This window comes from Jaculus jaculus, chromosome 5, assembly GCF_020740685.1.
Source record: "Jaculus jaculus isolate mJacJac1 chromosome 5, mJacJac1.mat.Y.cur, whole genome shotgun sequence".
Classification (NCBI taxonomy): Eukaryota; Metazoa; Chordata; class Mammalia; order Rodentia; family Dipodidae; genus Jaculus; species Jaculus jaculus.
Window position 1 is genome coordinate 149,558,837 of NC_059106.1, and position 144,179 is coordinate 149,703,015.

Sequence of the window (144,179 nt, forward strand, 5' to 3'; positions counted from 1 at the left end):
AGATCAGGACCGAGGGAGAACAAGGGCGAAGGCTCAGGGAGAACTCGGGATTCGGCGAGGAAATGACAGACAGACACACTCAAGTTGAATATGCTGCTGCAATTTACTGAAGGTTTCATGAAGATTTTATACAGATTGAACAGAGAAACTTAGCAAGCCAACAAGTGATCTCAGAAATCATTAATCTAAACAATCTTGAGTATTGTTCTATTGTAAGCATACATGTAATGTTGATCAGGCAGGAACTGTACCCATTTTTTAAGAAGGGCGTCTTTTATCATTGACCACAACATTATACAAACAGAAACTAGGTGTAAGGTGAATAACAGGTTACTTATTTCTTATACCCCAAGGACTGTATAAACACCAAGGCTTACGCTTCCTTGTTAAGCGTTCCCGTAAATGGAAGAGAATGCCATAGCCTCCTTTTTACTTCATAATTCACCCATCTATTACCGAATTCATCATATCCTCCCTCATAGGGGAGTGGAACTAAGTAGATTCCAGCTCTAGGAGTCCACCATCTGCCCTTGATCAAGTATTGAACATATCCCCCAGGAAGTTTCCTGGTGGGAATGCCTAAGTTTTGTAACTCCTTTTCTGCAGAACTGTCATGTTTCTTATGAACACTACCGATCAACATTTCTACTTTCATATTCTCAGGCTCAGTATCGTTCTCAAACATCATAAGCTGTTTTTACTTTACACCATCTAAAAACTGTTCTAGAGTTAATTTTTTATTCCTAGTAGAGTTATACATTCTCTTCATTGCCCTAATCATAGGAGGGGCACATTCAATACTTAGATTGTTTCTTGTACTCTGATTGCGTGCATGATTACTAATAAGTGTTGAATTAGCTGTTCTTAGACAAACAGCTAGAAGAAAGCAGGAAAGAAACAGCATTGGCGCCAGCAATTAGGTCGTCGTGACTTCATGGGCAGCAGGAAAACTGACTGCCAAGGGGTCACCGGGGGCATCCCTCCGAGGAGTGCTGGCCCTCTGTCCTCAGCTCTCTTCCAGTGCAGAAGCATTTCTGCTTGCTACACAGGCGAGGTCGCCGTGGACGTAGCAGGTCCTCATGATTTTCACCTTATTTTTACATGACCAATCAGGGCCCACCTTTTGTCTATCTATGTAAACCCTGCCTCAGGCTCCTCAGCTGAAGAGACTGGCTGGACAGGGAAGGGAGAAGATGCAGCACAGAATAAAGCCTTTCTCCAGGGGCCAGACACAGGCTTCATTCAGATTCCTCAGCTGCTTGTGTTCAAGCTGCCAGACCCCAGTGCCCACGGAACTGAAAAGGAAGCAGGCAGTTAGGTGACTGGGCCCCTGAAAGTAAAATAGACAGGAAATTCTGCACTTGGTAGAAATCAAGAATGATCTGACTTCATATCTCTTGCCTATTTCCCTAGACCTGCTTTTCCCACAAACCACCAGGACACCTCCTAGGATGGCAGTCTTTCTTAGGATTTAAACATTTTGGTTGGTCTCAAGTTCAGCACCTGGAACTTGATGTCAGGGCTAGCCTGTCCCTGAGACAGCTTATAGCCCTAACCAAGCAGCAGTCCTCTGGTTCATCTCATTGGCAAGACAAGCCCCCTACAACTATAAGGTTGTAAACACCTTTGCAAGTGAAGAGCACGCTCAGAGCTGACTGAGCACTTGAGAACTTCTAGCTGCTGGTCAGTTTCCCCTCATCTGGGCTCAGCAGAGAGAAACCCCCCAGCCTGCACCCTTCACACGGGCTCATGTTCCCTTCAGCCTCCCACACGGCAGGTGCACTTTGAACTTTCTTCTTTTTTCTTTCCAAGGATTTCCCAGGCCCTCCATATGGGTGCCTTTCTTGGCTCTGTACTTCCCTCAGTAAATAGAATAATTTAATAACTATCCTTCTCAGTCTCTTTTTTTAGTCAATTCTTTGATTAAAAGTGGACATTACAGAACATCCTATACTCAGGCTTTAGGACGTGTTCCTGATCCGGGAGGTCCCTAGATTTTCTCCCTTAAAAACCGGGGAATCTGGTCTTTGAGATGTAGTAACCTGTAAATATGATCCCTGGCATGTGGTAATCTGTGCTATTGTCCATAAATATCAACAACCTGAAACTCAAGGAGGGTTTCTCACCCCCTCACCTCATCTCCCTAGACAAGAGATCCATTCCCCTGCTACCCTCCCTTATGTCCTAAGCTTAAGCCCCACCCCCTCTTCCCATTCCCATCCCTAAAGCTTTAAGGCTTTAAGCTACAGTCAAATCAGAACCTTATCCTCTCATCTGTGGTTCCTTTGAATTAATAAAACAAGGATCTGGGAATACCACAAATCACTGGTGCATTGAAGTTCCGTACATTCATTTCTTAATTATTCTTTATAAAACAGTCTCCAATTACATCATCAATTCTTTTTTTTGTTTTTTGTGTTTTTTTTTTTTTTTTTTTTTTTTGGTTTTTTGAGGTAGGGTCTCACTCTAGCCCAGGCTGACCTGGAATTCACTATGGAGTCTCAGGGTGGCCTCGAACTCATGGCAATCCTCCTACCTCTGCCTCCCGAGTGCTGGGATTAAAGGCGTGCGCCACCACGCCTGGCACATCATCAATTCTTAAAAATGGTATTTTATTTATTTAAAGAGAGAGAGGGAATGGGTACACCAGGGCCTCTACACTGCAAATGAATGCCAGATGCATGTACCACATTGTGCAGCTGGCTTGCATGTGCTAGACTATCTTATGCAGTCTTACATGGGTCTGGTGAAGTGAACTTGGGTCCTTAGGCTTCACAGGCAATGCCTTAACCACTAAGCAATGTCTCTAGCCCTAATTCTTAAGCATTTAAAACAAAATTATCCATGTTTGCTACCCTTTATGTTTCCCAATTTTCTTTCCTTTAATATTCTTTGTATTCATGTATATTTTCTTTCTCTAGAAATCCTATTTTCATTACCTCCCTAAATCTATCACTTATAAAGCTTTCCCTCATAATTCTGCTCCTTGGTAATGGCACCTCATAAACAGTGTGACACAGTTTTCGTGGTCAGAGTTAGAATAGCTCTCATCTCCCTACTCATGAGGCACTGCGAGTTGATGAGCACTCAGGCCATATGTTAGCAAATGTTTGCTCATCTCAAATCATGGTCAACAACAGAGAAGAGACCATGCAACAGATTGTTTGGTCTGTTCTAACTGCATCAAATAACAATCTTGGCCCAAAATCCTCTCTTGTCATCCATGAACTAATTGTTCTAATAAAATAATTCACTGCAAAATTATTTTGTGCTGGTCTATCTTATGCAGTCTGCTTCAGGCAGCTCTCAATTTCTTGTGTATGGTGTACACTGTGAACTGAAGTTGCCACGAAATGCTGCATCTGCCTCTAACAAGGCCGATCGGACTGATAAAACTCCTGAGGAGCTGGGCTGTTGAAGGATCAGAGAAAAATTACGTTGGACTACCTTTAGCTCTTTATTAACCATTTGCGACCCATCTCTGTATGTTAACAACTTGGTAACTATCGGTTCATCAAGTGTGACCTTTTTGGAATATACTAACAGACTGCAGTTTCCACCAACGCTAGGTGGAAGGTCTAAGACAGTCATCAGATAGCATCTGAAGCCTGTGGTATAGCTATGATTTGTAGTAACCTTTCTACTGATTCTTGCTTCAGTGTTAGTTTATGACTTGCTTTTGTTCTGTAAAAACTTCATAAAATTGATAACGTATTGGAACGTAGCATTGGGGTACCCTAAATTTGTGTTCCAGGGCCACTATTACTCATATTTGGCTCCAGAATAAACCATCTCTCTTTAAAGTTAAACCTGTGTCTTTTGCATCAACAACACATATATGTAAAAATTTCTGCATTGTCTTCTTCATATGTAAATTCTAGCTTTAAATTTTAAGCTGCAGCTTAAAAGCTGGAATATTTGCAGAAGTTCAAAAGGTAGAAAGGGGCTGTGATGGGGAGTGTGGAAGAGAGATTTGGAGGGAGTACTGAGTATGAAAGCAGAGAGGGAGAACAGTGTAGGGGAAAGTTTTAAGTAAGGATGTGGTGGGAGGATTAAGGAGAGGAGAGGCAATGTTAACCAAAACTAAGGATGTATGAGCTGGAGAGATGGCTTAGTAGTTAAACGCTTGCCTGTGAAGCCTAAGGACCCTGGTTCGAGGTTCAGTTCCCCAGGATCCACATTAGCCATATGCACAAGGGGGTGCACGTTTCTGTAATTCGTTTGCAGTGGCTAGAAGCCCTGGCCTGCCCATTCTCTCCCCTCCCCCTTCTCTGTCACTCTCAAATAAATAAATAAAAATGAACAAAAAAAATTTAAAAAGTAAGGATGTATGAAAAAGCCATATGGAAACCTACTACTTTGTAAAATACATTTTTTTAAGTATTTATTTATTTATTTGAAAGCGACAGACACAGAGAGAAAGACAGATAGAGGGAGAGAGAGAGAGAATGGGCGCACCAGGGCTTCCAGCCTCTGCAAACGAACTCCAGATGCGTGCGCCCCCTTGTGCATCTGGCTAACGTGGGACCTGGGGAACCAAGCCTTGAACCAGGGTCCTTTGGCATCCAGGCAAGTGCTTAACCGCTACGCCATCTCTCCAGCCCTACTTTGTAAGATAATTAAAATGTGATAGAAATGTTTGAATGAAGGAGGTAGGTGGAGAAAGATATACCCAGAAGCCATACGTTGTTAATTGAAAATTGCAGTGTAAAGGATCATACCTCCCTATGAATTGGTGGTTAAGGAGCCACAGGGACCCTCAAAACAATACAGGCTATTGTCTCCAGTGTTCTTGGATTTTCCATCTTAATGCTGAAGACATCAAATGATTCTGATGTAGGACACAGAAAAGTTAATCTAGAACTGACCTGAAAGCTTCTTCCTTGCTGGTTAGCTTTGATAGTGATGAAAAATGAAAATGCTGGGAGAAAAAAAAATAGCCTTACTAAACCGTAGACACATTGTACTCTACAATCAACCTGCCAAGCAAGATATGCACACAGATACATAGTGGTATGATGGTTACAGTGGTAACAGATTGCTTACTTATTGGACTGGACCGACACTCCAAATTAGGAAATTAATGCTTGGTACTGAAAACCTACTCAAAAGTCTATGACTAAGGAGGTCATAGGGCCTAGAAAGGAAGTCACTAATGTTGATATGCTGGATATTTATAACTTCCTTGTAAATATGTGTGTTTACGCCCATGCCTTAGTGTTCCTATTAGCCTTGGTCACAGCGCTTTCTTTTTGCAGTGGGCAGTGGGGAATGTGGAAATGCATATATGGTGAAAGTGCTAAGAATAGGTAACTATTGTGTATTTAGCCCTGTGGTGTTTTGATTCAGATGTCCCCCATAAACTTAGCTGTTCTGAGTGCTAGGTTCCCAGCTGATGGAGATTTAGGAATTACTGCTTCTTGGAGGAGGTGTATTCTTGGGGGCTAGCTTATGGGTATTATAGCCAGTGTCCCCATGCCAGTGTTTGGCATACTCTCCTGTTGCTATTGTCTACCTGATGTTGGCCAGGGTCCAATGTCCATCCTCTCCTCATGCCATCATTTTTCCCTGCCATCATGGAACTTCCCCCTTGCATCTGTAAGCCAAAATAAACCTCGTTTTCCCCTACAAGCTGTTCTTGGTTGGGTGATTTCTGCCAGGAATGCAAACCTGACTACAAGAGTAAAGTTAGGACTGAGAGTGGCTTTGTAGCTAAACACCTGACTGTGTGGCTTTGGCCTGTTAGTGCTGATTTTCAAGAGGAATGTGGGAGGATTTAAAATTCTAGCCTAACAGATGCCTTGCAGTACTGTAATTACAGCTTGATGGACTATTCTGGTCAGAACTGCAATACCTCAATCCAGTAAGAATGATGGACTGTGAGGTTTGGCTTATGAGGGTGAGAAAGAGATTTGTATGGACTGGGCTACAAGCAGTTTGTGTGAGAAGCTTGCTGTTATAGCTAGGTCCTGAGAAGTTATGCAGGGTTGCATCGCATAGAAATGAACTGGTGTGAGCAGAGGGATATGACACAGAAAGAAATCTTTAGGCTGAAACTGTTGCCTGTTCAGCTGCAACTGAGAGATTACAGCCATTGAGATTGGGCCAGCTGACCTACATTGAAACAACAGAAAGAATGCAGTCTCTTAAGGGGCCTGAATGCTGAAGTAGTATCCTGTCCTTAAAGTCTGTTTTATTCTCCCCTGGATTAACAAATTGGCATCCCACCTGCTATCATGGAGTATAAACAATGCCATTAAGAGAGGGTCATTGAGTTTGAAATGTGGTCTTGTGTTTTGAAAAGGCCATGGGCAGTGTGAAGCAGATTTACTGGATGCCTGCATGAAGACCCCATGGAGCCATGAGGATGAACTGTAGGTTACACAGTTATCCACAGATATCCAGTGGAGATGCCAGGATGATGAGATGGTTGCCAAGGAGAGCTGTCTACCCCAGATGAAGTTTTCCAGAATGGTGAGTTGAGTAGCCTAGCAGGAGGGGCAGAATTGGAACTCCAGAGGCTTGTTGCTGATTAGAATTATTGGATTTAGAGATTTGTCACTGGCTAGAGGTGTTGGACTTATAGTTACAGAGTTCAATGTTTGCATTGGTTGTTTTAAATCTTGTATTGGCTTAATATTTCTTTGCTATGCCCAGTGCCATCTTTTACATTGTGAATGTGTATTTTGTGCCATTATGGGCTGGGGGGGGACTTTTTGGTATTATGGCTCAGTTAAAAGACCTTGTATTATGGGGATGTTTGAACATCATTAGGATTGATAAAAAATGTAGGGACTTTGAAAGTTGGTCTGAATGCATTGCATTTTACATCTTGGATGATTAAGAGTTTATGGGGGATAGGGGTGAAATGTGGTGGTTTGATTTAGGTGTCCCCCATAAACTTAGGTGTTCTGAATGCTAGGTTCCCAGCTTATGGGCATTTGGGAAGTAATACCTCCTTAGTGTGCTATATTGTTGGCGGTAGGCTTATGGGTGTTATAGCCAGTTTCCCCATGCCAGTGTTTGTACACTCTCCTGTTGCTATTGCCCACCTGATGTTGGCCAGGGCTTGATATCCACCCTTTGCTTATGCCATCATTTTTCCCTGCCATGAAGAAGCTTCCCTTCAAGTCTGTGAGCCAAAATAAACCCCCTTTTCCCCAAAAGCTCCTCTTGGGTGATTTTTGCCAGCATTGCAAACCTGACTGCAACAAGCCCTAAACAAGATATCTACCTCACCCTTTCCATGGCTCATGGAACAGCTTGGAAGAGGGGCTGGAAAGAATGTAAGAACTAGACGTGATGAGGAGGGCTGTGGAACACTGTTTTGTGGACACAGCATGATCTTTATAGTCATGAATTCACAGCAGCTGCTGTGAGTTTCCTTTGCAAAACTGCAAATATCAATACTCCGTGGATAAGTTAAAGGCTCAAAAGAACCTTACCATATGTCCCAGAGGAAATCTTGGCAGTTAATTACCTCTAGGAAGGGGATAATCATGCTCTTCAATGGTGTAGTCAATGCCAAGTTTCTCAATAAATAACCACACCCACACCCATGCTCATGCAAATAACCCTAATTAACTCAGTGGGTCACAGAAAAAGACATAGAAATAGGGAGAGGATTATAGAGGAATTGGAAGGACTTCAGCAAGAGTGGGAAGTTAATAAGAGAAAGTAGTTGGGGTCAAAGATGATAAATATACATTGTGTTCGTGTATGAAATAAAATTGCTAAAGATAACATCATTAAATTAAAGGCATAAAAAGATAGGTGGGACATATATTTTTAATTATCCACATTATTTTATTTTGTTTGTTTTGATTCTCATTTTCCTGGCTTTAAAATGTCATTTTTGATATTTCCTTGAATGTCACAGAAAATCAGCAGCAAATATCATTTATTTCTCAGTGCTCAGTTCCAACACTATGTTCCCTGGCGCTTGTCCCTACATGCATCTGTAACTCTCGTAGCTATGTGAAAGAGCAGCTATTGATAAGGATGGACACCTTCTGAAGAGGTCAGCTACGGACAGGAGGAGGAACAATCTATAACGTCTTCCTGTGCAACAGTTCTAAAGTTGGCCAAAGAGAAAACCATCTCAGTAATATTCTACCAATTTGGAACAGCAGAATGAACCTCTCTGTGCCACCCTCTTCTGCTCTGGGTCTTCTCTATCACCTCCAGCACAGTGGACATCACAGCTTTGGGATGTTGGTATGCTGTGACCATCACTTGGACCAGTGCTAATCTCCAAATTCAGGTTTGGGCAAATAAATAGAAAGTGCAGACTGTTGGCTTTAAACACAAAAAACAATCATCACCTTTATGAGCTCTTCTCATCTTTAGTGCAGTTTCCTCTATAATGTGCTAGGAAGTTCAGTGAAAAGGTATACTTTATGAGACAGAAAATTTTGTATTTTATTTTGCCAGGAAGGTTCTATTACTATTATCTGATTTTTTTAAACCCCATTGTGATATATTTTCCTGCTATAGAGCCTATGAAATGTACAGTATTTCAGAAATTTCATTAAGACCAGCTCATGAACTGCCTCCTGACTTACTCCTGTGTGAATAGCACTGCTCTCCTTCTCTTTCCTCACAACACTTGTTCCCTGTTATATCTGGAGAGAGAAGTTAGAGCTCTATTTACTGGTCTCAAATCAGGGATTTTTTTTGTTTTGCCAACGTTTTAAAATTCTTACTATTGCCTGGGGATATAGCAGAGTGGCCAAGTGCTTACCTAAGGTGCACAGGTCCTGTGTTTAATGCTCCTGTCCTGGTGCCAAAAAAAATGAAAGACTAAAATTCTAAGAACTATTTACACATTTTTTTTGCATTGTACTCTGTTATTTTTGATAATGAATTGAAGATATTTTCAATTAACACTTCCCTCATGTATGAATAATGTTGAGAGAAGGGAAGGAATAGTGTTGGCTGCTGCGTTATAAAACTTTTATCTATGTTATTAGTCTGTAAGGTACCTAAGTCACATTTCTAAGATAAAACTATGTAGATTTAATCTAGATTGTTTAAAAGTTAGAAAATATTGTAGAGTAATTATTATGTCATCATTTGATAAATTACCACTCCCACATTTATCTCTCGTGATGTAGGACCAATATCTCTTTAAATCTAAAACAAGTCTACCACAGTATCTGCTCTTTTTGTGAAACTGGCAGTTTTCTTCCACACCCGCTATTGATGGATTTTATTCAGAATGAACTCTTCTGTCTACTCCTAGACCCCAACTTCTTTGGTTCCTCTCTATGATGATAAATCTTGATTGTGAACTTGACAGTCTCTAGAATCACCTAGGGGACAAGGCTGTGAGCATGTCTGTTAGGAACTTTCTAGATTATGTTAAATGGAAAGACAGATCTTAAGTTGGGACACCACAATACCCTGGGCTGGATTCCCAGGCTGAATAAAAGGGAGAAACTGGTGTGATCATCAGCTTTCACCTCTTTGTGCTTCCTGATTGTGGATCCACATGACCAGTTACCTCAGCTCCAGTTGCGAGGCCTTCCTCAGCATGACAGAATGTCCCCTCAAACCATGAGCCAGAATAAGACAGTCTTTCCTTAAGTTGCTTCTGTTGGGTATTTTATCACAGCAACAAGTAAAATAACTAATATGCCCTCTTTCTTACTTACCTGAGATTCTCCCACCCAGCCTGCTAACCTACTCAGTTCCTTAGATACAAAAGTCATTGAAGAATATCTCCCCTCATATGAATGTGCTTGGCTCAGTAGTTAAGAGCCTTGCTTGCAAAACCTAATGAACCAAGTTCAATACCGCAGTACCCATGTAAGCCATATACACAAAATGGCACATGCATCTGGAGTATTTTTTTTTTTTTACAGTGGATGGAGGCCCTGGTATATCTATTGTCTGTCTGTGTATCTGTCTCTCTCTCTCCTTGCAAATTAGTGAAAATATGTTTAAAAATGTATAGATTTAAAAAGAAAATGGATGTGGGGTGGCTGAGACATTGCACCTGTGCAGCATGAGTGAGCCTGGGCTCCTGGTTCTCCACCTCCCAGTTACCCAGCTCCCAGTTCCTCTGCCTCTTGTGTGTGGTGGTTGGTACCCTGTGTGCATGCAGTGTGAGTAGGCCTACTCTCCCAATTTTCCAGTTCCTGGTTCCCTGGCTCCCAATTTCCCTGCTGCTAGTGTGGGGTAGTTGGTACCCTGTGCACATGTGGTGACTAGGCCTGGGATCCTGGTTCCCCAGCTCCAGGTTCCCCCCTGCAGGTGTGGGGTGGCTGGGACCCCACATGCATGTGCCGTAGGCACAAGCTTCCTATTCCTTGGGTAGGGAACCATTGGATCCCTACATTTGTTGTTAATACAGGATTTGGGAGCTTAGGGGGAGTCCCCCAGAACTTACCTACACCAACTTTGGGTCCTCTCCTACCTATAATAAAGAATCAATAGAGGGAGAGAGACTGCTGACTGGGAACAGGTAGCAGCCGAGGAAGTGCTGACTGGGGACAGGGAAGCCCAGAGGAAAGTTCATTTGCTGGGAGTGGGGGGGGGGCAGATAGACACAGGTGCACCCATATCTGGCCCAGGCCAGATTAGTGCTAAGCCATGCCTCCAGCTGCCCGCGTAGTCCAGTGTTCCTATCCTGCTGGCCTGTAGACCAGTATGTACCTATCAGCCACCCTTGGCCAGGCTTGGTCTATGGAGCCCAGCTCCACCATCCCTCTCCCCCCCACACAGGTACCTGGCTGACTCCTTGCCACCTTGCTCTTGTCCCAGACAGGGAGCACAGGAGTATCTGGCAAGCCCTAAGAGATGTCAAAGCCCCTCCACAACCTGTTCAGCTGGAGTATAGTGTGGGAGTAAGGGCCAGTGCTACTGCTCCTCAGTCCCACAGGCAAGGCGCATGTGTGACCACAGGTTGAAAAAATTTTGGACCTCCAAACCAGTTCTCATATCAGCCATCATCCCAGAGCTGCTGTCACACTTGCGACCTCAACACCCTGCACCTCTGTGGCTATAACCCCATCCCACTCCAACCAGTTAAAACCTAAAGCAGAACAGTCACTGAAGACCCTGCAAAGACAAATACTTGCTTCCTACTTAATAAAATAAGACTTTTACCCCTAGATGGATAGACTCTAATACACACACACACACACACACACACACACAAACACGAAAGACTACAAACTGAGAGACCTCCACCAAGGTTACCTAGCCCCACAATGGAAGTCTCGAGTGAAAATACAGAGGAGGCAACAGAACTTGAATCCCCAAATAAAAGCACAACAAGCTTATTACATGAATTCACTGAGACCCTGACCAAAAGAACGGCAAAAATGGAAGCAAAAACCAAGAATCACATAAATGAAATGCACATAGCCTTCATCATCACTAGGCTTAAGTGAAGAATATCAGAGAGATGGCAAAAGAGAATGAATGAACTAAAGGTGAGTCAACAAGCAGAGTATGTCAATAACCAGCTGATTAAGCTTAGTGAAGATATGATCAAATGCAAGAATGATTTCCAGGGTGTATCAGAAAAATCAAAACTACCTGAAAGTGGATCTCAAAAAACAGATGGACACCATGCAGAAAAATAAAATAGAAAACAACAATCAAGTAGAGCTTTTTAAAGTCTCTCTAGAAACCCTCACAAACAGTGTAAAACACATGGAGGGCAGAAACTTGGATCTGGAAGAAAGAAGAAATTGACTCGCAATACAAAAATTTTAAAAATATTTTTAAAATTTATTTTATTTATTTGAGGGATAGAAAGAAGGAAGGAGGGATGGAAGGAGGGAGAGAAGCAAAGAGAGAAAGCGAATGGGCATGCCAGGGCATTCAGCCACTTAAAGTAAACTTTAGAAACATTCTCAACCTTGAGCATCTGGCTTGTATGGGTCCTGGGAAATCAAAACTAGGTCCTTTGGCTTTTCAGGCAAGCCTCTTAAACTCTAAGCCATCCCTCCAGCCCAAAAACTTTAAGTTTTGTTTTTTTTTATTTAAGTGGAAACTTTGCATGGACACATCATGTTAGTATCATCATTTCCCCATTCCTGCCCACATTCCACTGAAGGCCCTCCTTAGTGTAACTGCTGGTATTCACCATGGAGTTGTGGGTTATGAGTTAAGAGAGTAGCAATGTGTCATTTTGGTTAGAGCAATGACTATATATCCCCTCTCACTCCATGGCTCTTGGGTTCTTTATATCTCCTCTATCCACAAAATTCCCTGAGCTTTGGTAGGTGAGCTTTAAGTCTGGTGTTGGTGTCTAAGCGCTTCTGAATTTACTCTTTGGTACATTTTGAGTATCCTCAGTGTTTGTCTCCATCACCTTGGCCCAGGTTGTCAGCCTTGCTGTAGAAGCAGCAAACTTTCTCATCTCTCCAATTCCTCTGTGGTTTCACCTTGGCTCCAGATGCTGTGTGAGGGGTGGTTCATATCCTGCCTGACTCTGCTGTTTATTCCTGTCTTGTTGATAGATTAAGGTAGCCCTTGGCTCTCTCTGCTTTCTGAAACAGAAAAAAAAGTAGTAATAATTGTTTCTCTAATGGAGAATGAGATCAGGATATCTTAAATGGGATAAGCATTGCTAATTTAGAGGTATTTTCATGGGTTTGGCCTTACTTTTGGATTAAGGCTCATGGGAGCTTCTCATTGGAATGCAATATCTTAGTCTCCATAGAACTCTGACTTGACTCCTAGTTCCTATTATGGGTTCCTTTCCACTAAGCAGATCTCATAGCCAATCAGAGAGCCATTCATTACCCACCTAGGCTGTGTGCCACAATTTCACAGATGTGTGCATCTTGTCAGGCTGGTCATTTTCAATCTCAACTTTGTTGGCTGATTTCTCCCAGCAGCTCAGTAATGTGTGGTATCACTAGATAGGCTAATCATCTGGGACCTGACTTGCTTCCAGGTTCAGCCAGATCTCTTGGTGTTCTGCATCAGTAGCATATGACATCCCCAGCAATAGGGTCTTATCTTTTATCTCAGGCAGGCAATCAAGTGCTTTGACAGAAGTCTCTTATTTTGGGGACTTTGTAGGTCTCTCCAATCAACAGGTAAATGTAGATTGTGAGTAATTTCAGGTACTGGGAAATGCAAGCCAGAGTCAAAAGTTTAAAAAAAAAATCATGTGAACAGAATACAAGGAAAATGTGGGATACCCTAAAATGACCAACAACCAGGTCATATGTATATACTAAGGGGAATCCATATAGACAAGAGGCATAGAGAAAATATTCAAGGGCTGGTGTGCCCATGCTCTCTCTCTCCCTCTTTCTCATTCAAATAAATAAACAAATAAAATAAAAATATTTTTAAAAGAACATATTCAACAAAATTACTGAAGAAAATTTTCTACGGAATGTGAGAAAATGGGTATGGGCATTAAGAGAAGTGCTTACTGAGTAGTTTGGTGAGCATAACATATACATTTAGCCAAACACCAGCAGACATTATACCTCTAGGGCTCATGACTACCCCTGTTGTAGATTTTCAGAATCAGGTATGTATTCTCCCACCCCATGGAGCAGGACTCCAGTATAAGCAGACAGCAATTGGTTTCCCCCATAACAAGCATGCCCCTGTTTTACCTGTTGACTCATTTGGCCTAGCTGGCCAAATATAAGGCTTGCAGTGTCCACTACTGAGTATCTTCACTTATGATTTCTCTCTCTCTCTCCCATTGAACTGTGCACCATAGCCATTCTGACAGGAATGAGATGGAATCTCAGTGTAGTTTTAATCTGCACTTTCCTGTGGGCTAGAGATGTAGAACATTTTTTCAATGTTTATGTGCTATCTGTATTTCTTCTTTTGAGAACATTCTATTTAGTTCCATAGGCCATTTGGTTGTTTGATTTCTTATTACTTAGTTTTTTGGAGTTCTTTGTATATTTTGGATATTAATCCTCTGTCAGATGTATAGCTTGCAAAGATTTTCTCACATTCTGTAGGTTGCCTCTTTGCTCTCTTCACAGTGTCTTTTGTTCAGAGCAGTTGATCTGTGGTTTTATTTATTTATTTATTTATTTATTTATTTATTTATTTATTTTATTTCCTGGGCAATTGGGTTTTATTCAGAAAGTTTTTGCCAACACCAATACGTTGAAGAGTTTCCCCTACTTTTTTCTCCAGCAGTTTCAGTGTTTTGGGTCTGATATTAATGTCATTGATGCACTTTGACTTAATTCTTGTGCATGTAGAGAGATAAGGATCTATTTTCATCCTTCTACACAAAGATATCCAGTTTTAACAGCAACATTTGTTGAAGACATTGTCTCTCCTCCAATGAATATTTTTGGCATTTTTGTCAAAGATAAGGTAGCTGTAGCTAGAATTACATCTGGATCCTCTATTCTGTTCCATTGATCTTTGTGTCTTTGTTCCAGTACCATGCTGGATTTTTTTTTTTTTTTTTTTTTTTTTTTTTACTATGACTCTGTAATATAGATGAAAATCAGGTATGGTGATACCTCCAGCCTTATTCTTGTTGCTCAAAATTGTTTTAGATATTCAAGGTTTTCTGTGCTTTCCAATGAATTATTTTTATTGTTTTCTTATATTTTTGTGAAGAATGCCATTGGAATTTTGATGGGGATTGCATTAAATGTGTAGATTGCTTTTGGTGAGATTTCCATTTTCAATATTGATTCTTCCAATCCAAGAGTATATTTTTTATGTGGACACATAGTTTATATGATTGTTGTGAATACTGACTAGCCTACTAGATTTTGCCAAATTTAATATTGCTGAAGGAGTAATAGTCATTGTAACAGCAACAGTTTGGGGATGCTTAACATTTGATAGATATTGTTCTGCATGCCTTCCATTCACTATCTCATACAGCAGCTTTCCATTCACTATCTCATACCACATTCAAAACAGATTAGAGGACACCAAACTATACAGGTACAAATATTTAAGTGTTATGTTTACATATCAAAGACAAAAAGTCAGTCAAAAACCAAGGAGATGTGAAAGCCAGAGATGAACCACTCTATTTTCTACTAGATTCAATATACTGAATTTGGCAGACTGCTTTCCCATGGGAAATGCAAGGATTTCTGAAAATAATGAAAGAATACTCCTATTTTCTAGTTTCTGCATTGTTTTCTTTGTTGAGGAATTATGAATGTCCTGTTTCTATGCATACAAATCTAAATTTATCTCATTTTTGCTGAAAAGCTTCAAGTTTTTCTCCATTTAGTATTTATGTTGGCTGTAGCTTTGTCATATTTTTTGTTATGTTGAGATATGTTCCTTCTATTCCTAGGTCTTTGGGACTTTTATCATGAAGGGATTTTGGATTTTGTCAAATGCTTTTCCAGCATTTAATGAGATGATCATGTGATTTTTGTCCTTCATGGATACCAAGATAGCCTGAAGGGCTTTGAATAGAATATTTCAAGCACTAAAAAAAGGGAAGTCTCAGATTAACAAAATTAGAAATGTAAAGGGAGAGGTCACAATAGGCATCAGTGAAATTGGGAGAGTAATCAGGACATATTTCCACAAACTCTACTCCAACAAACTTGGATTACCTTGAGCTGGAGAGATGGCTTAGTGGTTAAAACGCTTGCCTGCAAAATGGGATTACCTGGAGGAAATGGATGAATTCCTAAACACATTCCACCTACTAAACCTATGTCCAGAACGCTTAAATCTTCTAAACATACCAATTACATCCATTGAGATTGAAAATGTAATAAAAAAAAATTCCCCAAAGGAAAAGTCCAGCACCTTATGGAGTCTCAGCCAAATTTTACCAAACCTTCATTGAAGAACAGAAACCACTTTGTCTCAAGCGTTTTCAAATAATCAGAGAACAGGGAATGCTCCCCAACTCCTTCTATGCATTTAGAATCATCCTAATACCAAAACCAGAGAGAGAGACCACAAAAATCACAACTACAGACCCACATCACTGATGAACTTAGATGCAAATTCTGGAACAAAATCCTCACAAATTAAATTCAATGCATCAAAAATTTACTCACCTTGACCAACAAGCTTTATCCCAATGGATGCAAGGGGTGGTTCAACAAATATAAATCAAGTAACATAATACACTGCACTAGGGAATTTAAGGAGAAGAATTTGAGTCTGATGTTAGGCACCTGGAGTAGCTATAACACAGGCAGTCAGCAGAACTGGTAAGACAATGAGCTGAATTTTTGCAGAGCAGTGGCCTGGGGAGGGTGATGCTGGAGCCCACTCATCTGCTCGTATCTACCGTCACCACCCATACTCCACCACAGCCTTCAGAAGCAATGGGCAGGAGTTCACTTCTACTTCCCAAACCTCACACAATAATCTCCTCTGACAACTTTGCCAAGTTCAGAAAGTATATCCCCAGGAACAGAGTTCACTCTAGTCAAGTTGAAAGTACATTACTCCTGCCTTTCCTCTCATATTTGTAGGTCAGTCTCAAGGTATAAACTATTTAAATCATTCTTATGAAACAAACCAGAATGTAGGACAATTTATATTTACCTTAAAAGTACAGTAACTATCCATAAGCTTTATTTTTACTATTATAGATATTTAATAAAATGTTTGGTTTGCCAGGGTTTTTTTTTTTTTTTTTTTTATCTCCTATAAGCAAACCACTCAAACTTTTAGTGGCTTAAACAAGAGCAGTAATTCTTGTACACAAAACATTGTTATTTAGACAGAATTTTATGGAGGCATCTCCACTGGAGATTATCAAGCTAGAGAAAGTCATCCAAGGCCAGACAACCCACTTCCAAGATGGCTTGGTGACAGTGTTGGCTTTCAGGTGGAGCTCAGCTGGTTAAGGGCTGTTAGGGACTTGTTTCTCTATTTGGGCTCCCTTATAGCATAGCAGATGGCATTCAAAATGGACAAATCTTAGGTTTTCAGTTCTCTTAATAGTGTAGGTCTCTATGTGACACAGTGTGAATTCTCTTTTACTCTACTCACTAATATAGTAACACTCCAAGATAAGATTCAAAGATATATACATTATTTTGGCCTAGTGAGAGTGCTACTAACATACATTCATTTTTAGTCATATGTAGTCAATAAATAACTCTGAGTATATATATTTTTTAATTATAGCATCTTGCAAAGTCTGTCAGCCCAGGCTCAATTCCCCAGTACCCACATAAAACAGATTCACAAGATAGCACATGTGTCTAGATTCTGTATGTAGTGGCAGGAGGCCCTGGTGTACCCATTTTATTTCTCTATTTCTCTCCCTATTCCTCATGAATAAATAAATAAATAAATAAACAAATAAATATTTTCACCAATAAGTACGTTTTATAAAAATATAGTATGGGTCTGGAGAAATGGCTTAGTGGTTAAGTGCTTGCCTGTGAAGCCTAAGGACCCCAGTTCAAGGCTCTATTCCCCAGGACCCAGGTTGGCCAGATACACAGGGGATGCACACATCTGGAGTTTGCTTGCAGTGGCTAGAGGCCCAGGCCCACCCATTATCTCTCTCTCTCTCTCTCTCTCTCTCTCTCTCTCTCTCTCTCTCTCTCTGCCTATTTCTCTGTCTGTTGCTCTCAAATAAATAAATATTTTTTTTTAAGTCTAGTATGTATTCTGCTGGGCGTGGTGGCACATGCCTTTAATCCCAGCACTCAAGAGGCAGAGGTGGGAGGATTGCCATGAGTTCAAGGCTACTCTGAGACTACAGAGTTAATTCCAGGTCAGCCTGGACCAGAGTGAGACCCTACCTCGAAAAAAACAAACAAACAAACAAAAAAGTATAGTATGTATTAATTTTATTGGCATGAAATAAGCACATACACTTCAGGCACATCATTGTTAACATTTCCCACCTAATCATTCTATAAAACACATATAGATGCTGGCCTTACTTAATAATAAGGCTTATAATATTTTATTCTCTCTTTTGCTATGCGAAGAGATACAGAGGTGGAAAAGATAAAGACATAAACTATGGGGAAAATAACCAAGATATAAAATCCAAATTTGTGACTAAACAAATTAAATAACCTACCTGTGCTTAGTTTTCTACTTGTAACATGTTTCTAGTAATGGTATCTACATCATAGACATGAGGGTTGACATATGCACATCTTTCATAAAATGACTTACATACTAAAAGCAACATTTAACCATCTGCTATTATGATGCTATTTTTCAATAAATCTTTCCTAAATTTGAAAGAAGAGGTTATGTATTATTAATAAAATATAAAGAAATATGTGACAAGATTTCTATCTTATAGTCTATTAGTATGAGATAACGTTAAGCTACTTCAGCTTCTTAAAAAATGTGTGACTCTCAGCTCATTGACATGGCCATCATTAGACATGTAATACTGGCTATTTCCTAAATTCATAATATCTTCAACCTTGGGTATCTTTGTGAATGTACTACAATTTCAAAAATTATATTTCACTACTTAAAAACCATAAAAAGTGGTCTAGAAAGATGGGTCAATGGTTACACACACTTCCTGTGCAAGCATGAGGGACTGTGGGGACCCAAAATCACCAATGTTCTGATTTCCAGATTCCACATAAACAGCTTGGCATAGCCACAGGAGCTGTAACTTCAGTCCTGCAGGATAGTAGAGATCCAAGATTTGTTGGAGTCCAAGTTCTAGAAATAGTAAAGAGACTCTGGCTCAAAATAGGACTGGGTGGAAGAATGATGAAGCAGGACATCTCACTGCTCTGGCCACCACAGACAAGCCCAGAAGTCTTAAGTTTTGTGTTTTGAATAGCAACATAAATGATGGAAATATACATGCATAAGTAAGTACCTTTACATACATAGGAAGAGATAAATTTAGATTTGTATGCATAGAAACAGGACATTCATAATTCCTCAACAAAGAAAACAATATAGAAACTAGGAAATAGGAGTATTCTTTCATTATTTTCAGAAATCCTTGCATTTCCCATGGGAAAGCAGTCTGCCAAATTCAGTATATTGAATCTAGTAGAAAATAGAGTGGTTCATCTCTGGCTTTCACATATCCTTGGTTTTTGACTGACTTTTTGAATTTGATATATAAAAATAGCACTTAAATATTTGTACCTGTATAGTTTGGTGTCCTCTAATCTGTTTTGAATGTGGTATGAGATAGTGAATGGAAAGCTGCTGTATGAGATAGTGAATGGAAGGCATGCAGAACAATATCTGTCAAATATTAAGCATCCCCAAACTGTTGCTGTTACAATGACTATTACTCCTTCAGCAATATTCGATTTGGGAAAATCTAGTATGCTAGTCAGTGTTAACACCTTCACAACAATCATATAAACTATGTGTCCTCATGAAAATTGTACTCTACTTTTTTCTCTTCACTATACCTCTCTTACACAGGAATTAAAAAAAAAGAAATTGTAACATTTCAGCACTACTTATTTCTTTAAATGGTTAAAACATAAACATGAAAATGTAAGAATATTACAACAGTATTCTTTGCTCCACATTTTCATAGTGTTTTATTAAAAAAAAAATCCTTAAAATAAACTTGTCAAATGTGTGTAGTTCACTGTTTCCTGAAGGAGGTGAGGAACATATAGAGCACACAAGCCTTAGGATACGGACTTGTAGAGAGAGGTTCTTGGCTGTGGACACAATTGCTTAGGTAATAAGGCTACAGATTTCAGCTTGCCGTTCTTCAGAACATTGAGAGAAGTGCTTGCCATACCGTGTCTAAAAAGAGCAACCTGTGTCTCAAATGTCAACCATAGAATTTCTTCTTTTGAAAATATTTTTATGAGAGACAAACAGAAAGAGGCAGAGACACAGGGCCTCCTACCACTACAAACAAACTCCAGTCACATACCACTTTGTGTATCTGGCTTTACTTAGGTACTGGAGAATCAAACCTGGGCCATCAACATTTGGAAGCAAACACCTTCAACTGCTGAACCATCTCTCCAGCCCAACCATGGAATTTCTGAACCCTAGTGGGGGAATACATATATATATGGAATTGATAAACCGGGACTTTTTTTCTAGTTACTGGAAGTAAAATGTTAATATTGTCACTCATGGTGATGGAAAAAATACCAAACAATGCTCTGTGTCAGTTTCTTAGAGCTGCCACAACAAAGCTCTGCAGCTTAGACAACTTAGTCAACATAAGGTATCTCTCATACTTTGGAGGATAGAAGTCCATGATCCATATATCAGTAGTTTTGGTACCTCCTGAGGCCACTCCTCTTGACTTGCTGATTGCCACCCTTCCATTGTGTCCGTGCATTTGTGTGCATGTGCCAGGGTCTTCTTATACTGCTTTAAGGTTTGTAGCAGACAGATTCAGGTTTGCTGAGATGAACTTCCAGACCAAGCGCACTTATGGAGGAAGGGATTTATTGAAGCTTACAGATACAGGGGACATTCCATAAATGGCAGAAGAAGCTGGCCTGCCTTCAAAGGTCCAAGCAGAGAGAGAGAAGTACAAGCCTAAAAGCCAAAAAGCTACACAGCACAGCACACTTTAGGAACTCCTGGTAGGCACACTTTTCATATGTTTAGATTGAAATCTGAAACCCACCACCACACCTTAAGATCCACCCAGTAACATTGCCTCCAGCCAGGTAGCCAGCAGGTACAAACGACAAACAATAAAGAACTGAATATATTGGGGGCCACCTATTCTATTCAAACCACCACAAGGTCCCACCATGATAGCCTCCAAATTCAGTCTCATTCTGAAGTATTAGGAATTGGTACTCATGGTGAGACATGGGGGCACAGTTTAGTCCATAATGCTGAATATCAGATTATGAAGAAACAGAAATAGATAAATAAGGTAGATATATGATAGATTGATGACAGACAGATATATAATAGATAAGTAGGATAGATAGATAGATAGATAGATAGATAGATAGATAGATAGATAGATAGATAGATAGATGATAGATACCTAGATAGTAGATGATAGGCAAGCAGGCTAACAGACATACAAATACACAGGAAGAAAGACAGAGATTATGAAAATCCAAAATCTCTATGAGGTACTGGTGCACTGTAGAAACAAGGTCTAAAAGACATTTCTTAGCAAGATCTCAACATTATTTCCTTGACCTTTAAAATGGGAGATAGCATGATGATTAATGCCAAGGAGAATCTGATGCTACAAGGATGACTGCTACATAGAAATGTAAACTAAAAGCACCCCAGGGCTCTGGAAGAACTTCAAACCTCACCTTCTTCAAACTTGAAACATTTCCACCACATCCCCAGCTCAACTCCCCTATTGTAGAAGTGAGATGGATATTTGAAGTGGACATTGTATTGTAGTGATGACTCCAAAGGCAGCTGCTGTACAAGGTGTGGCTTCATTGCTTCAACAGATTAACACATGTTCTGTGTCCTCATACACAACTTTCAATCCCCCAAAATCCTTGACCTGTACCACTGCTAATAATGTATGCCAGAAACAGTTTGCTTTTAAGGAATATAGCAAGTAATTTGCCTTCCTTATCAGTAAGTTCCTTGAATACATGTTTGTTAAATGCTAAATAAGCTTACTGTCTTTTTAAAAATATTTTTTATTGACAACTTCCATACTTATAAACAATATCCCATGGTATTTCCCTCCCTCCCCCCACTTTGCCCTTTGAAGCTCTACTCTCTATCATATCCTCTCTCAATCAGTCTCTTTTATTTTTTTTTTGTTCAACTTTATTTATTCATTTGAGAGTGACAGAGAGAGAGAGAGAGAGAGAGAGAGAGAGGCACATAGAGAGAGAGGGAGAAAGAGAGAGAGAAAGGGTACGCCCACTGCAAACCAACTCCAGATGCATGAGCCCCCTTGTGCATCTGGCTAACGTGGCTCCTAGGGAATTGAGCCTTGCACTGGGGTCCTTAGGTTTCACAAGCAAGTGCTTAACTGCTAAGCCATCTCTCTAGCCCAATCTCTCTCTCTTTTTTTTTTTTTGATGTCATGATAGTTTCTTCCTATTATAATGGTCTTGTGTAGTTTGTGTCAGACACTGTGAGATCATGGATATCCAGGCCATTTTGTGTCTGGAAGAGCATGTTGTAAGGAGTCCTACCCTTCCTTTGGCTCCTACATTCTTTTACCACCTCTTCCCAATGGACCCTGAGCCTTGGAAGGTGTGTATAGATATTTGAGTGCTTAGTACTTCTTTGTCACTTCTTCTCAGCACAATGGTGCCTCCTGAGTCATCCCAAGGTCACCACGATCGGAAAGAGAAGGTTCTCTAGAAGTTTACTTTCTTAATCCACTTTTAAAATAAATAACAAGAATGATATAGCTGAAGAGAAGAACATAGCATTAAAAAGTTTTTAAGTTGAAGACATTTTGAATGCAATGGGATACTCATAAAGGCATTAGCATAGGTACACTATAATGTATAGGGACTGATGAGTTAGAAGAAGAAGCAGGGGATAGAACCTTAAGGAGGATAATGAAGAGACAGATCTCAAGATGATCCTTATACTGAGCATCTGGCAGGGGAAGCTTAATTCAACTTTGTCAACATGGAGCCAAAGGATTAAATTCTGTATTGATGCTCCCTTCTCTCTAGTTTCCTTCTAGGCATCTTTAATGACCCATATAAAAGGAAATAAAAAATAACAAAAACAAGAATCTGTTTGTGATAAATACACTGCCAGTCACCAGCAAGCATTACAGCAGAGTATAGCTTAAATTAATTATGATGCCATAAACCACTATATCATGAAAAGAGAAGTGTCTTTTTGCTGAACCAGAGGACCTTGACATTCTACCTATGTCTTCAATGTATTACTTCACCATAAAAACATACTTGAAATCAGGCATGGTGACTTAAATCTTTAACCTGAGTTCTTAGGAGGCTTAGGCAGGAGGATCACCATGAGCTGTATGCCAGCTTGGGTCACAGACTGAGTTCTACATCAGCTTGGGCTACATCTCTAAAAAAAAGTGTATTTGAATCTGAATCAAATACATTTGTATACATTTCAAAGCAATATTGTATCACATTAACTTTGTGTTTGAATGGGTTTTTGCACTGAGATTCCCAAATATAGTCCCCTCTGTTTCTATTGAATATGGTAAGAGTTATAAATTTACCCCAAACACTTTTATATTTATCCACATATATCCATATGAAATCCAGTTTCTATTCTTATCTTCTCAAAACTGAGAATCCTTATATTTGTCCTTCAAGAACGTAGAATCACCTTAACCAAAGATGTAATATTTCCACATTTATTAAGTTAGAAAAGCAATGCTTTCCTTCGTGGTAAAGGCTACAATTCAGTTTAGATTTATAACTCATACTCTCCTGCCTGTGAATGTAAATACACACACACACACACACACACACACACAGATTGAAAGAGCGAGAAAGAGAGTTGCAGTTTTCACAGGAAATGAATTAAACTGAGCTATTCATTTTGTGAGCATATTTTTGTGTGGAAACAAAAGCAATTTTAAAAAGAGCTATTAATAATTCACCAAGCATAATGCAGGCATCACTCAGCACTATCTGCAGTGCGTCCTCACACTTAGCAGTTATAACTCAGATCCAAGGAGACTTGGGGAGAGAGGGGATGGGGAGGAGGGCAGTGGTCTGCTGTACATTAATCACACTCACGCCAGTGTCTTGCTCTGTGCTTAGCAAGCTTAGGTCTTTAGTTCAAGTGTTCACTCTGGCTGCTGGGCAGAAATAGATGTGGGCAAGGGCAAATCAGGTTGCCAGTTAGACATATTATGCAATGAATCAGTGAACTACAGAAGTAAAGGTGGAGTGAAATAGTGTTAGATTTACAAAACAAGTTTGAAAGGTAAATATAAAGGAATATGGGCCTGAGCAGATATGAGGATGATCGACAGGGACACGTCGGGAGATACTGCCAGGAGTACAGGCTGAGCGGATGACTCCCTGTGGGACTGTAAACTGCCACGAGACCCTGAAGGTAGAATGTGTCATGTATAGCTCACTTACCCAAGTTTGAATGCAAGTATGATTCTCCATGGTCCTTGGAAACTGACAGTGTTCCAGGGGCAGTATGGACCTGTGCTAGACAGAGCACATGGCAGAATGACTGGAAACAGCATACCTGCACAGTTTATACGTCGGTTCTGTCATGGTAATCTCTGAGCCCTCAAATTCATAATTCTTCAAACTCATCCCCAGCTTCTATGAGAGGCTGTTGGTGCCCTTTGTCACTGTGTCTTCCAACAGAAAAGTTCCTACCTCTTCTCACCTCCCATTACTATCCACTAACTTTCTGTGGATCCTCACTGCTTCAAGCCTAGTTTCCGCTCAGGCATTACCTACAGACAACAGAGGACCATCCCAGGGTCCACTGCAAACATGAGCACTCAGAATTTCTATTGTAAAAATATCCCCAACTCATTGATACATGCCTCAAAGTTTTGTAAGCATCATTAGATAACTCTTATTTGGTATGTTACAGTAGATTAGTGAACTCTCAACGCAACCCACCTTGAGAACATGCAGGGGAGTATCAGAAACGAAAAGGTAACTTAGCAAAAGCTGAAATTTGAGTTGAGCATTAAGCAGTATGTGGTTGGTATGATCATTTTCTTACTCATTGAGCTGCAATTCCATTTTCTTCATTTCTTTTCAAGTAGAGGAGAAATCTGATGAGAAGAAGTGATTTTCTGTGCCATCTCTCTATGCATTTCATTGTGAATGTTGTATAACTGAGAACTTCCAGGCTCCAGTGATGTTTAGTTAGTATGGAAACATTTTAGTTGTCTCATGAACTCTTCTTTCATTTTGTTTTCTAGATATGTCTGTTTATTTCTCCTTCAAAACTGTTTTGTTGTGTTTTGAGGTAGGTTTTTGCTCTAGCCCAGGATGACCTGGAATTAACTAGGTAGTCTCAGGTTGGCCTTGAAATCATGGTGATCCTTTTATTTAATCTCCCGAGTGCTGGGATTAAAGGTGTGTGCCAACAAGCCTGGCCTTATTCAGGATTTAAAAAAAACAAAGTTCATTAATTTATTTGAGAGTGACAGACAGAGTGAGAAGGGCAGATAGAGAGAGAGAGAGAGAGAGAGAGAATGGGTGCTCCAGGGCCTCCAGCCACTGCACACAAACTCCAGACACGTGCACCCCCTTGTGCATCTGGCTAGCATGGGTCTTGGGGAATCGAGCCTCAAACTGGGGTCCTTACGCTTCACAGGCAAGCACTTAACCACTAAGCCATCTCTCCAACCCTTCTTCAGGATTTTTAAAAGCTACATTTATTTTTACCACCATCAGTGAGACCCTTCATACCTATTTCTGGCTGACAAATGTCTGAATTCCATGCTCCTTTCCCCCATTTATTCTTCCGCCTCCAGGTTTCCACCACTCATGTGTTCTCTGTGGAGAACAGGCAAATACACAACCTTCAGCATGATTCCACCCAGAAATGTATTTGGCTCACTCGTGATCTGTGGTGGCCTTCAGCTCTTCCTTCATTGCTCACACTCTTGGCTTTCACTGTCCCTCCTGAGTTGAGTGGTTGTGGCCTGTGTTGGAGATGAGTGTCTTAATTCAAATTGTCCATAATTTCCTTCTGAGGTTGTTTTCCAGTGTTCTGGGGTGTTTTAAGATATGGTTTGTGTCAGTCACTTCAGAAAGTTTACAAGGCTATTCTTCTGACCTTTTTCAAAAATCCCTACTCTTTCTTCAAGTGATGACCTCTTGAGATTTTTTAATGCCACCAAACATGGTGTTTCTAACATTAGAGGCCCAGCATAAACCACAGTAAACCTAATTTGTTTGACTTTTGAAAGCAAGAGACATTTCCACCTTGAGAAAGGCCAATATCATACCAAAAGGGGGGAAAAAAAGATTAGATAGATTTGGAATCATGCCTGTGAGTAATTTAAGGAATATTTTTCTTTTCTTTTTTATTTTTATTTTTAAAATATTTTATTTATGTGTTTATGAGAGAGAGAGAGGCAGACAAAGAGAAAGAAAGAAAATAGTTATGCCAGAGCCTCCAGCCACTGCAAACAAATTCCAGACACATAGATTAGCTTGTGCAACTGGTTCACATGGGTACTTTGTGATCAAACTTGAGTCGTTAGGATTTGCAGGCAAGTGCTTTAAATGCTAAGCCATCTCTCCAGCCCCCAGGAATATTTTTCAATATAGGGCACTTTCCAGATTTGACCTCTAGCCACTTAAATGAACTCCAGAAGCAAGCATGTCTCACTTTGTGCATCTGAACATTACACTTTGTAATGGATTCTTTAAAATATTACATATTGTAATGAAAAGTGTATTATTGTGTGCATTATGAGAAAGGCAATGTGCTGTGCCTTTTAGATTTTAGGATGAGTAAAAAATAACTATATATATATATATATATATATATATATATATATATATATATTCTGTTTTCTGCTTCAGACAAAAATGCTAAATATATCTACTACTTCAAGTAATTTTACTTTTGGGTCTATGCCATTTTAAAAGAAGTGAGTTAAAGCAGCGCATAGTTGATGAAGGCAGAAAACGATGCAGTTTGGGAGGCATTGAGTGAAATCTAATTTTAAAATGTAAAACCAGAAAAGGAGCCAAGAAAAGAAAATCATTTTCATTTCTCTACTTGCCCAGCTATTGTGCTATAATGACTTTACTGAGCACTTAATGCATCACTCTGACTAGTTACCATAAAATATTTGAGAACAGACAAAGCAACTTAAATTAAAAAGTCCTACATTGTATGTCAAAGAGCTCTAGATGTTCTTAGAAGTATCAAGAGCAGATGTATCATTAATAGTCTTTCCTACAACTAACCCATTTATGAATGTTAAGTATTCAACAGTTAATGGTTAAGATGGCTAGGACTAATTTATAGCAAATAAGGAAACTGATATTATTCCGGATCAAACATAAAATATTTTGCATTATAAAGCATTGTGAGTCTCAGATTAGGTTTACTTTCAAGTAATCAGCACATTATGTTCCATTATCAAAAAATCTAAACCAAAGGTTTTGGACCAAAACCTTTATCATATACTTACTGACAAATTATGCTAATAATATTTCACCTTAAATTCAAGGACAGATTTTTTTTCTTTAGTTATTAAATTCCTCAAAAGTTGTATTGGGCTCTTTCTACTGGCCATTATCATTTCTAAGGGCCATATCATCTTATCCCTTAAAACCCAGAGTGAATGTACTCAGAGAAACAGGAATTCACTACTTTAACAATCTACTGTATTCCCTACAGACACGCTATATTTTACCTATGGGGCTTTCAGAAACAGAAAAAAAAAAGGCCATTGTATACATTGTTCATCCTGAATATGTAGACATCTTTTACAATGCTTATAAATCCCACTAAATAGAATGCAAAAATTGCTGTGTTCATGAAACTAAGATGCTAAATAAAGAGACCTAGCTATGCCTCATTCTGGGAGTATGTTCACATCTTGGGTGTTTTCTTCCATGTAGTGTATCAGCAAATGTCTTTTCTGACTGACCAATCACTACACATGTAGCCTGAGGTGCTTCATACCTTTAGTAACGCAAGGGAGGATTACTTATATATTTATATATTAAAAGTATTTTTGAATAAATATTGGCAAAAGCATAGCAATGTATGAAATTGCTAATTCCATCTATATAAGATTCGCTTTTTAAATCTCCTTTATTATTTTGATGTTTTGTGACACTACTACAGGATAGACCCAGAGTTTGATGTATAATAAGGAAATGCTGTACAGCTGAGCTATGGTACCTAGTCCTTAAGACTTCTTTAAGTAATACACTTCTTTTTTAGCTTTCAAAATTATATCCTGTAGGTCAGCTTCCAAGCTTGTAAACACTGTTCAAGAAAATTAATAAAACAAAAAACCTAGCTGACCTTTGCAAAGATTTAAATATCTAAGAATGTGAGATTGCAAACATGCCATTGAACAAGATGAAAAGAAGTACAGCAATTAAAGCTAATTTTTTCCTGAAACTTTATACTTTTGCATGCTGCTTTAATTTGATATAAAAAGTTGAAATACTGAGATATGTTGAAGTGTATGTTAATTTATTCCTTCAGCTATTCATAAGCATAGCTAAAATGGGATATTTTAAGATAAAATAAATCTTACCATAGGGAATACAAATTTTAGAACATGTGTCTTAATGTGAGATAAGAACTTAAAGTCATCTTTCCTGATCACAAGTTCAATCTTCATCACTACCTTCATTTCTCTGTCCATCTTATTTCTACTTATCCAGACATAACACTAAAATGCTCACTCTTCACAGCTTTTCTCTGCTGCTATAGAGATAATCTGTACAAAAAGATCTGTCTAAATTGAATCTTAGTATATTAATTACCTTTTCAACCACTATGAACAAGTAGGGAAGATATTGGCTGTTCATTCCAAGAATTCAGTATGTGGTCATTTGGCTTTGTTTCTTGGTCCATGATAAGGCAGAACATCATGGTATCAGAAATGAGTAGTTGGAATTGTTTTAATGATGGCCAGGCAGCAGAGAAACACACACACACACACACACACACACACACACACACACACACACGAAGAAGCCAGGAAAGAAATAACCTCTAGGTACAAAATTCTTAATGACCTAATTCTTTCAAAGAGATCCCACCTTCAACATTTCATGACCTACCCTAATGTCATCACATTATTAATCCATAAATGGATTAATTCATTTACTAGGTGAGAGGTCTTATCATATAATGGTTACTAGAGAACCCTCCCCACACACACTCAGAGGTTTGCCTACCAATCCTAATTTGTATTCTAGTCAAGTTTATCCTCAAACTTAATCATGACACTGAGCTGCCATTTGTCAATCATATTTGGATCATCACTTTTTTCTTTATAGCTATAGTAAGTAGACTACTTCATTCCTGCCCAAAATACTTAAGTATTTGAAACATTACCAATTCTTTCATAAAGACTAACCCTAAAGACTCCACACTGTACTGTATATGCATGTTTAAGGCAGCTGTATGTATAGTAGCTAAGAAATGGAACCAGCCTAGATGCCCATCAACAGATGAATGGGTAGTGAAAATGTGGTACATATTTGCAATGAAATTTTACTCAACAGCAAAATGTAATAAAATTCTGTAATTTGCAGGATGATGAATATATCTAGAAATAATTATATTAAACAAAGTGACCAAAATTCAAATAAAACAAAACCTCTCATACATGGATCCTAGATTATAATACCTATAGGTATGCACATAAAGGAGATAAATGTGGGTAAAACCTAATAAGCTAGTATGGGAACCGAGAGTGGGTAATAAGAGAATAAGAGATTATAAGAAAGATAAATTGGTGAAGGGTGAAAGGACACACATAACTTGTAAATAGAAAGAGGATACAGGAAGGAGGGAAACAATTGGATACAGAAAACAGTAGGAGGATCAAACAAAACAAATGTTATTGAAAATTATATGATTCTGTAGAATAATGAAAAAACAAGACTTTCAAAATAAGATTAATGTCTTGGGAACTAGTATGTGAAATATCCCAAGTTATTGCATAAAGTGTATTTCTTGTTTAATTCAGTAACTTCAAACTGTGTGATGCTTTCTCTTGAACTTGTTTAAATTGTAAAACTCCAACACATAGTGTTTATTCTTAGGCCATATATTTTTGGGAAGTGAAACTGCAACATGAACCTTGCTCACATATCATATTACTATTCTTTTATTTCCCACAAATCATGACTGACCCAACTACCTCTAACATGTAACATTTCTTTTAACTAGAAGAAAAGGAGTATCAATCTTTGGGTGCTTTAAACTCTAAGGGATTTTTGTCCATTGAACAACAATGCCCTTAAGCTTTGTACTCATGATGCTTCACATGATCAAAGGAGTTCAATCAACTCCTAGCAAGAAAAACTGAAAGGTACACACAAAGGCACTTGAAAATCAATCTGTCAGAAGACAGAAACAAAGCAAGTCTTGAAAGTCATATGAGAGATGCAATATTGAGCTGAGGAGTTAGTTCAGTGGTAAAGTGCTTGCCTCAAGACGCTAGCTACAAACTCCCAAAAGAGAAATAGAAACAATTTCATATTTTCATATTATATTTAAATGTTAATTCCCATGGCCCCACAGAGGAAGGCTCCAGGGAAAAGATAACAGAGGAGAGGAATAAAATAGTATAATGTGGTAAAAAAATAAATAAATAATAAACCAAATATTATTCCACATAAAAATAAATTAGCAGCTAACATGTCATAAAGATATGTAAACCAAAAAGAGATATATACAAAAACCAAACAAGGGCAAGAGGTCTCTGTTCTAGGTAAGTCCTACAAGTTTAGGTACCTGAATGCTTATTTATTTATTCATTTTGCCTCCGAATGGTCAGCCTGTTGACTAAGAATTAGCAATTCACCAACACTTACCACCAGATATCATTTAAAACACTTCCAATGGTCAGATGAAACTAAGACACATAATGCCAACAAATTATATGTTGGGTTATATATTTGAAAGCTAAAAATTCACATTTAAGGGACATTAAGTATAATATGGTCACTGTCCTCATTGGTAAATTGAAATCTCATTTATATAACAGATGGTCATGATTTAATCTGAAAAATTATATGATGTGAAAAAATTCTGACAACTGCCTTAAATAATTGACATCAAGAAAAGTAGAAAAGTGGGCCTCAGAAGATTTCTCAGTAGTTAAACATGATTGCTTATCATGTCTGCCCAACCAGGTGCAATTCTCTAAGCCACTCACACAAGCCACATACATCTGATTTTTTTTTTTTTACAACAGCAAGAGATCGGGTATATCCATAAACATGCCCCCCATTCAAATAAAAACATTTTTTAAAAAAAGGTAGAAATGTAACTCTCCCAAATTATGAGCTAGGTGAAGCTATCTTGAGTGAGGAAAATGAAGAGAATGATGTGAAGGGAAGTACTAAGATGCTCCCTTTCCCTTCTGTTGCACTTTGTACATTATAAGAATATTCTAAAAGCACATGTTGATTTTCAGAAAAATGATAAGAACTTGAGATAGATAAAGATAGATAAGGCATAAGAAATGTACCTGTTGTTCCAAGATATAAAGCTTGCACTGTTAGCTCCAAAGGGTCCAAAGTCAATCATCTAAGCAATACAGACACATCAAAACCCAGCTGGTACAAGTTAGGATATTTTTGCATATTCTGAGCTAGCAAAGTTGGAAAAGGACACTCAAAGGTAAAACACTATTTTTTTTTTTTTGGCTGGAGCTTGCCACTCAAGCCTGGGTACCCAATTTTCGATTCCCCAGACCCATTTGCAAAGGCCAGAAGCCATGACGGACTTCTATTGCCCCAGCACACTAAAGGAAAGATGAGCTGTGGAGTATGGCACTGAACAATATCAATTAGAGAGAGAGAGAAAAAAAAAAATAAACCCTGCCTCAAATGAAGTGGAGGATGATGTCTATCACTAGAAAGGTGCTTTCTAACCCCTTACACATTAATAAATGCACATATACATACACAAAAGTAAGACCTTATCTTTAATCCATAACTATCCATGTAAACTCTGAGCAAATGCTGCTTCCTATGCCACACTCAATTTGTGAGGACTTGATGAGAAAAAAATTCTGAACTGTGGTATACAAAACGATGAAAATAAGGGACTGAGTTTTAAGTTATTTGTATCATATGTTGCTATGAATTGAGTTTGTGTCCCTCCCCATCTCACCTTTTGAAAACCTAATTCTTAAAGAGATGGCATATGGTGGTAGGGTAATGGGAGGTTAGTCATAAACATGAGATTTGTGTCCTTAAACAAAGAGAATAATCATCTAATTTCTTTTTAGAAATCTGAATAAATCATGTGCTTCAGTTGTTATAATGCACCAATGTTAATTTAGTTATAAATATTTAAGTAATCTAAGATAAAATGTTTGAACACCTAAAGCAACGAATACATAAATTTTATGAGATGTGTAGGACTTTGCTTTCAATATAGACTCATGATATAAGACAAAAGGTTATTAGCTTGTCCAAACATTACCAGGCTCCTGAATGTTCACAATTTTGGACTTATTTGAGCACTAACTTTTACACACAAAACCCCCTCAGAGATGATCACTCTCAGACAACTACCTTGAGTGTGTTCCTTATGTATTGGGTCTGGAGCAAAAGTCTTGTCTGGATATTTTACAGAATCTCTCTTACCCCAGTGTTATATCTTGGTGATTTTCCTTACATTGATCTTTACCTAACTACTTGTCTTTGCATTGTGAAATGCCCCCACTATATCTGAAGTTGAGAACAGATTCTCCCCCTTCACTGAAAATAGCCTATTGCCATGTTCCCTTGGATTATCACAATGGTCATGAATACGGTTTTCTTTGTTGTACTTTAAATAATTTTAATTGAATAGTTTTCATTAACATAATCTAAATATTAACTAGGGTTGTTGTTACTTGACATTTGTCTTTAAATCGATTCTATTAGCTGAATCTACTTTTGGTGGAAATCCAATACTGTCTCTAGATTTTTCAAAATTCCTAGTCAGCTGAAGTCCATACAGGCATTTATAGCTGCAAGAAACCTCTTCTGATTAATAACTGATCTATTTTGACTTTGCACCCCATGGTAAGTTTTTCCGTCCTATTTGGCAAAGCATCCAAATGTCCCTTCATTTACACACTCCACTGAAAGTCACAGTGAGCTTCCCAAAGCTCAGGAGCTGCGAGAGGACAAGGCTTGACTAAGAAGAAATTTGTTTGGGTTTATATATTTCCATTATTTCAATGAAGAAACTCATGGAGTAAAATACCTTAGAACTAAATAAAATGTAGATTACAATTGCAGTGCTTGCATATTATGTACAAGAAAATGTTGAAAGAACATGTGTAATCTTTTCTGGTTCTCTGGATACAGAATATCATTTGACGTAACGTATAGTTTCGATTGCAACTCTGCTTGTAAAGGCTTTTACCCTAAAGACCATATTAAGTATGAACTAGGCACCTTTTCTATAATACCCACCAGCACTAATGTGTCTCTGTGATTTGGGGTCTTGGAAGAAGAAGATTTCTCTTAGGAGAATTTAGCTGAAAAGACTACTTAGAGGCTTGAGAGCAAAAAACTGGCAGTGAAGCTCAGGAAGTCATTAACTCTAGGTCGGAAAAAGCAGAAGAGGAAGTAGGTATTAGACCCAGTGCCAGGGGAGACATGAGAATTGTGCAAAATCCTGCGATAAGGACTGGGAAAGGAAAAGAAATAGGATGCATTCTCCCTCCTTTTAGCATCCTTTTTCCCCCCTCAAAGTATTTTCCAGTAGCCAACTGGGAAGTCAGAAAGAATCTTCATGAAGGGCTCACATGAGGCATGAATCAGGAAGAAATGAACATGAAACGAGAACAGAAAAGAATCAACATGTGATCTTCACTGTAAATGATACCATTTCCTTGACTTAAAATATTCTCATTTGAATATCATTCCATTTTTATACATGTGACAGAAAACACAAGACTCGCAAAGTTTTAATCCTCTTCTTTTCCTTTCTGAAAAGAAAATGGTAAATAATAGCAAAAGAATCCCAATTTGAAAATGTTGAATAATGCCAGAACATCACTCTAATATCCAGAATAAAAGATAAAACCATATACTTAGTATAATCATAGGCAGATGGTTGAGAGGTTATAATGAAGATCGGCATGTTATTTAATGAAACAGCTTTTGGATACATCAAACTACTCTTTGAAGGACAATATTTCTTCTCAGTACCCATCTCAGTAGTCCACTAGCTTTAGTAGTTCAAGAAATTTACATTGCCTGCCTTCCGTTTTTTCTGCACCATTAAAACGGAGTGTTGTGTTCTGTTTAGCATCCAGCCAAATATACAACTCTCTCTTCTATTATATATATATATACATATATATATATACATGTAGATAGATAGAGAGAGCTAGTCAAGAAATCTTAGTTCCTAGTCCCTACTTCAATTTAGATTCAGAGATTCAGAGAAAAGGGAAATAGTACTAAACCAGAAAATAAACACAGAAAATCCTTTATGGAAAATGTAAATAGCTGTTATCATTTTATTCAAAACATTGTTCCTGTATTATTTAGTTTAAAATGAAACAGAGGGTCTAGAGAGATGGTACAGCAATTAAGGTGCTTGCCTGCAGAAACTAATGACCTGAGTTCAATTCCCCAGGACCCACATAAAGCCAGATGCACAAAGTGGTATATGCATCTTGAGTCCATTTGCAATGGCTGGACTAGAGGCCCTGGGGTGCCCATTCTCTCTGTCTTTTCTCTATGTTTCTCTGACTGCAAATAAGAAAATAATAATATTTTAAAAAATTAAACAGAAACATAACAAGGAGAGCATGCATGTGTGGATGTATCTGAATGTTAGTTCTCAATAAACTATTCTTCAGTATTTTTAAGAAAATACAGAGATGAATAAAAAGTAGTTACTTAGTCAAATTGCTGATGCACTAAATAAATAAATACCCTGGTCCTCCCACCAAAAGTTTTCTTACTTGTTGACTCTGAATTAATCTTGAAATTTCTGAAAAAAATATGGTACAATTAATCATATTTCACATGTGATTGCTAGGTAATTTTTAGTAAGTATTACTTTAGGTAATACTAATGTCTAGAACAAAGAAAAGCTTATCCTCTATATGTGTAATAGTTACTGAATCATTTATCGATTTTTATGTGAAGATTCAAGAACCTAAATTGATTCCCTTGTATGGCTCTGCCAAAATGTAGGGATTTCCCATCAATTGCATTTGGAGGTAGAAGGGAAAACAGAACTCTGAGGGCGGAAGTATATATAATCTCTGGAGACATTAACATTGAAAGGATTCCATTATTTCTGGGTACATCCCACTGGCCAGAATATGGTCATACAGCTACACCAAAAGAGATCAAGAGATATTGACTGATTATCATGAAGATAAGTTGGGCTTGGATACAGATCTACCTGATGAGCACTATGAGAATAAAAATGTAAACATTAAGTAATATGTGAATCACTATTAAAACTGTTGATGCTTAAAGTTCATATTGTTGCACTTAATTATTACAAAATTGAGTATATGAATTTAAATTGATCATGGTTTGAGTGGTGTTGATAAAACATAATTTGTCTTCACTTTAAATTTTAGGGCACCAATAACAGAAAAACATTATACCCAAACACTATTTTCCCACTCTGATCCTTAAAGAAAAGATAGGATACAAATTAATACCTATAATTACAGTAATAGTCAAAATAAAATATTAAAAATATAACTTATTTCTACCTAAGTAAAATGTTTGTGCTCTAAAGAGCCTCTAAAAACCTAAGTAACATTTTTTCTCATTAATTATGAAATAACTTCCAAAGTTTATTTGGGGATGATTGCATTAATTTCTCTGCTAAGGAACAAGGAAGTTGAAACTGCCATGTTTTCTGAAATTTAAGATTAGTAACTAATGAAGGATGTTTTATGTATGTCCTGCTTCTTATTTGCTTTTCATCTGTAAGCCAACACAAAATTAAAGTCATTTTTTTTTCATCCAGTTTCACACAGCTTTCTAGGTTAGGGCTTGTGCTATGTGGATGGTGATGACAAAATGATTAGCAAGGCATCTACAGACTTAAATTGATAATATTGCCAGCACTTTATAGATTAGGCATGAAGACTTAGAGCTTGAGTAACTTGTCTAAGCTCTTATAGCTTAAGATGGAAAGAATGGAATACACATACCAAATGTCACATATATTACAAATATCACAAATATTACATGCAACTAAAATAAAATTCCATTGCACTGAGCTGTGTCTGTAAATTCAATGGTCACTAGGTGATTTTTTTCCACATTGTTCCTTTGCCTAGTTTTAAATTTATATTCCCTACTTTAATGTGCAAGACTTTTGTATCATTATATATGTACTTCCTTCCAGTTCCTAATAATACTGTGCCTTCCTAACAGAGACTCATTGCTTTCTTTCTTTCTGAGTAGAGCAATGGCTTGCTGACATTTTAATAGTGTATAAACAGTGCCATCTTCTGTCTATGTTCTCATGAGCAATTGGAAATAAATTCTTGAGAGACTGACTGACTTAATATAGAACCACTGTGACAGGAAGCAAGACATGTAGAGAGCTTCTAATCTTGGCAGAAGTACACATCTTTAAATACTTGCAAAGGACTAATTATTTGAAAGGCCTCTCCGGGCAGACAAATGTTTAAAACAGCATAGTATGATTAATTATCTGAAATGTTTGAGTAGCCATTCAAACAATGGAATGAAAAGGCAAGAGACAGGGGAAAGGGACTCTGGCAAAAACAGGTGGTAAATGGTTGCAATGATTTGAGGTTCGCAGAGTCCCAGGCAGAAAGTAAGCAGTTCTATTGTTCTCTCTGCCATTTGTCTACACAACCCCCTCAGCGTTTACCTCTCAAGAATCATGTTGGATCTTAACAAGCACCTTTGTTAAACAAGAAAAAGAGGGACCGAAACATGAAATATTAATTCCTGAATGTCCAATGGCAGAAAGACATTTGTTTCTGTATGTGAAGCATTGTTATCAGAACTAAGGTATGTGGAGTCTCTTAGATTAATGTGAAATTCATGTAGCTTTAAACTTTCAGACCAATTATAACAATTTTGTAAATCTATGAAATTTTACAAATATATTTTAGCCCTATCATTCATCTCACAAACAAAAATAAAGCTAAACCTCAAAGTGCTTACTAAGACGTATGTGAGCTCATTTAAATATCTCTGATGCATAATACTAAAATTTCATTGCTCATGTATCTAGACTGATTTAAGGCTTTCTGGGTAGTAGTAACTTTAAATATATATATATATCATTGATATTAATTACACAAGTGTTTAGCCAAGGAATTTGATGATAAAGTAGAAAACTCAAAGGGTTTTATAGACAACAGAAGTTCCACTACTGAAGGTACTCCAATCATCAAAACAGGAGCGTGGATGAAAGGCTGCTTCCAACCATGTCCTTGGAAGTTATTGCTATTCAAAGACAAGTAACCCATCATCTTACTCATATGTGGAACCCCCCCCCAAAATATTGATCTCCAAATTTTGAGTACACAATGGTGGTTATTAATGGCCAGACTGGGAAGTGAGAACTATTGATTCCCAACTATTAAGTTATAGTTATAAATGAGAAAGAAGTTCTGATGTATAGTTGTTCATAGGGTGACTATAGTTGGCTGTATATCTTAAGACAGTAAATGCTGCAAGACGGGATTTCAGATGCTTAAAAGAAATGATAAATATTTGAGAAGATAGATGATTTTTGACCTGGTTTGAACATTACACAATGTATTCGTGTGTCAGAACTTCACATGGTATCTGATCAATGCATGTAGTTTTTATGGGCCAGCTAAAAATAAAAAGTAAAAAATGAATATGACTTTGATGTGAATACCTTGATCCTTTATCATTTGTATACTTGAAGAAAAAGCAGAAACAGCAACTGCTTGTGAATAATATATTACATACCACTGGAAACTTTCCCATGTACCACCTAGGGAAGATATTTATTTAACTTATGCTGAATTATTTACCATCTACTTCTTTTATGCTTTTCTTCCTGTTTCAGTATTTTACAGAGATGTTACACGAGAGATTTTCTTCAAATATTTGTCAGTCTATTTCTTTCTGTGAAGTGTTGCCTCCCAAAACTTCCCACAAATATCATCAAATACATATCAATTCATATTGCTTACAGAATTCATATGCATGGTCACTGCTGGGTCCATGTGACTGGAGTTAAAGTTTTTTTGAATCTGACAATTCAGTCACATGTCTCTAAGAGGGCTGAGCATTTAAGGCTCGGCAGGTTTTCAAACTTGAAGGAAATGCTAATAACACCTGTGAACTTCCTGTGCAGGTCCATGGTCAACTATTAATGTTCCCTATTAGTCCACTCTGTTCCACATTCCACAGGCATCACAATTTAGAAAACCTAAAATTATACTTTAATTTGTTAATCAATGAGATACCGCAGGCTGACATATAGTGACTACTGTCATCTGAACATAAATATAAATGTCCATTCCCCACTATACAGAATTGTAATTCCCTTCACATTTTACTAAAACAATTCAATGAAAATCATTATGAGACTCTTTCATCCTTGTGTTTCTCTCCAGCTGTACAAGAAGCACAAGTCTCTTTGACAAAAGCAAGGCACAGGGATCAAGGGGATCTGGAGGCTGTAGAAGGCTGCTCCATAGTTCTGAATCCAGATCTTCAGGAGGATGGCATTCTCCCATATTGCGTTGAACATACCTTCCAGGATGCTTTATGGTGGAATGAACCAAAGGAACAATGTAATACAAGTGATTGATTACATCTAGAGGGTAAGTCATCTTTTGGAAAAATACAAGGTCTGAGTTTTATTCAGAAATTCTCTCAAGCACATCCATCCTATGCCTAAGGCAAGTTTGTTCTCTGTGGTCTCACTTGAATGAATCAAATAATTGCCTCCTCAGTATTTCTCCAGAGGCTATCTGCCCACACTACTTATACCACCTCCTTCTCTATTGGTGCTTTTTGCATCTAGTGTAGTCAACTAAGGTGAAAGTCCACCATAAGGGCAATTGACACTGTGGTGTGGGGACAGCTCCAACCTTTAGCATTACCGAAGACTTACTGAAATAATGTCTTTTATGCTCTTAGTTAACCCATTTTGCCCCTGCAGTTAACTGAAGAAAAAGTCAGGGGCTGGGAAGATGGTTTGATGGAAAAGGCTTGATTAATCAAGTTTGATCCTCAGAAAAAAGAAAAAGCCTGAAGGTGTGATGGGCTTTTTTAATGCCAGCATTCTGGCTTCAAGATGGGAGGGGGAAACAGGGAAGCCCCCAACAGCTCAAGGCACAGCAGAAAACAACAGCTGAGTGTATCAAGAGAAACTCTGCCACAAATGAGGTGAAATGGTTTGGGCCAACCCAACACTTGTCTTCTGAGCTCCACATATGGGTTGAGGCACACACATTCATGCATAAGCACACATGCACATGAACAGCCTGATGCATATATATACAATTTTTAAATGACTTATAATTTTAAAAAGAATGAAAATCAATAGATAATTCTTCTCAGCTCACCTCCCTGCTTCCCCTCTGTCATGTGTCTTCTCTCTTATAGACCTTCTTGTTTTCTTTAACTTAATAATTGTTATAATATACATGACATTATTACTTAATGTGGCTTTATTGCAAACAACTTCCCTTCTTCTTAGAAAATGCATTCAACTTTTGTACATACAGCCTAAGTTAATGTTGCCTTTCTCAGCTGCATGGATGTGACCATTTTAATCTTTCAAAAAAATTGTTCCTACCTAAAATGTGAGGTGGGATAAAATAATGATAATGATGATAATAAATAGGAATAAAAATTTGTAATAATGCCTAATCATACACACCTGAAAAAACCAATGTGTCAAAAATTATAACAAGAAATTATAACCATAGGAAACTTTAATATTTGAATATTTTAATATTTTAACATTTGAATATTCATAATTTTGAAATGCTCAAATATTTATTAGTCTTTATTAACTCATTTTAATAGATGTTTGTAGACATTGTTCCCCATAGTTAAGCAATAAATAGATGCTTTCCTAGGGTACCTTCCAGTGACTACTATCATTCCATTTATTCAGTGTTCTAAACACCTTGATATCATCTCTATTAGCAAATGTGCTGACAGCTGACATGTTAAACCCCAATTAGGTGATAATATATACATACAATCTTATCAAAAGACTGTCTAGAGCTTCCTTTATATATAAAGGGGAAAATGGCCACATTTATTATAATCTAGGCCAAGAGGTCAGCTGTTTCCCAATGTCTCACAAAAGGGAATGTGGCATAGTTAAAATTCAAGACAGGTGTATTAGCCTATTAGCCTGACATCCACGTCCTTTCATGTGAGTGAAAATGTTGTTCAGAGAAGGCGTTAATTCTCCTTTTCAATAACCTTTTTTCTTTAATCCATTCTTCTGTTTTTCAATAAACATAACTAATCTAAGAGTGCTAGAAATCCTTCTAGAGAAATCAATAGTTTATATTTTCCATTAATCCTTGAATTGACTAGAGTTTTAAAAATAATGAAGTTGAATTCCATAGCTACTCTAAAGGTGTTAGAAGAAACTCTGAGGCTTGCAGAAAACAAAATGCCTGAGTTGACTACTCCTTGTTCCATTTCTTCTGACTTCTGCTAATATAATTGAATTCACTTCATTTGTATATTAAATAATCTCATGTACCTTTTATAGATAATTCATTTATCTACATAGTTTTCAAGGATTCCAAATTAAACTTCACAGTTTGGATGGATTAACAACAGAAATTAAATTTCTTACTGTTCTGTGGGCTGTATAAGCCGAAGATCAAAATCCCAACATTGCTTTCCCCTGAGACTTCTCACTGTAACTAACTGATGGCCACACAAGGATATTTTCACAAGATTGATCCTTTATGAATATGCCCTGAGGTCTCCTTGTGTTTCCACATATCAAGTACATTAAGGAACAGCCAATGACCTTACTTTATCCTAACTACCTCCTTAACTGTCCTAGCTCCAAATGCAGCCCATGTAGATACTGAAGCTTAAGACATCAACACATCAATTTAAAGGTGACATAATTCTTCTTATAACAGTATACATAACTGGAAAAACTATAGAACTTGACATGGTGGCTTTTGCCTAAAATCCCAGCACTCAGGAGTCACCCACAGGAAAGTTGTGAGTTTAAAGCAAGAGAATTGTGGTTTCAAGGCTGACTTGGACTACCTAGTAAGTCCCTGGTGAACCTGAGCTACACAGATAGACCCTGTGACTGTTGCAACAAGCAGAAGTGAATGATGGAGAAATGAGGAAAAGAGAGAGAAAGATGGAGAGCAATCAGAAAAGCAAGCATGCAAGGAAGAAGAAAGGAGAGAGAAAGAAACAAAGGAAGAAATGATGGAATAATAGAATGAGGAAATGAAGAAACAAAGGAAGGACCATAGTCCAGATATTCTATTCATGTAAAAAAAGATTGCCCCACCATAAACTTTGAAACAGTTCTAAGTAGGAAGTCAACTTCACCTTAAACAGCTCATCAGGTTTGAAGTAGACAAAGAGAAGATGAGTCATCTGCTTGTGTTTGAGTGTTTGGACTACATGAGTGATATGAATTGAATGTGAGAAAAGCCAGTAGTATTACAATGGACAAACTGTGCTGCAGTCAGGAAGGCTGAACTTATCGATATCAAGAGAGAGGCACTCACAGTTATTTGCCCATTAAGTTATAAACTTGGAGCTCAGCTCAAGGAGAAATGGCTGCTAAATTTAAAATTATACTTGATGGAATTTTGGGTATTGCCGAAATGTAACCCACATGATAATGATGGTGTTTGTAAGCACTGAGAGTAGTAGTTAGAAAAAGGTAGAAGGTAGATAAAGAAAGCTGAACAACATTGGTAAGTAAAACAAACAGAAATTCCTGTTGAGAATAGTCACCATGAGCTCCTAGAACATGTGAGACACTGGAATCCCCAGCAGAGCTGCAGCTCTTTCAAGGGTGTGAAATTTCTTCATAATAAAACTTTCAAATTAATGAAAATGTTCACAAGTCTATAAAGAAAAAAAAAACACAGTTCCTCAATGTTTAAATATATGTATAGAATCTTAGTAGACTATAACAGAGAACTGTGACTATATTCAGAATACTAGTAAAAATTTTTTAAATGCCCATATAATTTCAAGTGTTTTGGATTGATACGTAAAAATAATAAATGCCATAATTTCCTTACTAACTTATATTTTACTCATAGTATTATTGCTAGGACTTATCTGGTGTGTGGTACAGACATGTGGATAAAGTAATATATTCCCATTTTGGGAAAAGTATCCATATGCAGAATGTTCATGCTTTCCTTCATAGCCTGGAGAAAACTGGGATAAGTTCCATTGGAGTGACAGGAAACCACCTAGCAAGGGGCAGTTAGAAAACTTAATTCACAAACTGTGGCACTTAGAGATGGACACTACATTACAAGATTCAAAATTTTCTGTTAGACTGACCAGTTTGCCCCCACTATCCTCCTGTCTGTGTCCTCCTCAGTGCCAGGGTGTCAGGCATGCATGGACACATCCAGCTTTTCACATGGGCTCTGGGAATCAAACTCAGGTCCTTATGCGCTTTCAATAAGTGCTGTTATCCACTGAGCCTTCTCCCCAGCTCCAGAGTTGCATAGTTTAAATAAATATGAGGACGTTTACTAAAGGGTTGTGCTATGGAATGCAGGAAACCCTGAGTTCACTGACTCAGTAGGGTGCTAGCACAGAGTTTTGGAATATGATGTTCATGGAAGTGGCAGATGGAAGAGATGCAAATAGCCACAAACTACGTCACAGCATGGTAAAGACTGTGAGGAGCTAACTGAAAAATTGGGCAGAGCCAATACAATGGAGCAATGGATTCATTTGACCCGCCAGAATCAGAAATGTCATGCTTATGAATGATACACTGCCAGGCTCCTCCCCGGCCGGTAGGTAGTGTTGAAGGAAGGACCAGGCCTGCTGGGTCCTCCCAAGGGGTTGAGGAGAAGGAATGAGCGTTGGTTGACTCGAAACCTCTCCTAGTCAGCAGAGAAAAACCACGCTGCGTCGGGAGTCTTATGGAAGCAAGAACTCACAGGAACTCGCTTTACTGTTACAAGCAATTGCCTATATAATGTTGGGGATGAAGGTGGGGATTTTAGGATGGGGGAAGAGGTAAGGGCCAATAGTAAACTGTGACTATTGAAATGATAATACCAATTCCTGTGCAGAAGTAGCAGGCAAGAAGCCATTAGGCATCTTGCTGAGTCCTAGCTGGCCAGAGACAGGTGGCCAAACATTAGCTAGGCTCAGGAAGTTCCACTAGGCCTCACGGTCTGGCCTTTCAGGGCCCAACAATACACAAAGATACTGGACAGGGAGGAGACAGGCATAGCTTTGTTATCTTAAGATTCCAAACAGAGGTTTATGCTATTCATCTAGAAAAAAGCAAGAAACAAAAGATACCAGGCAAAACATAATACAGGATTGAGGCTGTTATGCAGGACTTGTACATAAGGAGGATACAATTTACCTCAAACTGAGAGAAAATCCTAGGGTACAATAAGGAAAAATATGATTCTAGCATTTCCATTCATACTTCTAATAGCTTGTGCTCAACATTTTCTCCTTTTCTTCCCTTCTGAACTTGGCCCTGTTCATTGATTATCTTCTCATTTCCAGACAATAAAAATAAGTATAAAATACATTTATAATTTCAGGTGATTGACAAACTAATAAGGTCAACTTTCATTTTCCTATTGAAAAGATATAATTTTAAAAATAGAAAAATTAAATATTTGTTTTTGTGTAATTTTTAAAATGCAGCTCACCAAAAGGTAGGAAGAAGAGATTGGAAAGGATGATAGTAGGTTAATAAAATCCCTCAAAAACAAAAGTCAAAAAATTTTATTTCCCTATGTAACAGAAAGAAATTTATGATGCAGTTCAATGGGTAGTCTGGGTAGCTTTGCCATTTTAGAATAAAAGTAGATGTGAATACCCAGCACTCGGGAGGCAGAGGTAGGAGGATTGCTGTGAGTTCGAGGCCACCCTGAGACTACATAGTGAATTCCAGGAACAGCTTGAGCCAGAGTGAGACCCTGCCTCGAAAAACCAAAAAAAAAAACAAAAAAAAAAAAAAAAGTAGATGTGAATAGAAGTAGATGTCTATGCTAGTGACCTAAATTTTTAAATCTTATTGTATACATATATTGTAACAGGTTATACTCTTTTTTATCCTTGTGTCCTTGCTCTGGTTTCCCTGGGGCCTCAGTGGGGTTACAGGATTCCGTGTGAGGCCGGAAAAGCCACAGCAAGTCCCAGTGGGGTTGTGGTGGGACTTTCCTCAGGCTGGCTTTTACAAATTTTCTGCCCAAGAGGAGATAATTTAAAAGAGATTTGATTAAATGAAACCCCAAAATGTATCTACTTTCCTTTTTGGTTTCTTGTACAAATGGGTCCTACTCCCTATAGGGAAAGCCTCAAGTAAACCAATGGTTGAACAGAGGATTTTATTGCTTAGGTTGAAAACCTTTGTAAGCCACCATTCAGTTCTGTTATTGAATGGTGTGCTGCCAAGGTCTGTAAAGTACAGATTAAAGTGTCCAATTAAATATAAAAAAGTAAACAACTCACTTAAAGTATCTCTAAAAATGAAATTTCGAAAATTGTGGAAGAGAAAATATCTCCCATTTAAACAGCTTTGTAATTAAATGTGATCACCTGGGTCTTTCTCTGAGCCTCAGAACTAAGAAGTTTCTTTCCTCTCCTGACACAGTTCTTTGACATCCAGGAGGAAGCTTTTAATCCTCATAGGATGTTTCTCACCCTCTGGGAAGAGACATTAGTGAGAGTCACAGACACTGAGCTGAGGATACTTTGCAGGAGGCAAGTGCATTTTAAATATGCATTGGATGCTTTACAAAGTATGACTTCACAAAGCTTCAGGGGTTTCAGTTATTTATTGACAACAGTATTTTGAGCAGAAGAAAGTGAAAAATAGGACCCGTCATCTTGCCCCATTAGATAATATTCAGTAGAACTACATCACAGATTAGCTTGCTGTCAAACTCTATTGGAAGAGGAAAGAGACTTGCCTGCTTCAAAAAGAGAAACCATAGAGTCTGACAGATGAGATAAACAAGTTGTATGAGACAAAGAGAAATTATTGCATTTATGCAATTTATGATTTCATTGTCTCTACTAAAAAGAATACTGGTGAAATTTCTGGTGCAACAGAAAACAAACAAACAAAAAAAATTCTTCAACTTTTTAATACTGTTATTTTTTACTTAAGAGAGAGAAAGAGGCAGACACATACACATGAGAGAGAGAGAGAGAGAGAGAGAGAGAGAGAAAGCGCGTGTGTGGACATAACTGGACCTCTTACCACTGCAATTTTTCTTCTATTTTTTTTTTAAATCTCATCAGCACAAAAGCTCAGAATTTTTACTGTAAACCTCAGAGACATGTTGACCTTCAGCTCTTCTTACTGGGATACATAACCTTTTTTAAAAAAACTGATTTTCTTATGATGAAGTGTATGAAAAAAAATTGATCTTTTTTTCTACCTAGACAAACTAGCCTAAGATTTGAAGTCTTTCATCTACGAATGTAACCATCTCTCATTGAACATGTTGATCACACTGAGAACATAGCAGAGTGCTTCTAATTTGATAAAGAAACTGTTCTTTTCACTAGTAAATAATACCTTCTACTATAAACCAAATTTAAAATAGTAAAGATTTATAATTTATGAATGTATTGTTCTTCCTTTACCACTGATTTTTAATATGCTATAATTATCAAAGGGTACCACATATATATTATTAGTCATTAAATGTTTGGAAAAGCTGGCATTGGTATAGGAAATAGCTACTCATAAGGTAATGTTGACATCTATAATGTTTAAAAGAATTCTTACTGAAAGTTTCATACTGGGAAAATATACTTCCAACATTCACATTTTTCTGGAGTAACATAAGAGAGTAAACTACAATTAGGCAATAGTTGTAAAAAGTTGAAAAAGATCATTTGGTTGGACGTAAAACCAAAAGACTAAAAGATGAAAATCATGAGCAAGGTTGCTCTGACTTACGGCAAATGCTGAATTACGTAGCAAGAACCTGTCTTAAAGTAAGTTTTACTTTGCTGCATCAAGTCAAATTAAAATTATATTAGTTGGCATACTTCCTAAATCATGTACTTGATAAACATTTATCATTCTCATTCAGGTACCATCTTATTTCTCTAAGAAGCCCGGCTTTGATATGTTGCCTCCTCTTCCTGACTTGCCACTGATTCTTGTGATCATTTAAATCTGCTTCCTACCACATCTCCCACCAAGACTGTTTTGGTTGAAATTTTAATGCCCTACAAGCTACTCATTTTCATGAGCTTCTCACGTCTTCATTTTTCTTCTTCTTCTGCAGTATTTGATGTTGTTGAATCTCCTTTTAACGCAATGTTACAGTTTCCCATTCAACAAGGACACGTCCTCTGATTTTGGTTCTGCCATACTTCCCTTAGCAACACCTCCTAAGACTTGTTCAGCTCTGCTACTACCACATCTCCAGGCCCCCTTCATGCTCAGCACTTAAAATGTGCTCTGGTACATGAGTCTAGTCACATTTGCTTCTGTATGTTTTGTAACTCCACAAGTTTCCCAACTATATTAATTTACTTATATCAACATATATTTGTCTTGAATATTCCTCACAAAACTGTTCTGGAACTGTTTATTATATTTAAGTGTCATTTTTTGTGTTTTTAAAAATATTTTTAGATTGAATCTAAGTGGCCCAAACTGCCTTTAAACTCTCCATCCCCTTACTTCAGTTTCCTTAATGCTATGATCAAAGATGGCCACTGCCACACCAGAATAAAAATGGATTTAAGTAACAAAACAGGAATTCTTTTCCTAAATTCAACTTGAAATTAGATTCTACCATGTTATTACATCTACTCATGCATATTTTTTGAAAGCACAAGGAAGTAAACTTTAATTGATCCTTAGTTCCCTAGAACCTACCTTCTAACTTTACAGGTTCTTGAGAATTTTTTTTTGTTGTATATTTTGAATGTCAGTGGTCTCTGTCTCAGGGAGCTGTGATTTATCATGGATAGACATGGTCACATTCTGAATAATAATTCATTGTATTTAATGTTCTGATAGGAAATGCAGGGAGATTTACCTGACCTCCTTTTAGAGTGAAATTCAAAGCTGAATCTGTAGGATAAATATGATCTACACAAGCAAGAGGATAAGGTATGAAATTAGATGTATAATGAACCATTGAAGAATTCATCTCAGTACACTCAAGCCTGGTATACACCTCTGCCTTGTGCATAGCACAGAAGAGAATTTGCTTATTCTTAATCATAACATTCTCTTATAGGTAAGCCATCAAGTCTTGCCTTCACAGGAAAAAAAGACTCAGAGTAACCACCATAATCCACCTATCACTGCATGTCTGTAGCTAAGAGATAAGCAAGTACAGGTATCAAATTATGAGCAGTTTTTGCTTCAAAATTCACATATAACTTAGTTTGGACATATCAACATATACTACCAATAATCACAGATTGGTTTTACCTATGTGGCCCTTAATCTATTTTGTAAAATACTATTGCAAATATATACTCAAAGGATACATAGAAAGCAGAAAACTGGACAAATATAGTACAATAGAGACAAAATCAATAAAATTGTTACAAAATATTTTTCACTATCAATAGTTGATTTAAATATAACAAATTAAAATTCCTGAGCAAAACCACAGAATTATCAAATGCAAATATACTTAGGAAAAAGACTCGATTGTGTATTTTTGTTGACAAAATAGTTATTTTATATTTGCAAATAGTGTTTAAAAGTGTAAGGCCTTGAGCTGGAGAGATGGCTTAGCAGTTAAGCGCTTGCTTGTGAAGCCTAAGAACCCCAGTTCGAGGCTTGATTCCCCAGGACCCACATTAGCCAGATGCACAAGGGGGCACATGCATCTGGAGTTAGTTTGCAGTGGCTGGAGGCCCTGGTGTGGGCACTCTCTCTCATTCTTTCTCTCTGCCTCTTTCTCTGTCTGTCGCTTTCAAATAAATAAATAAACATAAAAAAAAAACCTAACAAAAAAAAAGTGTAAGGCCTCCATGACCCCACAGTGAATACCATAACCCCATTGAGGAGGACATCCTTGGTAATGGGATCTGGAGTGAGGGAATAAAAGACTATAACCATTCATCTACTCAGTGCTTAGTGGAATTTGAAATCAGATAACTCTAGAGAGCAAGAGAGCTATAGTAAACTTTGTGAACTTGTCTTAAATTATTTGTTTATTGACTCATTTGGTTTTGAGATACTCTTTAATATCATTTATATATAAACCATATATATATATATATGATTTTTAAAAGGTGTAAGGTATCATATACAAATGTTAACCAAGAAAAAAATGAGTGGCTACACTTACACAAAATGAACTTGATAACAAAACATATCACAGAAGAGAAAGAAAGGCAGTATAGAATGATAAATTCATACAGAACTATATAGCAGCTGTAAATATATGTGTAACTAATATAGTAAGCTCTAAAAAAGCAAACTGTGACAGGACTGGAGGAAGAAATAGAAATGCATTAATAGTTATAGATAATATCCTGACCAAAAAACTAAATAAATTGGAGACAGACCTTCTTTTCTCATTGTTCAAAAAAAATGCTATATGCTAAATAGACCTAAAAGACACATTGAAAATATGCTAACGAACAGCAGTAGAATATAGATCCCTCCGGAGCCCACTCAGGGTACTCTCCAAGAAGCTTCACGTGATAGGGCATATAACACTGCTTGACAAATTGAAACCAAACAAACATAAAAACAATTATCTTTTCTTAGCACAAGATAATAAAATTAGAAGTCAATTTGAAATTCACAACTATGTGGAAATTTTCAAGTACATTCAAAAGAAAAACCTTTATGTCTTTCCCTTTAAAGGATGTTCTAGACAGAAAAAAAAAAAAAAAAAAAAAAACAGTTAAATTCTGTTCTCTCATGTGCCAACATACACTAGTCAACCTGTTTTGTTCAGGTTGTGCATGGCATCTTCAGTGGAATTTAACTCTAATCAGGGAAGTCAGAGTGCATAAGCGAGCAAGTACACTGTGTTCCTTAACAGTAGACTTGATCATCTCTTTAGAGAGCTCACTACTCATTGCCTTGCATTCACATTTAAAGCAACTTAATTATAATAATTTCAAAAACATTCCTTTGCTTGTATGGTCATTAACTTAGCTGGAATTGATTTTTTACAGATACCAGTAATTTTAAGGTTAGAGCAAAGATAGATCAAAATTAATATGCATAGATGTGATTTCCTCTGCTAACTAATTAGTGGAATTTGAAATCAGGTAACTCTAAAGAGCAAGAGAGCTGTAGTAAACTTATTTTAAAAATTAAGAATTGAACTTCTCTTAAGTTATTTGTTTATTGACTCTTTTGTTTTTAAGATAATCTTTAATATTTTAAGATATTGAATAGGAAATGCTAATCACATTTCATTCACTGTAGTTCCAAAGGAGAAGGAAAGAGAATGTACTGGTGGTCAAATCCACAGTTGAAAACAGAGAAAAGTACAAAAAAAAAATCACTTTCGTGAAGTTACCATTGATTTAAGAGTGAACTAGTGAGTAAATTAGAATATTTAAAGTAACATGCAAATGAATCCATGGTGAAGTTCTCTATTAGAAATTTTTCTACTGCAAAACACTCAAGTACCCATTCTATCCTCCCAAAATTGACTTCTTCTTTTAATATTTTATATTTATTTATTTAAGAGAGAGAAAGAATGATAGAATGAGCATGCCAGGGCCTCTAGCTACTGCAAACAAACTCCAGACACATGTGCCACCATGTGCATCGGTCTTACATGGTTCTGAGGAATCAAACTTAAGCCTTAAGGCTTCTCAGGTGAGGGCCTTAGCCACTAAACCAACCAGCACCCAAATTGTGTTTCATTCCCCACCTTTATTTGCATTTATTTATTTACAAATAGGTTAGCTGTCATTACATATCTTTGGCTATTTTTCTCTCTTCTTTTATTTTATATTAAGAACATACTTTGTATGGATACATCACGTATTGGTACCATCTCTTCCCTCCTTCCTGGTCCCACTCTCTAGCTGGCCCTCAAATTGTCTTCCTTAAGACCATATGTCTCTGTGATACTTCCCCAATTCTATAGTGTTTCTGTCATGTGCATGACAGGACATGGTCCTCAAATTTTATAGCCATGCTTAATCATTTGGGCTTCCTTTTAATTTTTAATCTCTCTTTTTAACTATATTGGGGTTGGTAAATGACAAACAACTTTTAAAAATATGGTAACAATGAATGAAAAATAGCTAGGTATGTGATTTTCTATAGCCAATAAAACAACTACTAAACTGTTTTCATCCTCAGAAACCTGTGTATCCTAAAAAACAAACAAACAAACAAACAAAAACAACAACAAAGCTTTCAAGATGAACCTAAAGCCAGCTCCAGTGTGTACTAGGTGTTCTAGAAATTAAGGTCTCTTAAGTAGAAGGAATTGAATTGGAAAATCTGTCTGGAATCCTTCATTCCCTCATGATCATTACTGTTACAATGATACTGTATAGCACATTTATCATCACATCTAAGCATCTTTCATTTTGCCCAAGTTTATAAGTAATTAACTTGAAGATGACAAGTATTAAGTAGGTTATTTCTTCATCTGGAGGTACAGAGTGGCAAGGCTCCTCTTACAGACACAGGTATGATTTTTTTTAAGCCAGTTATTACTTCATAAATCACCGCTGTGTCTTGCATGATCTTTTAGGCATCATTTTCACATATGTGTGAATGACAGTTTTCTGAACATCAGCTTGTTTCCTAGCAAAGATGGCTTCCACAGAATCACATATACACAAAAAGCTGCACACATACATGTTCCAGTGAGAAAACAATATTTCTCAAACATGGATCAAGTATGCTACCTGAATTCTTCCATTTGTGTAAAGTGAAGTGAAGAAATCATTTTTGTTTCATACTTAGTTATTTTTTTCACATTTTAAGAATCAAGTAAATTGTCTTTCATGAAATTCTACACTTTGGGGCTGGAGAAATGGCTTACCAGTAAAGGTGCATGTCTGCAAAGCCTAGGGAACCAGGTTTAATTATCCAGGTTCCATGTAAGCCAGATTGCACATGGTGGCATATGCATCTGGAGTTACTTTGCGGTGGCTAGAGACCCCGACTTGCTCATTCCCACTCTTTCTTTCCCTCTCTGTTTCAAATAAATAAATAAATATAAATCTTAAAAAATCTACAATTTATTGCTGCGCTATAAATGTTTTCCACCTTTCCAAACATAAATTTTCATCTTCTACTTCCAATACATTTGGGCAATTTACAAATGAAATATTGCTTGAACTTTTGAGATATAAAGTTAAGGTAAATTTACCACATACAGAATCCTGGCCTTGGTATCTGTACAAACCTTGATATTTCTAAAGTTTGGCTGCTTGATAGGAATTCTGAAAGAATTCCAGAATGAATTCTGGAAGAGCAGTTTCAAAATGTACAGAGAGAATAACCCCATTAGAATGGATCTACCATTCAATCACCTAAGGTTAAGGGACTGGGCAAATTATTGGTGATATTTGTATTATTTCATTAGAGAAAAAAAGAAAGCACTGTATTGAAAACTGGAGTTATTAGCTACATTTTGAAAAGATGATTGTTCTGACATTATATGGCTTGTTTATAAATTATTTCCTGAAGCAAGTTTTAGCTGTCAGCTCTTGTTTTAGGAAGTTTCATTTTTGCTTTCCAAGAAATGTCAAATAACAAAATAACAGTTGAGAGAATTCTGTGAACTTTTCTAATTAATGGAAATCACATATATTTTTTGTAATTGCGTATTTTAAAATGAACAGCATATTCTGAAAAATATAAATCAAATACACATAACAAAGTTTTATCTTGTTAAATAAAACATTAGCTACTTAAGTCTTCAAACAACAATACTTCCTCAAATTTTCAAGTAACAGATTTCCTGCTAACAGTTTTACTGAAATGTATTTAACCAACAAATTGAAAGGGGTAAAATGGAAAATTTAAAATTTAAAAACAATATTTGGAGATCACAAATAGAATCCTTCATAGTCAAAGTTAAAGTTTCTTTCCTATTTGTAAATTAATGTCCCTCCAATTTGGCAGAAATAAAAGGAGAAAAATGAAGAGTGTTGGTTATGGAGGATAAATTGATGTGTTCCCATGTCAAAAGAAGTGAATTTGATTCTTTGTTTCTTGATTTTGATACCTTTTGTCAGTATAGAATGCACTGGATTCATCTAGAACAGTCTTCTCTCAGCTTTAGAATCAGCCATTTCTTTTTTCCAAGGGAGCTAGAGCTCACTTTATTGGAGAATAGAACTAGAAACCATAAATGTACTCATTGTCCTGGCAGCATAACTTTATTATTATATGTAGACCCTTTGTTTAAAAAAAATTAAACTGATCACTATAGATGATAGATAGATAAGACAGACAGGTTACAGATAGATACATAGATAAGACTGATTATATACATACATACATATATATATATATATACATATATATATATATATATGATGTGTGTGTTTATGTATTTATTCCTTTCTATATTAAGTTCATATGTGAGTTTATGCTGACACATCTAACTCTAATTGAGAACCTAGCTTCCCTCCTCCTTGTTGGTAATATCATTTTCTAACAGTAGGATACCATTTATCCTACATTTATTCATTCATTCAATAATAACATTCATGCTCCGTGATGACTTTCTATTAATCTCTATCTCTATAAGACCCAGTAGGTAACATCCCCATGGAGTGTTCATATAGGTAAATTTGCCATTTCTAATTTCCAGTCAAAAGTCATTTTTCAATGTTACTGCATCAATATCTTCTTTGTTCCCAAGTATCTGGCTAGGTCCTTTTGCTGTGCTCACAAAAGTGCTATAAGTAGGCGAGGTGTAATTCTTTTGGTGCTGGTAGCCATGGGTCCTTGAGTACCAAAACCTGAGTTGACGATGAAGTTTGAAGCTCTAGGCTCTAAGAACTATGATGCTTATTCCTCTAACCATTAGCAGCTATAAATACCCACAGATGCTCTAGGTGCTCAGGACAGAGACTTTTCTCAGAGATTTGGACAGCCACTGGCACCAAAATTGACATCCAAAGTAATCCCTGGGTTTTAGCAACACATAGCAGCACCATGAGCAGCAGTCAGGATTAGCTCCCAGGCTTCCATCTCCAGACTCTTACTCATCAGCGGTGGCCAGTGTTAAGCTTCCTGGGTCTGTGTGTTTTACCTTTAACCCTCTAGGCTCGGCATCTCACTGTAATTTTTCCAGCAAGCAAGACCTATGGTCTTCTTTATTTGGCTCTCACAACTTCCTTCATTCCACAATCTGGGCTATTTCTCTTTTATTTTCTCTGCCCTTTAATGATTCATCATTATCTCAGATACTTTGACTCTCCTACCCTGGGTCACTCTCTGGGGTGTCACAACTTCCTTCTCACTGCCGTTCCTGTCACTATTGCAGTTCTTGCCACTACCACTGTCACCAGCACTGCCACGAGCGTGTAGCTGTGGGCAGCCACTAGCATCCCTTTTCATCTCAACACAATTCCAGCTCACACACTCCACCCATGAGGAAGATCATAAGTAGGCAAGGGGAAAAAAATTCAGAGGAAGGATTTATTGAGCCTAATTTTGCAATTTCTTTCTTTTGAAAGATGGAATGCTATTTCCTTGTGTATAAATACCATATACTCTTTTTATATTAATCAATTAAAGAATATTTTTGGTGATTTTGAATCGCATGTTGTGAGTAATGTTGAAATGCACATAGGAGTGCAAGATATATGTTCCACACATCTTTCTCATTTTATTTCACTATATAGGGTGAAAGAGTAGTCCTGTTTATAGTATCGCAAATAAAATTAATGAGAATGATTTATAGGTAGGCAACGGAAATTTCCTATGGATCCCATTGCCCTCCATTATCTCAGGTGTCAAAATATCATAGTCACTTATAACAATCAGTGATAAAATACTGTCTCTGTTCTTCATTGAGGAAACTATATGGACGCAGTGTACTTTAAAAATGGACATAGTATTTCAAGCCAATTTTGAAAGAACAGAAAGAATCCGTAAAATTTCCTGTCTGAATTCTGTCTCATGAGCAGTAATTTCCAAAAATTATAGATTTGCGAAAGAAGGAAATTTCATGAACAGCATTCTTGACTAAATGACTAATTCTCAACTTTATGATAAGCAATCCAAGACTTAAAACTAACATGAATTATAAAGAACAGAATACAGTGTATAAACTTTTCAAACAGTGACACTTGTCTTGATTTAAGCTGCGAAGTCTGACTCAGGCTGCTGATGGCAGCACGTGATGTGAAGAACCATGCCATATGTGCCCACAATTTAAATACTACCTTCTCTCGCAACCCGGCAATGGATAAGTCAAGTAAGCACAGTACACATAAGTGGCTATGGTTGTTTTTATTACATGTGAGGACAGGCTGAAGCCCAAACCTCTTTCGATAATACTCACTGGCACACTATAGTAATGAATCCATGGCAATAACCCTTTTTAGTAGTCCAGCCAGAGATACACGACAGAAGTTCAGTGTGGCAGTGCATTTTATATGCCATTTTATACACAGTGTACATCACAGACTGCAAAAATGTTAGGAGCGTTTCCAGCTAAAATACAATGGATTGGCAGTCCCATACTTCCTATAAAAATATCTAATAGTAATTTTAATCACATTCTGTAAAAAAAAATGTATATGAAAGTGCACATGTATTTTATTGATATTTGAAAACATTATTGTTTTTCTCCCTCTATGAGAATCTGAAACTTTAACTGCTTATTTCAGTTTTGGAAATGGTTCTTACAGAAATGAGTATGAAGAATTAATAAATTATTATTAGAAAGTATTTACAACCTGTTTTATAAGACTTTAATTCCTAAGTGTGTAAAGCTGCGTCTATGACTTAAAATGTTATTTCCTTTCTCTAAACCTTTTAACCTCACACTCATACTGCTGAAAAGATAAATAGGCCTGTGACGTGCTGCATAAACAAGTGAGCAGCAAAGAGCTTCTAAATATAAATAGGGAACTTGGAATCTGGGATGATAGCTGGAGCGCAAAGTACTTGCCAAGGTCTAAAGCAGAATTCTGAGCTAAATTTAGGGAGTCTGGCAGAGGAGGAAAGGCTGCAGGGAGTTAAGAAAACTGTGGCTTCAGGCTTGCCAGTGTTCTAGGGTTGAGTTGGCAGGGGGAATCACCACGCATGCCATGACAAAAGGGGGATGGGAAAGATTAACTTGATCAACTGATCAAATTAAAAATAGGATCTGATAAACACATGATACAAACAAATATTTTCATTATTCTCCATAGTGATTTTTTTTTTTTTTCAGTATGGGTTTGGAAGACACTTTTTTCCCCTGTGAATATTGGGTGTGGCCCTCTATTACCTGTGTTGGTAGCTTTTCTAATTTATTGACAGCCAAGACATTCCACCTTTGGCTATGACACCTGTGTGGCTATGAAGTGCCTCCCTGTGTAATTCCAGGGCTCTGTTGTAGTTTACTAGAGAATAGCTCAAATAGCCTACTTATGTTATTTTTTTCCCCATATCTATTTATTCCCTAAAATCACTGACCTGTCTCCTAAACAAACGGGTAACTTCTTTTTATTACTCATATGGTCACCAGGTGTGTTTAATTGAAAGAACTTCAGTGGGACATCTTGAGTGCAGAAATGTTAGCTGTTTCCACCCCATGGCTCCTTTACATGCACAAAGTGAGTACACTGGAACTTCGTCTCTGTCGTATGAAAGTAGTTCCCTGGGCACATGGTGACTCACAGGGGCATGGACGGCTCCTCCAAGGTGACCGCCCACACCAGCGAAGGGGGTCACTATCTGAAGCTCTTTCACACTGCCACCAGCTGTGCAGGGCAGGCTGGGAAGTTTCCCTCCTAACGACTTGCTTACCCTTTTTTAACTTTAGGGAGGAATCTGTTAAGTTTAAGCTCTCAAGGTCTTGTTGACCTCGTGACTCCCTCCTCCGCTCAGGAAAGAATGTCAAAATTCAGAGAATATGGCTACCCATCACTAGCCAGAGTCTGCCCCTCAACAGTTTTTTTACTGCTCCTCTATCTTTTGGGAATCGTCGCAGATGACCTTTAGAATTTCCTCTGCCAAACTTGATGACCTCTTCAATTGAGAGGATACAGCAATCTCAGAGAAGAAATTCCAGAAGCAGATTCAAGTCCATGTTTGAACTACATGTATCATGAAGAGGTGATAGATTATCCAATGAGGTGTGTTAGGACACTTTGTAAATATTAAAGGTACAACATGACAATTGTTCACAGAACAACCTGGATTCTGAATATGTTTGTATAATTCCTAGTACTAGTTTAGTGGCTTTTAAAGTTTTTCCCCTTTATTTCAGATAGCCCAATTTTAAAACGAGGAAAATAATATTAAAACCAAAAGAAATTTTTAGTTTAGGGACATCATATAGCACTTGACTGTAGGAAGTGACTTTTTGTATTAAATATCATTAGTAGAAGTATTGTGGTTAAATAAAATTAATAGAAATCTAATTAGTAGAGTTCTCACTAGTGGATTGATGTTTAAACAAATTTGATCAATAGCATAATGAAATAACATAATGAAAACTTACCTTAGTGTAAGAAAGCTTTTTCTAAATATGATATGAAAAAATAGCTACAAAACATTTTTTAAAGTGAAGATGATCATTTTATGGTATCATGTAAAAATAATATACATGAAACACTTAGTGTAGGGTGTATGTAATAAATGGCATCCTAAGATATAATTTGTGGAAACTTGGATAAAGATTAGAATATTGATTCTAACAAGAAAAGTAAAACTGAAGTGAAGTGTTACAAGTTAATAATGGCTGTGTGCCAAACTAGAGGTTACTTCTTTGTGTGTGTGTGTGTGTGTGTGTGTGTGTGTGTGTGTGTGTGTGACAGCTTCTGTTTTTTTGTTCTTTTCCTTTTTTTTTTTTTTTATTTTACATGGAGTCTGGTGATTGAACATGAATACTCTGGCTTGAGTAGTAGTGAGCACATGATCCACTGATCCACCTCCTTAGCCCACAAATTGGTGGCTATTGTAAGATACATTTGGAGTTTTGCAAATTGAGTATAAGATATACCAATATATAAACTATGTTCCTCGATATGAAGTTCTATTCCTATAGTTGAGTGACAGAATGCTTAAGAATATATATAAATATTATTAATATTTTCTGTAAGTATATTGAATTATTCTCACAAGAACATGTATCTTAAGATATAAGAACTTTTTTTCCTAGACATCATGATGACATATAACGAAGTCAAGACATGTCTTAAAATTCAAATAAATTTGTCAAGTCAAAGACAGTACTGCAGATTTTGCCCCACTTGCAGACCAACAAGGTAGCTTGTCACATTTTCTTGGATACTGGCAGAAAGATATGAGGTTTCTGGGTCAGTTTATTACACACAGCTATGGCAGGAGCCAGAGAAACAGCTTGCCCTATTTTCCAAAACCAGATTTTCACAGGGCAAAATGATGAGACTCTTGTTTTTCTACCCATGCAACAACATGGGATACAGAAAACTGATAATACAAGTCCTATAGCCTTATGTAGGTATTTATGGCAGATGAGCCCAACATCTCCAGAGTGAGAGACATTATGTTTACTATCTTGGAAGTAAATCTGCTATAGGGAGGGGAGCACCTCTGTCTTCCAAAACTACTTGCTTACAGAAGCACTGTGCAAATACAATCCAGAGAGTTGGATGGTGATGCCTTTGTTCAGACAAGCTAGAGGCCACAGGAGAACTATATCTTAATGACACCATCTCAATTTAGAAAGATGTGTAAATTAGGTCTATTAGCAAGTACAGATTCAATAAAGTACTTCTGACTTACAGGTGACTATCTTAGACTATAGCTTGCCTACCAAGTCCTTATTGGCAGCCGTTCAGAAACATGAGTCTTTCTGTTTAGCTTCCTTTAATGAATGCTCCCACCATCCCAATATATAAAGCTCTTAGCAATTCTACAGAAATGTTGAGTTGTTAGTCTGGCTTTGAATTTATGTCTTTATTACAACTGAAAAGTTGAAATGAATTCTATATTTTTTATGTAAATGAAAAATAAGGCAAGATCTTTTGTGGAAATACAAAAAAAATAAAGAGATGCTGTCCAGATTTCCAAAGATGGTTACCAGTCTTCTTTGTCTTATTGCTCATTCTTGTGTCCACAACCATTTTATCCAGCTTATCTAGACAAAATCACAAAGACAGTAACAAAAATGATGTTGAACTGCATAAGGGCAAAGTTAAAGGAGAGGTCAGAGAATAAAAACTGATGTGCTGTGTTAAATGTGAAAGACTTGCTCTGTTTGTTATGTTGCTCCTTTATCTAAGATAGTTTTAGGTGAAGGTTTGATATTGACATGAATTCATCTTTTTTTAAAAAATTAATACTTGTGACTTTTCATTTACAGAAATAAGTATGCAGTCAACCAAAGTTCGCTGGAATTTAAGAAGCTGCACCTTTACTTTATAAGATTTGGCTGACTGCAGCAAGCATCAATACCACACAGACTAATAATTGTGTGTTATAGGATATAACTCAGGTGCAGCTATGGTGTTCATTCACTAAGGAGGAAGTATGAAAAGTTTTGTGGAACCAAACAGGTTTCCTTATAGTCATTTAGAGAATAGGAGAAAATAATGGCAATATCTCAGAAAAAGAACTACATCATTTAAACCAGCGCTGATTCCAGGGTGTGGTAGTTTGAATAGATGGTTCCCAATATATTCAGTGTTTTATTATAGTTTATAATTCAGAACTGCAGCCACCTGGCAGGAGGAGGTTTCACTAGGTAGAAATTAGGTTCCAGCCCTAAGGTGTGGGGGTGGATTTAAAATGCCAATGTAAAGATATGCAAAGTACCTAATTCCACCTGGAATTCCTTAAGTGTGCGGTGTGGCTTTTGGCCTTTGGCCTGTGGCCTCTCTTTCTCTCTGCCTGGTTCTTTAAGAGGGAGCCAACTTCTTCTACCATTGTGGAACTTCCACTGGATCTGTAAGATTCAATAAATATCTCTTCATCCATAACTGTGCCTGGTCTGGAAGTTCATCTCAGTGAACATGAAGCTATCTGCTACCCATGGGGAGCAACAGCACGGTGTGAAACTCTGAAGGCTTGAATGTTCTGCACTCAGCAGAAAACCTGCAACATCAGAAAGCCAACTATGTTTGTACCAGCCTATTCCAGAAAGACAAAAAGTAGAAGGGGTCCTGCACTTAGCTCTTAAGTTGACAAGGTAACATATGTTTCTAGGAACCATTAGCCAGGTTGCTAGATAGTTAAAACAATTCAGGAATTTTGGCAACACCCTACTGCCCCACATGGATCTATGCATTATATGCTTTCAGTTCATGTACTATAACTTCAAATTAAGGCCATGTATAAAGGGCATTATAATACCCAGTGTATATTTTCTGTAATATCACAACCACATGTGACATTCTAATGTTGCTCCTTGAATGCTGTCAGTTTGATGTGTAAAAAGAGGGGAAAAGATCAGAACCACCACCCTTCTTTCAGCATTTCACCTTGGCTCTTTTGCACATTACCTACATTACCTTCATTTCTATCCATCTGAACTTATTCTTGGGATTCTTCTGCCTACCCTGGACTAACCCCCTAACACCTCTTCAACATCCATGACTGCATAAATTCCTCCAAGTAGTTACTGTTTATTCTTATCTCAGTGGCTAAATTAATTCATTTTGGCTGGTATTTCCTTTAATCTGGATTGTGCTAGTTGATAACATTCATCCAATTTTAAAACATTTTATTTCTTTATTTATCTATTTATTTGTTAGAGACAGAAATAGAGAAAATGAGCCTTCCAGGGCCTCCAACCACCTCAAAGGACTCCAGATACATTTGCCACCTTGTGCACCTGACTAATGTGGACACTGGAGAATTGAATCTGGGTCCTCAGCCTTCACAGTCAAGTGCCTTAATTGTTAATACATGTCTTTGTCCCTTTCATCCAACTTTATTTATTTATTTATGTATTTATTTATTTATTTATGTATTTATTTATTTATTTATGAAAGCAAGAGAGGGAAAGAGGCACACACACACACACACAGAGAGAGAGACACACACACACACACACACACAGAGAGAGAGAGAGAGAGAGAGAGAGAGAGAGAGAGAGAGAGACAGAGAGACAGAGAGAGAGAGAGAGAGAGAGACAGAGAGAGAGAATGGACGCACCAGGGCCTCCAGCCACTGAAAACAAATTCCAGAGGCATGTGCCATCTTATGCACCTGGCTTACGTGGGTCCTGGGGAATCTAACCAAGGTCCTTCAGCTTTACAGGCAAACGCCTTAACCATTAAGCCATCTTTCCAGCCTTCCCCCCTATCCCCATCCAATTTTAAATTGACCTCTTCTAGCTTTTTCATTTTGGAGGTAGAAATCCCTGCTGGGACTCCATATTTGATTGATGCTGCCAACTACATCATTTTCCATGCTTGGTTGAATGGGAGCTATGTTTTGTTTTTTTTTTGTTGTTGTTGTTGTTGTTGTTTTGTTTTGTTTTTGGTGTTTCCTCATAACACTTTCTAGTCTGTGTCTTAACAAAACACACTGACCATTTTTTTCTTTCTATTAGCAAAGCAAATATAGTCATAGGTCTAGATTTCCAGGAGTGAAATTCCTTATTATTGTTGAGGATTATGGAGTTTTAGTTTAATTTACTTTAGAGATTAGCAAATTCAATCCTTTCATCAAGAATCAGAGACTTAGAGATATACAGTTAGCTTCAATTCTAGATATTAAACAAAAGATCCTTTCCTCAGATTAATGCAATATTAGTAAATCAGTTTCTGGAGTAACATGCTTCCAAATGTTATGTTATGTTTCTAAAATGAGAATTGTGGTGGTTGTTAGGTCAGAACAAATGGAGTCACTGAGGACAGCAGGAGGGCAACAGAGACACAAGGAAATGGGTCATCCACATTCCTCAAGGAATCACCCAGCCATCATCTCTTCCTTGATTGACAATACCCCAGGTCTAGGTTTCCTGCCCCCTTATCTCTCAGGACAACAACAGGTGTCACCCCCTGGATATTTTAGATCTCCCTAAAGAAACCTTTTCTTTCTTCCCACTTCTTCACCTTCCCCCATTTGAAGAGCTCTATATAACCCACTATCTGTAATCCCAAGTGGAGTGCTCTTCTCTTGAGAGTCAGTCCAGGAAGCTTGTGTTTTTCCTAAACAAAAACTTCCATCTTTGCCTCAGAGTGGTCTCCTTAGTCTTGGTCACTCCAGAACCTTACAGTGGTTTGAATGTAAAATGTTCTCCATAGGCTCGTGTATTTGAATTCTTAAGCCCCAGGTGGTTTTGCTGTTCAAGATAGTTGTGGAAATTGTATGGGGTGAAGTCTTTCTAGATGGAGGAAGTATGTCACTGGGAGGAAGCCTTAAGGGTTTATTAGCCCACCCCCCAACCAGCTATTTTGTTGTTGTTGTTGTTTTTGTTGTTTTTTGTTTTCTCTCTGCTGCCTGTCTTTCTATGTGGCCATGGGCTGCTGGCTTCCTTCTGAGACCTGCCATACTTTCCCCACAGTGATGAAATCCTGCTATATCAAAACAGTAAGCTGAGTTAAATCTCATTCTTACCATATCCTCTTTCAGGTCAGGTATTTTGTCTCAGCAATGAGAAGTAACTCACTCATATAGTATTAACATGAGGCTTCTAGGAAATCTGAATCAAGGCACTGATTGCCCGAGTCTACTTTCTGCATTTCCATCATATGGATGGACAGCAATCTGCATCATTCATATGCTGGTTGTTAGATGTTCTGGTTCAGATACTAATGTCTTGAGGCCACACCTCTGAGCAAAGCTGTGAAGACAGCAGTGTTTCTCTGTAGTGATCTCTCAGTTTGGTGCCATTCTCTCAATCAAACTTCTTGCTCTCTGCTTTTTGCACCATTGAAACACATTCCCTTGCATTCCCTTTCTAGTTACCTTTCAATAAAGTCTTCAATCTATGGACATATAAAAAATTAAATTTGCTCAATCTTGTCTAAATGTGTCTTCAACTTCAAATAATCTGGATAGTTAACGGTAATCATTACTAGAATTATTCATGTTTAAATTATTAATTTTGAAGAAAAGCCTCTTTATATCAGCATGTGAATAATTTCAGTTCATAAAATAATACAAATTATTTTGAGAGACAAAATAATTCCAGTTTCCCCATAGTCATTCATTATAGGTTATTGCTTGCTCTAGATATAAATTAGCTCAGTGTCATATTTGAGACTAATGTTATCCCATAATTTACTTAAAAACATACCTAAAAGGGTAGACATCTATAAATAATGATTAATAATAAAAATAGTAACTGGAATTTTATGCCAATGCCTTATACAAAGAACCAGTACTCTTCTGTATAATTACTTGACTAAAATAATAGAGGAAAATTGAAGAGCCATTGAGAAATTTTCAAGTGTACCCAGAAATGGCTAATGCTCTGATAAACTAATGCAGCAGAAGAAAATCCACTATAGTATTCATTCCACATATTTACTTAAAAAGAAACACTTTATAAAGATGACATATTTATCTTTTCTTCATTTAAATGATTAGAGTTGAAATCATCTGATAACTACTGCACTCCTTTCGTTTCTATTAGTTTATTTCAAGATAGCAGTGCCTGATTTGTTACTTCCTTCTCTTGTCACTTTTAATCCTGAGGTGATTAAACATCACTCAGTTTTATTTTCGTTTCTGCCTGTTTAGTTGCTTCCAAGTTAAATTACAGATGGTCTTATGATACATGAAACAAATTATGAAAAATGTGAAGGAAGTGAATCACAAATATCATCAGCAACAAGAAGACATGGAAAGTCTCTGGAAGGAATTTTAATATTTACATAGCATTTTGAAATGTATCAGTAGAATTTGCACAGGAATCTCAATATCTTGTCACTGATATTTTTTCTGGGGAATAAAGCAAATGTTCAGAATGTTGCTTGTTTTTCCTTGTACTCTTATAATTCAATAGAGGAATGATATTTTTCTCTCTGAATTTTCTGAGTTCTGAGTTAGAATTACAAACAACAGATCAACAATTAACAAAAAGAGTTAACCCATGGGAAATACTCACAGAAATTAATAAATCTCAAAGAACTGGCTTTGAATTTAGATGTAGATGCTGTTACAAAATTGTTGGCTAAAACAAATAAAGAAAGGTCCAAGAAAGATTATTTATTTGGGTGGGTTGTCATAGAGAGGAGAAGGACAAGCAAAGGCAAAACACATTGTTATACTGATTTTCATCTAGCAATTTCTTCTTTGACACCTTTATAGTAATTTCAATTGCATGCCCTATTTTTGTTTTATGTACTTACATAAAGTAGGAGTCATGAATAGTTGTCATATTTGAACCACTCTGGTCTGTTTTCTCACATGGGATTTCCACTTTTAGAAAGCTTAAATATTTAGCTTTCATATCTGTACTAAGGAGACTTTTCTAGTGTGTGGGGGGGGAGAGGAACTACACTCTAAAGCACATTTTAATTTAAGATAGCCATGAAGTTTCAAAAAACTAAACATATATAAGGAACATCACACAGAAAGAAGTAATAGACTTATGAAACTTCACAACCTTTCATTCCATGTACAAAATGACTATAGGCTGTTTAGTGTGCTATCACAAAACACGTGACACTGGGTTATTTACAAACAATGTGAATTTTCTGTGAACAGTTCTAGAAACTACGAAGTTCATTGCCAAGGTAGCAACAGATTCAGTGTCTAGGGAGGGTCTATACCTAGAACAAGACACCTCATAGGTGACCTCACTGACAGAATAGGATGAACAAATTCCCTCACATGCTAATGCCAACCAAGAAGGCTCTGCCTTTATGAATTACTCAATACCTGAATGACTCTACTTCTTGACATCATGACAAGAGGGATTGGATTCAAATAGATTATTGGTGGAATGACAATTGAGATGATTGTATTTTGAGTTTTCAATTAATCATGTGCTTATTTTCATTTAATATCTTTTTAAACAGAGGTGGTACTTTAAGAAATGCAACAATCATTAAAAAGAAAATATTTGTATTTAGTTATTTCTAATCTATTTTATTTTGTATTTGACAATTTCATATATGTATACAATGAACTTTGATAATGTTTACTCAACATTGCTCTGTATTATATCCCTTCCACTAAGCATTCTTCCAAATGAATCCTACTACTTTCATGTCCTTTCCTGATGACCTACTGAGTTAAATTAGGCCTGCTTGCATAGGCATAGGTGTTTCTTTCATTTTTTTTTTTTTAAACTGGAATCTGGAAACCTGGCAGTGGCTAAACCACTGAAGAACATGACTCCCTTTCATCAACAATTATTAACTATCAGTAGTTGCTCTGGTAGGAATTGGGTCTAATGGGTCCCTCTTCCAGCCATGATAAAATTGTGATAGACTCAATCTTTGCAGAAAACCACATAATCTGTGAGTTCATGAGTGTAACCAGCATATCATGCCTAGGATACAGTATTCCACAGCAATCCTCTCCATAATGTGTCTACTTTAAGAATGTCTGACGCATGTGATAAAATAATTATTTAAAAATTCTCTCACCTAAAAAAAAAAAAAAGTGAATTGGGCTAGAGAGATGGATAAGCGGTTAAGGCACTTGCCTGGGAAGCCTAAGGGCCCATGTTCTACTCTCCAGGTCCCACCTAAGCCACATGCACAAGGGGGTGCAAGCACTCAAGGTTGCACATATGCTTAAGGGGACACATATGTCTGGAGTTCAACTGCAGTGGCTGGAGGCCCTGGTGTGCCAATTCTCTCTCTCTCTCTCTCTCTCTCTCTCTCTCTCTCTCTCTCGCTCTCTCTCTCTCTCTCTCTCTCTCTCCCTCCCTCCCTCCCTCCCTCTCTCATAAAAGTGGAGAAAAAGTATATCTAAGGAATAAATCTGAAATATTTATACAAATTATTTTTCTCTAAATTTTTATATTCATATATTAGTGGGGTATTATTTGGTTTATTGGACTGTAGATTTTCAGAGACAGAACCCAACATATGAATAGAATAATCTCTTATGATACTTACATCAAACCTAAAAGCTCCCATCTAGATTCTGTTGTTTTACTGTTACACAAAATATCCTAAGAGCTCATGGTAATGGTCCAACATGTATGATATAATAACACAAAATACCTACAGGCACAAACATACACACACATACATACATACAGATAGCAAAATATGTAGATCTAAACATTTCATACATCAAAGAAATTACTTTTATAAATTTTAGTTAGCATAAGATTCCTTTGTATTATCTCTTTCAAAATGCAAATAATATAAAATGAGTTTGTGTATACTTTCTATAACAGAAGTTTAATTTAGGTCTTAATTTTAGCAATTTCATAAACAGATAAAAATCTCCAACATGTAACTCTATTCAAATTCCTGAGAAAATTAGCATATAGTGAAAATAAAGTTATTTTTTGCCTCATTATTTTGGAGCTTCTAGTCCAAAATGGATTGATTGCAAATCTTTGGACATGTAGCAAGTACCTAAGAGTGGGGCTTATGATGCACCCCAAGTTGACTGATCAATCAGGAAGAAAAGGAAAAAAAGAAAGAGCTGCAATTCCAGCATTACTTTTAAGGCCTAAACACAGTAACTGAAGTCCTCCCGACACACACAAACCCCCCCCCCCAGGAGATTTTTACATCCCTCCCTTTCTCATGGTAACACACCTCCACAGGACACAGAAGTTTATGAAATATTCAGTGTCTAAACAGTTACAGCGCACATGCAACTTTCTTGGTTAGTTTTAACCTTCAGCAAACAAGTAATGAAAGTCTTTGTAACTTTTTCATTAAAAGAACACCTATATTAACCATTTTGTACAATGTTAAATTTTCCTGTAGTACAAAAACAATATTTAAGTCCATTTGATTAATGTTAGATCTTAGAAAACATTGTCACAGATTCTTAAACTAGCAAAACATATTTTCTATTGTTTTGCAAACAAAAGTGATTTCCAACATACTTTCTATATTTATATAAATATGTATAAATTACATGTTCTAGTTTATATGTTCTAGTTTTCATAATACTTTATATTATGCAACAAATTCATGCTAATCAATTTGAGTATTTACATAAGCCTATAGACATAAATTAAAGAGAAAATATGAATAATATGATACTTAAATCCTACTTTTTATGTAATACTTGTCTTTATTTTATCTGGACACAAAGTTTTCTGAATCAATGTAAAAATATCCATTTCATCTTTAGTTTCTCAAAATTGGAGGAGAAAGAGCACATTTTTCTGGTGAATTTGTGTTTTAAAATGTGATACTTTGTCATGACAAGCAGAGTGAGATTGTCTTGTTTGAAGGTCGTTACTTCTAGCTCACTCAGCAGGAGTTCCCAAAGGTCTTGTTTGTCTAATCAACAGAACATTTTTCAGATTACTTGACTTAATGTATTCATAATGACAAATACCTGGTCTAGTAACTGGACAACCTAGCTATTACATATTGCATATTCATTGATTTGTTCAGGTTCACTGTGCAAATATTAAAATAGAAAGATAAAATAAAAACATGTCATGTAAAATGAGGAAAATGTGTCAGCATATGCATAAGTAGTTACATTGACTGAGCACTAAATTTGGTTCTTGGCGTTCTGGCAAGATAAAAATGGAAACATGACAGATGAGTCAATTGTCATGATCTGATAAAAACAATATATCAATTCTTCAAGTGAGATCATTTTTTTCCTGGTACTAAGCCATGCATCCAATACATCAATTTAATGGACAATATATTATTAAGTAGAGTTTTTGACTCATATCATGATAGTTTACTGAGCAGATCTATCACTGTGGAATCGAGGTCACATCAAAGTGGGTTTGTGTCTAATAAGTTACCCCATCATGAGAAAGACTAGTCCTTTGGTTTCGGAAAGTGATTTGCAAGTGGTTATTTAAATGAAAATAAATCACACAGTGTTACTAATAAGACTGGTTATTTAATGGGTATAGTGGTTTTCTTCAAGCACTCCATCAAAAGTATTTGCAATGACATCTGACCTTTCCTATTTTTATTTCTTTCTGGAACAATTTAAAATATTTAATCTGTACAACTTTTCCCACTTACATGAAATTCAGTTTGATAAACACTTTGCTAGAGCAAAAGACAAGAAAATCAGACCCTACTCCTTTCTCAGTTAGGAGCTTGTGTTGGGTGGCTTTGTGCTAATGCTCCCATTCCAGTGGCCTGTCTTGCTCAAGCTCACGTTTTGGTGCAGAACTCACAAGAGCACAGCTCAAGCAGAGAAAATGTTAAATGTCTTCCTTGGTATAAATAACGGATACCTTGAAGTATACAATGCTATTGTGCATATGTCTTGGTGTGCCCAAAATGGTTGAAAAATACCATTAACTGGGTAGTGAATAAAGATCAATTATTTTCATAGTTCTAGAGGCTGGGAACTCTATGATCAGTCCCTAATAGATTGAATATCTGATGAGGGCCCATTTCTTCATAAATGACATCTTATTATGAAAAAAGAAAAGAAATTACACACACACACACACACACACACACACACACACACACATATTAGTTTCATTTCTCAATTCAATCCTTATGACTACCTACAACTCAAAGTCCAAATTCTTGGAAGGTTCTATTTTCAACACATAAATTTTTGAGGTAAGTGCAAGTATTCAGTCAATATCATTATGTTCCCAATTCTTTCCTTTTTATTTTTAATTAGGGAGAATACTCATGAGAATTATAATTTGATACTCTGAAGGTGCCACATAGATTTTACATAGTTGTTTTTATGCCATATATATGTACATATGTATATACAATATGTGTTATCATATTTTCTATTGTTGTATATCAAATTAATCTAAATCAAAACATTCCCTTCTGAAGGCAGGAGGAGGCTAAGAAGGCCCAAGATGTCAATGAATTTCAAAAAATGTTACAAGACATCCCCCTCCCTAAGATTATATAAAGCTTAAATGCCTGCTTCAGAGGAGGAATTCTACCCAGTGAGTTTCCTGCAAGTTGAGCAGTGAGCTCCATAAACTCAGCTTCTGTGAGTTGTCACATATCTGGGGGTGGACATTTTGGTGAAATATCTGACTTTGAGTCACCCATGCTCCCATGAGCAGCCACTTAGCCCTGCTTGTTAACTAATCCCAATAAATTAATTTGTTCACCCAAACTGGTTTGTGCACAATTATGTTTTTGTCTTTTGTGCCTTATCTGGAGTGAGTAAACATGTGTTTGTATGTCCCCAGGAAACATTTTTCATACACACACACACACACACACACACTTCTACACATAGCATTTTCCATTGTTTTCATCAGTAGTCTTGTAGTGTTCAGGAACACAGCTGTCAACTCTCTCCCTTAAGATTACTTGATATAAAACTGGTTATTTGAGTGTGTACGCTTCAGTCATCCTTAATCCTGTAACGATAACATTCAGAAGGATGAAATAAAATGGAAAAGCTAATCCTTCGTTCTTTCATGTCAGTCTTTTTGTGAGTACGAAGATCAGCTTGGATAGGAGATTAGTGAATGCCACATGTTCACAGTGAAACATCACAGATTGGATTTAGTACAAAATTATATTTTTCTGATCTGTCAACAACACTAGCTGAATCCGTATTTTTCATGAATATCCTGCCATAGTGTCGTGTGTTTCTTCATCATTCAGCCAGTTTGTTCAAATTTCCTCTTAACATTGCTTCCAAGAATTTGCATCTGTCACTTGGAATAGAGTATTTGAAGCTTCACAATTGATTCTTAGAAAATGGAACTTGCATTGCTGTATTTCCTAACTTAGATGCAACAACATATCTTAAAGTGGATTCCAAAAAGTTAGTTTTAGCTGACTTATAGATAATTCTTTCAATAATTTACAAGAGTCTAACTTAAGTCTCAGATTGGTAGGTTCTAATACATGTATCTCTAGAAAGTAATGGCCTTGTTCTTTAGGGCTGGATTTTGACAATATTCTACCATTATTGTCCACTGTGGCAAAAAATAAAAAATTGGTTATGATTAACCACTTTCTCAAATTTCATGAAAATTGGCAAAAAAAGTACCCCTCAAAATCTTTTACTTTTTTAATTTTTAAAGTATTATTTTATTTATTTGAGAGATAGAGAAAGGGAGAGAAAGAGAATGGCCAAGCCAGGGCCTGTAGCTACTACAAATGAACTCCAGACACATGTACCACCTGTGCATCTGGCTTACATAGGTACTGGGGAATCGAACCTGAAACCTTAGGCTTTGCAGGAAAATGCCTTAACAATTAAACCATCTCTCCATCCATACCCCTCAAAATTTTATCCAATTTATGTCTAGCAGAGATAATCCAGAGTTGTATTGTTTTGGTATACACATGTGAGCTTGATCAGATACTCAGACATTTGCTATATGAAACTGTTTACTTAGCCAAGTGCTTGGGAGAGAAAGACTTTCCAATATCTCAACTGGCTTTAGTAAAAATACACAGATGTATTACCTTCAGCCATTTGTTTTCTCATTAATTTGAATAAAACATAAAGTATATTAAGAAAAAGTGAAGCCAAAGATAAAGCCTGAGAAATATGTCAACGTTTCTTATTCAGAATAGCTTTAGGATTATAAGTAACCATGAAGGGTTTAAGTATTTTGGCCAAAGCCAGGCACTGTGCTAGTTCTCTTAAACAAATGTTTCTAAATATAATCTAGCATTCTTACATTGCTCCAGGATTGCTCCTGCTAGAGGAGGGAATGGAGCTATCCACTGAAATAATGGAGTAACTCAATCAGAGACTACTCCTATGTGCAGGTATTTTGGCGTTCATAGAATGGGGCGCATTCTTAGGGGGAGTTACAAAGGCTGAATCTTTCACTAACATATTATAATTGGTATGTGTGCCATACACTTCCATTTTTTTTTTTAAATCATAACCTCTTCGAGGAATGGGGCTTAGTTCCCAGATACAAGGAGGCTATGTCCTACCTGCCCTCTGGATAATAGTCCCTTTAGCACCTTATCTGATCAAATGCTCCTTCCAGAGAACTTACATTGTGATTTAACCCTAATAGCTGTTTTATCACCAGAAAGAGGTAAGTCTGAAAAATCCTGAGGATACAGAATATGAGTGCTTATAGGAGACAGGCTTGTGTACTGTTTTACAGGTGGAGTGCATTGTAGACTTTCATAGACAGAAATGGGCCACCTTTTCAGTAGTAAATGGTTCAGGAAAGTCTGTAGACTCCAAGTGTTTAGGAAATAAACTCAACTTTTGTTTTTATCACAAGACTAAGTCATTTTATTTCTGTCCAAACCCTGCTTTTCACCATAGGAAGACTGCCCCAATCCTTATTTGATCTCTTGTGCTTTGTTACTTTAATCATCAACTCTGGCTTTTTCTCAAATTTAACTGCTCTCTGACTGCAATTAGGTCCTGATATGCTCTGAAGGAAGTCCTATAATATTCACATTTAATGTTGAATGACTGTTGCCCTTTGATAACCTTTCTTCAGAGCATCAATTACACTTAGCAGCGGCCACTTGACTTCATGTTCTCTATGGCAGTTGTTACTGCAGATTTCCAGCATGGAAATAAATTGCCCTAGTGCATTTCTTTGCACTGTTGGACATTTTATCAGCATTGCTTTCTTGTGGGGTACTTGTATTGGGTCTTCTGTGCTCATGTACTGTCAGAGGTAGAGTTCTAACTGTGAGTTAGAAGCTTGTAAAGCTCTTGAATTCTCTCTCTTCTTTCTCTGATCCAAGTGCTGCAGGTTGGATTCCTTGGGAAACAGTATCTGAGAACAATAACATGCATGACTTTTACCACCGAGTGCTTAACAACTTTTAAAATGAGGCAGAAAGAGATGTGAAATGTGATCTGAACAAAGGCAGCTCCAAGAGTACAAGAAGCTCCAAAGCTGTGAGGGTCCTTCAGCACCGCCTTGATTCTCATGCGAGGATGTTGCCTTTATGGTCCTATGCATATATCATCACTTAATTCCAGTTATCACAGGGGAGGAGAAGTAGCTATAACAAAACAGGTGTTTCCAGCATAGGAAACTTTAATGAAAGAATTGTCAACTGAGAGAAGTGAGCCAATGACATTCTGAGAAGCTGGAAGACCATTATACTGTTTGGTCCTGGAGGAAGTTGAGTTGTTACATCACAAACTACATTCTGGAAATTCACAAGGTAGTTACTAGCCTCCAGTGCATGCAACCACTTTCGATATGAGGCAGAAAAGGGGCACATCAGAAACTGGCAGGAGGACACTGGGCAGTTCTCCAGACTGCCGTGTTTTTTTTGTTGTTGTTTTTCTTTTTCTTTTATTTTTTTTAGGGATTCAGAATCTCTTCATTATTCTGGGTAGGGACCACAGAAACTCTTTAAAGATAGTGGGTTACAAAGAATCACTCAATATTTAGCAGTCTGGGACATATCAGTGTAACATCTTCTGATACTGATTACTGATAAATCAATCTTTTCTGGTTAAAGTCGTATTTCTCCACAAGACTCCCCTTACTTCAGAGGCAAGCCATAAGCTTAAGAATCCCTGAGCTATCCACATCTCTTGCTAACTAGCTACAAGTTCAAGGGTTCTCACTACATTTTCAGGTTTATATTTCATTAAGTTAAACTGACTCATGGAATTCAGAATAATGCATTACTTGTAATTATGTTTGTTTTCCTCAAAATGATGCAAATTAGATTCAGCCAATGAGAAGATCTATAGCAACAGGTCTGGGACAGTGTCTGATTCTCATCTTCTAATGTACTCTTTCTATGGCATCAGGAAGTGTCACCTACACCTAACACTGATATGTAACATAACTGGAGTTGGTCCGAGGTTTAATTTATACCACTTGGCTCTGCTGTCTGGTTTAAATGTTCAACACTATACACAAAACTAACACAAAATATGAAATACTACATGTAGGAAGATTAAGATAAAAGTTAAGAAGTTTGTTAATACCATATTCAACATAGGTCCAGTCTATTAAAATAGCTGACATTACATGGGTTTTAACTCTAAATCACAGTGCTCCAAGTTAACAAACAACTTCTTGATATTGAAGTATCCATACTCTTAACTCTTTCTGTTTCTTGATCTCTCTCTCTCTCTCTCTGTCATGTGTGTGTGTGTATGTGTGTGTGTGTAATTTAGCTTGATTGTAGTCTAATTTAAACAACAAAAAAAGAAAGAATAGAGTATGGAAGGGCTGGAAGGACAGCTTAGCAGTTAAGACATTTGCCTGCAAAGCCAAAGGATCCTGGTTTGACATAAATCTGATGCACAAAGGCAGAAGGCATCTGGAGTTTGTTTGCAGTGGCTAGAGGCCCTAGTGTGCCCATTCTCAATCTCTCTCTCTCATAAGTAAATTAATTATTTAAGTATATTAAAATTAGAGTATGGAAAAAATTACCTATGACTTAGAGTACAATATTGTTTAAAGCTATAAATTGAAGAAAGAAAGAGTAGTAATTTATATAATATGCTAAGTCAATAGATATAAATTAGATAAAGTTAAAGGTAAGCAAGATATAGGGCCAACTGTAGGTAAGAATCGTCAGAAAAACCATACAAATACTCTTCCTCTCATCAAAACAAATGAACAAATAATTGTTGATCAAAGCAGGGTAATTTTAATATACTGAGTACAAATATAGAAAATGTCAACTGAAATGTCCATAACAGTATCAAAGGAGGGACCTTTGCTCAGTGTTGAAGGTGCAGCCTGTGCAAATATAAGATCTGAAGTGGCCTGAGACTGACTGGATTCAAACCCCCCAAACCCACGCTGGTAACTAGAAATGGATATGACTGTAATCCTAGTATTGTAGGGAATGGAGACCTGAGCATCACTTGGGTTCACAAAAGGCAGCCTCAGGAATCAGGAAGAAACACTGTTGCAGGTAAAACACCAGTGACCAAGTCAAGGAGGGGTGGGTGAGCACAAGGGCGCCACATCAGGGCGTATACGTGTGCACACACCATACACCACGACCATACACAGGCAAAAAGTAGACTAACATCATATCCAAAGAGAAAAGAATGAAAACAGCATTAATATATTTTGTCCCCTAAGTTGAACTATTTAGTATGGATCTTTTGAGGCACAAAAATGTGGCCATTAGTTTGTGTCAGAATTCATGGTAAAATGGTTTGAATTAGTGGAGACTGCAAGGCCAGTCTCTGAAAATCAACTTTGTGTGAGATCTTTCTTAGAAATTTTGTATGAATGTTGAAATTTATGATGCTACACAGATACACCAAGAAACAACTATTTTTTTTTTAATTCAAAGTCAATTCTGTCAGTAGCGCTAAGTAGGGTACTGGCTCAGACTCATTGATGTGGATATAAAGAGTGACTAATATAAACGAATAAAACAGAACAGAGAACACAGAAATTAATCTCTGATCATACAGATGAATGATTGTTGACCAAGGTGCTAAGAGCTTAGTGATGAAAGAGGCTTTTAATCATTGCTTCAGACAGAGTGGAGATGCAGGAGAAGGAAACTAGAATCTGCACCAGACACAATGACTGAAACACCTAAATGCTAAACCCCTAAAGTTATGAAGTTGATACAAGAAAATAATTTCTAGGCAATAAATCATTTGGATGAGACCCTGTGATGGTTATTCCCAGGTTATCAAAGCGACAAGATTAAGAATCACCATAGAAATATAATTCCTGTCAAATCTGTGAGGTGTATTCAACACTGGGTCAGAGGACCATCCCAGGGGCTGGGATTTTAGACTGTTAAAAGAAGAAAGCTAGCTGAGCACTCAGCACTCATCTCTCTACTTCCTTCTTGGTGACAGGATGATGTGATGGACATCTCTGGTCCTGTTCCCACCATGCTATTCTGACCACGATGCACTCCACCCTCTGGGACAATGTGCCAAATAAACAATTTCTTTCCCTACATTGCATATCATAGGGCATTTTGTTACCACAATGAGAAAATAACTGATACATGCACGAAAGTTATAGACATAATTAAAAATAGAGAACTAAAATTGCATCACATACAGACTCTTCTGTGGGGGAAAGGAAATAATGATTAATGCACACCATTCAAAAAAAGAGAAAATATTTAGAAACTAGTCATCCAACAAGGGAATACTCTCTGAAATAAATAAGGAACTCAAAAAGCTAAACACACACATAAAAATAAAATCAAAATAATCTAACTAATCAAACTGACATTATTCAAAGGAAAACATTCACATGGCCAAAAGTCACATAAAAATACTCAATTTCACTAATCACAGGACAGATATATGCATATCAAAACCCCAATGCAGTATCACCAACACTAGTGGTGGGAATGTAAATAATATAAGCATAGCAAGAAACAGTAGGAAGATTTCTCAAGGAATAAAAACTATAAACAGAACTATCTCATCTAGCAGCTCCACATCTGGATACCAAGCAAGTAAAATCATTATACCAAAAATATACATGAACCCCATGTTTATTTCAGCACTATTCACAATAACAAAGTATGAATTGACCCATATGCCTGTCAGTCAGGGAATGAACAGAATAACTATGGAGAATGTCAAACAAACCTAATTATTGCCACTTCTTCATTTTAAGGTATAAATGAACTTCTACATTTCTTGGAAGTTCTTTTTTATTATGTTTCTTGGTAGGCTTTCATTCAAGTAACACTAAGTTTTAACATCTTAATATTTAAAAAAATCTCTCAGGCCTGATTTAGGAGGTAACATGAGGAAAAAAAAATTAAGAAAAGTTGAGCCAGGCATGTTGGCTCATGCCTTTAATCCCAGCACCCGGGAGGCAGAGGTAGGAGAATTGCCGTGAGTTCAAGGCCACCCTGAGACTACAGAATTCAGGCCAGCCTGGACCAGAGTGAGACCCTACCTCAAAAAAACAAAAAAAAAAAAAAAAAAAGAAAGAAACAAAGAAAAGAAAAATAACTTTGAGTAACTACCTAAAGGTAAAGAAATGCTAATAGTGAAATTTGAAAGTGCCTGTTAATTATATTATTAAATATATAAAAGAAATTTAATTTACTTTAAAAGAATAAGGTCATTTTGCATCAAATAATTAAAAACTATGTACAAGACACAAAAATCAGACATAACATTGAGGATATTGAAATGGAAAAGATCTAAATTCTTTTTCACTTTTTTTGCCTTAGAAATATTTAAAGTTTTTTTTTTTTTGTTTTTTTTTGTTTTTTTAACTTGGTTGTATTTGAAGCTACCTTGCTGAGTGTAAGTAGTGGCTGGTATTTGTAGTCAATATAATTTGTTTTGGTAATAAAGTAAGTTTAAAATGAACGCCTTGGTAATCTTTTATAACAGATTTATTTAAACAATAATTGAAATGATAAAGTTCTATAGTAGTAAATTCATATTTTTCCAAAAGTTAACTAATTGAATATATCTACTGAGTTTGAAACAAGACAATTTTAAGAAAAAAATAGTTTTATTTTCAAAGAAGAGACCATTGTCATTTTTTTTAATTTAACAACTTTTCTAAGGCATTAGTTTGTTATTTTGTCTATATTTTTTTAAACTTCAAATACTGATGTTTCAGTTCAATGGATTCCAACTATAAGTAGATGTTTTCTGAATGCTAAGCTCCTGTATAGAAATAATTCATACCATGTATATATATATGTATATATATATATATATATATGTATGTATGTATATGTATATGTATATGTATATGTATATGACATTAAAGTATATTCACCATAGAGAAGTTATGTGTAGTGATCTTCCACATCTTGCCACCTCTTTATTGGTGCTCCAAATTAATTAATGAACTAGGACTTTCCAAGATCCAGATGGTCTTTAAAGCCACTAGACTTCCTACTCTTAATTTAATGACTCTGCAACAACATATTCAATCATTCTTCACGTCCTCACTTGTCCCTGCCCATTATTAGGTATACAGGGCACAGGGAGACATGAAGAATAGCTTACTCCCTGCCTTCAAGCCCTCCAGCAGCTACTGTTCCTCCTGGAAACTGCTATACTGTGCTTTGACCAATCTGGACAGAGCACAGAGGAGAAGGAGGCAGCTGATCTCAGAGTGGATACAAGCATATGTTCTAAGGACCATGCCAGGAACCGAATCCAAAAGACCAGACAATCTGGGGAGACGATAGGTGGGGAGATTTAAAAAAAAAAATCTCAGTAGGTTTCGAAAGGGATCTAGACATGTGGCTTATAACTACATCTTAAGGCTTTTGTTTAATCTACTTCAGTTCCTCTTAAATGGACAGGGTTCATATTAGGGAGTAAAACTCATTTGAAGTTATAAGGGAAATTCAAATAACAGACTGGTGAAGAAAGCGGGCAGGCAAAAGCTTTAATGCTGTCAGTACCTATCCCCGGAATTACGTACGTAAGCCTGAGCACTTTGGGGTTTTAACATAAACATTATGACTCTGAATCAGCCTTCTAAAGATACAAATTAGCAGGTGGCAACAAAATACTTTCTCTACAGAATTTCAAGAAGAAAAAAATAATAACTAGAAGGCTCCTGTACCACCTGAGTATGTCATGCTGCCCTGTACAAAAATCTCATTTTTCAAGTACCAGGAATGATATATATAAAAAAATTCAGGAGGTGAAACAATAAAGTCATGTTGAACTTCTCACACAATTACTTGTGTTATGTTCAAAGCAATTGCTTTTACTGTCAGTGGAATAAAATATACTATCATTGAAGAGTATAAAAAAATGAAATGTATTCCTGAGAATTACTGCATAATGCAAATTGCCCCACAAGTTTGAAGGACCTGTTTGTTCTTTTTGATAGTGCTTGGGATAGTTCAATAGTAACTTGTTGAGCCTTTGCTTTCCCTTAAGAATCTGATGCAGATCTACCCGTTTGTATCAATGTGAAGCAACTATTGTCTAGGGTAAGATATTTCTAATATACTTAATAGAAATATTTCTTTCTATGAGTAAAAACATCATTTTAAAATTAAAGCAAGCTATATGACCAAGAATCTTTTAAAAGCTAATATTATGGAATGGATTCAGAAACAAAGTATGGTATCCTGGTAAGATAAGTCACAGAATTTGTAAATCTTAAAGCTTTTAATTTATGCATAAAAATGTTATTTTTCTATTTTACTCACCTAAAAAATAAACCAAGATGTGGAGAATAATAACTGAAACTTACTCTATCACTCCAGCATAATGCAGATGAATTACGAGGAGCCGCATGACTATTTGTTGTAAATTAATAATAATGTCTTTGACCTAGAAACCTAACAGCATACTCAGGGTAGTATTAATAAAAATGAACATTTAAAAACATATCATGCCCCTTTCCTCTTTTTCTCAATTGGTTTCACACATTTGGGTTACTATCAAAGAAACCATAAACTAGATGAAAAGCAATCTATTTCATGCAGTTTCTGGCAACTGGAAAGTCTCAGACAAAGATGCTGATAGATGAAATTCCTATAGAGGGCAGCTTCAAGGCTTATAAATGGCCATCTTCTTACTGTGTAAACATATGCCCAAGAGATTCATGGGAGTTCTCTGGGTCTTCTTTGTAAAGTCACTGACACCATCACTGAGGACTTCAGCATCATGACAAGTCACTTCTCAAAGTCTCACTTCCAAACACTTATACCATGGGGATTGGGCTTCAATTGGTTTGAGGTAACATGAATATTTAATCTCTAGCACACAGATTTCTTTCTTTATTTTTTTTAACATTTTATTGACAACTTCCATACATAAAGACAATCACCATGCTTCCAATGACCTTTGTTTCTTCTCTTCCCTTGTACTCCCTTCACTGAGTCCCTTCTTCTTTCCAAGTAGGTTCTTTTCTCTTTTGATGCCATATTTTCTTCCTTCTATTTTGCCATTTTTGTGTAGGTAGTGTCAGCCACTATGTAGTCATTAATAGTATGGCCACTTCATGTCTATAAGACAGTATTGCAAAGCATTCCTTCCTTCCTTTGGCTTGTACATTCTTTCTACCATACCTTTTCTGTTATGATCCTTGAGCCTTTGAAGTTATAATAGAGATGTCTTAGTGCTGAACACTCCTTTGTCACTTCTTCTCAGCACTTTGCTGAGTTCTGAACCTACCCAGAGGTTACTGCCATTGGAAAAGAGAAACTTCTCTGCACTGAGTATGAAGCTGATCTTTCTTGGTGCACTGTGGGCTCAGCTCAGCAGGTTAGGTGGGGCTTCTGTTAAGAGTAGCTGTTCTGGATGCTTGTGGGGAAGGGTGAATCATATCCCTGCGATATGATTGGTGCTTGTATATGGAGGAGGGAAGGTTGTAAAAAACTTCTGATATTGTTCTGGAACTCTTCAGCTGGAACCCTTTGTCTTCTTCCATCTCCATATTTGGAAACAAGCTGTACATCATTTGGATAAATATCCAAATTCAGTTAGAAAACTGAAGCCAGTCTATATACCTTACTATACTTAAAAAGTATGTTTATTTATTTTCACACTGTGTGTGTGTGTGTGTGTGTGTACACGCATACATGCATATGTGCATATGCATGCAAGGGCACACTAGATTCTCTTGCCACTGCAAATAAATTCACATATGGGTTAAACAGATGGCAGGCAACTTGGAACTGGAACGTTAAGCTTTTGGGGCACCTTTAAACAACTGAGCCATCTCCGCAGCCCCTATCTTTGTGGTTTTAATACATGACTATAAAGATTATATTATGTGAATGTAACAAAGTTAGGAATAAAAGCTGGGAGAATAACCAATAAAGTTTGTACAGTTATTCTCATTTGATTGAGGAAGAAAAGTACCCAAAGCAAAGCCAATATAATGTCCCAGAAAAAGAAAAGAGATTTCAAGCCTGTTTCCTCTTTATCATTAAGTAATACATATGAAATTCAATTTGCATGATTAACATCAAGAACTGCTTAACAGATGCTAGTTTTTCTCAACAATGGCTTTTCACTGCTCTTTTCTGGCATCCTTTCATCCTCAAATCCTATAATGTTTTGTCTTCTTTAATATACTAAAGGATAATGCACAGAAAAACCTTTAGTCACACATTTAAATATGTGTTACACAGATTTCAGTCTTAAGATTAGCAATAGTAAGGCCACAAGCTTCATTTTTATATTGCCTACTGCATTATAGAAAGGGCATTTGAAATATATATATTATCATTTTATTTTCTTCATTATTGGGGTCTTTTTACAATCAATCCATTTCTTAAAGTTTGAACTCTTTCTCAGTTAATGAAATTCTATCTGACAGAATAGCTGGAACTTAACTTCGAGCATGCTTTTAAGCATTTTGTCAAGCATAAATATTATGAGCCTACATATCATATTTTTCACATATTAAAATGGATACAATAATGAAAGGCAAAAAACATATAGGAACTTCTCTTTGCACATGGCATTGACCTCTGGGTAAATTCAAAATTTGTCAATGTGATAAGAAGATCATATAGCATCTTTTACCACTATGAATTCTAGCTAGAAGAAAGGAACTTCCAGTTCAGTTTCAGCTTGATTTGTCTATGAACAGTAAAGAACTGGTGTCTTTACTAGTAGTGACTTACCATCTAGTTTTGGTGGGTAACATAGAGAAATATCAGTAGTCTATGTTGTTTGAAGGGCCTGTGTAGCCTCTCTGGCCAACAACTCATAAGGGGTTATCTCATCCTACAATGAAAATTTTCATCTTTAATAACCTATGATTCTAGAAGAAGCTTTATCCATCCATATAGGGTATCTTCATTCAAACTCTTTATTTTGTAAAGTTATTTTTAATTAGCTTAAAAGTAATAGGTTTCCATATGGATTTTTCATACAAACAGTTTTAGTTAACTATCCTCCAACCCTCTCCTCTCTTCCATCTTCCAACCCATCACTGCTTAAGCTTCCCTGATTATTCCCCCACTCTACATCCATATAAATGTCTTCTGAAGAATGCAAATAATAATTGTGAAGTTTTCTATATACATGGAGTATAGTGTTATATGAAAGCGGATTTAGAAAAACTATCAGTTTCCCAGCCTTTTACAACTTCAAAAACAGTTTTAAAGTATAACTATTATGCTATGAAAGGATGAAAAATAACTGACATAAAATGGTATATTAAAATCAGAGAAGACACAGAATAACTAGCTAACCCTGTAATAAAGTAATTACTTTAGGAATAATTTGATCATACACATGAAAAGAAAGTGTTTTGTCAGAGATTTCAAAAATCGATATCTAATGAAAAGTTTTCTATTAAAATTCATTCTAAATGCAAAAATCTCAGATAAAAGTGAAATTACAGAGAAACATATATCATGTGGCTACTGATCAAAGAAACTTGGAAAAGATATGTTAATTTCAGATAAAGAAGAATTCAGATGAAGAAAATTATTATGAAATAAAGACATACATAAAGCTAATGGGGTAAGTTTTTCAGAGACAGAGCAATTGTTTTGATGATGTACCCTTCAATGGATCCTCAAAATATCTGAAGCAAAAACAATAGATGTAAAAGGAAAGTAAAATCTACTGGTGTAGCATTAAATGACAGCAATGTCTTTCAGTATTGTGTGTAACAAGTAGGCCAGAAATCAATGTGGAGATAGCCATGTAGATTATTGACATTTTCACTTATGTTATCGAGATTTCTATACAACAGTGCAATATTCATCTTTTCTCAGGTTCAGAGACAACATTCTTCAAGAGAAAACAAATTCTGACCAAAAGTACACCATAACAAAGGAAAAGGAATACAAATAACACAAAGGGTCTTCTTAGATAATAATGAAGTTAAAGTATAAACCAATGAGAGAAAGCTTTTTGAAATACATTAAATATTTGGAGATTTAAAACCAGACATTTAAGTAAAACATGGATAAAATAAGAAGTCTCAAGAGATATTAAACTTACTTTGAGATAAAATAATATCATAACAATGCATATATCATAATAATTATATATATTATAACAAGGCATATAAAATCATGAATTTAAAGTTGTACGTAATGAAAAATTAATAGCATTATATGAATACATTAGAAAAAGAAAAATCTAATCTAAAAATTATGGCTCTCAACTTTTACCTTCAGAGACAAGACAAAGAGCACCAACTCATTCCAAAAATAAGCCAAGAAAATAAGTAGCTAAATATAAACTTAAATAATCACAATACCAAATACAGAAGACAATGACATCAAAAGTAGTCCTGTTTAAAATCATCAATAAAGATAGGCTAAATACGAAAGAAAAGACAAGTGAGATGGAAGATGAGCCACAAATTGTGACCATAAATGCACTAAACAGATAACAACAAATGCAAATTTCACAAATCTGATAACTGAAGCAAAAAAAAAAAAAAATGGAACCATTCCTTAAAATATGCCCTCTACCAAAACTCATGTAAAAGTTAAATAAATAAGTGGATTTATAGCTACAAAATAAATTGAATTTATAAATAATAATCTTTCAAAAAGTAAAAACAAGTCCCATCTCAATTTCCTGAGTTCTCCTAAGTAGTTAAAGAGGAAGGAAATCTGCTTATTCTCTTTTAGAAGTTAGAAGAAAAAGAAATTCTTTCTACAGGATATATCAGCATGCTGCAAGCTCAGCAGATTTTCTGTGTTACAACACTAAACCTGAAATTCTTCTTTTGGAAGCATCAGGAGATTTTTGCTGTGAAGGTTTTTCAACTGATTGAATCGGACTTACCTAGATTATAGAAGATAATCTTTCACTTGAAGTCAACTACCAAAATATTAGTAATGTCTGCAAGATGGTTTCATGATACCATGTAGACTTGTATTTAACTAAACAAGTGAATGCCATATCCTAGCCAAGAAAAATAAAATTAAATATTATAAATCTCAAATAATTTATGTATATAACCCCAATCAAGGAGTGGAACATCATTTATCATTTGATGGATATTAGCTGTGCTTTGCTTCAGAAAAAAAAAAAAAAGTGGAGAAAGGAAGAGGAGTCACTGGGCAGTACTGAGATCTAACAAACATATCCTCAATCAAGATTCCACCACTAACACAGTGTTAATTCATGTTATGTGGCACTGAGAATGGAACTTAATCCTAGTCCTTCTTAAAAGGAGGAAGAGAAAGAAGAAAGAGGAAATGAAGAATAAGAGAAAGAGAAGGAGGAAAGGAAGGAGATAGAAGAGGAGAGAGTAAGAGGAAGTAGAAGTTGTTGAAGGAGGTGGAGAAAGAAAAGAAGGAGGAAATAGGGAAGGACACCCTAGAAATCCAGTCAGATTACAGGAAGAATCACAGGAAAGTCCTACAAATGTGCATTTAGAAGATAAAAAACAAAAAAAACTTAGTGTTTTTCTTTTTCTTTTATTCCAGGCATGGTCTCACTAGCTGAGGCTGACCGGAAGCTCATTCTTAGCTACAGGCTGTCCTCAAACTCAAGGAGATCCTCCTACTTCAGCTTCCCAGTGCTGCAATTAAAGGTGTGCACCACGATGCCCAGCTGGATCAGATTTTTCAAAGACTCAAAAGCGATTTCATTAGACACTAATACTTGTTAGGATAAGTGAGGACTTAAAAGGAAAAAATGGTGTGTTTTCAAGTTATACCACCAGGACTGCGTTGCATACTAAAGTGATGGTTAATCATGCCCTTGTTATTGTGTATAGTGGCTGCAAAAGACTGAGACACACACTTAAGTATGACACCACATTTGTTTTTAAATGCTATATATCAAGGCTGACTTTATCTGACTTCCTTTTCCAATTTCTATAAGAATATACCAAAAAACTATACAGTTATGAAAACGTTTCTTTGGCTAACGTTTTGGAAGCTAGAAGTCTAAGATTTATTAGTGTGGACTCTAGTAAGAGCTGAAAGCACACAGCAGAAGGGATCCATGGTGTTATGGGAAAGCAGAGCTGGGCTCAGGGTCAGTTTTTCCCCCTGTATTACATTCTTTGCAATGACAAAGTCTGACATGATGAGGAAGAAATGATCAATGTATTGTAATAACAGGAAATTGGGAGATGAGATGACAGAATAAGTATTTGGGAGCTGGCTCAGTGGATCAACTGCTTTTCATACAGGCATGAGTACCTAAGCTCAGATCCCCAGAACCCACATAACGCTACGCTCAGCAAAGTGTCTGTTATACAAATGTGCCCACAGTGAAATGGGAGGAGATAGGAGAATCAGCAAAAAGTATGTGAGACACTTTGTCTGGCAAATGAACAATGAAAGCCCTTGCTTTGAATAAGGCAGAAGGTGAAGGCTGGCACCAAAAGTGTCCTTTGACTTCCACAGACAGCTGTGGTTCATGCATATCAACACACACACACACACACACACACACACACAATTTGGAGACTATGTAGAGATAAACAGAAATTTTCTGACCTGAAAAAAATAAAATAAAAAAAGAGAAAAATGAAGTAGAAATTTTTTGAGCTATAAAAAAAAAATCTCTTGGTCTAATTGCTGTGTAACTGATTTTTAGGGATAAGCTGATGAGTACATAGCAGCAAAAACATTTGAGTAATAATGTTCTAGTATTCCCCCAGTTGTGTGGATTAAAAAGTTCAATGAAGCTGAGCATGGTGATGGAAGGTACCTTCAATCTTATCACTTGAGAGTTGAGGTATGGGAAGCATGAACTCCAGATCAGCCTGGGCCACATAATGATTCCATGTTTCAAATTCCCACTTCACCCATGGGGGAGTACCCTGAGTGCCTAATTTTATTAAATTCAAACATTATAACACATTTCGTATAGAAATGCTTACAATAAAGCTAACTGAAACTCTTAAGTATAAAGAATGTCTGAAGTGCAGCCAGAGAAAAATGCTACATGAGTTAGTATAGAACAAGAAAGTGAATAATGATGGCTTCTCACTAAAAACAATCTAGTCAAAAGCACAAAAGACCACTACCATGCTGTTCAAGGATAATAACACCAGACACTGTATTGTGACTCACTTAACAAATAAAACTTACTGGAAATAGTAACTATGTGTTTGATTATTACCTAATTTCCTTTAAAATATGTATTTACTTAGAATAACAAGTATATTATTGTTTTATAGGTTTTAAAATACAAGAATTTAGAATTCTTATGAAAACAACAATACAAAAGAGTAAATGGAAGTACAGCTTTCATTTTATAAAGTGATATAAAATTAATTCTTACTAGACAGTGAGAAGTTCTGAGAAGGTACATATAATAAGTGAATATAAAACAATGTAAAAATACAGCTGATTGGTACATATAATTTCAATGTGAGTTGATTAAAAAAATAATAATGTGTCTAGGATAAAATAATACTGGCTTTTCAATTCCATACCCTATAACTTATTATTAATATGACTTATTTCAAGTAACATACAGTCTTGAGGAGCAGTTTGATCAGGCATAAAAATAATCTCATGGTTGTTGCTTACAAAGCTAGAAATTTAAAAGAAAAGAACTGCATTTAGTTTCTTTATTTCAATAAGCAGATTATGGTCATCTCCAACTTTCTTCTCTGTCCTACACATAACTAGTTCAGTTTAGTAACAAGGCTCATTGGTTCCTTCTGTGAGAATCTGCATATATTAGAAAGATAATAGCAGCACAGAAGAAAGTGTACGGTCTACACATATGCTAGATTGAAATGTGAAATGAAAGGACATATGTGTTAGGTTGCATGACATGTAATACAAGGTGGTATAAAGATATCAAATATATCAATGGATATATATATATATATATATATATATATATATATATATATATATATGTATACACATAGTCAGATATGAAGGGGTAGAAAGGGTTAGAGAATTCTTTCCATGCAAATGAATTTTTTTTTATCTTCCCATCTTATCACTAAATGACTATGAAGAAACAATCTTAAGCTTGAAAGACAAGATCCATTACCAAGTAATATCCTTTATTAAATATTGAATTCTACCTTGCAATGAGAAATATGGCTGGCACAGAAAAGTGAAGATAAAATTGTCTGTATTTTAATGAGTGAAAATTTGCCTATGAATTTATAATTAAAACTATAGGAAAGAGAAACAATAGTGAAATTCTAAGTCCTAAGAAAAATCTAGGAGATTTGCAAAAGAAACACGAGTATTTGTGGGCACCTTATCCTATCATTTGAATTTTGTGAGTTAAATTCTCCTCTGATTTTCTTAATGCATAGAAGTATATCAGCTTTACAAAATGATGGAGCCCATAATACTGTGGAAAATGTTGATTTTAATATATTACAAAATGTTTAGCCTGGGATATTTTATTCATTGCTATTACAACTGCTATAGGATTCAATAATTCATAGATAAATGGTAGTGTGCTCAAGTCAATGAATCGAATCTGTTTCTCTATGCACACAACACATGCCTTGAATCTTTACTAAGAATGCCCATAAATTTTTAAAAACTTGCTAAACCAAATATCTAGGAATCATAAATGCATATAATACATGCTGTCTTGGAAGAGTTATCTTCCTTATATCCCTAGCAAGAAGCTATTCTTTCTCCATTAATTCATATGATTTTTTAAGAAATGCAATAATTCTTAATAGGAATGAAGCAAAAATATGTATCAGCAAGTGCCAAAAGGAATGAAGGGGTATAATGTGGATATAATGTGAACAGGAGGGAAGAGGAAAGGAAAAGAGATGTTAGAGAAACTGATTCCTTTTGCTTCCTGGCAGTCTGTTCTTTATCAACTGCCCTCACCAGGGGAGACTAAGAAGACCGTCTGGGTCCTCTATTCATAAGTTAGCTGAAGGACAAACTGCACAAGCTGCTACTCACTTCAGGAAAAGCTCACTCTACTCTTCACATAGGTCTTCATTATCTAAATAATGAATCTTTGTATCCCCTCTTGGTATTATGATGTGATCAGTTAATATCAGAGCCTGGTTTTGAATGGGGGTCCTAAAGGAAGGAATAGAAATTACTATCTATCTATCTATCTATCTATCTATCTATCTATCTATCTATCTATCTATCTATCTGTATGTATGTATGTATAAAATTAGGGCCAGATAGCTGTTTCAGTGGTTAAGGCACTTGCCTGCAAAACCTAAGGACCCATATTTGATTTCCTAGTACCCATGTAATGCCAGATACACAAAGTGGCACATGAATCTGAGGTTCATTTGCAGGGGCTAGAGAGGCCTGGCCATGCCCATATTTCCTATCTCTCTCTCTCTCTCCAAATAAATAAATTCAAGTAAATTCAAATTGGACTTTTTTTGCTGTGGGGGGGGGTGGTTCTCGAGGTAGAGTCTCACTGTAGTCCAGGCTGACCTGGAATTCACTATGTGGTTTCAGGGTGGCCTTGAACTCACTGCGATCCTCCTACCTCCACCTCCCAAGTGCTAGGATTAAAGGCATGTGCCACTATGCCTGGCAAAATTGGATTTTTTTTTTTTTAAGAAAACAACCTTTTTTTTTTTTTTCCTAAGCAGGAGAATGGATGTACTCTTCTTCTTTTTTTTTTTCTAAACTTATTTTGTTTATTTTATTTATATTTATTTGGGAGCTACAGACAGAGAGAGAGGGAGACAGAGAGAGAGAAAGGGAGAGAATGGGCACGCCAGGGTTTCCAGCCACTGCAAACGAACTCCACACACGTGTGCCCCCTTGTGAAGCTGGCTTATGTGGGTCGTGGGGAATTGAGCCTTGAACCAGGGTCCTTCGGCTTCAAAGGCAAGTGCTTAACCGCTAAGCCATCTCTCCAGCCCTGGATGCACTCTTCTTATCTATAAGACTTAGTCTCAGCTTAATTCACATGAGTTAATGAGAAAAATTATTAACAACATGGAAAGTGATATTTATATGGAAATATTTTATGATGAGCTACAGAAGCCAAGCAATGTTATAGAACCCTTGCAATTGGTTACCCTGGATTTAGTGGTCTAAAAACACTTATATTTATAAAGTTATCATGGATGTTAGAAATAACTAAATAAATGTAATATGATTGCCATAAAAATAGTGGCTTCTCAGATGGGGTAAAAGCAATTTCTTCTTTCCACTCTGAAAATTGGAGTCTTCAAATATGCTGAAATAATCTGACTATAGCCTAATAGAAGAAAGAACACAGAAATCTATTCACGTGTGTCAGAGCATTACAGCAGATGAGTGACCAAGGGCTCCGTGACACACAGAAACTTGTGTGTCTTTCAGAGGAAAGAAGGAGATAGAAGGTGAAAGTGAAGGCAATTAAGTTGATAAATGACGCTTGTGTGAAGTAAATAGACCCCAAAAGTATTCAAGACTCGGAACACGTTCTGTATGTATAGTGTTTGACTTCTAGTCTCTTTTTCTGTGACATGAACTTAAACCTTCTTGTTTATATAATTCAGCAAGATGTGGCTTTATTGGTGGATGTAGCCACTCAGTAGCTGCTATGTAATGGTCACCTAGTGCATTGAACATAATCACAAAACCAAGGTTCTTAACTTTGAGTTATTATTTTCTGAACCCCAACTCCATATAAGCATATGTAGTTTTAAGTTATGTAGTAATCAGATTTAGTTACTGAAACAAACTTCTAAACTGGGCACAGTTATGGAGGAAGAGATTTCTTTGAAAATTAAAGATTCAGAGGAAGTTCTCTAATGGCATAAGAAGCTAGCCTCCTTTCAAATGTAGAGAGAAAGAGAGAGAGAGAGAGATACAAAAGCCAAAAAACCTCATGCACAGCTTTAGAATGGAATTTCAAATATACCACACACCTTAGGGCTGGAGCCTAGGATGCATCCGGACAGATGTTACCTGTTCTAGCCAGGTGGATACAGATATAAATTACAAACTTGAATAAAATACTGAATACATTGGGAGGGTGGCATCTATTCAAACTACCACATTGCACCCAAGGCCCCCAATAGATTTATAGCCATCTCACATTGTTTATTGTCAAATTCAAAAGTCCTCACAGTCTTTACTAACTTAAGATAGACCCAAAGCCCTAAGTCACATCTGAGATTTAAGATAGTCTCTTAGCTGTGAGTCCTATAAAATCAAACAAGTTAGATACTTTGAACATAGAAAGGAACAAGGTACAAGTTTTTAACTGATATAAGGCATAGCAGGTAGAGTCTGAAACACTGCAAATTCAACAACCATCAAACAAACATCAACTTTTTCAGTTCAAGTCTGATATCATAGCCAGTGACTGACAGTCTCCAGATTTTCCAACTCATCACCTCCACCTGGGTTTAATAGCCAGGGAAATCTTCCATTTCAGGCCAACAGCCTCCACGGTAGTCCTTGAAGTCTTGATTTATCCAAGACATATCCTGGTGTCCATGCATTCCATGATGCATCTTCCATGTCAGCCTCAGGGTCATCACACACTGCCTATGTGCCACATCTCAGAAACAGCTCCTGGGACCATGTGCACTTCATGACTACTCCACACATTTTTCATGCTCCTCAAACCAATACCATGTTTGCAGGACACAGCCATATTTTTTTAAATTAAGTGACAACATAAATCAAAACCTTAAACAGTAGGTTCCTTTTCCAGTCAATTCTTTCCAAAAGAGTTTGCATTTCTATCATAGTCTTACCTCAGTTATCCTTTCCATTGTTTTAATGTAAAGCAGTTGGGCCATCTTCCTTAAGATTGCTAATGTGTTTGACAATAGCAGCTTCACCAACCTAAAACCAGTCTCAGTGCCTGTAATTTTAATTTACTTGAGTTTTTTCAAACTTAAAATCTTAGATCTCTCAGTCCAATAAACTTAGTCAAGCACATCAGTCCATTACAAATTTAACTTTGATCAAACCCTCTGGGTCTGGGCAGCAGAATACAGCCAACATTTATGTCAGTAGCCCAGTTTCAACAAGGTTTTCTGCCATGCACTTTACTATGAAGCATAGGGACGCAGGATTTATTCTCCAGTACCCATGTAAGCCAGATGCACAAGGTGGCACATGCTTATGGAGCTTCATTTTCAGTGGCTAGAGGCCCTGGCATGCCCATTCTCCAGCCCCGACTCTGTCTCAAATTAAAAAAAAAAATAATCCAATGAACTTCTCCATCAGTGTTTTCAATATATGTAACATTATAAATTTTGAAGTTATAAAAATGGCAACTAAATAGGATATGCAAAGGTGAAAATTAACACAGATTTCTCTACAATGTCTACCACAGTGTTTAGTGTATTCACCCTTGTTATGAAGACTCTGCTGAAGTGTTCACTATTTCTATTCTTATAAGTACTATTTGTCAAGTTTTATCAGTGAAGTATCATACATCTTGACTTTGATTCCTTGGAAACACCATAGGCTCTTGAAACACATCTCCCATTAAATTTTATCTTGATATTAGTATATATTTGCTTTCATTATAATTTTTAAGAAATATAGTCATGAGGAATCTCTTCAAATCAGCTGGTATAACTTTGATATGTTTTCCCATTTCAGTCTCATTCATTGAATAATATTTCTTTAAAATCCATTATGTTTGGTGACACACACTTGTCATACCAGCTCTGGAGATATGGGGACAGGGAGGATCCTTCACCTCACTGCTGAGCCAGTCTAGCCTAATTGGTGAAATCAAGGCCAGTTAATGGCCGTGTCTCAAATAAAAGAGGACAACATAACTCCAAAGTTTGTACTCTTGACTGCACATGCTAGTGCCCACACAAGTCATCATCCCCCCCAAATATTTATAAAAATTAAAAATGTATTATTTACAATACATTGGGCATTTAAACTAATCTAGAGATGATGGTGCCCATGAGAAGATGTGTGTTGGTTCTATGCAAATGCTGTTCAACTGTATATAAGGGATTTGAAAATCTATCAATTCTGATATTTTTCTCATCTTAATAGTAAAGCACAACCATATGGTTGTAGTGTTTAAAGACGTCACCTCTATCTTGTTTTGCAAGTGGCAGAGGAAGAAGAAAGAAATTGAGTGTGATGGAAAGGAAAGAGGAAAAGACAAAAATGACAAATGCAAAACTTACCATCATTAGATCTGGTATAAGGAGCACAGAGGAAGTTATATATGATACTAACACATGGTTAATAGATGTATCCTGTAGCAAAAATAGATTTCTGCCATTTATACCACAATAAGATGGAGCAAATAAAATTGAGCCATACATTTTTAGAAAAAAAGAACTAATTATGAGTTAGTAAATTTTGAATTAATAGAACAATAATAGACTTTCTGACTATCAGAAGTATTAAAGACTTGTACTTATTATAGAAATATGCTGCTGACTCAGCCGTGAAGAGCATCTCAAGGCATCAGTCATATTGCCATATTTTTCCCAAGGGGAAAGAGTAAGACACTGTAGAAACTTAAGTTTTCTTATAATTGAGTGGCCTCATTTGGACTGGCAATTTAGTAGTGTAAATAAAAGGTAAGCTTTAATTTCCTGCCTTAATATCAGTAGCTACAAAATTAAATCATTTCCACATTTGCATAACAAAATTTATTATATGTAATTAACTAACCTTTTGAAAATTTATTTTTAATTTCCTCCCATCAACATTTCTAGGAAATGCCAAGCTACCAAGCATTAGCATATAAGCAACTACATTAAAGTATGAGCGGTGGTAAAAATGAAGTCATCAAGTCTTAAGTTAATTAAAGCCTTGTCATAGTATCTCATTGTTCAATTGGAAACATATGGAGAAATATTTTATATCATTGCTAAGTGACAACAAAATCATAAGACACGATTTTGTATACACTAAACAGCTAGCACAATCTATTTAATCAACACTGTTTACTCAGGAATGCTTTGCACTTCATGACCTTGTGGTTCATACATAACAAAGTCTAAATATTGGACTTCAGTTGCTTTAATTATAATTGTTCTAATTCAATTGCAATGTGTATAGATTTGTTATTAAAATTCAGATAAAAACAGTTTTGGTACTTTTTAAAATTTTCAATCATATTATCAAAGGATTCTTTTAATCTTACACCATTCTTCATACTTTAAAGAGTTAATGTGAATGTTCCACATCATAAACTCCTGTTTATTGGCATTCATAAACATGAAAACAGGTAGAGATGAGATATGAGGATATATAATGATAGCTACAGTGATAGACAGATGATAGATATAGGTAGATAAATGATGAATATGTAGATGATAGGAGGCCATTCTTGAGATTATGTGGTTATTGAGGTTAATCAGATTATATTCTGCTCACTATACTAAAACTTATGCAACAAAGCCTTGTTTTTCTCTAGGGCTTATCAGGATATAGTAAATGCTCCATCTAGTCATAACAGTTTACAGAAGCAGAAAAGCAGAGATAGCAGGTGGCATGATGAATTTAAACACAACCAATGTGCAGGACGGCAGGGGCTCCTCTATGTCACTTTCCTGAGTGCATAGCAATGCTATATGTTTTTCAAACTACTCATTCCTTTAGTGTTCTATACCTTATTTTTTTTTTTCTATTTCACTGAAGAGCTTTATTTCTCTGAAGGTTCTGCTTCATTCCCTCATTAGGCTCTTGTTACCCTAACATAAGTAATCAAGGGTGTTGGTGATGAAAGAAGAAAAGGAAAATCAAGTAAAATGCATACTCAGGCTAGATCTGCAAGAAGGAGCCAGTGTAAGTCAGTTCCTTGTATATAGAGACAAATGTACAAACATTCACAGAACAAGAATAGTAATGCTCACACTAATTCTCTATTACACACTCGTCAGTGCAGTTAGACATAATGCATACCATAAAATTACATCAGGAAAAATAATTTAAGCATTACTTATAAAAAGTGGGGGTTTGCTGAATGTGGTAGCACATGCCTTTAATCCCAGCACTAAGGAAGCAGAGGTACAAGGATCACTCTGAGTCTCAGAACAGCCTGGGACTACACAGTGAGTTCTATGTCAGCCTGGTATAGAGTGAGACTCTATTCTGAAAACAAATGTAAAAAGTAGAGAGTTGATAGATTAGAAAATACCTTGTTTATATCATCTTTTAGAACATTTAGAGAAGATAAGCCTTTAAAGGAGCAGAAGTTTTTTGTTGTTTTCCCTTATTTCCCATCATAAGAATTAGAAAGCTGAGAATGAAGGCACACTTATAATCCTAGTGCTGGGAGGTGGGAACAAGTGGATACCTAAGAATCATTGGCCAATCAGTCCAGCCTAACTGGTCAACTTCAGGCTAATGAAAGGCCTTTCTTCAAAAAGAGGTAGACAGCATTTGGGGTCTGATCCCTGAGGCTGTACTCTGCCCACCTCTACTCACCTGCACAAATGTGCATGCACACTCACCCACGTGAACTTGCACAGACACATTAACATTAAGAAAAGCAATTGCCCATACCACTGATTTAGATGTTTAAGTCCAAAACCAGCCATAGCCACATCCTTTTGCTCTGACCTCTTAAATTTCTCTCAAGTCAGATCACATACCTCAACTTCCATGCACCAAGTCTGTTTTATCTCAAGATAGACTTTTCTAAGGCCAGGCATGCTTATTTATGACTGGAAACTAGACAAGGCCTAGAATTACCTGTGATGGGTTATATAGGATAGGTTAGCCTCTGTGCTCGTCTGTAAGGGATGATCTTGATGACATTTATTGATGTGTGAAGACACACTTTAACTGTGGCCAACACCACTGGTTCATGTCCTGGGCTCTATGAAAAGGAGAGAGCAGATTGAGCAGCAACATTCATCACTCTCTGCTTCCTCACTGTGCTGAAGGTGGCCAGCTGCCCCAGCTCCCACTCCATGTCTTCCCTGGCATAGTGGACTTCCCACTAACAAGGAAGCCAAAATAGACATTTTCCTTCACTAAGCTGCATATAATCAGGTATTATGTCCAAGCATTGCAAAGCTGACTAATACACCAAGTTACAAGATTATTACAATACGGTCCATAACTGAATTAAGTTTTACTTCTATGCGAATATCTTGAGATAGGTTTCATAATCATTAGAAGCATTACAGACTAAAATCTTCATTATTAATGTGAGGAATATATATATGCATTAAATATATGTATGAAATTATCAAAAATAAATTAAAATGTTATCTACTGGACCACTAAAGTTTTTCTTGACTCTAAATGAGATAAACATTTAAATGGCATACAATTTATGTCAGATATAATAAAGTCAATCTTTCTTAACCAACATCATTGACTTACTTCATAAAACAAATATTGTAGAAGATAAAGGGTCGTAATTATTTATATCTTGTTTCATCCATCTCATTGTAACAGACAATTCTTATTTATCACAGTTTAAAGCAAAAGTTATGTGAAAATATTAGAAATTGATCAACTACACTTTCCAATGTGAATGATCAAGATTTATCTGTTCAGATGAGGGTTTCTTTTTCCCAAAATCACCAATTTAGGAAATCAGTTCTAATACAAGGATATTATATTAGTTAAGTTCCCAGTCCCTGATTTGCCTTTGTTTATTCATATTCTAAGTTTTGCAATATAATAAGAATATGGAATTTGAAAAAATTAATAGGAAAGTACTTTTTTTTAAATTTTATATGCACAAACCTTGAGAATCACCACACACAGTCAGATAGAATGGCTTTAACTCAACTGTAATCAAGGTGTTATTTATCAAGATAAATACAGAACCTTGGAAGAATATATAGACATTGTCCAAAGGGAAGACATTATCTTCTTCTATTAAGCATCATATTATCAGTTGCTTCTATTAATGTGAAGTTAAAGGAAGTGAAATCAAAGCAATGCTATAGAATTCCTTTATCCCTTGCTTATTTCATCACTTCTTTATTTCTACATTCTTTATTACATAAAATGAATATTTTATACAAAATACTCAGTAACCCTTACTGTACTGGACTCTAAGACGCTAGGGGAAATATTTGCTCCTGAAATGGCTATGAGGCCTTCCAAAGCCTCTTAAGTTTAAAATAATCAGAAAGTCACATCACCCTATTATGGGGGTATAATCTCCTGAACCCTAACATACTATAGTCTGGAAATTTGGCAAGAATTCTTACAAAAAAAAAAAAAGAGTCAATTTGAATTCATTGCCAACATATATTTTAAAGAAAGCTGGGAAGACAACTGTACATCAACTGTCTCTTTCTGCAGCTCCTTGGCATTAGCTGTTGGATTTTGTCACACAATATTTATCCAGAGTGGCTTGTGATATAGAATCACTTTTACATGGAGTAAAGGTTCCAGACCACTTTATCTAAGCAATTTCTGCTAGAACTCATCCCAATCATTCCCACATCCTAGTTAAGTCATTCCCTGTCTTTCCTAACAAGGGAATCTGACTCTAGAGGGAACCCTTCAGGAGATATATTCAAGTTTGAGCCAATGTGTAGGAAAGAGTTGCCCACTATCTGTTCTATATGTTCAGCTCCCATCTCATTTATCTTTGAATTTCATCCCCTGGTAGCTTTCGCTTGCTACTCAAAATCTGATGTTTTCTCTAACATACCTATGTCTTTATCTCTTTGTTCTTAAGTAGTCAGTTTTAGTTTAGATGCTTATTTCTTTCTCTGTGCTAAAAACTCTAAACATCATATAACTGGCAATACCCTACCAAATGCTATGAATTAATAATAAAGGAATTAATGAATCCTATCAGTTCACTCTATGTCATTGTTGTTGCAATAGAAATTACAACAATATTGATTGCAAGTGTTTTTCTTAAATAAAATTGAGTAAAGTTACAAAGGGAACTATTTTCTTTAATTATTTTGGGCTATAAAAGGATTTTCATATCCCCACAAAATATGGTGTTTTGTCTAATACCAATTGCCCTATTCTTTCATACAAGCTGATTGAACAATAATTCAATTCAATGCTGATGCTAATGACCTGGAGTTTCCATCAGATATAAGTGCTCAGTTTCACAATAAGGTACCCAGGTCCTATGTCAAATACAAATGAGGTATCCTAGGCTACCCATAGTTCTGTTCATTTCACTACAACTTTCAGATAGCTCAGGATCTCTCAGATTATAGAATGTACTGCAAAGGCTTCTTCCCCAGTCTGACTGCTATTAGGAGGTGGTGGAATCCTTAGGATGTGGTGCTGTGACAAGAAGTTAAGTACCAGAAGCATTCCTTTCAGTTTCTTTCTGTGCTTCCTGGCTGCCATTGAGACCAATGGCACCAAATTTTCTAACTTTGAGCTGAGACCTCCAAAACTGTGAGCTCAATTAAACCTTTCCTACTTAAAGATGGCTTTTCTCAGTTGTTTTGTCACAGTGATATAAAACCAGATAAAAACTCTTCCAAGGTATGTTAATTTACTAGGACTCTTATGAAACTGACACAAGCCCTATACATATGCTCACTGATTTATTGAAAAATTATAGCTCAAACACAGCCAAATGGAAGAAAAAGATGGGAAGGTGCATGGAGTGGTGTGAAGCATGCTTTGGACTTTGATGAGTTCACTAACCTGAAGCTCTCAGAGCTCTGTAGTTCAGGGGTTTTATGGAGGTTTCCTGAAATAGGCAGGATTAGTTGAATCGCTGAACTCTCTCACTCATCTTTATCTCCAGCTTTCTGGAGGTAAGTAGGGAGAAACAAGGAAGAATAGCAACTAAAAGTGTCAAACTTTCAACTATGGCTTGGTCTCTGTAATGATCATATCCCATGATACCAGGTATTAGCTCATTTTCTTATTGCTGTGACTAACACCCAACAGGAACAGCTTAAGGAAGGAAGGGTTTATTTTGGCTTGTGCTTTGAGTGAATAAATCAAAGTGATGTGCAGTGATGACGTGGCAGTGGGGCCATGTGGTAGCTAGTCACACTGCTGCCTGCCTCGGGAAGCAGCAAGGATTGGGTGTCTGCCCTCAGCTTTCTATTTTTCCATTTTTATCCCATCTGGGATTGCAGGCCAGAGGATAGCAAACCCATATTTAGGGTAGGACTTTTTTCCCTAGATAAACTCTAGAAATAATGGCAGAAATACTCAAGTATGTACCTCATTAATTCCCTAGTTGTTTATTAATCCAATCAAGTGAAAGATCAAATTAACTATCAAAGCTGTCAAAGCCAGTTATTAGCATAAATTTACATATGGTTTAAAGAATTTCATTATGAATAGCTAGCAAAAGATATTCTTATCACTCAGAGGTTTCAATATTTGAAGCATTATGTGACAAGAACTTTATGCAAAAATTGAAAACACATGTATTTGCTGCATGAAAAATATACACATAAAATTTTCAAATAAAATAAATCCATGAAATTATTAAATTCATAGACTTCACTCAAATTCCTTTTCATTGATTGATTACCTTTAGTTTTCATAGCCCTATATTAAAGTGATGACATAATTTTCAAAAGAGAGTCAGGAATACTGCAAAATCAAGTTAATTGGAATTCTCTCTCACTAAATTGTCAATCTTTTTATATATAGCACATACCAAAAGTCTTGACATAAAATGTAGTCATGGAACATTTAGTGAGGGGGACCTAGTCTTGAAATGTGATTTTAGGTGATTTCATTGTTGAGCAAAAATCAGAGTGCATTTATGTGAACTCGGAGTGTGTGTCAGTCACTCCGTTTGGCCTTTTGGTGTACAGTTCATTTAGTGCTGCTGTATTTGTACTGAGAAACCAAAGTCCTCATTGGAAATTTCCTATCTTTTTAGATGTAAAAGGTTTATAACATGGTGAAAAAATAGAGGAATAAAAAAAAAAGCCTTTCAAGGATTATTTTTCCATTTTATAGAAATGATTGCATTTGGGTGGAGAAAAAAAATGCTCAATGTAATGCCTTTGAGCAGAAGCTGAGTGCTTACTGTGAAGGAGTGTATGGAAAAGAACTCTGTGCCTATTGAATGGGTTCACGCTGTATAGCCATTGTTCTGTATATGCATTTTAGTTATATGCTGTGCATTACAGGATAAGTCATAATGACCAAAATATGTGAAAACAACAAAATAATCTCTAAATAAATATCCATTGTTTTTCAGGAAGTACTGTCTTCTGGCAATGAAATTCATTAACACACCCTTTGAACCACCATCACTGGAGAAATACAAAGATAGAAAAGGGGCAAGGGAAGCGCTTTTATTTAAATATCTCCACATCCAGAAGGTGGTTTTCAATGGAAACAGTAAATCTATATGTGAATTTTTGGTAAAGTACTTATGTGTATTGGATACAAACTTTATTATTTCCCAATATGTAAATTTCACAAATATCCTGAGGTGAGAATATATGGCTAAAAAACATACAACTAATGACTTTGAGTTAACCCACTTGAAAACATGTCCTAAAACCCATATGTTATCTTAAAGAAATAGACAGTCTTAAAAAATCTGAAGAAAAAAAAAACATGAACTATATAAGGCAAATGCCAGCACACATATGGTACTTCACTTTATACAAAATGTTTTTAGGCATATACCCTATGGCTGGAGATATGGCTTCGAATTTAAGGCACTTGACTGCAAAGCCAAAGGACTCAGGTTCTATTCCCCAGAACCCATGTAAGCCAGATGCATAAGGTGGCACATGCATCTGGTGTTCATTTGCAGTGGCTAGAAGCCCTGGTCCTCTCATTTGCTCTCTATCCACCTCTTTTTCTTTCTCTCAAATAAATAAATAAAATATTTTAAAGGAGTATTCCCTAAAATGATAAAAAGTACAGTAAAATAAATCCATAAAGCAACAACAAAATTTCTATCATCATGCAATATTTGTACAGTTCATAATTGTGTTATATATGACTCAAAGTGCCATAGGATAATTTGTATCCAAATCACCACAACCGTATGACTAATCCTATGGTACTATAGAGGCAAAACATTACTAGCCATGAAAGATTTCCAGCTCACTTACGTATAATCTTATAATACTGTAATGCAGGCACTCTATCATTAACTAAAGTATCGTTATATGACACATAAATATATTTAATAAGTAAATATTTTTTTCAAAATATTAATCATAACTTTAAATATTTTTATTTAATTTAGGTACATGTGATCTGCTTCCATTTGCTGGGCTTACATGAATGCTCCATTTCTGTGTGTTTCCTAGCATCACATTGGAGATATATAGGTATTCGCAGAATAGGGGTAAAAGTAATGATTAATGGTCTGGAGGATGGCTTAGCAGTTAAGGCACTTGCCTGCAAAGCCTAATGTCCCAGGTTTGTTTCACCAGTACTGACATAAGCCAGATGCACAAAGTGGTACATGCATCTGGAGTTTATTTCCAGTGACTAGGGGCCCTCGTGCACCCATCCTTTCCTCTCTCTCTCTCTCTGTCTCTCCCTCCCTCCTTCAAAAAATTAATTAAAAAGGGATGATTAACATTTTCATACCTGGCAGCTGTCTCCCATGATCCCTCACTATCTATTTTTTCCTGTCTCTGTGGCTAGAAGCAGAGAATTGTAAAAGAAGTCATGTGTTGAGAAGTGATTTCTGGGTCTCTTCATGGAGGTAGGACACTGAAGTTTCTTGTCTTCTATCAGCCTAAGCAAGGAGTCATTTCATTCTATTAACATGTGGGATGGTATCCTAAAATCAAATCACTGAGGTGGAGAGTTGGAGATGATATCTCCTCTAATTGTCAGACTCATACCCAACAAACATGATCAAAAAGGCAAAAAATGAATAAATAAAATAATACCTAGGACTTGTTTAGTGATAAGTTTAGTTACATATTCATATTTCCTAGTCCTAAGAAGGTTTTATTGTGGTCCCATAGGAATACAATCTACATAAAATCTTTATATTGGAAAGAGCCTTAAGGGTTACTTTTTCAACCACTATCTTATTCAGAAATTACTTTTGTATCACTCAGACATACGGACATTCAAATGTAGTCATGCAACTCAAAAGTATTATGTAAGGCTATTTCCTATCTGTACATTCTAATAGTTCTATTTATAGCTGCTAAAGGATGTAGATGGAAATATATATTAGCTAAATAGATGTAGAGAAACTAACAGACTTGAGACAGATGATATATAGATGATAGATGGTAGATAAATATAAATATATAGATAGGCAACCAAATAGAGCTAGATAATAGATGGTAATGATGGATTTCTTAGAAGAAGTCATTAAAAGTAGAAAATTGAGGAAGAGAGAGATCGCTGAGCAACTAAAGGCAATTGCTTGTAAAGCCTAACAGCCTGGCTTCTATTCCCCAGTACCCACATAAAGTCAGATGCACAAAGTGTCTCATGTCTGGAGTTTGTTTGCAGTGGTAGGAAGCCCAGAATGCTCTCAATCTCACCATCTCTCTCTCTCCCTCTCCCTTTCAAATAAATAAAAAAATTAAATTAGGGCTGGAGTGATGGCTTAGCGGTTAAGCGCTTGCCTGTGAAGCCTAAGGACCCCGGTTTGAGGCTCAGTTCCCCAGGACCCACATTAGCCAGATGCACAAGGAGGCACACGCGTCTGGAGTTCATTTGCAGTGGCTGGAGACCCTGGTGCGCCCATTCTCTCTTTCTCTCTCTAACTGCCTCTTTCTCTCTCTGTTACTCTCAAATAAATAAATAAAAATATACAAAATATTTAAAAAAATTAAATTAGCAAAAGCATAAGCATTACATGCTTTTATGATTAAAAATGCAAAGGTATGTTGTGCTTTTCAGTTCCTTTCCTTGTCAGTATTGGCATAGTTTTCATTAAGAACAAAATCAATATCCATACTTTATAAGAAATGAATCAAATAATTTTATCCCTTCTAAACTAAATGCATTGTTCCGTACAAATGAAATAGAGAATTTAAATGTATTTTCTAAGAGTTCTGTGATTTTCAGTTATAACATTTTTGTATATTCCTTTAGGTTTCTCTTCTCCAAATTTATCATAAATGGTTTTCTTATGCCCATTGATTAACTGAAAGAAGTTTTCCTGAAATTACATTAGGATATCTGGGATTACTAGATGGTCTGTGCATGGATTCTCTCTGACACCAGATTTTAGAAAACAGAAGAATTTATGTGTGTTAAAATATGAGAATTAATTTTAAAATATAAATGAACTGGCCTCTACAAGGGCATATAAAAATAAAATTTTATTTAGTTATTTGCAAAGAAAGAACAGAGAGAGAGACAGAAAAAGCAGGAGAAAGTATGACGGCACCAAGACTTCTTGCAACTGAAAATGAACTCCAGATACAAGCATCACTTAATGCCTCTGGCTTTACTTGGGAACAGAACCCAAGCCATCAGGCTTTGCAAGCAAGCACTATTAACTGCTGAGCCATCTCTCCAGACCTAAAATATCTAATATGAAGGGGAAATTGATAAAAATACTATTTATTGTATGTACGGTGATGCATGCCTTTAATCCCAGCTCTCAGGAGACAAAAGTGGAAGAAACACTGTGAGTTTGAGGCCAGTCTGAAACTACAGAATGTTTCCAGTTATCCTGGGCTAGAATAAGATTCTACCAAAAAAATATACATTTATGTTTCTATAAGTTTGAATTTCAAAGTTAATTTTCAAGGGCATGCATTCATTTCAGTTCGTTTTCAGTAGCTAGAAGCCCTGGAGAAACCATTCTCATTCCCTCTCTCTCTCTCTCTCTCTCTCTCTCTCTCTCTTTCAAATCAATAAACAAAATATAGATGGATAAATAACCAAGTTGCTAGAAAGGGATTTAACTTGAAAACTTGTAGAAAATAATACTTACTATTTCCCATACAGTTGTGCCTTCTGACTTGAACATGTGTTGTGAAAATATTAAGTAGAAGTACATCACTTTAGAGTACTGTAGTAGCCAGTGCCATGTTGCTGAGATGAACATCCACCCAGACACCTGACACAGCTTATCATAGGAAGGAATTTATTTCAAGCTTAATGATCCAGGGGAAGTTCCAATCAGTGACAGAAGAAGCTGGTCCACTTTCATAGCTCCAAACAGAGGGAAATAATCAAACATCCAACAAATACTAGAAAGCAGTAATCATGCATCCACCAGAGCTCACACAGTTTTCTACACACCTTTGGGCTGGATCCCAGGATCTGCCCATTGACACCTTCTCCAGCCGGGCTGCTGGAAACCCAAGTTACAAGCTTAATCAAATGCCTGAATTTATCATACATTAAAACTATCACAATTATTAGTAATAAAATTTACATATCCACACAAAACTCGATATCATATTTCCCCGTAAATAGTACATACAGTTAAGGCAAAAAGCAGCAAGAAAAGTAGATTTAAAACACACAGAAAAATGCTACTGGAGATGGTTAACAAATATGATTCTATTTCATAGAGTAGAAGTTGCACATAATGTCTGACATATCCATGTACTAATAATCAAAACACAGATTTGGCTCTTACTGATAGAAGGTATAGACATATCAATATCATGACAAGCCCCTATGAAAAAGTTTGTTCTTTAAACATGGCTGTCTTCATGTATGTACAAATTATTGCCTACTTATTTATCTTGTATTTACTTAGTTCATATGTCAGAATTGATTTGCGGTATTTTTTTGTCACTAGATTAAATCTACTCATATGAGAAACAGTCAACAAGAACAGCTAATGAAGAGCTAATGCTATTTACCATGCAAAGATTTTGCCTGAAATTACAGGATTATGTAGTCATGGATAGGATAATTTACTATATATTATCCCTAGCTTTTTTTTTAGTTTCTCTTAAATCATTCAAAATTAATTTTGACAGCATCTTTATGTTTCTTATGAGCTCACAATGAAATTCTGAACTGCTTCTCGCATATTAATTATCCATATTTTCTCCTAATTGCTATTTATTTATTTTTCACTAATAGTGCAGTGATGACTTCCTTTTGATTTTTGTGAAAATTACTCATATAGGAAACCTTAGTTATATCTGCACATGAGGCATGGGTAAATAGAGTTCACCTGGCTTCTTCAGCCTCTGAGTATTCAGATTTTATATGTAGAGCTTTGACTGAGAAGTTTTCTACTAATAACAATGAAAATATATTTATTAGCTAAGTTTACCAAATATCCATATAGTCCTGGATCTATTCTATGACCTTTATGTTTATTAACTGATTACCCATCATTTATAGCTCAGTGAATAAATTTGAGGTTTGATAACACCTGATTAAACAGTGACATTAAAGCAACCAGATAAAATTTCTGGAATGAAATTTAGAAACTTTAAAAAATTTACCACCTTATGAGGCTGGGAGAATGGCTCCATAGGTAAACTTACCATGCAAGCATGAGAGCTTGAGTCTGGATCCCCAGAACTCACATAAAAATGTAAGGCATGGTATTGGTCACCTGTAATTCCAGTGCTGAAAAGGCAGAGACCGGTAAATCCCTAGAGTTAATGGCAACTGTGGAAATAAACTGTTGAGCTAAAAGTTAAAATCTTTGTAAAGTAAGGTAGTGAACGACTGAAGAAAACATTTGAAGTTGAACTCTGACCTCCACTTGTTCGTACACCACATATATATACATGCCTGCACTTACACAATGACATATGCACACATTTGTGTATACCACACACATGTACACAGGCAAAGAAATATCACTTTACAGAAAGATTGGGCTATGTATAGCATAGATGAACGCAATACATAATATTAGCTCTAATTTTGAGAATTTGTTGTTCATATTAAAGCTTCTGGATTACTTTAGACTAGAATCCTATGCAAAAAGTATAAGCCTCTCATGTCTTTATATAGATATGCAAAATGAGATTTCTTTTTTCTCTGGATTTTAAACATTGTGGTGGTTTGATTCAGGTGTTCCCCATAAACTTAGGTGTTCTGAATGCTAGGTTCCCAGCTGATGGATATTTGGGAATTAACGCCTCCTGGAGGGAGCGTATTATTGGGGGGCGGGCTTATGGGTATTATATCCAGTGTCCCCTTGCCAGTGTTGGGCACACCCTCCTGTTGCTGTGGTCCACCTTATGTTGGCCAGGGGGTGATGTCCACCCTCTGCTCATGCCATCGTTTCCCCCTGCCATCGTGGAACCTCCCCTCGAGCCTGTAAGCCAAAATAAATCTCTTTTTCCCAGAAACTGCTCTTGGTTGGGTGATTTCTACCAGCAATGTGAATCGGACTGCAACAACTATCATCTTTGCGTGCAAATGGGTGTACATTCATAATAAGCTCAGGGTGTGGGAATCATTTTGAATGCTAGGGTGCACATTTGCTTATCTAGCAAACTATTGCTCATGACTTTTGTTGCCAGCAGCTAAGATCTGTTAATGTTTGAAGCCCATTCAATTCTTCATCCTTCTTTTGCACTCAGCAGACCATAACAGGAAGAAGAAACAGACCAGTAAACTTACTTGTTTCTGTATCTTACAAAACAATGGTGCAGAGCTCTGATGAGACTGATGAGAACTATTCAGGGGTAAGCCAAGCACACTGATTTGTTTGATTCTCTAAGGAATCTGAAAATTTCATTTCGTTGTTGCTTCAAGTAAGCAATTGATGACCAGAAATACTTTTTAAAAAATAAGTAGCAGAAGGTTTTGTTTATATGTTTTCTCTAATATTATAAAATAATTTATCCTGTATTCAAACAGATACAAAGTGCATCATCTATTGAGCCTAAATATTGAGCCTGAAATTATAACTAATTATAAATTACACTATAAAGGACACATATATGTAGTAAACTTTATAAAATGCTTTCATTATTGTTAATTCTCTTTGGTCTATATATTTCCATAAGATTTCATATCATAAATCCCTCCTTTTTTAGTTTACTGTGACTTCAATTTTTCTTCACAGTTGATAATCATTCTTCTCAAGAAGAAAAATGTTTTGTGAAATGATGTGGAATAGGATTCCCCTGCTGCTTTCAATCCAGAAGATACTATGGGGTGAAGGCAGCCTGGGGGTCCCTGCTGATCTGTAATGTTCCATCACAATTACCAAAATGTTGCTTCTAACTAGTAAGCAATCTTATCTGTTTCTTTCCACATATAGCAAGTATGAATATCATGTTTGGTTGAGATTTTCAGAAAATAATAAGACTTACTATGACCTTCTATAACCTTCTAAAGATGAATAAGGAATTCATTCATTCAATCATTCATTAATTCTTAAATTCACACATAATGAGTAGTTTCATTTATCATGCTCTATCTGCTAGGACTTGTTAAAATTGTTACAGTATTTTATGCATTTTTTTAAGAGAATGACCACTCTTTGGGCTGGAGAGATGGCTTAGCGGTTAAGCGCTTGCCTGTGAAGCCTAAGGACCCCAGTTCGAGGCTCGGTTCCCCAGGTCCCACGTTAGCCAGATGCACAAGGGGGCGCATGCATCTGGAGTTCGTTTGCAGAGGCTGGAAGCCCTGGCGCGCCCATTCTCTCTCTCCCTCTATCTGTCTTTCTCTCTGTGTCTGTCGCTCTCAAATAAATAAATAAAAATTTTTTAAAAAAATTTAAAGAAAAGAGAATGACCACTTTTATAACATACAGAAAATGTGATTTTTAGCTAATGTGCTCAGAATAGTTTGCATAATTGAGATAGAGATCTATTATATATAATACTATATATGGTTGAGCCACATGAACTCATCACATTAACTTCCATTTCACAATCTTAGTTTCCACATTCTTAATATCAGAAAATAATACAATCTTGGGAATACCTCTGGCTACTTCAACTGGCAGTGTAGATTAACATAATTTTAAAAATCTACTTAATATAAATGCATATGTAGTCACCTTCTTAGCACAGGAAGCAGTGTGTCAGTCTCATAAATGTATATATATATTGTGTTGATATACTTAAATTTAATTTCCAGTAAAGTCTGCAAGTGTTAAGGAAAACAAAGACATTTTCCCTTGATGTGTACTTCTCTCTGATTCCCTTTACCACCTCAGTTTCCAGCACTGTTTGTAAAGTATCTGAGACTAACTTAAATTTAGTTATGAATATTAGTGTATTTGCCTTACGGAAGTGCTGACAATTTAAGTAGAAATTCCTAATGTAAGAACAATTGTTCAGAAGTTAGATGATACACAAAATATGCCACAAGAAACTTGCTTGCATCTACATTGAGTCTAGCTATAAGTCTAATGTGAACAAGTCCATACATAAAAGCTAATGAGTTTGTGAAGGGATAAATGAATATACATGGGACATGCCTCTCAATGAGGAAATTCATCCAAATAATTTGGGCTATAACTTTTCTAGCATTAGCAGTAGCAAAGAATAGCACAAAGATCTGGAACCATAAAGAAGGTCCAATTTTTCACTTTCTTATTGGCTATCTAGTCCCAAATAATTAACAGGTCCTTAACTCATGGTTCTCATATAATTGGTATGTTGTAGACCACAGTCCGAGTTCAAGTTCATATGAAGTTCTACTTCCTTTTTGTATTTTCTCTGATTTCTCGTGCCCTACAATGGCAGAGTTTGGTTATAACAGACCACAGAATCTACAAACCTTAAATAGTTACTGCTCAGTACTTTGTAGTCAAATATTCTTCATTCATGGGAGTGAGCACAGTCAAGCCTTAGGAGAATATTATTTTTCAAAGAATCCACCTTCCTTCTAACAGGATGACATTGAACATTGCCTCCATCTATAACATTTTTTTTCCTTTGATTTTTGTTCTGACTGGTAGCTCCTCCACACTTGATAGATGTCTTAATTATTTCTTTTCGTAGTTTGTAAATTCTGTTGTGAGATAATCTTGATTACCTATTTGATAGGATTGAGAATTACCTAGGCAGCTAACCTCTTGGCATGTCTATGAAGGTGCCTCCAGAGACACTAAACTAGGTAAGAAATCCCATCATGAATATGGGTGGCGTTATCCAATGGGCTGGGTTCCCAGACTGAATGAAAAATGAATGAAAAAGTGAGTGGAGCACAGCACTCATCTCTCTGCTTCTTGACCATAGATACAACATGACCGTGCTTCATGGTCCTTCTGCCATGCCTTCTCCAAATGATGGATTATTCCATTGAAGTGTGACCCAAATAAACCTTCCTCCCTGAAGCTCCTTTTGTCAGTTGTCTTGTTAAAACAATGAGAAGAGCAACCAATGCAATCAATGATCTCTAAAGTTATCACAGCATTTTCTAAGTTTCAACTCTCAAATAGAATTTATTTATTTATTTTTTATTATTTCATGATACAAGATCTTAAAATATAGCCTAAGCTATCCTCAATCTCATAATCTAAATCCCTTACTCTTCTGAGTGCAGGCCTTGTTGTTTCATGCTTCTCTTACCATTCTTAATACACTGAAAAATTGATAATGTACATTTTTTGGTTTAGGTTTGTCCTGTTTGAGTATATGCCTAACACTTGTACAATAGCCAGAGTATTAGTAATACTCGGAAAATATTTCAAAAAATGTATAGCTTATCTCTATTTTTAGCCATCAGACTGAGATTATGGGGAAATTCACTAGGCTTCTTGTTTTTTCTATTATCAATTCTTATCAGTGTTTATCACCATAAGTCAAATGATCATACTCAATGAGTTGAACCTCCAAACTCACTAAAACTATGAGTGTTACTAAAATACCTGAGTCATGTGTTGGTCAGATAAATGCAGCAATAATAACAATAGTTCATACTGAAGCAATGTCAACAGCACCTGGGAGGCTCAGGGGGAGGACTAGTGTGAATTCAAGGCCATCCAGTGATACACAGTTCCTGGCCTTCCTGGACTAATGAGTAATACCCTGTGGCAAAGAGAAGGAGCTGGAGAGATGGCTCAGCAGGTGGAGAGCTTTCCTGAAATGCCCAATGACCTGGGTTCCATTCCCGAGTACCCATGTAAAGCCAGATGCACAAAGTGATACATACATCTGGAGTCATTTGCAGTGGCTAGAGACTCTGGAATGCCAATTCTCATTTTCTCTCTATCCTTGCAAATAAATAAATAAAATATTTTGTGCTGGAGAGATTTCTCAGTGGTTAAGGCACTTGTCTTTAGAGCCTAACAACCCACGTTTGAGTCTTCAGTATCCACGTAAAGCCAGATACAAACATATTCTCTCTCTGACTCCCTTATACTCCCTCTTCAGTGAAGAGAGCTGTCAATCTGGAGACCATCTAGTTAGACTCCCCAGAATTCACATGAAAATCTGGGCATAGCAACATGTGTGTGTAGCCCCAGTGTGCTGCTAGAAGGGTTTGGAAAATAACTGGCGTGCCCTGGTAGATGGCAGCTCCAGGCTAAGGGAGAGACTCTGTCTTGAGGAAATGCAAGGAAAAGTGATAAAAGATGGATACCTTACTTATCAGTGTCCTCTACACACATACATGTTGTGAATATATCTGCACACACATGTGCATACAAATAACACACTCACTCATAATGTCCTAATATAAAGACAAAGATATTGCTATGGAATGATAGAAGAGAATTAAATAGCTAGCATTTGCCCACCATAAAAAAAACACACTAATTAGAAGAATATATACCTCAAACTTTGGGCATAAGAACAGGTTTAAAATAAGCACAATGCTTATAAAATGCCTATTAATGAAATAGCAAATTCCACCCTCTATCTGCCATATTGACCTTCTTCCCGGGGAATCTGGAGACTCTTGTACTGCCTTAGAATATAACTTAAAATAAAAAATATGTTTCTTGAGCCGGGCGTGGTGGCGCACGCCTTTAATCCCAGCACTCGGGAGGCAGAGGTAGGAGGATCGCCAAGAGTTCGAGGCCACCCTGAGACTACATAGTGAATTCCAGGTCAGTCTGAGCCAGAGTGAGACCCTACCTCGAAAAAAAAAAAAATATGTTTCTTGTTCCACACAAAACAGTTCCCTTCCACAAGGCCTTCAAGAGCGATTGCCAAATGCACAGAAGAACTTTTTGTGACTAGGAAGACTCTAAATGTTACAGTGAGTCTGAATGTGGCTCAAGATTGCAGTACATATTTTAAATAAAGTTGTTTTCCTTGGTTTCTTTCTTTTTTTTTATTTTACTTTGAACAAATTCACAAAGCCTGGATTATGAGTGATGTGTCTGCCTCAGATACATCAGCCAACTTGGAATCAGAGCTTGCATTGCTGGGTTTGTTTGCAAATAAATAAAAGCAAGGAGAAAAACAGACATAATTATGGAAGATGCTACAATGTGGAGAATAGATTAAACCTTATTAAAATATCATTCCTAGACATTAGCAGCCCTTCCATAATTAATAATACATTAGTTGACTGCTCTAATAACCATAACAGAAATTACATTTTCATTCATGAACAGGAATAATGAGGTCATATAAAAAGATTAGCTCTGGCTTTTCTGCTGCTGAAGATTAATAATTGCCTAAGGTCTTCATACAGAATTTAGACATACATTGGGCTGTTGAGACAGATAATTCATCGTATATGCAAACTCTCTTTAATGTCGGACTATGGTCATGATAAGAAACGATTGTATTTTCCCTTTCACCAAGACCTCCTGCTATTGCTGATGTCATGATGAGTGCTAGAGTGATGCAAAAGTGCCCTTTTAAAAAAAAAGGAGAAAAATGGCCAGGCATGATGGAGCAAGCCTTTAACCCCAGTACTCGGGAAACAGAGGTAGGAGGATCTCCATGAGTTCAAGGCCACACTGAGACTACATAGTGAATTCCAGGTCAGCCTGAGCTAGAGTAAGGCCCTACCTCAAGAGGAAAATAAAAAACAAAAATAAAAAAAGGAGAAAATTACAATATAGCTAGATAAATAAAATTTACAGGTTGTCTTTGAAATATTACAGTATAAATACCTGGCATATTCTTATAGTGACAGTTGCTGAAACTTCAATATTTACAAAGAAACTTGTTTTTGTTTTTTAAATCATGATAGCAGACAACAAATAAAATATGAAGATTTTCTTTTGGAGATGGTTCAAAACCTACTATACAATTTTGACATTCTTTTGGTTTCCAAATGTTTTAAAACTAATTTTATATGGTATAAGTTCTATACATGTACAGTAGAACTGCTTTTCTTGTTATTTACATAGCTTTGTACACATATGAGCAAAAATTTAATAAAGTTATAAAATTAAAGCTAACTTGTTGGCCCAAACCTGTAGTACTTGTTAAGCTGAGATGGGAGGATCATTGTAATTTCAAGGCCAGCCTATGCTATGTTGTGAGACTCTGTCTCAGAAAAAAAAAAAAAAAGAAAAGAAAAGAATACAAAATCTAATAGCCCCTATTTTAACATATAATTTCATTGCTAATCACTAAAAAGGAGAAGCCATCTCACTATTTGAAAACAAATTTGAGAACAGAAAATGTGATTATACCAAATTTTCATTTGTAATCAAATGCCAAATTCCATAATTTTCAAATTTAGTTATCTGGTTTGTTTAAATAGCTCACTATCGTCAAAAGCCAGGGAGGAAATCGATAGTGTGACAAAATATGCATCAAACACCTCCATGTTATGTATTATCACATCTTTACCAGCCACATGTATGCACATACCCTAAGCATACAGATGCTTGTGTCCCATGACCCACACAACTGATCATTTCTAGTCACTCCACGGTCTCTACAATGTATAAAATAGACCATGAATACCAAATGAGTCCAGGGAATGGGAGTAATGATATAAAGTGATGATCCTGTGGTTTCCCTGGGTGATTTGTAGCAGAATCTTCAATCCCATATACATTGCTGTTTTCTCAACCTTCCCTGTCATCATTAGAGGTGAAACAAAATATCTAAGAAGAGCAAAAACTGAGAGTAGAACAAGGCCACATTCAGCTGGACAGAACTGCAAAGTACTAAGTAGAAAGAACTGGAGACCAACAAGCGGTGCAAGACAATTGAGGATAAGCTACATAGTAGTCAGAATTTTTTTTTTTTTCCCCAGTGTGACTTCAAGGATTCAGACAAGAATATCTCCTCTAAATTGTTTCTTCATGGCTCATCTAAAGTTTCAAGATATATATGATCAGGCTGGAGGAATGGCTTAGTGGTTAAGGCATTTTCCTGCAAGGCCAAAGGACCCAGGTTTGATTCCCCAATACCAGATGCACAAGGGGGCACATGCATTTGGAGTTCATTTGCAGTAGCTACAGGCCTTGGTGCCCCCATTTTCTTTCTCTATCTCCCTCTTTCTCTGTTAAATAAATGAATATATATATATATATATATATATATATATATATATATATGGCTTATAGCATTCATATAAGATTTTCATCTTTCTTTATAGTGCATATTATTAATAAAATATGAAATAGAAAGAGTCAACATTGAGCTACTTACCTGAATGCATTTTATTTCATTATAGAAATGTTATATAAAGTACTTTAAAATTAACAATAGGATAATTTTAAAACAGGGAAAGAATTTCAATTAATATTTCACCACAGAAATCATATAGGTGGTGAATAAACATATAAAATGTTACTCAACACCATTATTGATTGTGGAACTAAAAGTAAAATAAAAAGTAACAAATGTACCTACTATTACTTCTAAAATTGATGAATGTCCAGATCAACTGCTAGTAAGAATGTGGAAAAATGGCAACTCTCACATATTTGGGTGAGAGTTAGCACTTACCTTGGCAAATAATTATATTTTTTCTAATATTTTAAACATAGACTTAAACATGAACCATTAATTCCACTATGGAGTATATACTCAAGTGAAAGGAATGAATATTTTCATAACAGTTTTATCTCTAATGACACAAATAGCAGAAACAATCCAAATGAATCTCAATGGGAGTTTAATAATTGTTGTTTTCCTATTTATGGAAAGCTACTCAGAGTCATAAAATATGGCCTCACAGAAACCTACATATTTTATTATTCCATAAGAAAAAAATACACAGAGATGAAAATGGATTATTGGTGACTAGAGCTAGAAGGAAGGGGAAAATAAGAAATGACCACTCATGATTATGAGATAATGAAAGTATTTCAAACCAATAGTTTTGGCAGTTACATAACTATAGATATGCTATCGACCTATAGATTATAGATGTGCAATTTGAAAGGGTAAAATTTAGAGTATGTGAATTTTATCAATAAATTCACCATTGTAAATAATGAAATAGTCTGTGTGCTTCAGCACAGATAACACATGATTTAATTTTCATGAGAAATACAGTGGGATTTAAGCAAACACCTTTAACCATTTAACCATCTCTACAACCCATGAAGTCAGATTTTAAAAGAGCACATATTGTATGAATAATTCATATAAAAGTACAGAAAGTATAATATAATCTTTTATGACAGGAATCAAATGAATTCTTGCTATGTCAGAAGAAATTAGAAGGACTACAAAGAGACCCAAGGAAATGTGCAGGCTGATTGTAAGGACGGTTTCAGGATTGTCCACATAAATCAAAGAAATTGAAGCAAACAATTTGAATATGCTACCTCAGAATATGTAGATGACACCAAAACAACTGTGCTTCAAAAAGGCCTGGAGTTCCCTATAAAGTTGTTGGCCTTGGGTACGCACTTGGAGGCAGAGTGATGGCAGCAGAAGGCGTATCAATCATCCCTACAAATACTGTATCTCCTTAGTGTGTTGGCATTTGGGGAGGGGGAGGGAAAGGGCCAGAGGGATGTCTTAGCTTCCAGTTCACTGGAAGAGTTCTTGTGTTTCCTGGTAGAAGGGAAACTGGTTGAGGGGCCATGAATATCTGTTGCCATGATTCAACATATCCTTTGCTCTGGAATATTTCTGCTTACACAGACTGAGCAAAAATTTAATAGGTTCCCAATCTATTTCAATGCTGAGAACAACAGACTAAATAAGCCAGTTCTACAGCTCTACCCAAGTCACATTATTATGATTATGGCCTTACTTCTGCTGTGCATCATCTTATGTTCACTCACCTTGCCTTTGGTAATTAAGTTCTTTCACTTGGCCCTTGATATTCTAGGATACAAGTAGACCCATTGCAGTTAATTTACCTAGCTGAGTGACCATGGTTTCCACTACAAGATCCAGAAGACAGAAAGGAGGAATGATAGCATTCTTCAAGTATGCTAGTGCTCCTCTCACAAATATGTTTCTTCTAGCATTTGTGAGAATGATGATTTATACACCCTATATCCTTATGGAGGAGTATGTTTTACAAGGGTAATTCCACGAAAGCATTCTAGTTTCCCTTTCAGTCCATCCATCTACATTAAGCCATGTGATATAAAGCATCTATCACTCACTCACTGTAGGCCATATTTTGACGCATACTTCTGTCAAGAAATCAGATAAACTGCTGTAACCTTTTTAACTACATGAAGTATAGCATTAAATCAAAACCTCTGCTTAGTGGACCTATATAGATAAATTATAATTTTATGTTCCTTTCTCCAATACCTCACACTCTTAACTTCTATTCCTATACACTGTCCTAGACTCTATTTGTATGAATTCAAACTCCAAGAGTTTTTTTTTTAGGAATGTAGCATACTTCCTCGTGGGTCATACAGTGTATCTCATCTCTGAGTGTCTTCTGAGACTTATGTGTGGTCATAGGCCAAGAGGAAAAGAAGGGTGGTGAGGGGGGTCCTTAGAAGTATCAGCATTGTCTTGCCTGGCATCTATCTCATCAAAGATTATTGATACTGTAGAGGGGAGGAGCATTTGCCTCTAATTCTGGGGTGGCTACTCCTTCAGGCAAAATAAACCCATGCAAATCTAAGAGTTCAATATCCTAGACCTCACCAACAACTTCCCACATATATCTATCCTAAGTTACAGGAGTCTGGTCTTTTCCATAAGTATCCTACCTTGAACTGCCAATATCCTTCAACCTTGAAACTTAAGCTTGCATTTTAAGTCAGTTAACCTCATGTTGATGGCTCTTGTTTGATTTTCATCCCTATGGCTACAGGAGAAAAGATTCTATCTCAGGGCACAATTAAAAGACTTTTGATTGTTTATGTGCATCTGGAGCTGGTAAATTTCATCTCTGAGCTCATTTTTTATTGGTTTCGTTACCCAGAGACATTAGAAGCACCTGGCCAAAATCTTTACAGCCGTTAATTTTCCACGAATATTCAAATGGATATATACATTAAATTCCTTGAGCCTCACAAGTGGTGATTTGGGAATATCAAATGCATTTATGTCTCATAGTCCTTTGAGTGGTTCACTCCATTGTTTATGAGCATTCTTCATGATATCAAGTGTCTTCAGCAACTTCAGGTTAGTCAGATTTGAAAGCCTGCTCTAGAACCTCCAAGCCCATTAGGTAAATTCTATATAAACACACACACACACACACACACACACACACACACACACACACACAAATTTTCTCATTTTTTTGAAGAGAAATTACCATAAATACTTTGTTAAGGAAAACACATGCACTCATGTAATCTTTTTTTCCAGTGCTGGAAATTGAACCTAGAGTGTTCTAGTGCTCTAATATTGAGCCATAGGTTCAGCTATGAGCTATGTTGAAGTGAATCTGTTATCATTTTGGAACCAGTTGTTTTGACTCTTAATTTGATTCCTTTATTATCAATTGCTAGTCTTCATATGGATTCACTTCCACATGAGCCAAAGAAAAAAATAGTTTAAAAATATTGACCTTGTTATATAATGAAGAAATAAGGAACCAGCTTTAATCATATACTCCCTTTATAGCTCATTCAGTTCTTTCCATTTATGCTAGACCACATGGAAAACAGCAGAGAACCATGAAATCCCTAAATAATGACTACACAGATGACTCTGAATAACTCTCTTTGTGCTATAAATACAGTGAAAAAATAATTACACAGTTCCTTCAATATATTCAGTTGGTGAGTAAAAGCAGAATCAGGCTCTAAAAGAAATGAATTTCTTGGCAGTTAGGGTCTATATTATCAAGCTCAAAATTAAATAGCAATCTCCCCACAAGCCAATCACACATTAGGGAGACTATCACTGTTGTAAATTATGTAACAGGGACAGGAAAAATGCTCCTGAGAAATGTTAAATGTTTCATTTAAATGAAAGTTTAAAATCACTTGAATTTTAAGTGAGCTCATCTAGACTTGGAAGATAACAAAACTATTCCATTGTTCTGATCACACACACTTGTTGATACCTCAGTGTTTGACTTGGGAAGGAGAAGTGTGCAATGAGTTTTTAAACTTAATTTTACTTGAGTCCATTATATTAATTTCATAATCATGACTTTACTGCCATTGTTTGCATTTATTTCTACTTCAAAATTCTAAAGGAGTTGAAAGTTGTCCTTCATGATTAGCATCAACTTTTGCATGGGTATATGAAGTTATATTCCTTTTGTAATAACATGTAATACATTGTTAGCTTACTAATTTACTGGGAAAATGTAGAGAAAATGCAATGTAAGAAGTATATGACCTAATGACAGATAGATAGATTGATTGATTGATTGATTGATTGATAGATGGATAGATGATAGATAAATAGGTATGTAGGTAGGCAGATGATAAAAGAAGAAGGTAAATAGTAATTTCTGAAATTGAGTTTACTGGTGTGTTTTAGGCTGTATTTTTCATAATTCAGTTTCTTTTTCGAGGTAGCATCTTGCTCTAGCCCGGGCTGACATGAAATTCAGTAGGTAGTCTCAGGGTGGCCTTGAGCTCACAGCGATCCTCCTACCTATTCCTACCAAGCACTGGGATTAAAGGTGTGTGTCACCATGCCTGGCTCCAGGTTTTGTTGTTGTTGTTGTTGTTCGGTTTTTAAGTTTTTAAGAAGTTATAACTATTTGGGCTCTTGACTGTATTATAATGCAATAGGTATGGACAAATAAGGCTTTCATATATTTTTGTAATGGTAAAAAATAAACTTTAATAGAATCCTGTGAGATTTAGCTTGACATTTTTATCAAACATATACAACATGAATTTTAATAAACTTCAATCTCCAATGCTTAAGTCATGAGATTAACTTTGGCTTCCCCATTAGCCTTGACTTTTGATGTTCATTTTGATTTTCTTCAGTGTGTGCTACACACACAGACACACACACGCACACACACACATGCACACAATGGATTCCTATCATGAAACCTACAAATGTATGTGAGTTTCCTTACAAACACATACATTTGTAGGTTTCATGATCCCGCCTTTGTGAGTTGCAGAGTTCCAGTCTTTTATAATTCCTCAGTTGTAACTGTAAAGTAGATTATAATTAACCATTTCCCAGTTTGTTCAACCATGTAAATGCTTGTTATTTTTGTTGATTATGTAAAACAGACTTTTTATTGTTTTGGCAAACAAGATACAGAGACCATAAACTAAACACCAGAATGGGCCATAAAATTTTTCTGTTAAATCAAGCTTCATTGCTGGCCTGAGAATACACGTATAATGTGGATTAGATATGTTGTTGAAAATATTATACCAATTTTCATGCCTTTGCGTCCCTTTAATAACAAATATGTGACAGATGTACTGAACTGAACTTTCAGCTCACAGATATTACCAATCAGGCTTCACTCAATGTGCCCTCAGGTCAGTCTGTTTTGCAGGAGGATTTAAATTGAGTGCTATACATCAAGTCTTCAATAACCAAAACTTTGTCTTAATATGAAGAATTTTTCACAAACTATTCAAGCCATTGCTATGGTTAAGAGTAAATATGAAAATAAAATAATAATAAAAATACTAAAATAAACAACAGTGATCATGGAAAGTTGACCCATGTGGAAAGTAGAATTGAATTCTACTCAGCAGTAAAGAAAAATGAAATTATGCAATTTTCAGGGGGAAAAAGATGAAAAGGATTATATTAAGTGAGGTAACCTAGGCCCAGAAAGCCAAACGTCTCATGTTCTCTCTCATATGTGAATCCTAGCTACAAATGTTTATACTTGTGTGTGAGCTGGAACAAAAAATCAACAACAGAGGCCAGTATGCTAGCAATAGGATATAAGGGAGGGAGAAGAGGGAAGGACTTAAGGGGATGGTATTGTATCTATGTAAGTAGAAGAACAGGAAGTGGAATGGCCTAAGCCAAGCTAGGGAAAGAGACTGAGTAAAAGAAGCATGGGGGAAAGGTCAATCAAAATTCAAGATATTCTGAATAAGACATATGAAAACTTACTTTTTTGAATTACGGTGCATCTAGAAACCATAGATTGCTAATAGAAAATTTTCAGTGCCAGGGATACAATACCTTTCAGTGAGTTGTTGGCCAGTGAGGTCCCTGTTGCCTCCAAAACATTACAGGCTATTGCAAAGGCCCTTGGTTTCCCACAAGAAACAGATGGTAAGACCCTATTGCTGAAGACTCCACATGCCTGGGCAGCAAAGTCACTTAAAAATCAAGCTGTGGCTGAGCCAAAAACCTTCTCCCTGTAGACCAGGCAACTGACAGCTAGAAAAAGCTGCACTGTATGCAGCTCTATGAGAAACAGAAGTCATCAGTGGTGAAAACAGTGGTCAATGGAAACTTCAGGTTTGCCCAGATAGGGCTAATGACCCAATAGGTGCAATAGAGGCATGACTGGGGGAAGCCAACTGCTCTCTAATTGGACTGGAGGCCCACTCTATGGAAGCAAATGCAGGCCTGGTACTGAAAATTCAATCAAAAGCCTATGGCAAGGGAGGTCATGAGCCTTAAGGGTATAAAGCCTACTCTTTCCTGGCTAAATGCATATATTATGCTCATCAAACTGCCCTGAAAGCACTACACTTAATGTTCATATTCATATATTAATGCTACTCTCACTTTTGGTTAGAAAAGCTTCTCTTTTCAAATGGTGCTGACCACTGGGATGACCCAAAAGGCCGCATATTGCTGAGAAGTGACGGAGGAGTATCCAACACTCAACATCTCTATCACACCCTCCATGGCTCAGGGTCCATTATGGAAGAGTTAACAGAAAGAATGTAAGAGCCAAAGGAAGGATACAACTCCTTACAATGCAACTGTCCAGATAGAAACTGGCCTCAATTTCCATATCACAGTGTCTTACCAATACCTTAACAAGACCCTAGTAATAGGAGGAAAAGATGATGACATAAAAATAATAGAGAGACTAACAGAGAGGGGGAGGGGATATGATGGAGTGTGCAGTTGTGAAGGGGAAAATGGGGGAGGATAGAGTTTATATATCTGTAAGTATAGAAAATCTCAATAAAATAAATTTAAATTATAAAAAATGAAACCTGAGACAGAGGAAAAAAAAGTAAATCACAGTAAAACATCCTAATTTAGGCCTTAACTAAAGTGTTCATTGATGATCAGAATAGCTGTAGAGTTTGCCCAGTGTTTCTTAACCCATAATAATTTCCATCATTAGTGTTAAATTACCAACTTAATTTTTTCTCCAAATGAAATAATTTAGAGATAGTTGGAGCTTGATGTTTCTTTTTCCACACATTAATTCTGATAGTGTAGATACTTTCTATTCTTACTCTTCCCCATGACTTGTATTCACCAAGATTGAATTATTCTTATCTGCTTTATAGTTGCTAGTGAAATAATTAAAAAGCAATAGTGATGTTGGGCCCAGTGCCTCAAACACCATCCAAAATGTCCCAGGCCACTTTTATTTATAAACCAAAAGTCCTATTGAGTACAGAGTCATGTGTATGTTCCATATAAACATCTAGCTCATCATTTGATGGCTGACATCATTTGATTTGCGCAGCAGATGGAGAAAAGAATCTGAACAATGTGAGCCATGCTGTGAATGTTCTGCAGCTGTCTTACAATTTTGGAAATGTGGTTCTTTCTGCCCAACCAGGAGCACATCACGTACCCCAACCTTAGAACACATAGTTCCATTTACTTTTTTGTATGGACAATGCATTTTTATTAAAACTGAATTAATCCTCTGTCTACTGGGGAATATAGAAATTTGGTAAAAGGCTGTAAAATATTAAATCCAAGAACTTTCCATAAACACATTCCAATTTATACATACAAACTGTCTTGGAACTTGATTAATCTGTGATAGAAGGATAACCACTTTCTTAACACACAGCTATTCTCTGGGATATCACATTAACCCCATACTAATTGAACTGGGAATGGTTATTTCTATTGGGTCCAAATCCAAAGGGTGACAGACATTTGAAATTGTTATCAATATTTACAATCTACATTATCCATTATCTATAATTATATTTAACAATATTTATTATGTCTCCTTACTTCCATAGATTTACAAGGAAAGATAAAAAATTTTCTTTTAGGTCTTTGTATAAAAAAATCTATGAAAGTTTTTGCTTTTGGATACCCAGTGTTTTAAAGAATAGAGCACCTTTTGAAAATGTCTGATAAAGAAAAATAAAGAAAAAAGGAGAAAGGGTTTCTTTTCTGTGTGTGTGTGTGTGTGTGTGTGTGTGTGTGTGTGTGTGTGTGTGTTGTACACATATATATGGCCTTCTGGAGCCATGGAAACTCACCCGAAGTGGGGGTGGCTTACCTCTATGGCCAAGTGTAACACCAGGTGCACACTCTATCACTCTTCCCCTGGTCTTATTTTTGAGCCAGAGTCTCTTTTTATGGTTTCAGGAGATTGCTGAGCTCTGTTGATTCTCTGTTCTCTGCTTCCATGTCAGTTTACAGGTGTGCATGACTATCCCCATCTATTTAGGTGGGAGCCAAAGATTTGAACTTGGAACATCTCAGATCCCTGAAGGCCCTCATGCTTGCTCAGGAAGCACTTCTAACCACTGAGCCATCTTTCCAGCCTGAGAAGCATTGTTAACTTCAAGTTAAGAATGGCTTAGATTTTGAGGTTATGTTTAAGAAACAATTGTCATCCTAAGTTTGTAATTCCTTCATATTAATGGTATTGTTCCTTAGAGAAGGAGAGGGATAGAGAAAGAGACTTAAAAAAAAGGAAAAGAGTTTGTTTCCTAAGATTTATGTACTAGAAGATCACCAAACCAAAAGAAAGATAAGTCATTTCTATGCTGGCAAAATAGCCTAGAGCTGAGAAAAATACCATTTAAACAGGTTATGAGATACGTCAATGAAGTGGGTACATTGACAGCTGGTGTTTTCTTCTTCTTAAGTGTCACTTTGCTGTGGCACTTTGTCTAGCTAGCTTGGTAGAAGGAAAATGTAAGGTGAAATATGTGAAATTACTTTCTGTCTGTAATTCAGAGGGATTTTCATGAGTGTTGCAACATTTCTTGGATGGCTGTAAGAATGAGAGTGGGAATGATGCTGATGTGACACATAGGACTCGTGTGTGTGTGTGTCTGTGTCTGTGCATGTGTGTCTGTGTGCCTCTGTTTGTGTCTGCGTGTGTGTCTATGTGTGCATGTGTCTGTTTGTCTGTGTGCATGTCTGGGTGTCTGTGTGTGCATGTGTCTGTGTGTGTGTGTGTGTGTGTCTGTGTATGTCTGTGTGTGTGTGCCTGTGTGTCTATGTGTCTGTATGTGTGTGTATTTGTGTGTTAGTGTCTGTGTGTCTATGGCTGTGAATCTGTGTGTGTGTGTGTGTGTGTTTGTGTGTTAGTGTCTATGTGTGTGTCTGTGTGTATGTGTTCCCACACGTACTTTAAACTTACACTGCCAAATCATTTGTGTTTTTATGTTTCCATCTACTGTCAAAGTTTTTCCTTCCCATATTGAAAGTTCCTCTGTCATTCCTAAGCCTTCAATCAAATGTCCCGTGGAAGCCTAATCCTTATGATTATACAACTTTAGACCATTCTATGAGAGCACGTAAAAGGGCCTTTTGACACAAGTGTCCTGGGAAGAACATCTTTTAAATTGAACAGGTTTAAAGCTATTGGCAGTTGTCAGCAGAATGATCCAGAGTTGAGAGCACCAAGAAAACGTGTCAGTACTATGTGAGACACAGCTCCTCAAGAGTGAGACCTTGGAGGCTCAGGGGCACGTGTGTGTGTGTGTGTGTGTGTGTGTGTGTGTGTGTGTGTATACATACATACACACATACACACATACATACATATCAAGATTTATCCACATAGAGAAACCAAGAAAAGACTCTAAACCCATTGTTTTGTCCTAAGCCTCCTTCACTTCCAAAGCATGCTAATCATGAAGTGTTGCCCAAAGATTTATCTACTTCAAGGTATACCCAGTGTTTTAAAGACTAGGAGGTTTCTTTATGAAGTTAAATTGCTCTGTTTTCAGTCTTTTTATTTTTTTGCTTATTGGCTAATGGGTTAGCAAAATACTGCAATGATGAAATATCAATATTCATTTATGAATCTCAGTGAGATGCCCTGGGTGAATCCAAGCAACACAAAATAATTTGTATTTAGAATGCTTATTGCCTAATCAGACTCCTAAATATATCTGAATTTTTAATCAATTAGGTTTATTTGATTCATGATTCATTTAAAGTTTGTCTTATAATATAAAATGCAGAATAAATAATAGTTCATACATTAGAGATTTGCCAAATAAAACTGACTGGGTAAATTGTTGCACAAAAATAAATGTGGATATAATGAAGAACAGCAGAGTGAGCCATATTAGACTGCTGAATGTGATTTTTTCCTAATATGAAAAATTGTAAAATATGTAAAAGATAACTAACTATGATACTTTTAGCAAAATATACATTTTGTCATTTCTTTCCAGTGGAAGTTGGTCACTGTTACTGAATCCTCTAATTAAGGCCATATGCATGCATATTAGATTAAAATGCAATGAGCATAAGTGTCCTATGAAACATTTATGTAACTAATCTAATTGGCCATTTTGTACCAATTAAATGCAGCTTAATACTCATGGAACAATCTCAGCAAACAAAGCTTTTGATGTATCCCTAGCTTTAATGAAAATAATAGAACTTATCATAGGGACACAGCAGGAAGAACATTGAGAGTAAAAGGAAAGAACCAAGAAGGGATCAAAGAAGTAGGAAAATATGGCAGAGGGAATAATGCTTGAGTGTAGTAACTGCTTGGCTCTGCAGACAAACGCCTTCACCACTAAGCCATCCCTCCAGCCCAAAAGCAGAACTTTTTTTAAAAAAGCCCCCAACACCTCAGCACTGAAGCAGACCAAAAATGAACCCAACATGGCTCAGGGAAAATTTTGCGGAAGAGGGGGCGGAAAGAATGTCAGAGTCACATGTTGGGTCATGATATGCAGAGACATTTATCATACCAATAACTGTGGGCTAACTCCACAATGCACGACCCATTTATATCAACAAGGAGGGGCCATTGGGAGGGGGTAGGTCATGGTTGAGCCTAAACAATGGTACCAAACTGTCTGTATTTGCTGAAAAGAAAACTAATAAATTAAATTTTTAAAAAATTGTAAAACATGGAGATAACTAAACAGCACAAAACAGCTGAAGATAAAAAAGTATGTATTTTGATGTGTCTTTGAGGAAGTCACACAATACTCACATGCAGAAACTTAAAAGGAGACCCTTAACTTAATTTGCAAATCTCTACAGAAATTCATAAGCAATGGCAAGAAGTTAGAAGGATACTTCTAAGATCAGGGGAAAAACAAGGGTTCTGATTATCATTACTTCTATTTAACACTGAACAGGAAAATCTCCAGTGTCGGGTGGAAGAAGAAGTGGAAAGGGTATAGCATTCAAAAGAAGAAATAGGGGCTGGAGAGATGGCTTAGAGGTTAAACACTTGACTGTGAAGCCTAAGGACCCAGCTTCAAGGCTCAATTCCCCAGGATCCATGTTAGCCAGATGCACAAGGAGGCACATGCGTCTGGAGTTCATTTGCAGTGGCTGGAGACCCTGGCATGCCCAGAGATAGAAAAAAAAAATCTCAAAATTCTTATGTAATGGCAGAAGGCCTCAGAAATCCAAGCATATCTTCAGCAAAAATATATCTGGAGACATCACCATACCTGATCTAAACCTATACTACAAAGTCATAGTAATAAAAACAACATGGTGCTGGCATAAAAATAGGAACATAGACCAATGGAAGAGAATTGAAGTCCCAGACTTTGGGTCAAGTAACTACAGCTACTTGATATTTGACAAAGGCTTTAACAATGTAGACTGGAAAAAAGACAGCATCTTCAACAAATGGTGCTGGACAAACTGGATATCCAGGTTTTATTTTATTTTATTTTTTTATTGTTGTTGTTTGTTTGTTTTTTATCATGAAGTGATGCTGTTTTTTGTTGAAGGCCTTTTCTGTATCTACTAAAATGATCATGTAGTTCCTGTGATTAAGTTTATTCATCATGACATAATTGTGGTGTATTATGTCAGCCAGTTTTCACATGTTAAACCATTCCTGCATCCATCGGATGAATCCTGGTTGATCAAGATGTATAATGCTTCTGATGTGTTGGTGAATTCAGTTTATTAGAATTTTGTTTATTATCTTTGCCAATAGTTTTCTATTCTTGTTGCATCTCTATCTGATTTTGGTGTTAGAGTGATGTTGGCCTCATAGAAGGAGTGGGGGAGGATTTCCTGCTGTCCAATGATGTGAAAGTGTATAAAAAAAATTGTTTTCAGTTCTTTTTTTTTTTTAATTTGATTTATTAGTTTTCTTTTCATCAAATACAGGCAGTATGGTACCATTGTTTAGGCTCATCTATGATCTACCCCCTCCCATTAGACCCTCCTTGTTGATGTAAATGGGTCGTGCATTGTGGAGTTAGTCCCCAGTTATTGGTATGCTAAATGTCTCTGCAAATCATGACCCAACATGTGACTCTGACATTCTTTCTGCCCCCTCTTCCGCAAAATTTCCCTGAGCCATGTTGGGTTCATTTTTGGTCTGCTTCAGTGCTGAGGTGTTGGGGGCATCTGAGGCTCTGGCTGTCTGATTTGGTAGGAGTTGATTTTTCTCTGCTTTGGTCTCCTTCCCCTTTGTGCTGGTATCTGGTTCACAGGAAAGCATCACCCTTGCTTGTTTCACCAATTGTCCTTAGTTTCAGTTGGGCCCCTTTTGAGGTATGTTGGGGCAGCTCTCTCCATAGGATCTGCATCTATCTGAAAAAGAGAAGCAGATTCTCCAACGGAAAGTAAGTTAGCACCCAGAAAATTGAAATAACACTTACTTTTTTGATAGATTGATAGGTGTAGGCCCTCTTGTTCCCCATGATTGATGATAGCTTGAAGTTCTTAAATGAAGGTTTGATAGAATTTGGCTGAGAAGACATCTTGTCCTGGACTTTTTTATGGTGGCGTAGGGAGATTTCTGAATAATTTTTCAATCTCAATGGATATGATAAGTTTCTTTAGGAGATTAATCTATACCTGCATTTAGTTTTGATTGGTGTTATGTGTCTAGGAATGAATCTGTTTCTTCCAGATTGAACAATTTCATGGAGTGTAGGTTTTGTAAATATGTCCTGATGATTTTTCCAATTGCATTGTTGTTTGTTGTGACCTCTCCTTTTTCACTTCTGATTTTGCTCATTTGAGACTTCTTGTTTTATTTGATCAAATTGACCAATGCCTTATAAATCTTATTTATTTTGTTCAAAGAACCATCCCTTTGTTTCATCAATTATCTTACTTGTTTTCTTAGTTTCCAATTCATTAATTTCTGCTCTGATCTTGATTATTTCTTTCCATCTGGTGCTCTTGGGTTTGGATTTATTTTGTTTATCCAAAGCCTTTAGGTGGATGGTTAGGTTATAGATTTGGGATCTCTCCCTCTTCTTTATGAAGGCATTTAGCATTATGTACTTTCCCCTTAAGTCTGCTTTCTTTGTGTTGTATACGTTTTGGTAAGTTGTGTTCTTATTATCATTCAATTCTAGAAACTTTACAACTACTATTTTTATTTCTTCTACAACCCATTTATTGCTTAAAAGTGCATTGTTCAGTCTCCAGGAACTAGTGGAGTTCCTTATGTGTCTCTTATTGTCAATTTCTATCTTTAAAGCATTGTGATCTGATATGATGCAGGAAGTTCCAGGCCTTTCTTGCAATGGTACCATAAAATTCTACATCCTAAAAGACAGACTACTTCATCGGGTCCTTAGAAGGTATATCTGAATCACAGTACATTTATTTTTAATAAATATGATGAAATTCCATCAATGGCCATTGAATAAAATTGAAATTCAATACACTCTTTAAGGACAAAACATATTTTAATGCAAATGAACCCATAGTAATTTGTATTGTAATTTAATACAGATTTCTATGAAACATTTATTATTGATTTTATTTTTTAAGAACATGAATGTGTTGAATATTAAAACATATGGACAAGAAAATGTTATGGATTGCCAAGAATTTTATAGGTGATTTATTTATGGATTTTATCTAAAATAATTCATTACATTATATAACTATGTAATATTCTATATAGACTCATTTTTATGTAAGGACTTTTCTAAATAAAAGCAATAAAACAAACTTGAGCCAGAAACAGATATAGGAGTTTTCAAATTCCAGTTTAAAAATTCTCTCCAGGGCTGGAGAGATGGCTTAGTCGTTAAGGCACTTGCCTGCAAAGCCAAAGGAACTTGGTTTGATTCTCCAGGACCCATGTAAGGTGATACATGTGTCTGAAGTTTGTTTGCACTCACTGGAAGCACTGACATACCCATTCTCTCTGTCTCTCTCTCTCTCTCTCTCTCTCTCTCTCTCTCTCTCTCTAAGAAATAAATTAAAATTAAATTAAAAATAATCTCCCCTATAGATCTAGTCTCTCCTTAAACCCTGCTTCTCAGTGAGGAATCTTCTAGGGATACCTGATTAAAATATCTGTTCCCAAATATCTGTATATAAGTCTTTTAGAAAGCATGGTATAGTAAGAGCTTTGCAGGTTCATGTTATCATAACTAACAAGATTCACTGAGTAATTTATTTGAAGTGTAAATTCCATTTGCATAATGAGTACAAAGGTTGACAACCAGGCTCAAAAGCAATAGCTCATAGCCTTTCCTTAGTGTAGAGATTAAGAGGTCTTAATATATTTATTTCAAGTTGTTTCTAATCTCCCAATCTATTTGAGTATATGCCCTTGTTCTCCACTGGGAATTCTCCCATTTTTAAACACATGAAAATTTCAATCCTATATCACAGGGGGAACTGATTCTAGCTCTTTTCAGGTTACAGTTGCAGTCAGATTCACATTGCTGGTAGAAAACACCTGACCAATTGCAGCTTGTGGAAAAAAAAATGTTTATTTTGTCTTGTACACTTGAGGGGAAGCTCCATGATGGCAGGGTAAACTAAGGCAAGAGCAGAGGGTGGACATCACCTTCTGGCCAACATCAGATAGACAGCAATGGCAGGAGAGTGTGCTAAACACTAGCAAGAGGAAACTGGCTGTAATACCCATACCCCCCCCCAACAATACACTCCCTCCAGGGGGTGTTAATTCCCAACCTCCATCAGCTGCGGACCTAGCATTCAGAATACCTAAGTTTATGGGGGATATCTGACCCACAGTTACACAAACCAGATCTCTCTGTCTAAGCCCTCAGAGGGTCACTTTCATCCACAGCCATTGATTATATTCCACCTTGACCCCAAACCTAAGACTGAAATGCCTATTCCAATAGCTTTTCCACAGATCTCAGGCACCACATTACACTTCTTCATTTGAAATCACTGACTGCTTCTGTTCTACTTAGATGTTATCTTCCTCACAGATACCTAAAAGTTTCCTTCTGAATTTATAAGTTAGCCCTTTAGCATCCTACTTTTCCTTCCTAACTTATTCAGATTCCTTCCTAGTCACAGTTTCTCCAGGTCCCTAACACCAGCCCTTGAAATTTGAGCATCATGCTTATTCATTATTTTACTAGCACATACATGCACAATTGGAACAAAATAAACATGCATTAATTACCTATTAAATGAATTAATAGTGAGTATTCCTTTCCAAATCTATAGACTGGAAATTAGAAACCAATTATATTTTCTACACTTAACATTTGTATTAAATATATATATAAATACTACCATACATTATTAGAATATAGAAATGTATAAATTATTAATATAGAGGAAAAATTGTGCTGATAAGAGTATGTGAGAGGGAAAAACAAAAACAGAAGAAATAACTTTTTCACCTTTGGAGATGTTACTCCAATGTATAAATGACTGGCTTTCTTTGAGAATATTCAATACTAGCATACAGTCATTTAACCTTTTACCTTCCGTTCTAAGATGATTAGATTAAAAAGCTGATATTTTACTTACAAAAGTTAAGTTTTATATTTAATTTTTGAACACCAGTAGTCTTAGCATCCAATTTATTTCCTATTTTCTTCACTTTTCTTACATGTATATTTTAGAATGACAGCTCTTAGGAACTTTGAGATTTGATTTTGCTTTTATGATCTGAAAAATTAAACATGTCTGTAACAGAATCACTTCCAAATATTTTCTCTCCTTTCTTTATAAGTGGTTTAGACACACATGTAAGAGAAAGCTATTAACAGACACATCAGTGTAATGAAGAAAGGCAGAGTACGTCACTGATGTTCTTTGGAGGAACAGCCCTGATTCAGGACTCAAGAGGTGATTCAAGGTTCCCCACCTAGTTCTTTATAGCAGTGACAATGAGGACCACTTCTCTCCAGGTGTGACAGCTCTCAGCTCTCCTATCTGTGTTCCTCTACACCACTCAACAACAGGTGGCTTACCTATTCCCCAGACCACCACTGAGTGGACCCTGCAGAAAAAGTTTGATTTTCCTTCTTTATTTTCCTCTCTGTGTTACAACTGCACTTGAGAATTTCAAAGGCCACAACCTCCTTCAAATCCAGTATTGAGGGCTAACTCCCATGACTTCATGTTTTCAAAGTAGTGAAGTTCGGTAATGGAGGTAAATGAAAAGATCTGAAAGTATATACAAAACCAACAAGGGAATGCTCAGTTTCCTTAATAGTTATCTTCTGGCTATAGTCCTGGGACTTGTTCTGTGAGAAGTATCAATCAGGCACTCCAACATAACTGCTGAATATATGAAAGCCTGAATGCTGTGGTGCTGAATAAGTAAAAAGTGTATTTGTAAATAGTCTATAATGAGTGTTTGATAGGAAAAGACATAATTAATCAGTTATTTCTCATTGTTCATCCAGCACTATAGAGTGGTGAATGGCAGTAGAAAATTGCTGTACTAAACACGAACAACAGGGAGACACAAGTACTTTCTTCTCTGGCATAAGCTGCATATTACTTTCTAGTTGGCTGGTCAAATGACCTACATCTATGTTCTTAACAACTTCTTGAACACATTGTATTTTTCACATTTAATAGTGTCAAGACTTTTCACAGTAGGGTTTACATTTGATTTTGGCACACAACAGACAATTCCTAAGGCAACCTATAATTCCAATCCATTAGGTTAATGGATCACAGCTGCTGTGAGCAGTGGGCATGTCATCTTTTGATAATAAAGTCTAGTAAGACATAAAATATAAAAATAAATAAACTGAAAAATGACTATATTTAGCTAACCTAGATGGTAATTTTCCTCTTTTTCCTTATGAAATCTGAGTAAACAAGCAGAGTCAATAGAGCTTTTAGAAATACATGTGAATGTTTATGAATAACGGCTATTTAAATATTGAAAAAGTTGTAAGAGTGATATAGTTTTGTTGGAAAAGTCTTTCTTGATCAATATTCTTTACTTTCTTTTAATGTCTGTTTAAAAAAAAACATTACTATTACATGTCTCTGCTTTTTATGACACTATTTTTCATTATGGATTTTTTCAAGTGGATATTATTAAATTGCATTCTTGAGGATTTTTCAGTGCTAATACTTGCTCATGGGTGGAGAAGTGCCAAGTGAAAAGAGAAAACGTGGCTGCAGGGAGTTGGTATTTTTGATTTAAATTTTTAATTTCTCTAAATTATTCTTCTGAATTACATGAAAGCAAATGTTTAACTAAATCTATTTCATGAAGTTTGAAAAGAAACTTTATGCTTCTGAGACACACCTGTCCTCTCTTCTCAAAACACTGAAATTATATCCCTTCTTGAGGGGCAGGAGAGAAAACACGGAACACAAACTCTGCCTGGTGTAGCTAATGAATAATTATCTGTACTCCTTCAGTAGCTTATACTCTGTGCTTCCTTGTGTCATTATCACCTGAAATGAACTTCTTCATAGAAAAAGTACCTTTTCCATAAAAGCAGTACTGATAAAAAAAATTCTGTACATCACTAATACATGGAAATCTCTGTTGTGGATAAATGAGAACTATTAATGCTAATGTTCTCTGTGAAAGGTTACCCTCTAAGAACTTTCTAAATGCTTCACCACCATTGAGGAAAAAAAAAGTTGCTTTGCTCATAATAGAGAAGTAAAGGTTATAAAGAAAGGTGCAAAATAGAAGAGACTACTTGAAATAATAATAGGATTCAGTGAAGGTGAGATTTGGGAGGGGAATGAAGAGTGGTGGGAGGGATTTATGATCATGGTATATTGTTTATATTTATGGACTTTTCAATATTTTTTAAATGAAAGAAGGTGGAAATGGGCTGGAGAGATGGATCATCAATTAAAGGTACTTGTTTGTAAAGTCTGATGGCCTGAGTTCAATTCCTCAGTACCCATGTAAAGCCTGATGCACAAAGTAGCACATGATCTGGAGTTTGTTTGCAGTGGCCAGAAGCCACTGTGAACAAAGCACTGTATACTCACTCTCTGCCTCTCTCCCATCCCCATCCTTCTCTCTCATAAATAGAATTTGTTTAAAAAAGTGAGAGCAGAAGAAAAGGAAAAGAGAGGGGTGTGATGTTTCATGACTTTAATCTCAGCACTCGGGGGGGCAGAGGTAGGAGGCTTGTTCAAGGCCAGCCTGAGACTACAGAGTGAGTTCCAAATCAGCCTAGGTTATCATGAGATCCTACCTCAAAAAAAGAAAAGAATGGGGAAAGGGAAAATGAACAAAGACATAAAAGTAAGCAGAGAAGAAATCATGGAAGAGAGAACAGAAAGGACAGACCAAGAGCACGTGTAGGAGAATGGGAAAAGGAGCAGAGGGAGGGGAGAGGAGGAGAAAGGAGATAACTTTCCTAAAGAAGGATCATGGACGCTGGAGGGATGCCTTAGTGGTCAAGGTGCTTGCAGGCACGCAAGGTCATACATGCACACAAGGTGGTGCACAAGTCTGGAGTTTGATTGCAGTGGCTGGAAGCCCTGGCACACCAATTCTGTCTCTCATAAAAATGCTACAAAATCAAAACAAACAAAAAAGGCTAGGAGAGCTGGGGAAATGGCTTAGTGCAAAAATCAACTGTGCAAGCATGAATACCTGCGTTCAGATTACAATAGCCCACATAAATTCAGAAACAATAAAGCCAGGCAGAGTAGTATCTATCTGCAATGTGTGGCACTTGTGCACTCACACTCAAACAAGAACACACATATGCACAAATGCACACACACAGAGATAATATTTTTTAAAGAAATTCTTAAGAATATAGCCTTAGAGGTAGCAGTCTTCCTTTAAAGGAGGGAGAGTCAGTCAACCTCCAACATGTATTAATTCATGTGATTAAAATAGATGTTGATGCACAAGGGATACAATTGTTCTTTCTCTCTCCACTTTAGGAATGTATATTTAGATGAGAAACCCATCCCAAGCCAGATTCATGAAACTAAAGAGTATAGCAGAAATACCTCCTCAAAAGTCTGATAGAATCAAGAGAATCCTGAGGAAGGACAAATAAGCCCCAAGATTGTTCCTCATGGCTGGAAAACATCCCTCTTCAGGCAGCCACTGAGAGGCCAGCACATCTGCCAGCTTGTATTAGTTCCAAGCAACGAAGATAAGCAACTTGGAGAGACAGGGACAGCCAGAGCCAGCTGCCTGACTGGGTAGAGCAGGTGACTCTCACAGAGAGCTTTGCCTACAGGAGCTCTTGAGTGAGAAGGAGAATGGCCCATTGTACTCTTCAGAAGAAAGGTCAGAAATAAACATCACTGGAGTATAATTTCTTAATAAGGAAGCCAAGAAGGGGCATTACTTACCTTTCAGTTTTGGTCTATCATCAGGACAAGATACTATAGGAAAGGTCCTCTAACGCACTGAGCAGCAAAGATCTTCAGAATACTTCCAAATTTTTCCAAGAGCAAATAGTAAAAAATACAAATTACCATGATGCATAGCAGAATGGAAAGTATTTAAGACCAAAGTTTGGCTTCAGGTATTCTGAGATATGAGTGCACTCAGGTCAATCAGTATATGAAGACTAACAAAAATGCAAGTTCAGAAGTAGCCCAGGGGCCAATTAAATACAGAAACTATGTCTGCAATGGGGGTCAGGTAAGTGTGTAGATGGGAATGGAAAAGGCTGATTAAATTGGACAGGATTGTTTGGCACTAAAAATTCTGACTAGCATTCTGTTAGGACTAGAGTGTGTCACTAGAAGCTATTCAGGGAATTTTTTACAGTATGTGGATGGAACACAGGGCTTTGTGTCAGTGAACTAGGGCTGTGAAATCATTAGAAAAATAGACTGAGATTTTTCATCCCTTTATCTAAGTGTCTTGATAATATAGAGAAACAGTTACTGTAAGTCAATAATCCTTCCTTCAAGTTCTCTTCTATTGCCAATAAAAACTATTTTTAACCCATTGTGTCTGAGAGCGGCTAACTCCCATACTATAGCTCCAAACTGGCGGTTGTATAGATAAATTTCCCCTAAAATCTTTTCATTTTCACATAGCTAATATCCATAAATTCTCACATAACCCCTAAAAATAATTTAAGCATTTCAATGAAAATTTATATTTTTATCACTTTACTCAGTCCAATTATGTTTTATGTGAATATATGTGTAACTCACAAATGAAGTTGCACTGGAAACTAGCACTTAAGCTGTTAAAATTACAAATCTGTGAAAACTGACTTTTAGATTTTAGTAAAGAATCTCAATGATATGCTAAATAAAATAAAAGCAGAATTTCTTCTGTAGAAAAGCTGATTATGACATGTCATTTATTTAAGTTCATTTGAAACAAAATTATTCAAAATATTAATTTTAAAGTTATGATTGATAAGGTTATTTTTTAACAAGGTCATTTTTGAGAGGTGGTAATTTTTGTCACTTTTCATTTTAATTGCTATATAAATTTGATTTTATGGCTATATTGTTCTTCCACGAATCATGATACATTTTAAATTTCTGCTCAAATCTGCTATTATAATTTTGGGGTTACTTTTATTAGTACAGATTCATCATACATAGTTATAGGTTTTATAAAGGCATTTTCATCCAACTACAACATATGCTTTGACCATACTGAACCCCATTTGTATGTGTGAATGACTTTATGTACATAAATAATATAGGACCCCCATATAAAACATGTGACATATATATTTTTGAACTTGGATTATTTCACTTAATATGATAATCTCTAACATGACATACCACTGTGTTTTGAACCATTCATTTGTTGATTGACATCTAGGCTGTCTAAACTTGGCTACTTTGAATAGTGCTACAATTAACAGGGATTGTATGTTTCTCTGTTATCTGATGACTTAGATTCCTTTGAATATACTCCAAAGTTGAATTGCTGGAACACATATTTATTAAAATATTTTTTTATTTATTTGTGAATGACAGACAGAGAAAGAGGGAGAGAGAGAGAGAGAGAGAGAGAGAGAGAGAGAGAGAATGGGCACGCCAGGGCCTCCAGTCACTGCAAGTGGACTCCACACAGGTGCACCCCCTTTTGCATCTGGCTAATATGGTCCTAGAGAATTGAGCCTCGAACCTGGGTCCTTAGGCTTCACATGCAAGTGCTTAACCTCTAAGCCATCTCTCCATCCGTGGATCACATATTTCTAATTTTAGTTACTTTTTTTTTCCTCTGGAAAATCTCCATTATAGCTAGATTAGCATATATTCCACCAGCAGTGCATAGGGCTCCCATGTGCCTATATCCTCACCAGCATTTGTGTTTTGTTTCCTTAGTAATAATCATTCTGACAGAGTGATATGGAATATCGATGTAGCTATGATTTGCAGTTCTCAGATGCTAAAATATGTAACACTTTTTGTGTTTATTGGTCATTTTAAACTTATCTGTTTTATTTGACCATTTGGTGATTGATTTGTTTTTAGTTTATTTTTGGTATTTAGTTTTTGCATTCTTCATATATGCTAGCTACTAATCTTCTATCAGATGTATTGGTGGGCAATTTTCCTCCCATTTGTAAGCTATCGCTTCACTTGGTCAATGGTTTCTTTGCTACACAGAAGCTTTCATTTTTGTGCAATCCCATTATCCAATTGTAGATATTATTTCCAAATACTGGAATTCTTTTCAGAAAGACCTTGCCTATGCTTATATATTGAAATTTTTCACAACATTTTATTCTCTAAGAATTTTAGGTCTTATAGTCTTTAATTCATTGTAAATTGATTTTTACCGGATGAATGACATGATTCTAGTTTCATTCTTCTACATGTGGATATCCAGTGTTCTCAGCACAGTCTGTTAAAGAAGCTTTTCTCCCACATATGCTTTGAGTATTTCCGTCAAAAATCAATGGGTATGGCTCCATGAGTTTATTTCCCTGTCCTCTGTTCTATCCAAATGGTTTTTGTGTTTGTTTGTGCCAGTAACATACTGGTTTTGTTACTATGGGTCTGACTTACAACATGAGGCTAGGATAACATTATGATACATCTGGCATCATCATCATCATCGTTATTATTATTTTGCTTAGGACTTATTTTTACTATCATAGACATTTTGTGCTTCTGTGTGAATTTGTTTTTTTTTTAATCTATTTCTATAAGGAATGGCATTAAAAGGGCTGGAGAGATGGCTTAGTGTTTCAGACACTTGTCTGCAAAGCTTGCAAAGGACCCAGGTTTGATTCCCCAGGACTCATGGAAGGCAGATGCACAAGGTGGCACATGCATCTGGAGTTCATTTGCAGTGGCTAGAGGTCCTGGCATACCCATTCTCTCCTCATCTGTCTCTCTCCCTCTTTCAAATAAGTAAATAAATAAATAAAATATTTTAAAAAGAATGTCCTTAAAATTTGGAAGGGTATTGTGGTGAATCTATGGATCACTTTTGATAATACAGTCATTTTGTGATACTGATTCTATTAACCCATGAATCTGGACCTTTCTAACTTGTACTGTTTTCTTTTTCTTCAGCGTTTTAAAGTTTTGACTATAGAGTTCTTTTACTTTAGTTATGCTTATTCCTATGGGTTTTTAAAAAAACCTATTGTGAAGGAAAATGTTTCTTTCATTTCTTTCTCAACATATTTATTAACAGTATATAGGGAAGATACTTGTTTATGTTAACCCTATGATTTTACTTTGCTGAAAGTATTTATAAGTTCTAAGAACTTAATGGTGAGATCTTTAGAATCCTTTGTTATTATTGTATGCAGCTCTCTCTTTCTCTCTCTCTCTCTCTGCCTGTGTGTATGTGTTATGTGTTTGTATGTTCATATGTGTAAGTATGAGAACACACAGGCCACAACGCACAAATGGAGGTCAGAGGACAACTTGATGTGTCAATCCCCAGCTTCCATCCTGTTTGGCACAAAGTATCTACTTCACAGCTACATCTGCCAGTATTGCTGGACTGTGGCTTCCAGGGTTTATCCTGTCTCCTCTCCCCATCTCACCAGGAGAATGCTGGGATTACAGATGCTAACGCATGAAGAATTTACACGACTTCATTGGAGCCTTGTGTGAGATGCCATCCGTTTCTTCTCTCCTGCCACCATCCAGCTGCATTTAATCCTAGCCCTGCTACACATAGTCTCAAGATGTGCTACAGTGCACAGGAGGTTGAAGGTTTACGACGAAGCTCTACTTAAACAGATTTCAAAAAGCATAACCCAAGTCAGGTGTGGGACTCTGTAATGGTATTGTTATTTTGGGATCACCCACATTCTACAGACAAACAAAAAAGTCTCACCAATGTTCCTGTAAGAAAACTCAACAAGCACATTGCCTCAGCCAGCTGGCCTTTGATGGAGCTGTTCCTTGGTCTGTTGGTGACCAATAAAAGTAACACAGCAGGGCTGGAGAGATGGTTTAGTGGTTAAGTGCTTGCCTGTGAAGCCTAATGACCCCCGTTCGAGGCTCGATTCCCCAGGACCCACATTAGCCAGATGCACAAGGGGGCACATGCGTCTGAAGTTCATTTTCAGTGGCTGGAAACCCTGATGCACCCATTCTCTCTCTGTCTGTCTCTCTCCCTCTCTCTCTCTGTCACTCTCAAATAAATAAATAAAAACGAACAATTTTAAAAAAAAGTAACACAGCATATACTTTGTCAGATATTAAAGTACATATGCCTGCTTGCTTTCAAGTTCCATTGTTATGGACTATCTTGTACATTTTTAACCCTGAGGCTATGTTTGCCTAGTGAGTTACATATGTTTCTTGCAAGCAACAACTAGATGGGTCTTGTGTTTGTAATCTATTCTATTCAGTTCTTAGAGAACTGAGGTCATTAATATTCACTTATTATTGAAATGTATGAATTCTTAACATTCTGTGTTTTTACAATACTTGGAAAATTCTTAGTCCTCATAGGCTTATCTAAACTTCCAGTAAGTTTATTCTTTCATGTGGCACCTTGTATCAGACAGTTTCAGGTTTGCCAAGATGGCCTTCCAGACCAGGCACAGTTATGGAGGAAGAAATATTTATTGAAGCTTACAGATCCGGGGGAAGTTCCATAATGGCAGAAGAAGCTCCCCTGCTTTCACAAGACCAAACACACACACACACACACACACAGAGAGAGAGAGAGAGAGAGAGAGAGAGAGAGAGAGAGAGAGAGAGAGAGAGAAGCACAAGTCAAAAAGCCAAAAGCCACACAGCCCAACACACTTCAGGACCTCCAGCTAGGCATACTTTGCATATTGTTAGATTGAAATATCAAACCCACCACCACACCTTAAGATCTTCCCAGTGAAACTGCCTCCATCCAGGTGGCTGCAGCTGCAAACTACAAAGTAATAAAACACTGAATATATATTGGGGGCCATCTCTTCAAACCAGCACACACCTGGATGTGTTCATCTTTCCATTCAATGTGTGTGACTCCTTGCAGTACCTTCATTCTTCCTGACTTAGTAGTCAGGAATTCAATTTTATACACTACATGTGAACTCAATTAATATGTTTTGGATGTTATCAAATTACTTTAAATGATAATAGAATTCAATAAAAACTGTATACTTCAAATATGCTATATATTTCAGAGACCTTTGAATTTCCTAATATGTTTTGTTTTAGATAATACCCAAATTATTAGTAGGCTAATGACCTTTAGAACAATGAAACAATATTTAAAAGTGCTTTCTGAAGGAACTATGGGAGGTAGAAACATTATTGCAAGTGGGAAGATAAAACAAAAGAGTAATGGAATACCTGTGACATAAAGGCAGAAGTGGGATGGGATGACAAAAGGAATCAGCACGAAGAGGTAGACAGTAAAAGACGAGTGAAAGAGAAATGGAGAGGAGAGGTAACTAAAAGAAGAGAGAGTATATGAAAATACCATAATGAAATCCATTACTTTTTAATGCTGACTAAAACAAATAATAAAAATTAAAGCACTTTCTGGCTGTGGGTATGGCTGGGTTATAGAGTACTCATCTCTTTCCCAAAGGAACCTGGCTGTGATTCCTAACTCTATGATAAAAATGAATAAATGACATGAAAAAGAGTACTTTTCCAACCAAAACAAAGTTATACAATAAGCTGAATCATCAGTGAAATTGCCAGCCTTACAGTCACACAGCTTAAAAAGCATCTTACAGTTTTATATATTCACCTTATACCCCAGTCTTAATAACTTTTTAGTGTTCCCTTTAAAAAATACTAAACTCTGTGGAGGCATATTATTTAGGGAAAATGAAACAGTACTCTTCTGTATAACAACAGTTCCAAAACTACTTCAAAAACATTCAGCCATTCTCTTAAATATAGTCTTAAAATAGAAAATGTAGAATCCATTTGAGTCATGTTTTGGAGGTGTCTTAGGTCTCAATAGAAGGCATAAGCTATTATCATGGGTCATGTACTGAATTGGTCATCTCTAATAAGCTTAGAATAAGACCTCTATGAAGGCACATGTCATATGCACAATGCAAATATTGCACCTGATTTTCATTCAATTTAATTTCTCTCCTTCTTCTCTCTCTCTCCCGTTAGTTGTCCTCATCTTTGTGAGCTTCCTCATTTCTCTCTGCAGTTTACAACTTTCTGTAAATTTAAGGATGTAAGTATTAGTACATAGCATAAATCAACTGGTAATATTTAAATGCAAATTTTATTTCTAAAGTATCTTTCTTATACACATCAAAAATCTATCCATGTTATTATAGGCTATCTTAAGAAAAAAAAAAGCCTATATAATATAGAGTTAAAAAATCAGCAAAGACATGGCTATCCTTACCCTCTCCCCATTCTAGTAATGAGATTAAAGATAACAGGTATCGTTTATGTGTATACATGAATCTTGAGTTTTACTGAAAATCAACTACCTGAGGAAAGAGCTAGAAGTTTCATTCTTAAAGCCTTTCTTTGCCAGTCCACTTATTAACAGACATCATTTAAAATGTACTTTGTTACTCAAGAGACAAACAGAGGTACTTATCTTCAATGCGAAGCATTTTTTAATGTGTGTACACAAAATGATGCTTTGGGAATTCTATCCTAACAGAAATTGTTCGTAATTAAAACATGCTTCATGTAGAAATAAACACTTTTAAGATGGAAGTATTTTTTTTTCTTTTCAGCTTCTAGCAGTAGCAATATACACAGAGCTATTAAAACAATACAGTTTTCTCTCAATATATCCATCCATTATGTTGAGGGAAGACAGCACCTTCTAGTGGAATTCATAAATAAAAATGCATTTCTCGTTCTTCTAGCTAAGGTAGCATAACATCTCAAATGTCTTTGTCCTCAGATACCCCAGCAAGAAGATGCTCCCTGCTGTTAAAAGTCATCATGCTTCCTACTTCCTTTCATAAGTTATCAGGCAGAAATGGCATGAAGGTGACAACTTAAGCTAAAAATCTGTCAAAACAAAGAATAGCTAACAGGCATCTCTGAGGCTGATGTGAAAATGGAGCTTGTACCAACTAGAATGAAATGTATGCAATGTAGATACTTGTTCAGAAAATCAGTACCTTGGTGTTTACTGAGCTGAACACTTGTTTCTGTGCAATGATTTATTCCCTTGGAATGGTGCAAGATTCTTTGGATCTATAGTTAAAGGCAGTCTCTGTTTTCAAAAACATAAAAGTAGCATTAGCTAAATTTGTGCTCTGAACATCCTTGAATCTTTGTCAAATGTTTTCATATTCAAGAGTCTCCCCTTATCCACAGACATAATCCAAGACCCTCAGTGTGTGCCCAGTACTACACATAGTGCCATACTCTTCATACCATAGGTTTATTTTTTCTCTATGTGTACATACATATGATAAAATTGAACTTATAGTTGGAGTTAATAAGAAAGTAAGACTAAAAATCAGATAGAACAATTAACAGTGTAAGAGAACTTCTGTGAATGTGGTTCTCTCACCCTTTCTCAAAATATCTTATTGCCCTCCACTTCTCCTTCTCTGCATTGTAACGACGCCGAATGATGCCCTGCCCACACCGTGAGACGGGGTGGGGCATGACTGACACAGGCACTGTGGTGTAGCCTGTACGTATTTGTTACATAGGTAACCTGAACGCAAGCACTGCAGTGTCTCTGATAATTCAAAAATAATTTGATAACCAAGATAGCTACGTGACTAGTGAGTGAGTAACACACATGGCATAGATACGCTGGGCCAAAGGGAAACATACAAGGTGGTATGGAGATTTACCATTTGATTCAGAATGGTGCATATTATAAAACTTATGAATTGCCTATTTCTGGAATTGCCACCCCCCCCATACCTCAGGAATTTTTGACTCAGATCATGCCTCCTACTTAAGCCTACAGCAGGCAGAGCCCTGATGAAGGAGGTGTGTCCCTGGGGTGGATCTTGAGTCCAGCCCTAAGGTTTGTTCTGAGCCAGCTCAATCTCTGCCTGTTCATTCTGTCTTTCTGCTAAGGCTGCATGATGAAGTGAGCCAGTTTTCTCCACCTTCTAAGCCATAGGCTTTTAAGTTGGTTTTCAATGCCTGTCATGAATTCCTTCTTATTAAATGGACCTTATATGCAGTCAGAAAACAATCAATTATCCCTATAACCTATAAATCACTATTTTACCCATGGGTACATCTTATCTGGCTGGTTGATTTTGTAGCTTACAGGATCCACTGCTTATTAAGACTAGTGATGGATTTTTTCTCTCAGTAGCTCATATAGTGCTTTCTGACTCTGTGGCAAATATCAGTAGGAAGACGGCTTCCTCCTAGGGTCTAGCTTTACTTCCCAGTGTCCTGAGGCTTCAGGAATAGTCTTATCATATAGTTCTGGATGGTAACCAAGTGCTTTGGTGATGAATGGTGTGCATTGTTTTGGTCATCTCATGGGACTCCTTGACCAAAAGAGCTCGCTTATAGGAGGTGATACCATTCACTAGCACTGGGATTTATCTGCCAAAAAAAGTAATGCTATTCATTGCTTATCTATGCACTTTCACATATACACCTAGACCATAAAATGTATTTTTCTTTGGTGTGTGTGTGTGTGTGTGTGCTTGTAAGCATGTATGTATGCAGGTATACATGTGTACAGGTATAGGTTCACATGTATGCATGTGATTTTATCTTCACAAATGGTGTCTGTTTCTTCTTAACCAGGGTATTCCATTGGTCTGGAGCTCACCAATTAGGATATACTGGCATGTTGGTAGGCTCCAAGAATCCTACTGTCTCTCTGCCTTCCTAGGGTTAGGATTATCCATGCATACAGTTATTATACATGAATCATGTGGATCGAACTCAAGACATAAACACTTACTGTCTAAGTGATCACCCTGGCACCCTTACAATTTCCTAAAAGATAAAGAAAGAAACTGTGATGGTGAGCATCCACTTTCAAATTCCTTTGCAGCTAGGGAAGGAAAGAGAGAATTTGTGGTGGAAGAGGACCATAGACAATTTAAGATACTATCCATACTGTTTTATTTATAGTAGACTTAGTCTAAAGACAATGAAATCATTATTGCCACTGAGTTCATAATGTCTACAAAATGTCTTATAAAGTGTTCTTTACTTTCAGGATTAAGGGAGAGAAATGCAGCCCAGTTGGAGAACAATGTTGCAAGCAAGGAATGCAGGGCTTGTCCTATGTGTCTGGAGTCATGTGTGCTCTTATCTTAATTCACACTCAGTTCTCCTCTATTGTTTATAAAATATCATTGACTATCTCAATGCTCTTTTTCTTTCTTTTCTGGTAATTTTTCAAACAATTTTATAGAGTTAAAAAGACAGACATGAGTATTCTTTGTATTCTATGAAGACACCAGTAGTAACAAAATTGGGCAACTTTGCAACATACATATGCCAGATACAGAAAACTATGAATTAAGCTTTCCATTGGTCAGCTTTCGACTAGGTCATGAGTCTAATGTAGACATGTATTATTTTGGAGTTGTGGCCTCATTAAAGTATAAGTGTATTTTTTGCTGCATCTCATTATTGTCCTCTGTTTGGAACATGGCTGTAGAGAAAATGTTCCTAATTGTCTATTAGAGAACACCATCAACACCCCTGTGTATACAGATACAGTGCAGAAAGATGCAAACTGCCCACCATGCCTGTTTCTTTTCTACTTTCTCCAGTCAGATAAGGTATTTTGGCCATAGTATGAGGATAACTTATTATTTTGTGTCTTAACAAGTGATAGCCAAAGGGGAATTAATTAAAATTGAGAGTTTTCCTGAAAGGACAATGATTTCATGTAGAAGGCAGGTGGAAGCTTTTCCAGCCATTTGGACAGCTGTAATTCCTACAGTGAGGATATTTTTGTCCTATTAAAATTAGCTGAAATAATTCACATCTTTTTTCTTGTCCTATTTGTGCTCTGTGTACAATTAAGTATTAAAAGACTAATTTTCTATTGGGGAAAATTTAAAACTGTGCATATAGATTTTCTTTGAAGTTGTTGCAATTGTCTGACAGATTTCAACTTTTTATAGCACCATAAAGTCCATTTTAATTACCAAAAGAAAATAAGGGTCCAAGAAAAATAGAATTATAAAAATTTACATAAACACTACAATTAGCTTTTACTCTAGGATTATCTGTAATGTTACATGTATATATATGTATATATATATATTTATTTATTTATAATTATATGTAAATGTATATATAATTAGATACTAGCAATATAAAGAATATGAATGTTGTAATATTGATATCTCCCTAGGACATTCAGTCTATTTGCCTAGAATTTTATGGTTGAATATATTGGTAAATACTCAGTTGTAGGAGTTGTTGCATGTAGCTCCCAAATTTACAATATAAGTGGTTCATTAGCACGTATTTTGTTAGCTTGTGTCTATGTACCCTGCAACATTAGTCTGAGAAAAGATAGAAACATGAAAGCAATAGAGACTCACGGTTCATATATTTTACTTATTTGAATTACAAGCTACAGCTGCCCACATAAATTGATAGAACTAGACAATCCCAGGACTGTAAAAGAATTTTCAAATAATGTCAAGAGGAATACAAACATTGTTTTGTTTTGTTTGAAATTTCAAAACAAGCATGGCTTTCTTGACTCTTCACCTTTGAAAACTGAGTAATTGCTTCTCACACCTTCTGGACTGATACCTGGGCAAGGGCCATGTCTACAAATGTTCAGCCATGACTGGCCTGTGGTCAGGATGGCCTGCATGACCCAGCATATTCCCAGCTCATCTGGCAGAAGAGGGTAGATGGGAAGCTGCAGCCAGATGATCTTTTAAGTGGTCATAATCATCTTAGAGTGCATCACACATTTCTTCAGCATGACACAGGATAAATTATGGTTCAGGACAGATCAGAAGAAATACCTTCAACTCTGCTTCACAATGCTCATCTTGCGTTTCACCCTCTGAGATTTACTACACTAGTTTCATCAGGATATCTCACAGGTCTTCATCTTGGAACTCCCGGGGGAATGGCTAAGTAATAGTTTTTTTTGTTTTGTTTTGTTTTGTTTTGTTTTTTCCATAAGTGACCAGCAAAAGTAAAATTCAAACCCAAGCTCTTTTTCAGTCTAGGTTTTCCTTTTCCTATCTCTTTAATCAGTGGGAAGAAAATATGATCTAGTTAACCTGGAATGACTCTTGTTACTAAAGCTTGCTCAAATTTAATTTGCTGAGTCTTACAATTAAGATTCCTTATTCTGGGCCCTGTGTAGTGGCACACACCTTTAATCCCAGCACTTGGGAGGCAGAGGTAGGAGGATTGTCATGAGTTCAAGGCCACCCTAAGACTACATAGTGAATTCCAAGTCAGCCTAGGCTAGAGTAAGATCCTTCCTCAAAAAACCAAAAAAAACAAAGATACCTTATTCTGGGCTGAAGAGATAGCTTAGCAGTTAAGGCACTTGTTGCCAAAACAAAAGGATCCAGGTTTGATTCCCCAGTACTCATGTAAAGCCAAATGCACAAGGTGGTGTATGCATGTGGAGTTTGTTTTCAGTGGCTAGAGGCTCTGGTGTGACTTCTTATTCATTCTCTCTCTCTCTCTCTCTCTCTCTCTCTCTATATATATATATATATATATATATATATATATATATATCCCTCTTTCTCTGAAATAAATAAATAAAATATTTAAAAACATTGCCTATTCTATGCTCAGACACATCATAAGTATTCAAAATATCTTATATTTTTAAACATTATTTTCTAAAATGAACATGGCTCTCTACCTCCATTAGACTTTTCTAAATTCATATATGGGAAATAAAAGATAGTAAGGTTAGTTTGCATTTTGTATTTTTAACTAATTTACTTTATTACTAATTTTACTTGTTTTTCCCACCTAGTTGGGCACTAACATTTTCTTTTCAAAGGGATTCAAAATAAAAATGTAGAACAATGTCCTGACTCATAATGAGGTTAAGATTCAAAGGTAACGTTGCCTTGGGGAAAACCTCTGTCTTCCTTTGTAAAGCGGAGTATTATCTGACAAGAGAGAGAAGCCTCCTTGAAAAAATACCCATCAAAGCTTAGCTGGCAAAACCTTTTCCCCTGCTGTGTCTGTATTGATCTGTTCAAGCTTCCCATCTTTGTTGGATGTATTTGTAGGTATTAATGAGAGCACACACAGCCCCAAAGAGTGACACATCTTTAAGAAATCTTGAGCTAATCAATTCACCAGCTAGAAAAGAGTTACATTTCCCAAATGGTTTCATATAAAATAAGAGACTTTGGAAATAATATTAAGACATGTACACATATACACAAAGTTTAAATGTTTTGAAAAGATAGCTAACACATGAAATAAACTACATGGGATGAAATCTCAGAGGCTCAATAGAGAAAAGACGTATATAATTCTTAGCAGAAATAATACATGTGGTTAGAATAAAGTATAATTGCCATCCAAGCAGTATAGAACATTTAGCAATTAATAAAAAGTTTTAAAATAGGAAACAATAGTAATGCACTGTTTCTTCTTTCTGGAACTTTCCACATGTAATTTATTTGATTATTACTTGTTCTCTGCATATGAATATGGTATGGGAAAATTTACATAGCATCTATTAAGAACATTTTAAAACACAGTTAGATAATCTTAGAAACTGTCAATAAGAATTTTCAAACTCAGAGACTGCAGTGTAAGAGCATGAAGATAAGAATTGAAGTTTTGTATCACCAGTGCTGCTGTCAGGAAACCAAGAAATCGGTGGAGGCCTTAGAGAAACAGTGGGTAGGCTGAACCAGAAAGGTGCCCAGAAAATAAAAATATATCCAAACATAACTAATAAGTTAGTAGAAAAATGAAAATTAAAATTTATGCCTTATATTTCAGTGAAGAATAAGTTATTTAAAATGAAAGTAGAATTATCTCTTCTTCATGTATTATCAGAAGAGTACTGTACATAGGCTATATATTTATATTCAAAATTAAAATGATAAATATAGAAGAAAATATTATTGACTATATGATACGAAGGAAAAGATTTATATGAATGAAAAGAGGTTTGAGCAAGATGGAGAAGCTGTGCAGAATTTCATTGATTAAAATCTTTTAAGCTTCCTTTTACAAATTGATTTTTAAATGCCTACAATGAAAATGAGAAATTTAAAATTTACCATCCATTCTCACTGAAGATGAATGAAAATATGATGGATTAAACAAAAATCTATTAAGAGAATTTTAGAAAATAGTTGCTTGTGGTTAATGAGATTTTGGTGCATTAGTCTAAAAATAAAAATTAAATCAGTGGACATTAATTAACATGTATTCAAGTATAAAATGTAGAGAACTGGTAAAATACATGAAATACATTTTGTATAGGCAGCAGGAAATTCAGAAAGTTTCCATAGAATGAAAAATAGCATAATTTTCTGGGAACAAATTTGATATTATGAATCTGAATCTATCAGGTCCAATCCTCAGATTTATCTTAAAGAAGTGGCATAGCTTGTACCCAAATACAACACTTGCAGGAAGAATTTGTTTATAAGCAACAATGAGGAATTTATCTGCCTATATCAATAGTATGTTCTTCTAGTGAAATATTATATAACATTGGTATAACTGTACCAACCAAGAAAGGTAGTATATTTCCTACTGCAAATTCCCATTGTCAACAGGTTTTAGAGTCTAAGTCCATTCTGTAACAAGTGATTCTACATATTCAATTGCATTTATAAATACACCTGCACACTTAAAAATATCTGGGGAGATATATATATGATGTGGTAATAATAGAAAGTCAGTGGAATTTTTCCATGATTATCATATTGCTAATGTGACTTTTTTTCTCATAAATCTGTATTTGTTGTAATGGAGTAATGAAAATGCTATTCACCAAGCAAAAGATGAAGCAGCAACAGAATCCAGTTCACCTCTTCAGGGTTCTTCATCCTCAATATCAGTCAAGGATTCCTCACATCTACACAGCTCTACTAATGAATCTCAGGAGCTTTGGTCTGCAAATGGCTGTTCATTCAGAATGACTTATATTTATCATCTGTAACACTGAAAACAAGAACTGTTGAACAAGTTATTTTGTATATTTAAATAAATGTGCACCTACCCAAACCACAAAGTTTCTTTTGTTTTAGTTTCTAATTGATCTTAACTAGGAATTAGTGGAATCCAGAGAAGTGGCCATTATAACACTGGGGAAATAAATTACTGTGTCGTTGTGATAGTGGACTTTGCAATGAATCTCTTCAATGTGCTCCTTGTACATACAGAACCAGGGGCAACAATTTATTACCACCCATTGTGTACCTACAAGGTAAAAGGCTTTTATTAAAATCTCTAATTCTCTCTACAACTACATTTAAGAAACAAAGAAGAGAATCTCACTCAGTGGGAAAGTGCTTATCTGTCAAGAATCAGGCCCTGACTTCAAATCAGAGAAGGAATGAATTAACTTGCAAGATGCTTGTAGTACAACCTTTTAGAATATTTACATAGTTCCCCTTCAGCCTGTAGAGCAACTTTATACTGAGTTTTCATTAATTCTGTCAAAGCACTTTTACAATATATGATGTATTTCATTAATACAGGCATG